The sequence below is a fragment of the Sorex fumeus genome, unplaced genomic scaffold (genome assembly GCF_029834395.1).
Source record: "Sorex fumeus unplaced genomic scaffold, SorFum_2.1 ptg000010l, whole genome shotgun sequence".
Taxonomy (NCBI): domain Eukaryota; kingdom Metazoa; phylum Chordata; class Mammalia; order Eulipotyphla; family Soricidae; genus Sorex; species Sorex fumeus.
The window spans coordinates 27,794,524-27,938,702 of NW_026606067.1; the positions used below are offsets into that span (position 1 = coordinate 27,794,524).

The window sequence follows — 144,179 nt, forward strand, 5'->3', positions numbered from 1 at the left end:
GACTCTTAGCCAAATTAATAAGCTCAGTCCTGCCAGGACCACTATCAGCTTCCAGGAAATAAGCCACATCTATCAAATAAATTTTAGCTAGTAAATAATTTGTATTCCAATAAGGAGGTAAGAGCAGCAACAAGGTCACAGGTTGCCTGTTAATTTTAGTTCGTCATACAGATCACCTATCCATGCAAAGATTTGGGTAAGCAAATAGGAGATGGTGGAATGCCTAGAGTTGGGTCCTCCCAATATGAATTCTCAGGCACTGTTGGGGAACATTTGTAATTTGAAACCTACTATCTCCAAGGTACACGTTATAAAATTCCTAAATAATTCTAAATCCCAATTCCTTCATATTACCACCCAAGTAACTTCATATTCATGGTCAGAAACAAACTTTAGTTCAGAGTATAGACCCACTGTATCTTGGCATTGTAAGTGCTGCAGGGCACGTATAACCACAAATTCTCTGTGACCATCCAGGCTATATTTCAAAGTCATAGCCATTGACTTTATTTGGTGAAAAGGAGCCTGTGACCATTGCTTAGCTCATCGCCTACTTGAATTTCTATTCCAAACTCCAACCAACAATCTTTATCTTGCCAGTTTATCAATCAAATTTATAAGAATACTACATGTAGTTGTCATACAGACAACGGCTAAAGTCATTCATTGCTTCGAAACTATTTGGGGAGAAATTGTAAATGATCTTCTATAAAAGGTAAAGAAACTTCTCTCAGAAACAGTAAAACCTATCTTTCAAAAGCAAACATGAAATGAAGGAAAGAAGGAGAGTAATAAACGGGATTCCCAGAATAAATTTGAAATTTACTTGCCTTGTTGTTACTGTTACTGTGTCTGGCATATCGAATACTCTCAGTAGCTTGCCGGGCTCTCCGAGAGGGGCGGAGGAATCGAACCTGGGTCGGCCTTGTTGGTCGCTTGTAAGGCGAGCGCCCTACCGCTGTGCTATTAAAGTAAAAGAGAGTACAAGGTTTGAACTTCAGATGAAAACGTCAGATGGAAAATTCTTAGAAAATGGAAATTTATCCTCACAAAAAAAGACTAATACCAAAACTCAAATGGAGAAAATAAGGGAAAGTCAAATAATGAAGACAAATTTTGAAAACACTGAAGACCTCATAGAAATTGGCAATAAATTACTTTAGGTTAATAATTTATGTAAATGACAATGGATTGAACTACCTGATAAAAAGATACACAGTGACTAGAAGGTTAAGGAAATAAAATCCAACATTCTACTCTTTACTAGGGACACACTTGAAATCTAATGATAAACAGTTTCAGAGAGAAAATGGCAAGAAAACAAGAATATAGAGAGGTAGCAACCTATAAAAATTACTGGAACCATACTTGTATAAAAAGTCGATTTCAAAATAAAATAAGAAAGGCAATAAAAATAGGCATCATATATTCATCAATATTGATGCTCTTGATTTCATCATAGAATATGATGTGATTTCATCAAAAGAACTAGTTTTTATCAGAGTATATGCACCAGATAAAATGCAACAAAGTTATTTTTATTTTTAATCACGGTCTTATTTTACTTATTTAATTTTTTTTGCAATAATATTGATAATTGTTTCTTAAGGACCCCAAATATTCCTCCCTCTTATCCTCCAACTTGATTATATGGATCAGTTTCACGCATTCTGCTACCTTTGAATCTTTATTCCTACTTCGCTGGGATTTAAGTCCCACATATGAGACATATCATTTTGGACAGTTTGAACCAACAATTACTAGAGTTGAGGAAATAAAGCAACAGTAGTAAATAGTAGTGGATATTCTAACAACACACTCTCAAAACTGGACAGATATATCAACAGAGAATCAATGAGGAAACAATAACCCTAAATGAAAAATTAAAAGATATAGTATTAAAAGATATGTAAAATGCTTCCAATTGCCCCAAATCAAATTCATATTCATCTACAGTGCATTTGAAACATTCCTCACAATAGTTCACATGCTAGAACTAAAAGTGGTCAGTAAAATCAAATAATTTCTTTTAAAGTCCTAATGCAATGAAAAAATAAATAATTCATAATATAATGGCTGGTATAAATTCAAGCATTTAGATACTAAAAATACACTAATGAATAACCACTTGTCAAAGAGTAAATTAAAGAAAAATTTAAAACATGTTACTGAAAATGAACATGAATAGAGAAACTATCAGAAACTATTATACACAGCATAAGAAAAATTAAGAGAGAGTTCATAGTTTATATAAAGAAACAATGTGTTTTTTAGGATCAAATAGAACCTCATTAGATTCAGATAAATAATCTAGTCCCCAATCTCAATAAACCAATAAAAGAGTCACAAATGAAACCCAAAGTAATAAATAAAGAGTGGAATTAAATATCATAGAAACAAAGATAACACAAAAGGTCAGTGAAACCAAGATACAAATATACAAAAAAATAGAATCGGACCAGAGAGAGTGCAGGAGAAAAGCCTTGTATGCAATAAGAGTCTACTAGTTGATCGCTGGCACCACAAATTATCCCCTGTGGAATTTGTCCCTGAGCACAGAACTAGGAGTAAGTTGTAAGCACAGACAACTGTTTGGGTGTGGCCTACCCCACCCCCAAGGAAACAAATAAAATTTTAAAATGTTTGGGTAGACTAACAAAGAGACAAATTACAATACAAATAAGCCGTATCAAAAATTGAAAGTGTAGAAGCCGCAATACATAACCCAGAGCTACAAAAACTCATAAAAATTAATTGAACAATCTAATATCAATAAGCTTAAAAACCTAGAATAAATGGATTTATTCGCAGGGTCTTTCAGCCTTCAAAGACTGAATAAGTGAAAAATAGAAATACTGAGTATACCAATTAATAGTAGCAACATTGTGGGTAGTAAAATATATGCATAAAAGTGCTCAGTTATAAAAAAAAATTTTAAAAAAGTGCTCAGTTATGTTTTATTAAACTAGTGCATTCTTCCAATCATCCAATGAGGATAAATGATCAATTCTACTCAAATTCTTCTAGAGAATTAAAAATAAAAATAAGAATTATTCCTAACAGTTTCTATGAGATATATATTAACCTAATATAAAAAAAGAGAGAAAAAAATGCTATTAAAGAAAATTACAGAAAAATATTTCTGAAGAACTTTGCGAAATTCTGTACAAAACCTTAGTGAGTTGAATTCAGCAACACATCCAAAAAATTAAAACCAATTGGACTTATTCTAGAGCTAGAGGCATGTTTTGCTATATAAAAATGAATCATTGTATCACACTAAATAAATCAAGGAAGAGATTAAAATAATGTGATTATATTCAAATTACCAAGAGAGCTTTTGACAAGTTTTAATACCTTTGAAGATTAAAATAATAAAAATACCTCTCGAGTAATGAGGATGAAAGTTACTTAAGCGTATTGAGGGCACAAAAATAAATAAATAAATAAACAAACTGTAGCCAATAGTGGAAAAATAAAGCTCTCCATATAGGAAAAAGACAAGGATGTTCTCATTCAATTATTTTTCACTGTGGTATTTTACATCTCAGACAAAGAAATTAGGGAAGAAAAAGAATCATAGTAATTCAAATGGAAAATTATATATTAAATCAAAAAAGCAAGTTATGCAATTTTAAAAAAGACTCAACTAAAGTGATTTTTTGGAAACCATAAATCAAAAAATCCACTACCTCCACCATCCAGCCACCGCCATGCTCCAGGCCGCTTTCTGGAAGCTCGGGCCGAGACTCACGCATGAGTGAAGCCCAATAGAAGCAGGTAAGAAGAACTTTGTGAACTTGAACTCCAGACCCAATGGGACCCGGAAACTGAGATCCTCTTCTTTCTCTCAGCAATCTCCAGCAATCCAGATATCAAACCTAGAAGCCCCACCCGGCCCTGCTCTTCCGGTTTCCACCAATCTCTGGTGACCTAGGGATCACATCCAGAGCCCCACCCTACTGGTACCAGATAAATACCTCATCTGCATACCTCCACTACCTCCATTACCTACTCTACCCAGCCGCCACCAAGCTCCAGGCCACTTTACGGACCGCGCGAAAATCATAAGACACTTAATACCCATCTTCTAAGATTGTCGGACAATATGTGATGGGGTTTAAATATGGTTTGAACCATGGGGAAACCTGCAAAGTTGATTAGAGGCCATCCTAAAAGCCTCTATCCATCTTGGGCAGCCTGGCAAGCTACTGAGAGTATCGTGTCCGCATGGCAGAGCCTGGCAAGCTATTTGTGGCGTATTTGATATGGCAAAAACAATAAATATAATGGGTCTTGTTCCCTGACCCTGAAAGAGCCACCAATAAGGCAGTGTTAACAAGGATAAGGAAGGAGAGGCTGATAAAATCTCAGCTGCCAAAACGAAGAAGGACAAAGATGATTGTCTGTATTATTAAGACATGTATGTTGGCATCAGAAGCATCTATTGAGGACCTGATGGTGCAAGCAAGAAAGATCAACTACGACATCATTGGTCTGACTGAGAAGAGAAGGAATCAAACACATCATGCCATTTTCAACACTGGAGAAGAACTATTCCTCAGAACATGCCAAAAAAGAGGCATTGGTGGTGTCTGTGTCCTTGTCAACACGACTTGGCAATGAGCATTGATTCATTTGAATGCCTAACAACCCAAATTGGATGATTACACTCGAATAAATGTGGCTTACTGCTGGCAGTTTCTATGTTTGTTGTCCATGCACCAACATCCAATTATGATAAAGAAGAAATTGAGAAGTTCTACTATGGAGCTGGAGATATCCTTTAAAGAAGATCACATCTTCTACAAGATCATTGTCTGTGATTTTAATACCAAGATTGGACCGAGAAGATCAGCCGAAGAACTCCACATTGGGAAGCATGCCCTAGAATGGAATGAACAGTACGGTAAGAGACTCTCTGAGTTCATCATGTTGACCAAGAGCATCCATAGAAACTCACAGTTTCAGAAGGCTAAATCTAAACGTTGGACATGATAGTCTCCCAGTGCACATTTCCACAAAGAAAGTGACCACATCATATAAAATCTATGGTTTTGCCTGACCGATGTAGCTGTTGTCCCAAAATTCCAAATGGGGTGAGACCATCATCTCCTTTGTGCAAAATTCTACTTCAGGGAGCAGGGAAAAAGGGCTGCAAAGTTTAAGAAGAGAACTCCCAGAACGACAACCAACTGGGAGCTCTTTGGCACTATTCCAGCAACATGGGAAGATGCTGTTGTTGACAACCACACCTCCATTTTTCTGTGAGGAATGCTGAGAGAGAGAAATAGCCAAAAAATAAGCCTGTCTTCGAAAACTATTGAGCACATTCAGCAATGTGACTTTGGGTGAGCCTCAGGCAACCACAAGTGAATGTCCAAGCTTGCAAAGAAGTGCAGAGAAGTGATAAAGAAAGACCTCAAAGAAAGAAGAGCAACAGTGCTGACCGATGTGGCAGAAGTGGGGAAAAGCATTCACAATGCCTGCCTGTCCTTTGCCAACTACAAGACCAAGATGACTGTACTCTGAAGTCCTGATAGATGTATCACATCTTCCAGAAGATCAATGGAGAAGATTATCTATGACATCTACTCATATATATTCAATAGCCACGTCCACCAGCCACATATCAAATTCCGCAGATGGAAATGTCATTCCCAACGTTCTCCCTTCCAAAATCTGACACGCCATTTCATCAGAAAAGAAGAGAACAGCACCAGGACCAGACAAGGTCAGACCCGAACAACTGAAGAACCTGCCGTCCGTACTCATCAATACACTGGCCCTGCCCTTCACACACTACCTGTCTGAATGCAAGGTTTCATCCCAATGGAAAACCAGCAGGACTGTATTACTCTACAAGAAGGGAGACATCCACGACATTGGCAACTATCACCCGATCTGCCTGTTATCTATCATCTACAAGTTGTTCACTCGAGTCATCCTGTATAGAATTGGCAGAACACTAGATGATGGAGAACCGTGCTAGCAACCGGGTTCCAGAAAGGATTTAGCATGATTGAGCATATCCACACAGTAACCTGGGTCACTGAGGTTTCTCAGAAGTTCAATATGCCACTCGTCTAACATTCATTTATTTAAAGAAGGCCTTTGATTCTGTTGATATGGAAATGGTCATCAAAGCCCTAACCAAACAGGGCATTCAAACTCAATAATCAGGATCCTCCATGAGCTGTATTACTAATTCATTACCAAGATCTCACCATTCTACAAGGAAATGATTATTGAAGTCAAGTGATTATTGATATCAATGGTATCAGGTGATACCATTTCACCAAAAGTCTTCAGGGGAACCCTAGAGAATGTCATGTGATACTGGAATGGGAAGCAATGGGAGTGAAGATAGATGGTTGGCAACTACACCACCCCTTCTTGCTGAAGACATAGTTGTAATAACAGCGAACATTAGCCAAGTGGCACAAATGCTGGCCAACTTCGACCATGAGTATGGAAAGCTCAGCCTACAGCTGAATCTCACAAAGACAATGTTTATGAGAAACGGTCTCATTCCTGAAGTTCATTCACTCTCAATGGAGGGAGCATCTCTAAATGCAACAGTTATATGTACCTAGGTCAAGAAGTCAAAATGACAAGTGACCTGTCACCTGAGTTGATCAGGAGGAAGAGAGCAGCATGGAATGCCTTCAAAAGTGTTGGAGAAATATCTAAGAGGACAAAGAACCTCCAGCTCCGGGCACATCTCTTCGATTCCACTTTTCTTCCTGGATTAACATATGCCTCAGAGAACTGGGCCCTAAGAAAACAGGATGAGAATGCTATTTGGGTCTCCCAAAGAGGAATCAAAAAAGCTATGCTTGGAGTATCATGCTTCACTCAGGTGAGGGAAAGAATCCGGAGTTCCGACCTCCATTGACGGTCAAGAATCAGGGATGCCGTCTCATTTGCCAAGGCGTCAAATATCAGTTGAGCTGGACACATATTGCAATTTGGAGATGACCGCTGGACTAGAGCTGTTACTGACTGGATTCCACATGATGTCATAGGATCATGTGGTCACCCACCTTCGAGATGGTCAGACTTCTTCGTCAAGACCCTGAACGATCAGTTTGAGGTTCTTTGTTTTTCTGTACCGAACAGAAAAGTAAGAATGAGATAATAAGATGTCACTTCTGGGAGCTGGGTTTTATAGTCTCTGTGTCTTGTCCATTGATGGAATTACATGGCACCAGGGGGCCAGTTGGTGGGTGTGACCCCTGCCTACTGGAAGATGGAGGATCTGGGTGGAGGATGCTCAGCCCCGATCTGAGCAGGCTTGGAGATCTAAGCCCCGGGATCCACATGCCTTTGTTCCTCTGCCGGTACCTTCATGCGTGTGGAGAATGGCCTCAGCATGGTTGTGGCTGGTTCTGGAGGTCTTCGGCTGCCAGAGTTCTGGACGGGGGGGGGGAGGGGGGGTGGACTCAACCCACCTCTGTCTAAGGGACCCGGCAAGGACAGCCAGGCTTGGGGGCAGGAGACTATGTGCTGTTCTCTTCCCAGAGCTGGGTTTTGTAGTCTCTGAGTCTTGGTCGTTGATGGGATTACACGGTGCCAGGGGGCCAGTTGGTGGGCGTGACCCTTGCCTACTGGAAGATGGAGGATCTGGGTGGAGGATGCTCAGCCCCGATCCAAGCAAGCTTGAAGATCTCAGCCCCAGGACCCGTATGCCTTTGTTTCTCTGCCGGTACCTTCATACGTGTGGAGAATGGTCTCAGCATGGTTTGACTGGTTCTGGAGGTCTTCAGCTGCCAAAGCTCTGCTTGGGGTGGGCAGGGAATCTCAACCCATCCCCCTCTAAGGGGCCCTGTTGAGGACAATCAGGCGTGGAGGCAGGAGACTCTATATACAATTTTTGTGTATAAATATCCATACACAAAAATATGTCCGATTTTTATGTGTAACAAGATCTGAAATGTCACAGGAATTAACTTAGTATAGTAGGTGAAATTTTTATAAATTGAACAATTTGACACAATATAAGAATTAAAGAGAATTACAGGGAAATATTCTCAATGGTTCTAGGTTGTAATAATTTAAATGAATAATATGATTCTTATACTCAAACTACTATAAAGATTCAAATAAATCTAATGTTATATAAATTCAAGGTAATCCTGTGACATTTTCTAGGATATAAAATATATACTATTGAAAAATACACATAATCGTAAAACTTTGTATAGCCACAGCAATTTGAGTAAAAAGAGTAAAAAAAGCATTGGGATCTTTGAGTCTATTTTATTTAATAATATTTATTGAGATCGTTACAACATGCCACGCACACACTAGAGCCTGGCAAGCTATTTGTGGCTTATTTGATATCCCAAAAACAGTAACAAAAATGGACCTCATTTTCCTGAACCTGAAAGTTTTCCCAATACTGGAGCATTGAGAAGGACGAACAACGAGGTGCTACTAAAATCTCAGGGCTGAACTAGGATGCCAATACAAAGAAGAACTAAAATGACTATCTGCCTTTTTAACACATGAACACTGTCATCGGAAGCATCTGTTGAGAATCTGATGGAGCAAGATCAGAAGACAAATTATGACATCAATGGATTTACCAAAATGAGAATGCACCGATCACATCATTGCCATTGTTTTATTGTTTTTGTTTTTGTTTTTTTGCTTTTTGGGTCACACTCAGCAATTCTCAGGGGTTACTCCTGGCTTTGCACTCAGGAATTATTCTTGGAGGTGCTTGGGGGACCATATGGGATGCCAGGGATCGAACCCGGTTCGGCAGCATACAAGGCAAATGCCCTACCTGCTGTGCTATTGTGCCGGCACCACATCATTGCCATTTTTTAAAATTTTTATTAGTGAAACACCATGAGGTACAGTGGTAGATTTACAATTTTTTGTGCTAGGGTTTCGATTATACAATGATCAAATACCCATCCCTCCACCAGTGCCTATTTTCCACCACCATGGATAATATCCCTCCCACCCCCATCCCTCCCATCCCACCCTGCCTCTGTGGCAGGGCATTCCCTTTTGTTCTCTCTCTCCTTTTGGGTGTTGTGGTCTGCAAAAGAGGCATTGAGTGGCAAACATGTTCAGTCCATAGTCTACTTTCAACATGAATCTCCCCTCCTGGGAGGATCCTCCAAACACCCTTTATTTGGTGCTCCCTTCTCTATCTGAGCTGCCCTTTCTCCTAGAATGCCCAGCTGGCCTCTAAGGTATGGAGTAATCCTCCTGGTGCTGATCTCAGCTATTCTTGGGTGTTAGTCTCTTATTTTGTTACTTTATGTTCCCCAGATGAATGCAATCTTTCTATGTCTATCCCTCTCTTTCTGACTCATTTCACTTAGCATGATACTTTCCATGTTGTACAACTTGTATGTAAATTTCATGACTTCACCTTTTCTAACAGCTACATAGTACTCCATTGTGTAGATGTATCAAAGTTTCTTTAACCAGTCATCTGTTCTTGGGCACTGAGGTTTCTTCCAGTTTCTGGCTATTGTAAAGAGTGCAGCAATAAACAAACAAGTGCAGATGTCACTTTGACTATACATTTTTGCCTTTCTGGGATATATTCCCAGGAGTGGTATTACTGGGTCAAATGGGAGCTCAATTTCTAATTTTTTGAGAATGGTCCATACTGTTTTCCAAAGGGGCTGAGCCAGTTGGCATTCCCACCAACAGTGAAGGAGTGTCCCTTTCTCGCCACATCCGCGCCAGCATCAGTTGCTTTTGTTCTTTTGAATGTGGGGATCATTGCCATTTTTGACACTGAAGAACTGTTTCTCGGAACATATGACAGTGGAGACACCGGTGGTATCATTGTCCTAATCAACATGAACTTGGAAATGAACATGGATTCCTTTGAATGCCTAGCAACCTGAATCAAAGGCTTACATTGGAACATATGTGGCTTATTGATGGCAGTTTCTATCTTTGTCATCTACACACCAATATCCAACTACAATGAAGAAGAAATTGAGAAGTTCTACATGAAGCTGGAGAAGTCCTATGAAGAAGACTACACCCTCGGCAAGGTCAATTTTTGTGATTTTAATGCTACGAAAGGACTAAGAGCGTCACACGAAGAACTCCACATTGAAACCCATGGTCTAGAATGGAACAAAAATGGTGAGAGACTGAACTCATTATGTTGACCAAGACCATTCATGGTAACTCACAGTTCCAGAAAGCCGAATCTAAACTTTGGGCATGGGAGTCTCCCAGCGGACAGTTCCACAATGAAATTGATCTCATAATATTGAATTGATGGTTTTTCCTGACTGATGTCACTTTTGCCCCAAAATTCCAAATGGGATCAGACCACTATCTCCTTTCTGTGAAATTCTACTTCATGGAGCAGCAAGAAAGGGCTTCAAAGTTTACCAAGAGAACACCCAGGACGACCACCAACTGGGAGTTCTTTGGCACTACTTCAGCAATATGGGAAGATACAGTTGCTGACAACATTGATAAGGAATATGATCAACTGGTTCAGCACCTTCATGATGTGCGAGGAATGCTGAGAGAGAGAAAGCCACAAAAAGACACCTGTCTTCGGAAACTCTTGAGCTCATTCAACAACGTGGTTTGGCGCAAGCCTCAGGCAATCAAAAGGTAATGTCCATGCTCACAAAGCTTTGCAGAAAAGTGATAAAGGAAGACCTCAATGAGAGAAGAGCAGCAGTGTTGGCCGATGCAGCAGAAGCCAGGAAAAGTATTCGCAATGCCCACCTGTACTTCGCCAACTAAAAAGAGAAAGAAGACTGCCTTCTGACATCCTTATGGATCTATCATATTTTCCAGAAGGACAATGGAAAAGGTTATTCAAGACTTCTACTCGGTTTTGTTTGATAGCCATGTCCACCTGCCCACATACCAAATTCCACAGGATGGATATGTCGTTAACACTGTTTTATCTTCCATGATCCAACATGCTATTTTGTCAGTAAAGAAGCATACAGCACCCAGTCCAGACAAGGTCAGATCCGAACACCTGAAGAATGTCACCAGTACCCATCAATACACTGGCTCGGCTCTTCACACACTCCCTGTCTGAATGCAAGGTTCTGTCCAAATGGAAAACCAGACAGGCAATTCTGTTGTACAAAAAGGGAGACATCCATGACATCAAAAACTATCACCTGATCTATCTGTTGTCCATCATCTACAAGTCATCCTGAATAGGATAGGCAGAATATAAGATGAAGGACAACCATGGGAGCAAGCCAGGATCTGAAAAGGATTTAGCATGATTGACCATATTCACACAGTGACCAAGCTCATTGAAGGTTCGCGAGAGTACAAGATGCTGCTCTGTGTAGCATCCATTGATTTAAAGAAGACCTTTGAGTCTGTTGATACTGAAGTGGTCATCGAAGTCCTAGCCAAACATGGTGTTCAAACTTAGTACATCAGGATCCTCCATGGGCTGTATTACAGATTTGCCACCAGGATCTCACCATTCTACAAGGAAGTGATCATCTACGTAATGAGAGGGGTTCAGGGCAATACCATTGCACCAAAATTCTTCAGTGCCACCCTCGAGAACATCATGCGATGACTGGAATGGAAAGGAATGGGGGTGAATATAGACGGTTGGCAACCACACCATTCCACTTTGTTGATGACATTGTTCTAATAGCACCAAATATCAGCCAAGCAGCACGAATGCTGGCCGACTTCAACCATGAGTGTGGAAATGTCGAACTGGAGCTGATTCTCAGGAAACAATGTTTATGTGAAACAGACTAGGTCCTGACGTTCCATTTGCCCTCAATGGAACAAACATCTTTGAATGCTGCAGTTATGTGTACCTAGGTCAAAACTCAACATGATAAATGATCTGACGCCTGAACCACACAAGAGAAAGAAAATAGCATGGAACACCTTCAAGAGTGTCAAAGAAATAGCTAAAAGGATGAAAAAACTCCACCTCCGGGCATATCTTTTGACTCCACTGTTCTTTCTGCACTAATATATGTCTCAAAGACCTGGGCCCTACGAAAACAGGACAAAAATGCTTCGGGTATCCCAAAGAGGACTCAAAAGAGCTATGCTTGGAATATCACGTTTCCCTCAAGTAAGAGAAGGAATCCAGAGTTCTGACCTCCGTTGACAATTGAGAATCAGGGATGCTGTCTTGTTTGCCAAGTTATCGAAAATCAGATGGGCCAGATATGTATGTGATTTAACTGGACTAGAACTATTACTAATTGGATTCCATGAGACTTCAAAAGAACACTTGGCCACCCACCAACAAGATGGTCAGACTTCTTAGTCAAAACCCTAATTGAACAGTTTGATTTTCTCCATGTTCTTAGAGCAAGGAGATGTCATTGGACTACACTAGCACTCGACAGGGACAAATGGAGACATTACTGGCTCTCATTCAAGCAAATCAGTGATCACAGGGATGAAAGTGATTTATTTATTATTTATTTATTTTTATTTATTATTCATTTATTCCAACAGAAGCTTAGTATGACATGGGCCTTCTCCAGTTAATAACATAGTTGGACAGTGAGTGTTTCCACTTGATGATGTAGTGATACTGAAAGACATCTGGATGCCCAAAGATGCTCCAGGGACACACAGGCTCTTTCTAGTGGTACTCAGGAAGACCTCAAAGATACTCTGGATATCTAACTCTTAAATTGGTACATATACCCTTGATTCCTGAGGTATCTTCATGACTTCATTCCACTGCCTTACTACTGGAAAGATATAGCAATAAAGAAGTGTGGTTTAAAATCAGATATTTACGCCAATGAAGTAGAACTGATAAGCCAGATGTAAATTCTCAGGTACCTGAAGAGTTCACATTTTAAAAGGAATTCTGAGATGACATAGGCAGAGCCACTGGCAAGCACTACCCAGAAACCAATACACGCCTACATAAAACTAGTCATGCTGGTGTCCTGTGGTAAGTTCCTCCAGCACAGTCACAGACCCAAATGCAGCTATGGATGGAGCACAGCTTGTGAAAACCCATGAGTAAATGAGCTGAGCCAAGTCAGACCCTGGGCCTGTACCTGCATTCTTTGATATGAACTGTAAAAATCTATGCATGCTTCAAGGTTATGTGTTTGCGGGCTCTCTGGATGGCTCTGTCTCACCACCCACTTTCGGTGCTCTAGAGCCGCTGTGTGTGGCCTGGATCAGGACAGCTGTTGACCAAGGGCAGACGAAGGAAGAGATAAGGGCCTGACTGGTTGGCCTTAATAGCAGTTTATTACAAGGAAGTTTAACCCATAGAAGAAATTTATGTTATGGAGGGCCCAGGTACTCTCAAGCACGTGTTCCCTCTTGTTAGCCTCTCCATGGTCCATCTTGCCCCCTTGGTCTCTCCTCTCCCTCTCCAGCTTTCTTGTCTCTCCAACTCCCTTGCAGTCTGGGCTGACACTGACCCCAGTCAGGTAGCAAAAACAACATAAGAGAGCCCTTCCTGAGGGTCCACCTAATAGGTATTCTAAAGCCCTTCCTGACTGCCCCAAGCAAAAATACCTCCTAAGGTGTTTTCTCCTTTCCTCAGTCCAATAACTATCAACATATCAATACTAGCTATTTTTGTATGGACACAGTAAGAGATAATATTGAAGCTTGTAGGGCAGCTCTCCTGGGAACATCTTGCCACAGACTCAGACTACAGCATTTAGGCCAGATTAATCATTCCTAACCCTAGCAGGATCCAAATCTAGTTATTACCTTTTGGATCATGGCAACATTTGTCCATGACCAGCTCTTAACTTATAGTTAAGCATTATGGCGCTTTGACCAGGCTCGTCTCGATGCCAGGGTGTCACATAGCTTACTGCTTACCCTGGTTCCATCCATTGGGACCCTGCTTTGGGGGGGCACAAGGAAGTAAAGGCAGCTGAGGCTTAGGTAAGAGAACAGATGCCCAGGAGAGAAATATCACTGAGAGTCACATTACAAAAGCATGTCTTCTTGTGTCTATACGAAAAGGACATTGCTCTGAACAAACTATGCAATGGACTTAGGGAGAAGAGAAAAACAATATTTACAAGTCAACAGAGCACAAAGAAAGAGGTCACAAATAAACACAGAGAAATGAGAGCACTGTGATGAGAGCAACCCAATAAACCTAAACTACCTGAGGTATGCAGGAAGGACAAAACAGTGTTATCCTATATCTCGTACATCTTGGTGCCCGATTCATACCCAACACCCAGCTCAGCCCAGTCAAACCAGAGCCCATGTACTTGAAGATTGAAGCTATACAATAGGATTTTCAATAGTTGTCCTACAACTCAGAAAATTAAGCATCAGAAATAGTAAAATATAATGGAACTGAGTCATGTCAATAGGGTCACAAAAATTCAAAACCGAAATGAATTATATCATACCTCTCTAACCTGGATGAACAAAATGTTAGAACAATTCTATTACTGCTTCTTGATAACAACATTATATTTATACAGATAATAAAAATGAAGAGTCTGATGGAGAAAAGCAAAAACTATTTCAGATAGAAGTAAAAGGACTAAAGAACACGTTAGCAAATCTCAGTTGCTGAATCAGTGAAAAAAAAAGATCTGATACACAACTCCAACAGGAAATAAAAGATAATATAAAAAAGAATCATAAAAATACAGAAAGAATATAAAAGACATTTTTCTTAATACAAGAAAGAACAACCTCAGAATAATAGGAATTCCAGAAGAATAATAATGAGGAAGAGTGTAACAGTGGTGCAATAAGGAAATCACAGGAGGAAACTTCCTCATCTGACAAAGGTGATGGGAAAACTTACCCAGAGCTCAAAAAGTGCCAATCAAAGTAAAACCAAGCAGAATAATACCAAGATGCATTGCTATCAAAATGACAAGAATCAGAAGATAGTGACAGACTCCTTAAAGTAGTAAAAGAAGCAGTCTCATGTACAAGGGAAAAGCATAAAATTCAGATTCTCCAATGAAAATCTATAGCATGAAATGAATGGAGAGACATACACAAAATATTAAATGAAAATAACCACTAACCAAATATCCCTAGCAAAACTATCACTTAGTAAGTAAAGAGATAAAAATATCATCAGACACAGAGCTACTTGAGAACATTTTAATATCAAAACCAGGAATGATGCTGATTCTCAATTGGTTAATAGAAAATAAAAGAAAATAAATATAATAATCAATCAAACTTATCATAGGTAAATCACAACAAATCCCTTCATGTCTTTAATTTTTTAACTTTAATTTTATTCATTTTTGTTTTGGGGTCACACTATGCACTCCTAGTATACTCCTATCTCTATATTCAGTGGTCACTCCCGGTGACTGAAGAACCTACTGGGGTGTCAGAATTTGAACCTGGTGCCTCTTCATGCTAGGCAAGTTCTGTGCCAACTGTGTTTGCTCTGGCCCCTGTTATTTTTAAAATGTCAGTAGACTAATCTCCCATAAAGTGACACAGAGTGTCTTCTATTAAGAAAAAAAAAACTCTGAAAACCTTTGTTGCTTATAAAAGAGACACTCTTGTGGTAAGAACAGTCTCAGATTAAACAGCTGAAAAATATTTTATAGGATAAAGGCAGTTTAATAAAATCAGCAATGGTTATATTGGTATCAGACAAAATGATATTCAAGTTAAAGAAAAAAGAAGATAGGGATGGGTAAAGGGATAAGTAGATTAAGAGGACTTCTCATCAACATATATTTACATTGCACAAAATGAATGGGAATGGGCAGAAAAATTTATAAAGCAGTTGTTAATAGATACAAAAATACATTAATAACAGCACAATAGTCATGGAAAATTTAATACTATTCACATCATTGGATGTACTAACCAGACAGAACATCAAAAGAAAAAACCCATGAGCCTTAAATGAGGAATTGAAAAAACTGGATCTAATCGACATAAATTCACAACATTCCCCTCACAAAATGCCAAATACACAGTTCTCAGCATGAAAACATTCTCCAGGATAGCTCACACATCAGGACACAATTCAAATATTCACAAAGTCATGTAAATAGATACTGTATCATGTGTATTCAGACCAGAGCTTCATGAAGGTAGAAATAAATCACAAATAAAAGTTTCTAAAAGCTCCACCATTCAAAAAAATGAACATATACTTTTAAATAACAACTGGTTTGAGGAAGAAATCAAAAGATTGCACAAAATAAATAAGAATAAAACTACAAACAATCATAATGTATGGGACAGCAAAAATAGTATTATAGAGAAAGTTCTTAGCACTGCAGCCTTACATCAGTGAAGAAAAAAAGTTCAAATCAATAATTTAAACTCATAATGTGAGAAACTAGAAAATGATTAATAAATGAATTCAAAATAAAGTGTAAGCAAGTAAATGATAAAATTGAAATATAAATACATGACATAGGAACCAAGAAAGCAACACAGAGGCTCAGAGAAACCAGTAGGGAGTTAGTAAAAAAAAATTAAAGAAATTGAAAAAAATATTAGCTGGATTCACAAAGAATTAGGAATGGTTTTTTGAATGATGAAGCTTTTAGAAACTTTTATTTGTGATTTATTTCTACTTTCATGAAGCTCTGGTCTGAATACACATGATACAGTATCTATTTACATATAATGTAAATTAAATTTTAAAATTGTCACTGTCACTGTCATCCCATTGTTCATTGATTTGCTCGAAAGGGTGCCACTAACATCTCCATCCATCCCTGTCATGTGCTAGTGTAGCCCGATGGCATATTGGGGAATCTTTTGGGGTCAGGGGAATGAGGACCATCATCCATCATTGCTACTGTTTTTGACATATTGCGTACTCCATCATAATTTAAAATTTAAAATTTTAAAATTAGAAGGTAAATCAAAAGACACCCCAGAAATGCAAAAAAAAAAAAAGAGAGAAAGTAACTCAGTAGAAGTTATTGTGAACTACTCTATGGCACTAAATTGAAGAAGCTAAATGAAATTGATTCTTTGAATCGTACCACCTCCCAGTTTTTTTTTCCCCAATTTTATTGAATCACTCTGGGCTTGTTACAAGCTTTCATGTTTGGGTTACAATCACACAATGATCAAACACCCATCCCTCCACCAGTGCACATTCCCCACCACCAATATCCCTGGTATATAGCCCCTTTCCCACGCTCCCCCTGCTGGCATGGCAGACAATATTCCCCATACTCTCTCTCTACTGTTTTTTTTTTTTTTTGGCTTTTTTTGGGTCACACCCAGCAATGCATGGGAGTTACTCCTGGTTCATACACTCAGGAATCACTCATGGCGGTGCTCGGGGGACCATATGGGATGCTGGGAATCGAACCTGGGTCGGCCATGTGCAAGGCAAATGCCCTACACGCCGTGCTATTGCTCCAGCCCCTCTCTCTTTACTTTTGTTAAGTATGGTTTTGGAACTCCTAAGAACGTTAGAAATTACATATTAATTTATAATGTTTAAATAAAGGTAAAAAAAAGGTAAAGGCCCTCCCGTTGATCGTCGATTTGCTCGAGCGGGCCCAGTAACGTCTCCATTGGAGACTTTGTTGTTACTGTGTCTGGCATATCGAATACTCTCGGTAGCTTGCCGGGCTCTCCGAGATGCAAATGTTTAAATAAATTTAAATAATTTGTAATATTTAAATAAATTTAAATAATGAAAATACAATATTTTTTTAAAAACCAGAGAAGGATATCAGTAAATGTGAAAATATTCCATATTTTAGATTTGACATTATCCCAAAACACCCTGTCAAAGCACTGTGTAGATTCAATTCTGGTGATATTCATTCAGCAACATATAAAAAAGTCATTAAAATTTGTTTGGAATCATAGGACTCTCAAAAAAAATCAAAGCAGTATTTAGAAAAATTAGATGGAAGGTGTTTCATACCTTGACTGTATTTTGTGTTACAGTGCTGTGGTTACTATATGAAACAGGGGAGGACTGGAATAAAGACAGACTGTCAAATCAATATAACAGAATTGAATTTCCACAACTAATTATTCAGATTTTTGTTTATTTCTCTTTGGGCCACACCTGGCTCTGTTGCTCTGACATAAGGGATCATACATAACTGGGCTTGGAGGACCCATATGTGGTCCCAAGAATCAAACTGGTTTATGTTTGCTTGCAAGGCAATTGCTTTACCCACTGTGCTGTCACTCAGGGAATCAATGCTTCAGATTATGGACAGTTATTCTATGATGAAGAATATAGGTAAAAAAAAGTGACAAGGATAGTCTCTTCAAATGGTGTTAGGAAAATTAGATAGTCATTTGTAAAAAATAAATAAATAACTGTAACTGTACGTATTTCACACCATTTAAAAATACTTAATTCCAAGTGAATGAAGACCCTATGATAAGGTGAGAATCCATAAATGACATTTAGTAAAAATAAGGAAAAAAATCAATAATATGGACATCAGAAATGATTCTAGCAATAAGGATAACAAAGGAAGATGCATACAAATTGACTTTGTATCAAAAGAAAAAGAAAATTTTCCTTATTGAATGGGAAATAATGTTTGCACATGAGATATTAGATAAAGAGAAAATACTAAAGATATATAAAGCATCCACAAAGATCAACAACAGCAAAAAAATTCAATAGCCACATAAAAATAAATAGAGAAAACTCTGAAAAACACTTTATTAAAAATAAAAAAATGAATGATTAAAAAACATATGAAAAGGTGGTCAATGTGACGTTCATTAATTTGAAAATTTAAATCAAAACAATGGACCACACACCAACACCTCTCACACCAACAAGAGTTGAATATAACAAAAAGACTGTAATCAACTGTTGTTGGGAGTGTGATGAGAAAGGAACTTTCATTCACTTCTTTCGTGATAATGCTATCTGCTTCAGCTTCTAAGGAAGACTGTACAGAAACTTTATTTAAAAAAAAAAACAACTAAGAATAGAATTCACATAGTGGCAATTCTGCTACTTGGCATCTACCTGAAAACAGAAAAACATTATTTGAAAAAGTGTATGTACTTTTGTGGACTGCAGTGCAAATCACAATAACCAAGAGTTCAAAACAATAGAATACCTAAATATAGGTGAGCAGATGAAAAATTGCATATATACTATTATTTATCTGGTCACCTGCATTTAGACATTTTGTTATGGGTGTGTGCATGTATATATATGTGTGTGTGTGTGTGTTTGTGTGTGTGTGTGTATGTGTGTGTATATATATATATATATATATATATATATATATACTACTCAGCTGTAAGATAAATTTAAAATTTGCCTTTTATCTACAACATGGTTAGCAGGTTAGTAGGTTAGTAGGTTAGTAGGTACAACATGGTTAACATGGTTAGTAGGTGACAAGTTTAGCAGAATAGATCAGAGAAAGAATGACAAAAGCCAGATGATTTCAACCATATGTGGCATATACATATATAAATCTATGTATATGGTGGAAACAAATCCTTAAACTCTGATTACATAATTGAGGCTAGCAAGTTTGGTAGTGGGGATGGAAGGGATAGGACAGGCTAGAATGCCACAAGACACATAACGAATCTTTATATCATTAAGTTATGTTGCTGTGGAAGCTATTATTTCTGGTAACTATTATTGAACAAAATTTAATAATTCATTTTTAATCTTTTCTGATATGCTTAGTTGCTCATTTTGCATGCATTAGTACAATAGTTGCTTTACTAAACTTCAGCATAAATAACTTTTTGAATTTTTGGTTTTATAATTTTTAGTTTTTAATATTTGAAAATTATTTGGAATTTTTATTAAACAAATATTACCTTCAATTTTTAAAGTTAATTACCAAATATTAAATCATACATTACAACATAAAATAAAGAAAATATTAAATAATGTAAGACATAAAATCAATTTTGAACACTTTACCATTAATGAATTAAGTAAATTAAAAATTATTTCATTATTATGCAAAGATCCTCTTTTTAAAAACATAGCTTTGTGTCTATTAACTGCATTTGTAGAAGAATTATCATAATTATCGCAAAATCTGAGAAAAATATAATGGATCAAAACTGCAGTATTGAGTCATGAGTAATTTAACTCATAAAATAGTTCTACTATGGTTCTATAATAATTTTCAAAAGTGTTCCAGAAAACTTTATAACAGGAAAAATTCAATAACTCTTCTTTTCAATAAAACATATTTTCAGAACAACATGGACTCAATAAAGAACTGTACACTTAACATGATTTTAAAAATATATTCATATAAAATTTATATTGATTAAACAACATAAATAGAACTTTCTGAATGCCATATACTAAGCCCAATATTACATTTGTCATTAAAGTACCAAATTTAAAATTTTAACATAAATTCAATGTACACTATATAGCATAGTGTGAATCTTCAGAAATTGACATTACATTTAAGAAATAATACAGAAACGAATATTTTACCCTTAATCTATAGTTCTTTTTAAAATGGTATAAAATGTTATGTCACTTGGAGGATTGCATTACATCAAACAGATATAAGAATGGTAAAATTTATTATTATTATTTTTTTTTTTTTACTGACCGACTTCAACCGTGAGTGTGGAAAGGTCAGACTACAGCTGAATCTTACAAAGACAATGTTTATGAGAAACAGCCTCATTCCTGACACTCCATTCGCTCTCAAGGAACCACCATCTCCGAATGCAACAGGTACATATACCTAGGTCGAGAAATCAACATGATGAATGACCTGGCACCTGAGTTGCGCAGGAGGAAGAGAGCGGCTTGGAATGCCTTCAAGAGTGTTAAAGAAATAACTAAGAGGACAAAGAACCTCCAGCTACCAGCACATCTCTTCAATTCCACTGTTCTTCCTGCATTAACATATGCCTCAGAGACTTGGGCCCTACAAAAACAGGATGAGAACGCTATTCGGGTCTCTCAAAGAGGAATCAAAAGAGCTATGTCTTGAATATCATGATTCACTCAAATGAGAGATAGAATCCGGAGTTCTGATCTCAGTCAACACTCAAGAATCAGGGACGCTGTCTCATTTGCCAAGGAATCAAAAATCAGATGGGCTGGACACGTAATGAAGTTTACAGATGACCGCTGGACAAGAGTCATCACTGACTGGATTCCACGGGACGTCAAAAGATTGCGTGGACGCCCATCTACAAGATGGTCAGACTTCTTCACCAAGAGCCTGAATGATCGGTTTGAGGCTCTGCATGTTCCTAGAACGAACAGATGCCATTGGGCTACACTAGCATGCAACAGGGATGAATGGAGACGTTACTGGCACCCGCTCGAGTAAATCGATGAATAACGGGGGATCAAGTGATCAAGTGAAAATTTATTATGTGTGAGGTCCCCTACTATTATTTATGTTGATGTTAATTACTCACTTTGGGTCTGCTCATAATCACCTCCTGTATTGTTCTACTTCTCTGTTAGATGCATATATGAATAACATAACATTCTGATGAATTAACTAGTTTTATTTAATTTTTTCATCCATCTTATGTATTAAAATTCACTTTGTCAGATTTGAATATAAATTTAACAGGTGATTTTTGTTTGTATGTTAAATCTAGTTGTTTTATTTTGCTTTATTTAACTAAACATAAAATAATTTTTCCGTCCTTTATTTTTTTGGTTGTATGTATCCTTGGGACTGGAGCGGTACCACAGTGATTAGGGTGTTTGCCTTGCATGCGGCTAACCCAGTTTCTATTCCTCCACCCCTCTCGGAAAGCCCAGCAAGCTACCAAGAGTTTCCTGCCCGCACAGCAGAGCCTGGCAAGCTCCCCATGGTGCATTCGATATGCCAAACACAGTAACAACAAGTCTCACAATGGAGATGTTACTGGTCCTGCTCAAGCAAATTGATGGGAGAACAGAGCTACAGTGCTATAGTCATTCATTTTTTCTTTCATTAAATAAATACGATTTACAAAGCCATTGACAGTTGAGTTTTAGGCATACAGGATTCCAACACCAACCCCACCTCTCAGCTTCTCTCTGCTTTCCAGGGTGCCTCTCCTGCCATCTCCCCCAACCTGTCACCTTGACTGGTGCACTTCAAAGATTGGCGGTTTTAGTTTGTATCTCATGTTTCCAGTGTGGTTAGTTTTATTTTCTAAATAAAGTTTTGTCCAAAAGAAACTAGAGTTAATTAGAAATTTATCTATTTTTGTAATTTAGAGTGAGTATTAAACACACAAACATATTTTGTGTGATTTTGTCATTGTTTTCTGACTATTTTCATATTTTCTCTTAGAGTCTTCCTTAATCTTCACTTTTGATAGTATTTTTTAACACCTCCTGTCGATTCCTTCATCATTTAATTTTATGTTTTGTTTTATGGATATCCTATTGTTCAGACACAAAGTTCTACTAAAAGCATTAAGTATGGGTTGATAGTTACTTACCTTTGACACATAGATATGCAACATCTGGCTCCCTGTGCTGCCAGAGAAACTGCCCAGTTTCACGACTGATCTCATAGAGATGCCAGGGACTGAGTTATCTCAGGCAGGACAGGTTGCAACAGAATCCAGATGTCTAGCGCTTTTGCAGCATGTGGGTAGACCAAGTCATTGTCCTGCTAAATGTCCAGCATTTTACCACATCAGCAACCAGTGGTGCCAGAAAAGCAGCCCAGCTTCACAGCTGATCCCATTCAGATGCCACAGAAACTGGTGTGCTCAGCTCCAAAGCTCCCGAAGCTTTGGGACACATATATGGCCGTATAACACTACCAAACTTCACAGAGCTGAGGGCCCTATAGGAGCACAGAAAATTAGATGGGAAAATTGAGTAGAAGTCCACTAAGTTCAGTGAGTGAAACAACAACACAGAAGGCTAAATTCTCTTCTAACAGCTAAATGAAATCCTTAAGCCATTACTTTAGCAACACTGTTTAAAAAGTTGTGGGTGTTTGCCTTGCACTTAGCCGACCCAGGTTCAATTCCTCCATCCCTCTCAGAGAGCCCAGCCAGCTACCGAGAGTATCCTGCCCACACGGCAGAGCCAGAGAAGCTACCCATGAGGTATTCAATATGCCAAAAACAGTAGCAACAAGTCTCACAATGGAGTCATTACTGGTGCCCGCTGGAGTAAATCAATGAACAACAGGAGGACAGTGTTACAGTGCTAAGATAGTGTTACCAAATAGTATAATGTAAATTATTTTGTACCTAAGGGAGAAGGCTTAGATGGGGCCATGGGAAACTGGGGACATTGGTGGAAGGAAGAGGACATTTGTGGTGAACTGATGTTGGAATATTGAATAGTTTACACAGATGTTCTGTGAACAACTTTGTGAATCACAGTGTTTATATAAAGTCTCATTCAAAAAATTTATATGCCTCCCTATAAACATGCATGCTATGTCTCATTTTATACATTTATATTATATGCAACATTTACTATAGTGTGGCTTAATTTAATAGTATTAATTTTGTCTTTTAATAATTTTGTTCCTTCTACTTGTAATAAATACGTGGCTTTTTAGATATTGGCTTTGAATATTTTATTTATTTGTTTGTGTGTATGCCCTGAAGTGCTCAGGGAATATTCCTACTTCTGTAATCAGAGATTACTCCTGCTGGTGCTCAAGGTACCATATGGGGTGACAGTGGTAGAACCTATATTAATCATTTATGAGAAAAACACTTTATCAGCTATACTATCTCCAGCCTCCTATTGCCTTTTTTATGATAAAGTTTCCCAAAGAATGCTAAAGACGCCTGGGAATTGTCACTGTCACTGTCCTCCCATTGTTCATCGATTTGCTTGAGTGGGCCCAGTAACGTCTCCATTTGTGAGATTTGTTGTTACTGTGTTTGGCATATTGAATATGTCACGGGTAGCTTGCCAGGCTTTGCTGCATAGGCAAGATACTCTTGGTAGCTTGCCAGGCAATCCAAGAGGGGCAGAGGAATCGAACCCAGCTCTACCGGGCTGGCTGCGTGCAAGGCAAATGCCCTACACCTGTCCTATCACTCCAGCCCTCCTGGGAATTATTCTCTGAATTATATTATTGCCTGAGTGGGCCCAGCAATGTACTGCTGCTTAGCGAGGCAAACGGAAGGGAATTGCATTGGTTCCCAGGGTTCTCTGTGAATATACTCAGTGGTGTGTTAGTTCAAACTTCGGCCCATGTTATTAGTCATTTTACAGGTTTCTATTTTTTACTTTTGGTAATGGGATTTTTTTCTTATATATGCTTTTTGATGTTTTTATAATTAATTTTCAGTTTAGAAGAATCAAGAAACAATTTTTGGTTTCATTTTAATGATGTACTAGACATTTTGATTTTTTGCTTTCATGGGATTCTTTCTTTCAATTCTGAATATTAACTGTGTTGAATGCATAATTCTTGATTATCACTTATTTTTTTTAGCATTTTGAGTATGTTTTTCACTCTGCTGGTTTCAGACATGTGTGTGTTGATAGTCTATTAAGTTTTTCCTTTTTTTCAAGCAGGTTTATTCTTACTAATTCTAAGAACATCTATATTTAACTTTTGATTTGATTGACCTGCGAGGTATTTTTTTATTTAGAACTCTATTTGCTAACTAACTTGATGGCTGATTGTTTTCCCAGAGTAGAATATACTTTTTGTAATTTTTTGCTTAAAATATTTTTATTTTTCCCCTTCACATCTATTTCTTTACTGTAACTACTATTATTGTTCTTTCGATTTTGTTAAATATTTTCTAATGTAATAATTTTATTTTATTTTACTCAAGAAATATGATGTTACAATAGTGTTTGCCTTGCTGATTTCTCTTTTTGTTTTGTTTTACTTTGGGGGGCCTAACTCACTTTGCTCAGCGATTACTTCTGACTGTGCTCAAGGATTGCTCTGGTGGCATGTAGGGTACCACACGTGGTATCAAACCAGTGTTTGGCCATGTACAAAGAAAGCACCTTATCCCCTGTAGTATGCCAATCTTTACACTTTTGATGAGCAAATTTACTGCATCTCCAAATCCAACAAGAACCTCATTAGAAAAGAAATTTATATTATTTTTCCGCTCTACCGGAGGAGCTTAGATTTTGTTTGGTTTGGTTTTGGTTTTGGTTTTATTGGGGCCGGGGTTGAGGGGGGTGAGGGAGGGAGGCATACCTTGCAGTGTTGAGCTCATTCTTAGCTCTATGCTTAAGGATCACTCCTAGAATGAAACCTAGGTCTGCTGCATGCAGTTCAAAGCCTTACTCTCTGAACTTTCTCTCTCAAATTTGTCTGGGGGCATTTAATTGTTTAATTGTGTAATCTGATAATCCTTCATTCAGTGTGTTGTCAGGACACCCTGTTGTAAATTTTTATTCCATTACTCTCTTCTTCAGTTATGAAACTTATGTTTGGAAGTTTGAAAAATTTTCAGGTCAAGTTCTCTCTCAAATGTTGTGAATTCCATATCACAGAATTGTGTGCTTTCAGTAATTTTCTTATATTCATTTACTTAAGGTTTTGCTTCTTAATATTTTATTCATGTTATGTTATGGATATACCACAATGTCTTTATCCACTGTGACAGTTAAGTATTTAGTTGTTTTCAGATCTTGGCTATTGAAACAGTAGTACAACAGTAGTACAACAAACAAAAGTAGTACAACAAACAAACAAAAGTAGTACAACAAACAAACAAACAAACAAACAAACCTCTTGACTATCTTATAATTATTTTCTGGTGGGAATTCCACTGGTTTCTTTCGGACATAACAACATGCATATTAGTTGCTAATTTTATTTTCTCATTGTTTCAGTTGCGGAAATAGTATACAAAATCCACTGATTCTTTGCAATCATTATATTTATTTTTTCTCATGTCTACAGGCAATACTTTGAAGAAAATGACATAATACCTCAAATTGTTTTAGAAACATAAAGGGATATAGCCAAATATACACACCTTAAATTCACTGTAGATGTTTTTGATAAAATCAAGTAACTTTAATAGGTTAATTTATAACAAAGAGAGAAGAAGAAATTTATTTCTATGTTGGTATCTACAATTATTTGTTATACTTCAATACTAATACTTTAAAAAAGTTATAGCTTATCCTAGAATTTGGAAATGTATCATTTAAAAAGGTGAGTTTTAGTATCAGCTGACCTCAAGAAGATTCTTAGAAATACTAGTATTTCTTATTGACATCAGAAAAGTTTGCTTTTGCTATTTTCTTAACAAATGTAAAGTAGGATGAAATATAGTATGTTCATTACAAAATATTATGTATATTAAGTACAGTGTAATTGTAAAAGGATTTATAACAATGCAAGGTATAACAATAAAATGGATTCACAACTTACATAATATCTGTTTATAGAGAAAATTTTGATTGGAAGGTGACTTATTGATTAAGATAGAGGATTTTATCATAATAACAAAATAATTATTTTACAATACTATAACAGTAGTATTATAAAACCTATTGGCTAATAATTGACCATTATTAATTATGGAGGCAGAGGTTAATCTATACTAATTATTGTTATATAATTTCAGGTTTTTTTAAATTTTATTGAATCACCGTGAGATAGTTACAAGCTTTCATGTTTGGGTTACAATCACACAATGATCAAACAGCCATCCCTCCACCAGCGCACATTCTCCACCACCAATATCTCTGGTATACTCCCTCCTTTCCCACCCTCCACCTGCCTCCATGGCAGACATGATTCCCCATAATCTCTCTCTACTTTTGGGCATTATGGTTTTCAATACAGACCCTGAGAGGTTATCATGTTTGGTCCTTTATCTACTTTCTGCACACACCTCCCATCCCGACCGATTCCTCCGACCACTTTTTCTTAGTGATCCCTTCTCTATTCCAGCTGGCTTTTCCCCTTTGCTCATAAACCCCCACGGATAGCTAAAACAATCCTTGGGAAAAAAGATAAGTGGCATCACCCTACCCAACTTCAAACTGTACTAAAAGTAGTAGTAATTAAGATAGCATGGCACTGGGCTAGAAAAAGACCTGCAGACCCATGGAACAGAGTTGAAGATTCTCTCACAGACCCCCAAACATATGACCACTTACTCTTTGACAAAGGAGCAAGAAATATGACGTGGAACAAGGAAAGCCTCTTCAACAAGTGGTTCTGGGAAAACTGGATAGCTACCTGCAAAAAAATGAACTCTGACCTCTGTCTCATGCCTGGCACAAAAGTCAGATCAAAGTGGATTGAAGACCTCAATATCAGACATAATCCATAAGGTACATAGAGGAAAATGTAGGCAGAACTCTCTACGACATTGAAGTTAAAATCATCTTTATGGATGAAACAGCACTGACTATGCAAATGGTGGCAAACATATAACTTCTCAGTTTTTTTTTAATGATTCTTAAACATCAGTTGATCAAACAAAAGAAAATTTTGTCAAAAAATTATATCATTCTATGTAAACACTAATAATAAAGAATAATTGCAACCTCATAGTTATGCAGCTTTATTAATAATAGGGAAAGCATGGCATCAGCCAAAGTGTCAAATATCAGATGACAAGATAAAGAAACTAAGGTGTATAGACACATTCTGCCATTGTCAAAAATAAAATTATGCCTGTTAGAACAAAAATGGTTGATCTTGAAGTAATTATAAGAGAAATGAGCAAGAAGCTAAAAGATAAATACCGTGTGATCTCATATGTACAATAAACATAGCTAAAGCAAATACACGAGCAAAAATATTACACAAAATCTTAGACACAGATTTTAAATACATACACATATGTATATGCCATTACCAGGCGACAAAGAAATGGGTGAGAGGAACTGATGAATGGGGTTTTTTTTGGTGAAATTACATTGGAATTATGATGGCATATTGAGCTTTATGAGTGCTTTAGACATAAAAAAGAATACTTAGAACTTTAGAACATTGTTTCTTCATTGTTCCCAATATTTATATCCTGTCATTTGTTATAGTGTTAGTATAGTTTTGGGGGTTATACTCTTGCAATCCCACATCCACCTCCAATGTTATCTCACCAATGCCTCAAGCTCCTTTCCCATACCTACTCCTCCACTCCTTGGCAAGCCCATTTTTAAAGTCAAATGTTATAGTTTGGGTCACATTTTTATAACAGTGCTAACACTTACGGCTCTGATGTTTCCAGTAACCACACCTTACCACAAATATATTTTCAGAATATTCACCAATGTACCTCCACCAACATATTTAAGAATGAACTGTATATATTATTGTTAATTAATGTTATATAAGTTTATTTAAAAATAATATTTTAACAAAATTATGTTTTTATTAAAGGAGTTTTATCATGAGCAGGTTAGGGGTATTATGGCGTCATATACTTCATGTATTATTGTTCTGTCATTCTTCACAACAATTTTGAACCTTTAATATTCACAGAATATACTCCTTCTGTCTCCCACCAAATCCATATTTCAAGAAGTAAGAATGACAGAAAATGAATAAATAACAATCTCTTTCTTAAATCTGAAGTAAAAATTGTACAAGCCAGCGGGGTTGTATTAGTCAAGACTTAGTTACACAGACAGACTTAAATGCGAGGGAAGGGCTATAATACATTGTTGTTATCTCCGATACTATAAGACTTACTGAAACTTATAGGAGTTCTATAATTTACATAAATTATGTAGCATATGGTAGTAGAGGGGAAGCTTGCTCCTTTGCATTCTTTAGCAATTATCTGTTCCTTACTCTTTCTAATTCCCTCACACTTCCAGTGAAACTATGATAATGACATATTACATTAAGGAGCATCAGCATTTTTGACTTATAAGAACAAACAAAAGAAGTGGCTGCCTCTTTATCCTTCAAACCAGATATACCATGGTGAAATAACTGACAAGACCATAACTATTGGTATCCAGACAAGAAAGCAAAAGATATTAATTTGAAAAGATATTTAGACACAAATACTCATCACAGTGCTTAGAAAATAACACAGATAAGGAAAAAGCAGCAGAGTCTTCTGCCCTCGTGCCTGGCTGTCCTTGCCAGGGCCCCTTGGAGGGGAGCGGGTTAAATTTTCCTCCCCACCTCGACCAGGGCTCCGGCAGCCAAAGACCTCCAGAACCAGCCACCACCATGCTGAGACCACTCTCTGCACACATGAAGGTACCGACAGAGGAACAAAGTCACGCAGGTCCCGGGGCTGAGATCTCCAAGCCTACTTGGATCAGGGCTGAGCATCCTCCACCCAGATCTTCCAAATTCCAGTAGGCGGGGGTCACACCCACCCACTGGCCCCCTGGCACCGTGTAATCCCATCAACGGCCAAGACTCAGAGACTAAAACCCAGCTCGCCAAAAACCTCCAGAACCAGCCACCACCATTCTGAGACCACTCTCCGCACACATGAAGGTACTGGCAGAGGAACAAAGGCATGCGGGTCCCGGGGCTGAGATCTCCAAGCCTACTCGGATCGGGGCTGAGCATCCTCCACCCAGATCCTCCAAATTCCAGTAGGCGGGGGTCACACCCACCAACTGGCCCCCTGGCGCCGTGTAATCCCATCAACGGCCAAGACTCAGAGATTATAAAACCCAGCTCCCAGAAGCGCGCGCCGCATTTGCGGCCACGCAACCTCTTATTATCTCATTCCTACTTTGGACAAACTGGCAGGCTACCGAATGTAACCTGCCGACATGGCAGAGTCTGGCAAACTCCTCGTGGCGTACCCAATATGCCAAATACCAGTAACAATGAAGGGTCTCATTCTCCTAACTCTGAAAGAGCCTTGAATATGGCACTTTAAAAAAAAAAATCTCAGGGCTAGGACGAAGGAGACGTTACTGGGGCCTACTCGAGGCAATCAACGAATAACAGGATGGTTGTGATTGTGATTGTGAAGGAAAAAGCACAAAAACAAAATGGTAAGAATGGACAAATCAGTTGTTTACAATACACAAATACAAAATGGGTTACTATGCAGCTATTTTCATTTTTTTTTCATTTCATCATCCTGTTAATCGTCGATTGCCTCGAGCAGGCCCCAGTAACGTCTCTTTCATCCTAGCCCTGAGATTATATTCACGGCTCTTTAGGAGAATGAGACCCATCATTGTTACTGGTATTTGGCATATTTGGTACGCCACGGGGAGTTTGCCAGACTCTTCCCTGTGGGCAGGCTACATTCGATAGCCTGCAAGTTTGTCCAAAGTACGAATGAGATAATAAGATGTCATAAAGAAAAGTTCTGATAAGATGTCGCGCAGCCGTGAATACGCGGTTCCAGGATCTGGATTTTATAGTCTCTGAGTCTTGGCCGCTGATGGATTACACGGCACCAGGGGGCCAGGTGGTGGGTGTGACCCCCGCCTACTGGAATTTGGAGGATCTGGGTGGAAGATGCTCGACTCCACACCCACCACCTGGCCCCCTGGCGCCGTGTAATCCCATCAGCGGCCAAGACTCAGAGACTATAAAATCCAGATCCCGGACGAGAATAGTGCAGTCTTTTGCCCCCGCGCCTGGGTGTCCCTCGCTGGGACCCCTTGGAGGGGAGCAGGTCGAGCTTTCCTCCCTGCCCCAACTGGGGCTCCGGCAGCCGAAGACCTCCAGGACCAGCCACCACCATGCTGAGACCTCTCTCCGCACACATGAAGGTACTGGCAGAGGGACAAAGCCACGCGGGTTCCGGGGCCGAGACCTCCAAGCCTACTCGAATTGGAGTCGAGCATCTTCCACCCAGATCCTCCAAATTCCAGTAGGTGGGGGTCACACCCACCACCTGGCCCCCTGGCGCCGTGTAATCCCATCAGCGGCCAAGACTCAGAGACTATAAAATCCAGAATCACGGACGAGAACAGTGCAGTATTTTGCCCCCGCGCCTGGGTGTCCCTCGCCGGGACCCCTTGGAGGGGAGCGGGTCGAGTTTTCCTCCCCGCCCCGGCCGGGGCTCCGGCAGCCGAAGACCTCCAGGACCAGCCACCACCATGCTGAGACCACTCTCCGCACACATGAAGGTACTGGCAGAGGGACAAAGCCACGCGGGTTCCGGGGCCGAGACCTCCAAGTCTACTCGAATTGGAGTCGAGCATCTTCCACCCAGATCCTCCAAATTCCAGTAGGCGGGGGTCACACCCACCACCTGGCCCTCTGGCGCCATGTAATCCCATCAGCAGCCAAGACTCAGAGACTATAAAATCCAGATCCCGGACGAGAACAGTGCAGTCTTTTGCCCCCGCGCCTGGGTGTCCCTGGCCGGGACCCCTTGGAGGGAAGCGGGTCGAGCTTTCCTCCCCGCCCCGACCGGGGCTCCGGCAGCTGAAGACCTCCAGGACCAGCCACCACCATGCTGAGACCACTCTCCGCACACATGAAGGTACTGGCAGAGGGACAAAGCCACGCGGGTTCCGGGGCCGAGACCTCCAAGCCTACTCGAATTGGAGTCGAGCATCTTCCACCCAGATCCTCCAAATTCCAGTAGGCGGGGGTCACACCCACCACCTGGCCCCCTGGCGCCGTGTAATCCCATCAGCGGCCAAGACTCAGAGACTCAGAGACTATGCAGCTATAAGAAAGAATAAAATCTTGCAATCTGGTGCAACTTGTTCATAACTAGGATAACCTGTAAGTAAAATATGTCAGAGGAATGACAAATAGCTGATGATCTTATTCACCTGTGGCATACAGATGCACATAGTGAGGGAATGTTGTTGTTGCTACATCTAATGAAGACAAACATGTTTTTCCATTTTTTCTGAATTTTGTTTTATTGAATCAGCTTTGTGACATACGGAGTGACAAAGCTGTTCATGACTGGATTTCAGTCATAAAATGTTCCAACACACATCCCTCCAACATTTCCCACCAACAATGGTCCTATTTACCTACCATCAAATTACGGTATTTGAATGCAAAGGAGGGTAAACATAGGATGCAGGAGGGTGCAGCCTAGGATGGGCACTTTGTTGATGGTGAAGACTCAATAAACTTTATTTAAGAAATATGAAGAAAATTAAAACTAACATAACTATTTTATCTAAATGACAATTTAAATAAATAAATACAATTCATGGTCTGCAATATACAGTGATAGACTGAACGCACACTTTGGATGTGGGATGCCGTGATTTGATGCCTGGCACCACACCACGTGATATGTCAGACAACAGGGGCTATGGTATTTTACCACTCACCCCAATTTTGAGGTACCATAGTTTGCAATACTATTAATGACAATTTCATGTATATGTCGTTTTAATACCGCAGCCATAACCAGAATGCCTGCTTTTCTTCACCATCATCCACAGAACCCTCCCATGCTCACTCCATCAATCCCACATTGCTCTCATTCCAGTTCAGTTCTGTTTACCAATTTTCTAGTAACAATGCATTTGGTGATTTTTGCTTCCTTACAGTGTATCTTTATACATAATTCTTTGTGTTCCACACATGAAAGTGAACATTCTGTATATGTTCTCCTTCTGACTGACATTTCACTCAACATAATCTCTTCTACTTCTAGCCAGATGGTGACAAGTTGCAAGATTTCATCTTTTCTTACAGTTGCATAATATTAAATTATGTACTCAAACAACAGCTTCTTAAATTTTTCCCTGGGGGAACACATCCAGCACTCTGCAGTGATTACCCCTGCGTCTGCACTCTTGAATCATTTGTGGCAGACTCGGGGGACCATATATATGGGCACTGGGTACTAAACCCTTTGATCTGGCTGCAAAGCAAGAACTCTAGAAGCTGTACTATTGTTTGAAACCCTTGCCACAGTTTCTTGAACCGATAATCTATAATTGGATACTGGTGTTGTTTGCATAATCTAGCTATTTTACCAAGTGCAAAAATGAGGGGCTGGAGCAATAGCACAGCGGGTCGGGAGTTCTCCTTGCATGCGGCCGACCCAGGTTCGATTCCCAGCATCACATATGGTCCCCCGAGCACCACCAGGAGTCATTTCTGAGTGTAGTAGAGACAGGAGTAACTCCTGTGCATGTCCAGGTGTGACTCAAAAAGAAAAAAAAGTGCAAAAATGAATATAAATGTGCATATTTCCTTTTAATTTAATGTTTATGTATTTGTGGGCATCGAGTCTGTTTAAATCTTTGTATATGAAGAACATTTTGACAGCATTGATCCTTCCAATCCATGATCATGAGGTTTTTTATTTATTTCCTTATCACCTCTTTGTTTCTTTCTGTACTGTCAAGGTTTCCCAATAATAAGTTTTTGCGTCCATTCTTCTATTTACTTCTAGATGTTTGATGCTTTTAAAACTATTGCGCAAGGTGTTATCTTCTTAATTTTTTAATTATTCTAGAGAATTATTTGCGTAAGGAAATGATAAAAATTTTGCAATCGACTTTGACTGCATTGGTTTATTGCTTATAACAGATTTTGGTGGATCTTGAGACTTTTTTTCACTAAATCATCTGCAAATAGCTATATTTCAACCCCTCTTTTCCAAGTTGCATATCTTTATTATTTTTTCTTGTCTTATTACTGTGACATGGACTGATAAATTATATTGAATAAAGTGGTAAAAGTGCACATTCTTGTTTCATGCCTGAGGGAAAGGCTATTAGTTTCTCACCACTGAGTAGCATGTTTAATATGGATTTGCTGCACAATCTCTACTTATTTTGTTTATACTGTTTATTAAATTAATTTATTTTCACACATTGAACTTTCCTTGCATACCTTAATTGATAATGGCGGGTGATTTTTTCAATTTTTGATGGATTTGATTTTTGATGGATTTGCTTTGTTAAGATTCTTCTGAAAATTTCTGCATCATTGTTCCTCAGGGAAATTTAAAATATTTTATTTAATAAAATTTATGTTTGCTTTTGGTATTAAAATAATATGGGTTTCATATATGTTAGAATTCCTGTTTATTTTATAATTTATAATACCTTGAAGAGTGTGACTGTAAAAGAGTATTTTTTGAAGTTTAGATAGAATTCAGCACTTAATAATTCTGTACCAGGCCTTTTGGTCTTCAAGAGGTTTTTGATTACTATTTCAATTTTCTTATTGATTATTTATCTGTTCAGTTTTTTACTTCTCTTGATTTAATCTAGGGAGGCCATTTGATTCCAATAATCAATGCATATTTTAATTTCTTAATCTGTTGACATAGTGTTATCCATTGTAGCAATATATGATTTTATTATTTTTTTTTATTTCTGAGGTGTCTGTTACAAGTTCTGTCCTATCATTTCTGGCCCTACTTTTTTGTGTTTTCTGCCTGTTCTGTAATGCATTTTTCTCTTATTACTTTTGCTCTCCCATAGGTTTTTATAGTTTGTGATTTTATTTTTACTCATTTTCGATACCTTTTCTATTATTTCTCCCATTTCATCTTTTATCCAATTGGGATATGAAAGAATGTTGTTCAGGGACTGGGGCCATAGTATAGTGGGTAGGGTGAAGATGTGGGGTAAAATAAACTGTCATTTATTGTTGGGGGAAGTGCTGACTCTTCAAATCTTTTTGGAAACAATATAAACATTCCTCAAAAAAACTAGAAATTGAGTTCCAGATAATCTAGCACCACTGTTTCTGGGATTATACTTTTGGGACCCAAAAAAAACAATGCAGAAAAGTCATCTGAACTTCTATGTTCATTGTAGCACTAAGCACACTAGACAGAATCTGGAAACAACTGGAATCTGAGTACAAATAATTGCATAAAGAAACTACGATATATCTAGACAATGTATACTACTCAACTGCCAGGAAAAATTAAGTCATGAAATTTTCTTATAAGTGGACATGTAGAGTACCATGTTGAGTGAAGAGTTAGAGTGTAAGGGACAGACATAGAATGATTGACTCATTTGTGGGATATAATTAAAGAAACTTATAATATTAGACTATTACACAAGGACAGTAGAAATGAGGTCAAGAAGGAGTGGTCCATGGTTGGAAACTTGCCAAAGGGTGCAGGGGGAGCAGTTATGACAGATAAGTAACTACTATGATGATGATGGTTGAAAGAGATCATTCTTGACAAGAGCTGTGAGCTGAATGGTGGTAAAGAGATATACATGATAACTTTTCATTGCCTATAATGTAAGCCATAATGCCCAAAAAGAAAGAGAGTGTGTGTATGTGCTCGTATGTGTGTGTGTGTGTGTGTGTGTGTGAGAGAGAGAGAGAGAGAGAGAGAGAGAGAGAGAGAGAGAGAGAGAAGAAATTTGCTATAGTGGAGGGCTGGGTGGGGGAAATTGGCGGGAGGGAAACAGAGGACATTGGCATCTTACACTGGTGGAGGGTTAAGTTTTGGTACATTGTATAAATTAAACCAATCATGAACAACTCTGTAATTGTGTATCTCATGGTGATTGCATGAAAAATAAAAAAATAAATAGCAAAACAATATTAAAAAGTCTATTTTAACAGTTTTCTTATATATAATAGAGACAATATTAGATAATATGTTATCAGTTAATAAGACTAACCTCTACTAGTCAAAGTAAGTCATTTAAAATTTCAACTTATTTAAAACACCTCATTATATGGGGGCAGGGGCCAAGGGGATCATGGTACATTGGCTGTGTTAAGGAATGGTAGAGTTAAGTATCCAAACTACAGAGTCCACAACACAGAAATCACCATAATGAAACTTTAATAATTAAATTTAAAAGGCACCAGTCAAGATGATAGGCTTGGCCTGGGGTATGACGATACGGGAAGAAATCTGGGAACACTGGTGAAGGGAAGGTGAGTCTGGTGGTGGGATAAATGATGGAACATTGCATCTTAAAACTCAAATTATGAATACTTTGCATTCATTGTGCTTTAATAAAATAAGATTTTGAAAAAACATATAAGTAATAAATATAAGATGAAGAAAAAAAGGAAATGATGTGTGTTGATGGGAAGGTGGTTTAAAAGGAACTCTCATCTGCTGCTGGTTAGAATGTTTTCTGGTTCAACCTCTATGGACAAAAGTATGGAGACTTTTCAGAAAAATATGAATAAATTTTCCAGTGCCAGCAATACCACTTATTGGTATTCACCCCCAAGATGCAATAATATTTATTCAAAAGAACATATGCACACTGATATCCATTGTAGCAATTAGTACAATTCCTAAGATATGAAATCAACCTAGGTGTTAAATGGTAGATTAATTGATTATGAAGATAAGGTATATCTTCATACTACTTTGGGAATACTTTGCAGCTGCAAGGAAAGATGAAATCATATGATCACTGAAGCCTGGATAAAACTAGAGGATATTATGTTAGTTGAAGTCAAAAGTAGAACTAATGCCAAATTACCTTACTTTTCTGTGGCATATAGAATAATAGAACAAAGGGTTCAAGGAAAAGTGAACGAGTCTTTCTGTACCCCCTGCATACCTGCTAGCACTGATTATTTCTAGAAAAGTTGTTGAAGGCCATTCTTACTGGTGTGAGGTGTTATATTATTTGATTTGCATTTTACCTGATTACTAATGGTGAAGAATAGATTTTCATGTGTCTGTTACCCATTTGTATGTCTTCACTGAGAAAATTTACCCTAAATGCCTCTCCTTATTTTCATGTTTTGCTGTTGTTGTTGAACCTTGCTATTACCATTGCCATAAACTCAAGGCTGGCATGTATATGACATATTTTGTCAGGTATATAGCGTGTATATTTTTTTGAATATGTAGGAAGTCTTATTTTAGTACAACAAGTGCCTTAGAAGTTCAGAAATTACAGTTTGATGTAGTCTTGTTTGTTAATTCTGCTTTTTTCTTTTTTTGTTAATGTAGTTGAACCATTGAAGACTGTCCTTAAGTCACTGAAGACTCCTCTCAAGACATTGAAGACTCATCTCTCTGATACTAAAGAGTTTCAACCATATTTCTGTTTATGTAATTTAAGGATTTGTGTCTAATATTTAGGTCTCTAATCCTCCACCAAAAAAAGAAAGAAAAATAATCTAGGTCAATATAAATATAAAGCAGTATTGTGGAGAAGATTAAATAAAAACCTTGTTATAGAGCAACTGAAAAAATTATGTTTCATAAGAAATAGACATTGTAAAGATGCAAATTGCTTACTGACAGATACTAAAATAGAAATTTGTATAGATATATGCAATATATTTATATATAATATATATGAACTTGGGAATGAAATTAAAAAAATGTAACTCAAAATGAAATTAAAGAACAAATAATATATTTGTCTCTTCCATGTCTTTAAAAGTACACACATTAAAATAGATTTAGAACTTTAATTGCATATAAAAATTTAACTGAAATCTTGTCATCTACTACCATGATAACTATATTTGAAAGTCAAACATAAAATATGCCAAGCATCATGTTATATACACTGGAGGCCCACAAGAAAATTAAGGGTGGCATGTAGGTACTTGGCACTTAAGAACCCCCAAAGTAGCTGACTAAGTTCTCTGAATATGACCAACCGGCTCCAGGGTCTCCTGAGAACCTCTTGTAATGTCCCCCAATAAGTAAAACAACTAGCCACATGATGGGAAAACATGACTGAAAAAAATGGAATAATGTAATATTTTAATTCCATAAAGATTAATAAAGTAAAAATAACATATAACACAAATTAATATGGATTGTAAATCATAAAGACAATATATAAATATTGAATATATTTGAAAGATCTAAAGGACAAATATGCTAAAAATGCTTAGTAAAAATTGTAATCTATATCCATTCAAGTCATTTAATACAATATGCTATACTGCCTTTTCTTACTACATAATTAGGTTTTCAACTCTGGAATCTAAAATATATATTGCATTGAATTCTATTTTGACTTGAACCTTAATGGAGTAATCATCGTGTCTTCTGTGTCTTAGGTGATGTTTCTTTTTCTTTTTTACCTCCTTGTCAGGCATATAAGAGCTTTATTTTATATCATTTGGTCCAAAAAAATTAAAAGAATGTCAAATATAATTATTAGAAAATAATACAAGTATATTCGCGATGATTAATTTCTGTATTAATCTGCTTAAAAAAACCTTTCTTAGTCTAGTAGAGGACAACATTACTGAGTGCCATATTCAATACCACATATCGGGAAGTTTCCCCTGTCCTTTAAAGGGGCTCTTTGAAGACTATTTGAAAAACTGGTTTCAAGGATATGAATTCCCTGTGCCATGGCCTATCCATGAAGCTCTGCATAGCTCCTTCAAATCTGAATGATAATCTGTGTAAACACACAAAAAATAAAAAGGCCGGCGATCAGGCTGTTTCCCCACTCCTGGGAGGTTGATGGCAATGGTCAGGCGAAGGAAGGAAACGAGGCCCAGGCTGGTTGGTCTTAGCAGCAGTTTATTACATGGAAGAGATGTATGTCATGGAGGCCCCAGGATCTCTCAAGCACGTGCACCTTTGTTCTCTCAGCTTCTGTCCTCAGCCCCACCTTCCCAGGTTCTCTGATGCACATGTCCCCCCACCCTCCTCCAGCCCTGAAATCTCCCTTATATAGATCATAGTACCTCTAAAGGGTGCAATATAGTGATGTCATCAAAAGGAATTACAGAAAGAACATTGAGGCAAAACATACATTGTTTCTTTACATCCACAGGCCAGTAATCCTTTTACAAACTACAAACACTTGGATTAGCACAACAAAGACCAATCTGCTAGAGTTTGGAATCTGCATCTCCAAAATCAGCCAGCTTGGAGCCAGGCATCTACATCCCAAAGATCAGGCCTGCCTTAGCACCTGGGATCTGCATACCTAAGGCCAGCTAGGTTCCTGTGAGATAAGAGAAACTGCCTCAATATACTGAAATCATTTACTGAAGGCAGTTTGAAGGGGAGAAAGTTCAGTCTCATCCCAGCTAGTCAGGACACACAGGAAAACTGCTTCTATGACGTGTTTCTCCTCTCCTTGTCCAACCAACATATAAGCATACATAATATTAATCGTTTTGTATGGACACAGTAAGAGCTTATAGAATTGCTCTCCTAGGGCCATCTCGATCTCAGACTGCAGTGCTCAGGCCAGATATCTTTCCTATCCCTAGCAGCAGGGTCCTAGTCTCATCGTTACTTTTGGATTATGACACCATTTGCCTATGATCAAACTCCTAACTTATAGTTAAGAATCGTGGCACCTTGGCCTGGCCCATCGCAATGGAGCACATAAGCACATAACTTACCGGCTTGCCCTGGTTCCATCCAGTCCCACGTCGGGACCCTGCCCTTGGAGTGCTAGGAAGTGAGGGCAACTGAGGCTTAAGTTGAGAAGGCAGATGCCCAGGAGTGAATAATATTCAAAGCCAATCAATTCCTAGGTTACAAAGCATATTAATTAATTGTCTTCCTGTATCTATACAAAAAAGACATTGCATTAAAGTAAACTATTCAAAAGACATGAGGAGAGGAGAAAGGCAATATTAACTTACAGTACAGCTTCAGTGTCTAAGAAGGATGAGACCTTACAAATTGGTTGGGGAAGAGAGCATAGAAGTGGTTACAGACAGACAAAGTAATGGGAGTGATTCGGGAGCACTGTGATAGATGCAACCTGATAAACCTAAGATCCGTGTACTACAACAATAATCTAGCTGGATAGAGTTTTCTTGGTGAGGTATTCAGTGTGGCGAGTTTTCGTACTATATATTTTCATACTTTTCTTGTTTGAAAAGTCTCATTTGATAGATCTGTTGTGCATCTTAGAGTTTTTTCATTGTAAGTTCATGTTTTAATCTTGTTGCTTTCAATAGTTTGTTGCTGTCATTAAATTTAGTCATTTTAAGTCTAATATTTCTTGAAGATCTCCTAATTGACTCTTTTCACTTAGACCATTCTGGCCTTTTAAATCTTGGTGCCTATAATCCACAACTCTAGAAAGCTCTTATCAATGTAATATCAGCCAGAGCCAAGTTTCATCTGGGGTGGTGGAACAATGAAGAAAAATCAAATATTAAAATTGTTATGCACAAAAATTAACTGAAAAGCATATTACTTACTGATACTACAAGTCCTATAGCTTCACTATGCCCATTTTTTGTGAAAAAATATATATGTATATATATATATTCTCTACCTTAGACAAGGGGACACATCTATACTGATTACTTTCATTTTCTAATTTATTTAGACTTGTAAAGAAAAAGAAAAATTAAAAAAATTTAACTTAGATTATTGTGAAGAGAATTAAAACAATATATAATGCGTATGCTAGTTTGAGAAGATAAATTCTGTTTTGTTTTGTACTTGTTGAAGTTGATATAAGCACTATCACTGAAAAAACAAAGTTCTTGATCTCTTGATATTTGGATAAGATTTCGTGACTTTCTTTAGGTTCGATGCTCAGGCATCACTACTGACGATGTTCCGGAACCTTATGTGGTGCATGTTAGTCAGGTGCAGAGCAAGTATCCCATTCTCTACAGTGTCTCTCTGCCATAGTTTCTGACTTCACACTTGCTTCTTCTTATTTTATATTGAATATTCCCCTTCTCTTTGATTTTGATATCGTATTTGTATTTCACAGACCTACTTATATATATATATATATATATATATATATATATATATTTTTTTTTTTTTTTGTGGAGAACTGCTCTCCCAAGCAGTTATCAGTGTGTTTAGAATTGATTTCATGGCTACTTGCCAACTAGACCAATTCAATTAAGTGGCTCAGTGCTCAGATGGCACTGAAAGACTGCTATAGCACTGGAGTGTGAAGCCATCAGGAAACTCTGGTGGTGTATGGTGTCTTCCAGGGCTACAGCAGCTGGTACTGAGGAACTGGGGATTTCCAGGGATTGATTCAGTCCAGGGCCATGCCAGATCTATTCCTGAGCTCAATTCTGTTTTAATTGCCTACAGGTGACTTTCTCTTTGCAGGTCTCACTGGTGGCCAGGTTCCACAGCAGATGCTCTGGCTCTCACAAGTTACAAGAAATAGTATATAAAACACTGTTTTGCTTGAATCATTTCTTATAAAGTGAGGATTAGATGGACATAGAACTGTTTGCTTTGAGGTTTTCCTCTAAAATATTGCTTGGGAAGTCGTCTTGAAACTTTGGCACATTAGGTTCACCTGGAGATATTTTAAGTAGTATTGTACACTTATTCAACAAGAATCCATGAGGTCTTCGATCTAAATCTAGTCCATTTTCTATGAGTTTGACCCATTACCATAATCTTTAAGCTCTGAAACTAATGTTTAAAAAATTATAACTTTTTTTTTCATTCTTCCACTTCTGGCTTCCAGTTTCACAAAAAAAATGTTAAATTACAGTATTCTTCCTTTCCCCTTTTTCCTCTCTTTCCTGCACTCTCTAAAATACTATATATTACTCGATTTTCTTTTTTAGTGGGACATATGGCTTGAATTTGAGTCAGTTACATACAACGAAAGCAATTTAGTGTATGTATTAACTCCCTGGTCCCTATTATTTTTCTTGGACATTTTTTTCCTCTTTATACAGACACCTGAGGTCTTCACCTATTTAATTTTTGCCCTCATATATCCTCATAGTTTATATTCGATCTAGCTTGAGTCACTTAAAATTGTTCTAATTATTTCAATATATCATTCCCCCAAGCTCTGCCATGCATGATCCCTGAACACAGAGCCAGGATTGAGTATAGCCAGTCATAGCACAGCCTCCTACCTGAAACATAGGGCTGGAAGTTGATAAATGGTTAGGATACATACACATCATGAACCTGACCCAGTTTCTGGTCTGAGTGCCCCATGGTTTCCTCAGCATCATCAGATGCAGCCCTAGAAGCCACTGAGCACTGAAGGATATGGCACTGGAGGTTCCAAACCCAACCAGGTGACCCCACTACCCCAAGAATCACATCTTCACGTCCTTGACCTGGGCCACTTGAACTAGCAAAACTTGGGACCCCAGCGCTTAAGAAAGAATTTATTTAAAATGAACCAAATAACAAACTCATAAAACACCTTGGGGATTAAAGTGAGAATTTCCTGAGAAATTCCAGGGGTGTCTTAGTAATTCATCTCCACTGTCATAAAAATAAAATACTCAAACAAGACTAAAGAAATATATCAAGTGTCTGCGTCGATAAAAAAAAAAAAAGATTGCTAAAATAAAAAAAAACACCCTAGGCACAGGGAGAAAGTACTCATGAATCATGTATCTGATGAAGAGCTAATAATATTCAAAATATACAGAATAATCACAAATATTCAAAAAAGGAAAAACAACCTTATCAAGAGATCTTTAACCAAGAGAAACAAATAGCCAAGAGGTATATGGCAATGTGCTTATCACCACTGATTAATAGGAAATTAAAAATAAAAATTAAAGTAAAATCATATTAGATAAATTATAAGATGTACTAGTAAGATAGTTCCTCACTCTAAAAATATAAAACCAGAACAGCCATATGTTCCATTAACTTCACTACTGATATATACCAAGGAACACAAAACACTAATTCATAATCATGTATACACTTATGGTTCTGGAAATAAACCAAGTGGTGGATGAGTAATTGTGGAATATATATACACAATAAAATAATACTCAGGTCTAAAGAAAAAAAATGAAGTATCATTTATACAATACATATAAAACAAGAGGGTTTCGGGTTTAGAGAACAAATCGGAAGGAAAATACAAATGCAGTATTATGTCACTTTTATGTGGAGTATGCAATATCTAATTAAAGCTATCATCTCATGCTTTGCCACTTAAGCCAAATTCTCAGTTCAGGATAGTGTTTAAGATTGTTCTATTTCATTGTTCTTGATTTTTTGTTTGTTTTGTTGGGGGGCCCCTCCTGATAATGCTCATTTCTCTTTCAATGCTCTGGAATAACTTCTGCTGGTTCAAGAAGGACTGAACGCAGCGCTTGGTATTGTACAAGACTCAGCCATGAGCAAGCCAACTGCCTAGAATCCAATACCATATTTCTCATTCTTGTTTTCTTTAACTGTCATAGACACTCAATAGGTTTTGTGTGTATTGGTTTTACAGCCTGACATTTTACTATTTATAGTACTTCAGGGACAATCTTAAGATATTTCTATGTGTATTATGTCAAGTGTAAAAGTGACAGTTTTACTTCTTTTACAATTCAAATACTTTTATTCCTCCTTGTTGCTCTGACAATTGCATCAAATATTATGTTAAGTAACAGCCGTGAGACTAGGAAAACTTTTATTATATCTTCTGTAAAAAAAATAAAATTTCAGTTTTCTTTCATTGAATATAATGATACTAGTAGATTTCTATTAACAGCAGATTTTACTATGCCTATCAAATTGTATTGAGTATTTTTTAATCATAAGTGGATGTTTACTCTAGTAAAACACATTTTCATGCACATTGATATTATCATACTATATTTCTCTTTTTGTTGATATTATGTATTAAATTTATTTATTTTTCCATATTGAACCATCATAACATTCCTGAAATAAAATCCATCTGGTCATTATGCATAATCATTTTAGTGTACTGTTGAATTAGTTTGATAAAATATTCTTGGATTTAATTACAATGTTCATTAGATATATTTATTTGTAGTTCCTTTTTTCAGATGACCTTATTTGGTTTGGGTATCAGGTTTAAGTTGGCTTTATACAATGAGTCTGAAAGTATACTTCATTTTTTTCTGATCAGTTTTTCAACGATAGATTAAAGTTTATGGATTTTCTTTCATTAAATTTTTTGTTTAGATTTTGTAATTTACAGTACTTTCAATGTTATAATTTCATGTGCATAGTGTTCCAAAAGAGTGTTTACCCATCTACGAGAATTTCTCCCACCACAGTATGATTTCTTCTACCATAGTCTCAGTGTCCCAACCCCTTAACTGTTTCGCCTGTCTCTCTCCCACCTCCATTTTCCTACAAGAGTAAGCTCAGTTTCATAGAGAAGTTCTTAGTCTTTCACTTTGAGGGTTGATTAGAATGTTCTAATAAAACCATCAGATCCTGGGATTTTATTTTTGGTTAAAAAATGATTTTTTTAATTGATACTTACATTTCTAAGATTTATTTATCTTTTACTCACTCTTGGAAACTTGCATGGGTAAAATAATTTGTCTATTTTTCTCTAGATTCTACACTCTATTGGCAAAATAATATTTATGGTTGACTCATTGCTCTTGGATTTCTTTACTATTTCTGATAACTTCTCTCGGGATTGATTTCATTTCCCTCTTTTTTTAAGTAGTCTTGTAACAGTTTTGCAACTGTGTTTCCTTTTTGAGAAAGAACATTTGCTTTCTTTGATCTTTTGTGCTGTACTTTCATCAAATTCAATTATTTTCACTATAAGTTTTATAATTACCTTTCTTTAACTGTTTTTTGTGATTCAAGTGTTAGTCATTTCCCAGTTCTTTTCATTTTAAAATCAGATTGTTTGATGTTTTTCTTTTTTCAAGTATTGAAGTAAGTAGATACAGTTAAGAGCTACTTTAGTACTGTTTTTACCATATTCCTGTTTCTATATAAAGCTTTTTGGTTTGTTTTAGGCCACAGATGGAGAGGTGTCATGGCTTATTCCTGAGACTGAGTTAAGGGATCATTCTTGGCAGACTTAGGGGACCATACGTGTTGCTAATGATCAAATCCACATCAGCTGTATGAAAAACAAGTGCCCTATTCACTGAACTACTGCTCTGAACCAATATTTATATCCTGTGTTATTTGTGTTTACTTGTTTTCAGGTATTTAATTTCTTTCAACTAATTTTCTGCTGATCTTGTACTTCTTCAGTAACAGAATTGTTTAGTCTCTATATATTTCTAATTTTCAATTATCTTTAGGTAATTGGTTTCTTGTTTTACAACTTTTTGATTATATATGTGCTTGATAGGATTTCAAATTTTCTGAATGTATTGCTACTTATTTTGTGTTCCAAAATGTGGTATCTTAAAATACTTCATGTGGGGATATCATGGTAGATGAAGTAATTCAGATCAAAGAAGATAAATGCTGAATGGTCTCATATATCCATTAAAATTAATAACAAGGCAATGTAATAAGGTACCAAAGAGGGAATAAATAGATTATCCAGTCCCTGGACATCAGAACTGAAAAAATAATCCTTAGAGGAAAATGGTTGCTAAGAAATATTTTCACAAACTGTGTTGAAGTCACTGTAGTAGAAGGTTTTAATTCATATATTGAAAATAGATTGTTTTGTTAAAGTTACTTTAGTATAGGATTTTAATTCATATATTGAAAAATAGATTGTGTCCACTTGAGCATGCAACTTAACCATGACTTGCAAGAAATGCCTATTTTGCACCCTACTGGGTCTTCGTGATAAAAAACAAATCAATTTTTATTTAAATATTCTATTACTAAGTTGAAAATGAATGCCATACAAATAAGGTGAGACAAAATACTATGGAAAACAACAGGGCATAAAAACTATTTTAAGGTGACATTAGATAAAGGAGGGAAGGGACATTATAATGATTCAAACATTTTTTCTCCATTTTATAAAATTTAAGCTCCATAATCTACAGTACTTTTGCAGAATTTCGGGCATGCAATGCTCCAACAACATTTTGGTTGCTAAGAACATACACTGGTTCTTTCCATATTTTAATTTTTTTTTTTGCTAATTCATTTTCTAGAACACTAAACATCTGTCATGAAAAAAATTAACATAAACAATGTATTCTAACGTTGTAAAAAAGTTTCTATTTTAAGCTTTACTTAATTCAAACAAATAGTGATGAATAAGTATGTGTAAGAAGTTAGTGAAAATAAAATATCTCTTTTGTTAACAAAAATAAAGATGAAATGATGAACTGCGTTTAAAAAATAATTCTGGGATTTTTAATTTCAATAAATCTCATACAAAATGATCATAAACATTCCAATAAATCGTTTAAATAAACATTTGAACAATATTTGAATAAGTATTTGAATCAGATATTCAAATTAGAAGTAGGAGGAACATATCTCGATGTTGTAAAGGCAATTTAAATAATAAAGCAAAGAGAGAGAGAGGAGAGGAGAGAGAGAAGAAAAGTGTCTGCCATAGAGGCACCTGGGGGTGGGAGGGAGGAGGAAAACTGGGAACATTAGTAGCAGAAAATGTACACTGGTGAAGGGATGGGTGTTGAAACATTATATGACTGAAACTCATTCATGAAGAACTTTGTAACTGTATCTCACTGTGATTCAATTTTAAAAAAATAAAGGTAATTTATGATAAATCATAGCTGATAAAAAATAGTGAAAAATAAAAGTGTCCCTTTTTTTAAAAATTTTGAACTAGACAACATTTCCATTCTCACCAAACTCAATATGGAGTTAGAAGTCCCACACATAGGAATGAAGTGAAATAAACAAAAATTGAATGGATGGAAAATGAAAAAATATTATCACTAGTTGTAGAATACATGATTTTAAATACAGAAAATGCTAAAAGTTTATATAAAAGTTATTAGAAAATAATACAAACTTATACAATAATAAGCTACAAAATCAGCATAGAAAATATTGTTATATTAATACATGCGAACAGCAAAATGAAAATTTTTAAATCCTATTTACAAGAGACCATAAAAACTAAATGTGAAAGACTCAACAGAGGAAAGACTTTTGCATGAAAATCCTAATAAGCAGGGGCCATAGAGATTGTATGCATGAGGCATTTTTGTTTGTTTGTTTGTTTGTTTTTATTTTTTTTTGCTTTTTGGGTCACACCCAGCGATCCTCAGGAGTTACTCCTGCCTCCTGGCTTTGCACTCAGGAATCACTCCTGGCAGTGCTCGGGGCACCATATGGGATGCTGGGAATCAAACCTGGGTCAGCTGCAGGCAAGGCAAATACCCTAACTGCTGTGCTATTGTTCCAGTCCCAAGGCATTTGTTTTGAATGCAGCCAACCTGGTTTTAATCCCCCATGGCTCCGGTATTCCTGAGTCAAGAAGTCTTACAAAGGTGATCACTAACACAGAGCCACAAGTAAAACTTGGCTCCGTTGAGTATGTCCTAAAAAAAAGAAATAAAAAATTTTATTAACTCTTAAAACAGATGGAAGAAAAAGATATTTTGTGCTCATGACTTTACATGCTACCCAAATGACTTTCCATTTTCATATGATCCCAATTAAGCAGTAATGTTTAATTGGAACTTCAAGGAACTAAAGCAAATATTACAGAAATATATATGATACAAAAAATTAAAAAAATTTTGAGATAAATTAATAAAAATTAATACATAATACCTACTGATTATAAACTATATATAAGGCAACAGCAATTAAAACAGGCTGATATTGAAAAAATGTGTACACAAATAAATGGAATAATATAGAGAACTCCAAAATAAGCCCACGCACATATGGACAAAGGATCCAAAAACCATATAATGAATAAAGTGCCCTCTCTAAAGATACTTTGAAATTTGAATAGTCACATGCAAAACAATGCAATTAGGTCACTAAATAATACCAATAATAAAAATCAAAGACATATATTAATGACAAATATTAGAACCCCAAATAATAACTATATAAAAGAAACCATAGGTGAATGCAATCCAACTTTTTAGCATTAGAAAGATATTCAATTGGTTATTGGGAGATCTGTGCACAACTATTTGTGATAGCATTTTGATATGTAAATTACATGAATAATTCATATGATTAAATAACAGAGAAACACGAATCCAATAAAGATAGGCAAAAGTTTGAGTAGACATTTGTCTAAACAAACCCCATAAAAATTTTGATCCATGAAAATTCTCAAAGTATTATTTGGAATTGGCCACACTTGACCATGCCCATGGTTTCCTCTGGCTCTGTGCCATATACGGGATCACCCTGGTAGTGCTCCGAGTTCCCTGTGGAGTGTTGGGTACTCAACCCAGCTCGGTCAACCCAGGTGTAAGGAAAGTGCCTTCTACCCACTGTTTTATCTCTCAAACCCTCCAATCATTAACTATTAAGGAAATTAAATAAAAACATGAGCTAACAGCTATTTTATTAAAAGACTATAAATGATTATTGGTGAAAAGTGTGTATGTATCGAAATTCTGGTTACACTGTTGATGGGAATATAAATTGCTGTAGCCTCTATCAAAAAGGTTGTGGAGATCCTTAAAAAATAAAAATTACCCAGAGGACTCTGATGGTGGGATTGGTGTTGCAATATTATATGCCTGAAAAATTCTATTATTAGCATAAATTCTGTTATTAACAACTTTGTAAATCATGGTTTCTCAAATTAAAAATAAACAAAAAATAAAATATGGTGAGTTTAGGAGAAATGATTAAATTACTGTGATCTAATAATATGTATGTCTTAAGAATATGAAAACATCAATTTGTAAAAGTATACTTGCCCCATTATATTTGCACTGTATTCATGGTACTTTATTTATAGTACCCAAATCATGTAATCAACTATTGACAAATGGCTAGATAAAGAAGCTGTGATATATATGTATATAAGTATATATTTAATGGAATACAACTCTGCAATTAAAGAACATAAACTCATGCACTTCATGAAAAATACATGAATATTTAGTTGGTTATGCTAAGTAAAATAAATAAATTGGATACAACTATTGGTTCATTCAGCTCATATGTAGAATATAAGTAAATAGAATAGCAAGCAAAAGCCAAAGTCCTCAACTTAGTTGTAACTTTAGTGGTTGTGGAGGGAAAGAAGAAGAGAAATAGTTGTAATAATGAAGGATTATTTTGATTTTGTCTGGGATATAGGGAACCTGAGACACATAGAGTAGTTTGAAGCTGTATTCTTAAAATTCCATATCATTGCGCTACAGTGAGAAATTTAAAATTAAATTCTAAAAAAACAAATCAGCTATTCCATTGTTATTTGTTTTTATTTGAGGTCATATCCAGCAGTTTGCAGGATTAATTCTGGCCTGTGCTAAAGTATCACTACATTCAGTGCTCTGATACTGTATGTGTTGCTAGGATCAACAGCATGAAAGCCTTAGCTGGCTCCAAAATTAACTATTTTACAGATCTTTTAGTAATTAGCTGTTTTAATGATTAGGCATTTTAATAATTATCTGGAAAATTTAAAGATATATACCAGATCACTAGGCTGCTGTGTTTTTCAAAAACTTCAGGTATATTTCTGCATTGTTTTATAAAAAATTAATAAAACAGTCCTATTTTTATATCCCTAAGTAATTTATTTTACAAAAATAAACAATTAAATTCTATTTTAAAATCAAGTTTCACTGAGTAATAAATGTTAGAAACTGTTCTGGCACTTGTTTATCACAAAAATCTGATATATTATTGCTTATTTTGCATTGTGAAATTAGTGACCTTTCCTATCCTGCTATATTTATCCTGTTTATTTAGCCAACTCCTCCGTGTGAATATTTCTCGTATTTTTAATGTTTAATAACATATCAACAAAGTATGTCTGTAGTAAGAACATGCACTTATGAATTTGTCCCTATTGGAGTTGAATAGATTAGAAAATGAGAAGCAATGAACCTTATCATTGGTCACACACAACTTTATTTAGTAGTTTAGGATTTGGATGCAGGGACACTCTCTCTCTCTCTCTCTCTCTCTCTCTCTCTCTCTCTCTCTCTCTCTCTCTCTCTCCAGAAGCCTCTTCTAACCAGACTTACCCTTTCTTAACAATACAACATTCACCCATTCAAGCAGCCAGCTCTGAGAGATGTTGCTACTCTATTATGGGATTTATGAGATTAAAATGGTCTTTAAAATGATCTCAAAGTGCTACTTCAATTTTATTTTATATCAAAAAATGTTGTACGTAGAATATTTTCAGTGACTGCAAAATATCTAAATATAACTGCAATATAGCCATAGATACTTCAATAGTTTTCTATCAAACCAAATGATGAAATATTTTATACTTCAGAGTAATAAATTTATTATGCTAAACAATAAATAGTCTTATTTTTCACATAACAGCTAATATGTAATGTATATGTAGCTGTTTTATATTTTAAGAGTGTAATGGAATGGCAAGGGAGTAGTACAGTAGTAGATGCGTTCCTTTCATGCCCTTGATTTAATTCATGGAACTGCAAGAGTGGGTGGGAGGCTGAAGGGGTGAAGAAAAAGACAAAAAGAGACAGAGACATAAAGAATAAAATCGTGAAACAAAACATTTTCAATTAGCTTTCTTGAGATTGCTGATTAAGCATTACCATGAACTGGGGCTGGAGCAATAGCACAGCGGGTAAGGCGTTTGCCTTGCACGTGGCAGACCCGGGTTCAATTCCCAGTATCCCATATGGTCCCCTGAGCACTGCCAGGAGTAATCTCTCAGTGAAGAGGCAGGAGTAGCCCCTGTGCATCACCGGGTGTGACCCAGAAAGAAAACAAAAATAGTACGTTACTGGACCAGCTCTAGCAAATCGATGAACAACGGGAGGACAGTGACAGTGACCATGAACTAATTTTAATCTCATAATTAATACTCTTTTTTTGTTTTATTTTGTATTTCTGATTAAATTTGATCAAATCTGATTAAATTTCTGATTAAATTTGAACAAGGAACTTTAAATCTTTAGGGAAGTTGAAATTTTTATTAGATAAAACATATTTTTGTAGTTAGATGGCTTTTTTTAGACATAACATACATAAGTAAAACATGATAAAGCATGACAGCTAGATATCTCAGTAAAACATGTACATAATAAAGTGTAACAGATATCTAAGTAAAACATATATAAGTAAAACTGATATGTTCAGTTAATAGGCTCAGTTTTACTTATGCTGAATTGCTTATATGTGCTGCGAACCAAAATGAAAAGAAAATAAAAGTTAAATAGCAAATTATGTTACAATGACTAATATGGACGCTCTCCAGGATGCTTTCTGGACACTCAGGCCAGGACTCACACATGAGTAAAGCCCCAGAGAGCCAGGGAAGCAGAAGTCTGTGACCTCAGACTCCAGGCTCAACGGACGTGCAATACATCATAAAATACTTAATACAAGATTACTGAACCATATTTGAATGCATTGTAATGTGGTTTGAAGCAGGGGAACACCTGCCTGTTGTCTGTCGTCTACAAGCTGTTTGCTCGAATTATACTGAATAGGACTGGCAGAAGACTAGATGAAGGACAATCATTGCGAGCAAGCCGGTTTTTGAAAATGATTTAGCACAATCAACCATATCCACACGATTACCTAGCTCATTGAGGTTTCTCGGGATTTCAAGATGCTGCTCTGTCTTATGTTCATCTATTTAAAGAACACCTTTGATTCTGTTGAGACTGAAGCGGTCATCAAGGCCCTAGCCAAACAGGGAGTTCAAAGTCAATATATCAGGATCCTCCACGAGCTGTATTGCGGATTCACTGCCAGGATCTCACCATTCTACAGGGAGGTGATCATTGACGTTAAGAGAGGGGTTCGGCAGGGTGATACCATTTCACCAAAACTCTTCAGTGCCACCCTCGAGAATGTCATGCAACGACTGGAATGGGAAGGAATGGGAGTGAAAATAGATGGTCGGCAACTACACCATTTCCGCTTTGCTGATGACATCGTGCTTATAACACCAAACATTAGCCAAGAGGCACAAATGCTGGCCGACTTCAACGTGAGTGTGGAAAGGTCGGACTGCAGCTGAATATCATCAAGGCAATGTTTATGAGAAACAAACTCGTTCCTGATGTTCCATTTGCTCTCAACTGAATGAACATCTCCAAATGCAACAGTTATTGTACGTAGGTCTAGAACTCAACACGATGAACGACCTGGCACCTGAGTTGCACAGGAGGAAGAGAGAGGCTTGGAAAGCCTTCAGTAGCGTAGAAGAAATAGTTAAGAGGATGAAGAACCTCCAGCTCCAGGCACATCTATTACATTCCACTGTTCTTCCTGTATTAACATATGCCTCAGAGACCTGGGTCATACGAAAACAGGATGAGAATGCTATTTGGGTCTCCCAAGAGGAATTGAAAGAGCTATGCTTGGAGTATCACGCTTCACTCAAATGAGTGAAAGAATCCGGAGTTCCGACCTGGGTTGATGATAAAGAATCAGGAACGCTGCTCATTTGTCAAGGTGTCGAAAATCATATGGGCTGGACATGTAATGCGATTTGGAGATGACCGCTGAACTAGAACCATTACCGAATGGATCCCATGGGACGTCAAAAGCTCGCATGGCTGCCCACCTACGAGATGATCAGATTTCTTCCTCAAGACCCTGAACGATTGGTTTGAGGCTCTTCATGTTCCTGGAGAGAGCAGATGCCACTGAGATACACTAGCACGCGACAGGGACGAATGGAGACATAACTGGCGTCCACTCGAGCAAACTGATGAGTAAAGGGATGTCAAGAGATCAAATGATCAAGTGATTATTTTTTAGAAAGTGTTTGGGTAGTGAATATATTTTAATCTTCTGATTCCTGTTTAACTGGTCAAATTAGATTTTATGGTAAAATTAGTTTTTTTAGAAGCCTAATAGAGTAAAATTGTTTTTAATATGAATAAGTTCAACTGCTTTTTACATTTCTGTAATAATTTAGTGAAAAATTTTTATGCATTGAACATTTCATTGTTCTTTTCATAAATATTATAATAAATTTCAGTATATCATGACAATTGTCAGAATCTATTTTATTTTTTTTAATATTCCTTGGCAACATGGCCGACCCGAGTTCGATTCCTCCGCCCCTCTCGGAGAGCCCGGCAAGCTACCGAGAGTATTCGATATACCAGACACAGTAACAACAAAGTCTCCAATGGAGACGTTACTGGGCCCGCTTGAGCAAATCAACGATCAACGGGAGGGCCTTTTTTAATATTCCTTACCTTTTTTTCAATTTAAATTGTATTGAATAACCGAGATATAATTACAAGCTTTCATGTTTGAGTTACAATCACACAATGATCAAATACCCATCCCTCCACCAGTGCACATTTCCCACCCCCAATATCTCTGGTATATCCCCATTTCTCACCCTCCCCCTGCCTCTATGGCAGATAATGTTCCCCATACTCTCTCTCTCTACTTTTGGGCATTATGATTTGCAATACTGATACTGAGAAGTTATCATGTTTGGTCCATTATCTACTTTCACCATGCATCTCCCATACCGAATAGTTCTTCCAGCCAACATTTTCTTCTTTATTCCAGCTGCCTTCTCCTCTTTGCTCATAAGATAAGCTTCCAGCTATGGAACAGTCTTCCTGGCCCATGTACCTACTCTTATTAGGTCAACCTCATGTTATATTGTTTTATACTCCACAAATGAATGCAGTCCTTCTATATTCCTTCTATAGGAATGCAGTCCTATCTTTCTCACTCATTTCACTTAGCATGATACCCTCCATGTCTGTCTATTTATAAGCAAAGTTCATGACTTAATCTCTCCTAACAGCTTCATAGTTTTCCGTTGTGTGGATGTACCAAAGTTTCTTTAAGCAGTCATCCTTTCTAAGGCACTTGTGTTATTTCCAGATTTTGGCTATCATGAACAGTGCTGCAATGAACATATAGGTACAAATGCCATTTCTACTGGTCTTTTTTGCATCCTCGAGATATATTCCCAGAACTGTAATTGAGGGGGGGTCAGTATTTTATAATTCTTTAGTGAAGGTAAGAATTTTATGCCAACACGATCTAAGTTGAATTGATTATTTATTCCTGTGTCTATATCAAATAAGTCTTTGATCTGCATTTACCAATACTTTTAGTCATTGGATAATTGCATTTTTTCCAAAAGGTAAATTTCAGATTAATTATTTTATCTGATAACTTATATTACTAAAATTTCAAGTCATGATTTACTCAAGAGTAGTTTTATAGTCTCAAATTTTATTTTGAATTTGTGGTAAAATATGGTGTTTATTATGTGGGCATTTTTTATATTCCCTGTAGGTTAAAATAATCTTGTCCAAACCTCTTAACATTTCAAACTGCAATCACTTTTTTAGCTAATTGAGAAGGTAAATTTAAACTTTTTAAAGTTAAATTCTGAAAGGATTTATATTAAAGTTTTCTTGCATGAATCATACAATGCTATTATTAAAAATATATATAATAATTAACTTCAAATGGACTTTGAATTGCGTATGAATTGAGGGTGTAGTGCAAAATGCACTACAGAGTGTGTCTGTGCACTTTAAATTCAAATTTTCTTGTAATTTCAACCCTTGTGTAATTGTGATAAATATATATCCATGCTAAGTATGCTTGTTAATAATATTCTACATCTTTCTCAACTAGTGGTCAGACTTCTTCATCAAGAGACTGATCGGTTCGAGGCTCTTCGTGTTCCTAGAACGAACAGACGCCTTTGGGCTACAGTAGCACGTGACAGGGATGAATGGAGACCTTACTGGTGCCCGCTCAAGCAAATCGATGATTAACAGGAAGTCAAGTGATCAAGTGATCAAGTGATCTCAACTAGTGCTCAGGGGTCCTGAGGTCTCCTCAAGCAATTCTCAGCAAATTGGACAGATGGTTGTATGTGAGGGGCTAAGGATATGGTGCTCAAGATATATGGTGCCGAATCTGACCCAGACACCCTGACAACTTCTCTGCCTACAAGATGGCATCTATCAAGCCTGGGGTGCCACATTGTGCCAAGGATATAATGGGGTCATTATCACAAGAGAAATACACCTTAACTCCTATATTCTCTCTGTCACCCATATATAACTTTAATGTATAATATTTCTTGTTATAATAGTAACTAGTCATAATCCAACAAATGTGCATATAAATGATTTTATTGAGATTACAGTAAAGTTTTATACTTTAAAGTATAAAATACTTTAACAGATATTGTAAGTTATTATAATTGTAAAAAAAATATTAGTCTGAACAAAGTATACCATTTCACTACCATCTTTACCATCTTTATGTAGTACTAAATTACTGTTCTTCAACTTTCAAAATATGACTTTTCTAGGAAAATGTTGAACAGTGATAAAATAAAAATTAATCACTAATGAATGCACACTGTAATAGTAAGAACATATAGAGTTGAATTTGTTAAAAATAATGAGTGCACAGAGTTAAAAAAAGATTTTCGTTTCTTCTCAGTGATTTTGAAAGGAAAAATTGCTCTAATTTGTATGCTAGAGAGTCTTAGCAGGTCCTTGCTGACTCAGGGACAAATAGGTAGACTAATTTAACTTTAATATCTTCCTGTTTGTCCTTTATTAGTGGTGAGAAAGAGCAATAAAAAGGTTAAATGTGAGACAACAAGAGAGAGCAATATTAATGGCCTGATAATTTACCGGGCTTCATTCTGAAAACAAGCTACTTTTAAAATTTGCTTCATTCTGAAAACAAGACACTCCTAGTGATGTAGGCAGGTAGATAGGAAAGGCTCTCTGCAATGAAACAAAGTCTCATAGAAGAAGAATTCTAGGACCGACCCACCCTGTGGAGACAGAGAATAAGGACTTGATAAGACCATCCCCAGACCCTGAAGATATGGGCCTCCTCCCCATGAAATTCCTCCTTCCCAAAAACCCCCCTTTCAATCCGGTTGACTCCAGCGACCCAGCCCCAAGGAGATTCCAGAACATTCCGAGTCAGAAGGCTCTATAAGAATCAGCTCGAGAGCCCACTTGGCTCTCTCTCCACCCTCGGAGAAGATCGCGTTCCCTCTGGACGTGTTTCTCTCTCTCTCTCTCTCTCTCTCTCTCTCTCTCTCTCTCTCTTACTATCTGCTTATCCCTTTCTCTCCCCCTCCAAAAGCCTCCAAATAAAATCTGTTATTTCACTGCTCGTCTACTCCTGAAATTCTTTTCTGCGAGCGAGACAAGAACCCCAGAAACCCCAGGTAAGGCTTGGGACTGGTTTCTCCTTTCCTGCAAAGAGCAAATTCTCGCCCCAGTTTGAGTCCGTGGCTCCCTGAGCAATCGGGTGGTGGGGATTAACTCCCAGCGAACTTCAGGTGTGGCTTGACGGCCACCTTGTGGGGCTGGCGGGGATTAGGCCCGTGCCGAGCAGGTGCTCACTGCAGACTTTACCAGTCCTAGCCTACCCAGGGTCCCGGGTGGCAGAGGCGGGTAGGGAGAAAGTGACCGTCTTTCTCCTCCCCACTTCACATAAGTCACCCGTGGGGCCCACCAACATCACTAGAATTTGCTTTTCCTTCTACCAACCCACCTAAAGTGAAATACTAAAAATATTCATATAACATAATTTGAGAAAATAAAAAGAAATATGCCATTTCACTACATATTTTCTTCATATTTACTTAGTAATGTAGGAAGATCATACCGCATGCTAATACAGATCTACAGCAGATTTAGTTGTCAAAATATATCTTGACAGATGAGTGGTCAAATAATAATCAGTTAACACAAAATGAGTAATTATAGAGAATTACTTTTAATCCTTTTTTAAAAATAATGAGGTTAAAAACCAATTTGACAATAATGTAAAAATAAATACTTTTTGTATAAAGTTGGAATCTCTGATGCTTGTTTACATTTTTACAGGATGAATAAAATTAGTAAGGCAATTCTGAGGATTGATTTTAAGATCATCCATATTTATCTGTTAATCTTGGGCCCAATGAGTTCAAAAAAACTTGATTACTGAGGCCACATGTTTTGGAGAGTAATTAACGTAATACATGCAATTGAACTAGAGCAACGTTAAAGTATCAAAACTTCTATAAAGGAAGACTTATGGTTTAAGAGGATTAATGCACTTCACAATATAAAATCATAAAAATGACACTTCCATGGATGATACGGTCTTCATTATAACAATATGGAAAAAATGAACATGTATGTAAGTTGTGTAATCTATGTTGCACTACTTAATTTGGGGGAAGGGATTTTATAGTCTCACCAATAAAGAAAGGAAAAGAACATTTTCTTATATTCCTACAAAATTATAAACTGTTACACTCAAAAGATTTTGTTATGGATTATAAGACTTTATCCAAGTCAGTGTTACACGAGAAACACTCTAAACACTTAAAGACTTTCAAATTTAAAGACAAAATTGATGATAGCATTCCTGTACCTATTTTTTTTTGTGTACTTGAAATATTTTAGAGAAGATAAACTTCTACATATTGTATTGAATTAAGTTTAAGTAATGTGGCGATAAACTAATCAAGCACAGAATATTTCCTAATTTAAGTACTTCTCATAATCTTTGGTATGCTATGTGTCTTGCCAGTAAGTTCATGTAGTAAATGAAATCTATTAAATCTTAAACAGATTTGACAGCATAATCTTTTATTTATGTAATATTTCAAAGTATTAAGCAAATAAGATTTTGGAGTTATGATGCTATCATTTCAGATGCCCATACCTTAAAAAAGTATCTATATTGCTAAATTTGTGATCCAGAGCAAGACTACAATTTAATTCACATCATTTCTGACCCAGGATCCTTCACTACGGATCCTCAGGAACTCAGAGCAAGTATGTATTTACTTGATCTTCAAACAGAAACTAATGATTTATTCATTTAGATATGTGTGTGTTCACCAGATAACTACGGAAATCCCATGGCTCTCTCTTGCCATCTGCATGAAGTGGTTTTGGGCCACTTCCCCACCAGGGACGGCTGATGCCAAGGAGAAAGGAGGGCCAGGCTGCTTAGTAATCAATTGCCATTTATTCCATTCTCCCCACACACCTATTCCAATCTCACTAAACTCCCCATTTCAGTCTCACACTGCCCCTCATTCCCTTCTCTTGTCTCCCTCCCTCATCTCTCCCTGCTCAGCCTCGCCTTGGTCTCTGCCTTGGTCTTTCTCTAGTCTCTCCCTAACTCCTGACACAATCAAAATGTCAAAGTGCTTCCTGATTGCTGATCAGGCTTAAGGGCAAAATGCCACTTAGGGGCTTTTCTCCTTTCCTTAGTCCAGTAATTTAATTAACATTTTAATTAACATCTCAATTCTACTTCTTAATATTAGTTATTTTGTATGGACACAGTAAGAGATACATTGAGCTTGTAGGGTGGCCCTCCTGGGAACATCTCACCATATATCCCAGACTACAGTGCTCAGACCAGATTAATCTCTCCATCACTAGCAGGGTCCTGATTCAGTTGTTACTTTATGAATCATGAAAGAATTTGTCCATGACAGTGCTCTTAACTTATAGTTAAGTTTTATGGCACTTTGGCCTGGCCATTTCGATGCCAGGGTAGCTCACACCTTACCCTGAGTAGATCCAGTCCCTTGTCCCTTGCTTTTGGGGTGATAGGAAGTAAGGGTAACTGAGGCCTAAATCAAAAGAACAGATGCCCAGGTGTGAATATCATTCAGAGTCCTTTAACTCCCAAGTTACAAAAGCATAGCATTGACTGTCTTCTTGCGTGTGTAAAAAAAAAAAAAAAAAGACATTGCTTTGAATTAACTATGCAAAGGACATAAGGAGAAGAGAAAAGCAATATTTTTAAGTTAACAGAATCTGATTAGGAGATAAAGGAGAGATAAAGGTGACCTCTTGGGGAAGCAGAGCACAAAGAAAGAGATTACAAATAAATACAGAGGAATGGGAGCACTATGATAGAATTTCCCTGTGGCAAGGCAGAAAGGACAAACCAATGTTATCCTACAGATATGGTGTATAAAAGATGTAATTTTTAAGATCATCATATGTCACAAAAATTGCTAAATATAACCAAATATTTTTTCTTATGTTATTTTTGTTATTTTGGCCTTACCCAGCAGTGTTCTTCACTCAGAGATCACACCTGGTGAAATGCAGAGGATTGAAACCTGATGGAATGCAGGGGATTGAAGTGGTCTGCCATTGTACCATTTTGTTTTAACCCAACACCAATTATTTTAGATAATTCAATAATATAGATATTTTAAAATAAAAATTTTAAGAATAAAGTTTTGAATTGTTGTTACTGTGTTTGGCATATTGAATACGTCACGGGGAGCTTGCCAGGCTCTGCCCTCTGCCGTGAGGGCAAGATACTCTAGCACAGCGGTAGGCGTTTGCCTTGCACGCAGCCAACATGGCCAACCCGAGTTCGATTCCTCTGCCCTTCTCAGAGAGCCCGGCAAGCTGCCGAGAGTATCTCACCTGCACGGCAGAGACTGGCAAGCTCCCCGTGACGTATTCGATATGCCAAACACAGTAACAACTAAGTCTCCAATGGAGACGTTACTGGGCCCGCTCGAGCAAATCGATGATCAACGGGAGGGCCTTTACCTTTACCAAAGTTTTGAATAATATAATATGTTGGTATTTTTAACAGCAGTGTGCACTTTTATGTTAAAACCAATAAAAATTTTATCATAAGAATCATATAATTGTTCTGAACTTTTATAGCTTAGATTGTAATTCTTTTATTTCCAAAGCTTTTGTTGATTCCTTTCATTGAAAGAATAATCAAACACTGTACCCCCAAGTGACCTTTTCATCAGATGTTATCAAACAATTGACAAAAAAAAATTAACACTTAATAAACTCTGACTAAGGACTTTTTTGTCTTCATAAAATATGTTTTTACATTTTTCTTTTTTTTTATAGGTGCCACACTGAGTAATGTTTGGTAACCCAGAGTCCACTCACAAAAATTCAGGTGGTATGGGCCTGTCAGGATTAGTGTTGGCAGGGTCCAGTACTGTACTGGGGCTACTCAGTAGCTCACAATGCCTAGGATAAAGCTCAAGATCTAACACATGTTCACCAATATAAGCCATTTACTTGATCATTACTTTTAGCTTTTAGATCTATTTTTTGCATAGATACATTAATATATTAATTTAAAATTAATATATTTTAACATTAAAGAAATTGATTGTATAGAGATTTAACAAGGGAACATTTCTAAAGAAGATTCCAAATTCTTTCCATTTTATACCTAATTTGGAATAAAAGTATTCCCAATTTAAAAAGAATATAGAAGCCATCTTTATAAATATTTTATATCATATTTTATATCAGTTTCCGTTGTTTTTGTAGGCTTGTAGTTGTTGCAGGGTGAAGAGTGTGTGAGGACTACTCCCAGTGGTGATTGAGTATTGATTCCAGATCTATGCTTAGGTCCACTCTCAATGAACCTTGATGATACAGGGATCAAACCTGGGTCAGCCACATGAAAGTCAGATCTTAACCTCTCTAGCATAACTTTTTCACTCACTTTGTGTTTTTTAATTTTTATTTGCAATTTTTTTTTGTCAGGAGTACTGTTGATCTTTCTTATTTTTTACATAGCTATTATGTATCTTGACATAAAAAACATTCTATCAAAATTCTTGTATTTTTAAATTTGTGTCATTCATTTTTTTGCAAAATACACTAGAAATGACTTTGCTTTGCCCTGACCTCGTTTAAAATATGTGATTTACAAATAGTTCCTCATACATAGTTGCCTTTTCACTCTGCTGGTTGTTTCCTTTTTCATTAAGAGTATTTAATTTTATTAATTTTTAACTTTTATTTTAAAATTTCATTGAGTCAGCATGATTTACAAACTTATCCGTAGTTGAGATTTAATCAAAATGTGTTCCAGCACCAAGCCCACCACCGGTGTCTTCTTCCCTCCACCATGGTTTCCAGGCTCCCTCACACTCCCAAACCCCTCAGCCTGCCACTTTTTTTTTCCCTTTATTTTATTTTATTTTTTTACAGTTGTAGATTTACAATTTTTTGTGCTTGGGTTTCAATTATACAATGATCAGATACCCATCCCTCCACCAGTGCCCATTTTCCACCACCATGGATAATACCTCTCCCACCTCCATCCCCCCATCCCACCCTGCCTCTGTGGCAGGGCATTCCCTTTGTTCTCTCTCTCCTTTTGGGTGTTGTGGTCTACAAAAGAGGCATTGAGTGGCAAACATGTTCAGTTCATAGTCTGCTTTCAACATGCATCTCCCCTCCTGGGAGGATCCTCCAAACACCCTTTATTTGGTGTTCCCTTCTCTATCAGAGCTGCCCTTTCCCCGAGAATGCCTGGCTGGTCTCTAAGCTATGGAGTAATCCTCCTGGTGCTGATCTCAGCTATTCTTGGGTATTAATCTCATACTTTGTTACTTTATATCCCCCAGATGAATGCAATCTTTCTATGTCTATCCCTCTCTTTCTGACTCATTTCGCTTAGCATGATACTTTCCATATTGTACCACTTGTATGTAAAGTTCATGACTTCATCTTTTCTAAGAGCTACATAGTACTCCATTGTGTAAATGTACCAAAGTTTCTTTAACCAGTCATCTGTTCTTGGGCATTCAGGTTTATTCCAGTTTCTGGCTATTGTAAAGAGTGCTGCAATGAACAAACAAGTGCAGATGTCACTTCGACTATACATTTTTGCCTCTCTGGGATATATTCCCAGGAGTGGTATTGCTGGGTCAAATGGGAGCTCAATTTCTAATTTTTTGAGAATCGTCCATACTGTTTTCCAGAAGTCAGCCTGCCACTTTGAGGGCACATTTTTTTTAAGTTTGCCTGTTAACATTTGTGTCATTTGTTTTCACTGTTGTTGACATTGTGCTTTGGATATTTAGCTATACCACTCTTTAGCACCAACCATGTACTTGAGCTCCTTGAGCGCTGCTTCCCATTGCTTCCTGTCTATCTCTTCTTCCCCCATCAAATTTTTTCCTTCTCTGTCCTCATAGCTGTACTCTCGGATCAAGGGTGATTTTGTAGTTCCTCTTCAAAACATTGCATCCGCTCATCCAGTTATTCTATATGTCACCTATATGTCCAGTTATTTTATCCTTCTTGCTTGCTTCATTTAACATTTTACCTTCCACTTCCCTACATTTTGTGGTGCCGGAATTGAATTTAGGGCCTCATGCATGGAAGTTCTGTGCTAAACCATAGAACTACATCCCTATGCCAGAGTATATGAGTTTGAAGAAGTTTACTATTTTTGTTTGTATCTTTTATGTTGTATTAAAGAAGTGATTACCTTTATTACCTCACTTCCTTCCTTTCTTCTAAATTTAAAAAAGTTTTATGTTTTATGTTTCATGCATATGTTTTATTTATTTTGATATGATTTTTTTCTGTCTAATTCATTATTTCATATGATACTATTATTTTTTCAACACCATCTATTGAACAATCTTTTTCCTTTGTTTTTATTTTGTATCTTTTTGTATTTATATGTGTGGGATTACTTCTAATCAAAATAATATGTGGTGGGTATGTGGAAAATTTGAAACCCTAGTATAGTGTTGTGGTACTAACTTGTTAAACTACGATGGAAAATAGTATATGCATTTGTAAAAAATACAAAAATTAGGACTACCTTGTGATACAACAACATATTTTAGGAAATATAAAAATGATTTGTATAATTTTTGATACTAATATCTCATTGATGTAAAAGAGATATCTATAGTCCCATGTCATTTTAGCATTACTTAAACAATATTGGAAACCTACATACCTATAAATATATGAATTACATGATAAATATTTTTTTTCAATATTTTTGTATGGAATGACAAGAAAATATCTAGAAGACACTCTAAGTCAAATAAGCAAATCACTAAGGAACAGATGCTGAGTGATTCTAAGTACATCATATTTATGATACTCAGACATAGAAGCAAAGTGTAATTGTAATTTGTGGGAATTGAGGGCAGAAAGCTCTGAGTTGTTCTATGGATATAAAGACTGAATTTATAAAATGAACATTAGAGTCCTCTAGAGATCTAATATAAAAATACTGTGGGTTAACAATACCATCTTGCATACATAAACTTTTAGAGAGGGTAGCAGAAATATAATACAAGGCATAAGGTACTAGTCTTGTACCCAGTAATTTCTACCACTAGCAATGATTCCAGTGTGGAGAGACAGGAGTAAGCCCTATGGCACATCAGCTGTGACCCCAAAACAAGTGTTTAGAGAGGGATACAGACATAGAAAAATGGATTAGGAGTCATGCCTTGCATGTACTATGCATTAAGTTTCATACCTGACACTCATAGCTCCCTAAGTACCACTGGTTCTAGCTGAGTGGCCTTTAGCACTATCTGGAATAAAGTAGCATCTCCTTGCAGTGCAAAGCGAGGAATAGTCCGGTTCACGCAGTTTGGTCTAGTATTACCAGGAATGTTCCCCAGACCACTGAGAATTACTTGTGGTCTCTCATTTCTACCAAATAATTTGTGAAATAATTTTATTATCATTTTTGTTTATTTTACAAACAATACTGGCAAAATTGTGAAGCAAACTAATCTTTTCTGTTTTCCCCTCCAGATTCATGATATAAGCCTAACACCATGATAATTACTAAACCTTAATTGCCTAGAGAGTATTTTATTTAAAGTTCCTGAAAAACAATTGTACTCTAGATGAAATAAACTCATGAATTAAAAATAAATGTAGACCAAACATTTTAACATTTTTATTACTAAACTGTAATGCAATTCTCTATTAAGTATGGTAATGGCTGTTAAGAATACTTCTTTCCTAGGATAAACATCTGTACAATTAGTTTTTAAAAACCAAATACATAGTCATTTCTTAACATTATTTGTAATGTATTGAATTATTAGGTAATTATTAAATATATGGTGGAGCGATAGCACAGTGGTAGGGCGTTTGCCTTGCACGCAGCCAACATGGCCGACCTGAGTTCGATTCCTCCGCCCCTCTCGAAGAGCCTGGCAAGCTATCGAGAGTATCTCGCCTGCACGGCAAAGCCTGGCAAGCTCCCCATTATGTATACGATATGCCAAACACAGTAACAACAAAGTCTCCAATGGAGACGTTACTGGGCCTGCTCGAGCAAATCGATGATCAAGAGGAGGGCCTTTACCTTATTAAATATATGAAATTAAAAAGAACTCTTCAATTTTCTAAAATTTATTCTTCTATTGCCTTTGAAGTAAGTAAGATGTAAGTTAACTTTCATATGGTAGCCCTTCAAATATGTACACACGTTTATTTTGGAATCAATGATTCTGAACAAACTTAGTTACACTACATGTTTTCAAATAATCAGATATATAATAATTGGTACATTGAATATTAATGAACTTGAACAAGGTAAGAAAATTAAGACTTCAACAAGAATTCATTTTCCCCAGCATTCCTCTTCTTTTTTTTGCTAAACAACTGTAACTTTTTAACAAGTTTTAAGCATATTACACAGTATATAATTCCTTTTTATTCTATATTACTTAATGAAATTATTTACCAATACAAATAAAATGCATGACTTAGACAAACTGGAGTGACCAAAATAAGGAAACCATATAAACGATCTTGTTCAAGACCATCTTGGTAACTATAGTGCCATATTTAGTGACATATGATATATAATACAATTTTTAAATAAAATAATTGTTGTTCTGGATTGGTTGTATTTGATTGTATTTGGAAATTAGTAAGTACATTCTTTCATCCTAAATAAAAATATATGTTTGTGTTTATAAATATTCTGTTATTGCAAATTAAATACAATCATTCTATATGATTGTCTTTTTCAGTTTAAAGGTTTTGGGAGCCACGCCTGGTGGTGCTTGGGGATTACTCTTAGCTCCGGGCAGCATTCTGGGGAACCATGTGGCCTGAGCATTTATAACTCAACCAGAAACTATAGTCATGACTTATGTTATCCAAGTCAAATAAATTATATGTGATTTTCTAGTATTCTTTTTCTAGTTCATTTAATAATGCTTTAACTGTAATTTAGCACAAATACATTTATAATTTCACCTATTTATCATCATTCTTTCATTATTTAATCATCTTTTCAAAGATAATATATAATAATATGTCATTTGTTCTATTCAAATGAAGACACAGCAAAAATCATTTCATTTTCCTAGGTTTTGGAACAAACCCTAAAAATAGAAAACAAATCAGTTTTATGTCAGAGACAAATTCAACTATAGATAGAAATACCAGGAAACATTAAAAGGGAAATCTAGAAAAAGACATTATATTGGCATAAAACGATTTCATGGTTACCTGGAAAACCTATTTGTGGCCTATTTATGTAAGACTTTTGTCTCTAACTTGTGAGTTATCTCCCCAATCTGAATTTTTTATTTCTTTATGTTGATAGTTTTGAACCATCCCTACAGATGTATTTTTATAATTTTCATTCTTTCATGTCTTTGTAAAACACTGATTTGTAAAATACTGATTCCAGCTTGAAAATTATGCTCTACCTCTTGATAAATATAACTTATCTTCATATTCATCTTTGTTGAATTCTAACTTTATTATTATTACATAGAGTGTATTAAAGTAATAATTTTGATTTAATAATAGTGGCTCAAGTACTAAATTATGGATCAAATGTGGTATTATATGAGATTTTTTATATTTCAGACACTATTTTAGGTATTTTTGATTAGAATTATTAGCATAGTTAATAGAAGCAAACGTTAGAAAGACAGAGCAATGGATAAGTTGCTAGTCTGTACTCCACTGATCCAGGGTTAGATACCCAGACCTCAAATGGTGTCCCTAACTATTCTAGAAGTGATTCTTGAGTAGAAAGTCAGAAGAGTAAACCCTGAGCCTATCTCATTATTTACTGACCAAAGTGACCATTTTACTACAGTAATACAATAATTGTTTACAAATTTTGAAACAAATCTCCAAAATTGTGGATTCCAAATGACTATTGTCTGTGAATTATTTTGAAATAAATATTTTCTATTTATCTATGTATTATTTTTGCTTAGTAAGTAAGTAAGTAAAGACCCTCCCGTTGATCATCGATTTGCTCGAGCGGGCCCAGTAACGAGATATATTAAGCTGGCAATTCTAATTTTATTTTCATCTTATTATATTATCCAATAATATGTTTTAAAAATATAAGTTTAAAGAATTTTCTAGTGAACACCTAGATGTCTTCTACTTTATCCAACTATTCACTTGCCAATCTATCTCATCCATTTTTTTGAATATCATTTAAGATAAACTAAAAATGTCAGCAAAGTTGCTAATTAATACTATATTAGGACTAATTTTCAAAAATTTTTCTGACATAAAATTAAACAGAAAAATGTACATTTTACATGGTATAACTTTAATCATAGCTTCATCTCCGTAATCAAAATCTATTACGCACTACCAATCACTTCACTTAATCACTTAATCCCCGTTATTCATCGATTTATTCGAGCGGGTGCCAGTAACGTCTCCATTCATCCCGGTTGCGTGCTAGCGTAGCCCAATGGTATCTGTTCGTTTTAGGAACATGTAGAGCCTCAAACCGATCATTTAGGGTCTTGACGAAGAAGTCTGACCATCTTATAGGTGGGCGTCCACGTGATCTTTTGATGTCTCGTGGAATCCAATCAGTAATGGCTCTAGTCCAGCGGTTGTCGGTAAACCTCATTACATGTCCAGCCCATCTGATTTTTGATGTCTTGGCAAATGAGACAGCGTCCCTGATTCTTGAGCGTTGACGAAGATCAGAACTCCGGATTCTATCTCTCATTTGAGTGAATCGTGATATTCCAAGCATAGTTCTTTCGATTCCTCTTTGAGAGACCCGAATAGTGTTCTCATCCTGTTTTCGTAGGGTCCAGGTCTCTGAGGCATATGTTAATGCAGGAAGAATAGTGGAATCAAAGAGATGTGCTCGTAGCTGGAGGTTCTTTGTCCTTTTAGTTATTTCTTCAATGCTCTTGAAGGCATTCCAAACCGCTCTCTTCCTCCTGCGTAACTCAGGTGCCAGGTCATTCATCATGTTGATTTCTCGACCTAAGTATATATAACTGTTGCATTTGGAGATGGTGGTTCTGTTGAGAGCGAATGGAGCGTCAGGAACAAGGCTGTTTCTCATAAACATTGTCTTCGTAAGATTCAGCTGTAGTCCAAACGCACTACCAAATGTCCTGATAATTACAGAAAAAAATTCTTACAAATCAATTCCATTTTCAGCTTCTCAGAGGCATTAATATTATGATATTTATACCAACCTAGAACTTCACATGAATGGAAATTTACACAAATATACTCTTTGGTGTAAGAGGTTTTACCGTATTTCTTAACATTTGAATTATATTAATTTCTTTAAATATGTGATTATATAAAGATAATTAAACCATATTAGCAATATGTAAGGCAATATAATAAAATATTATAAAATTTATTAGCATCAGAAATAATTTGGGGAATAAGAGTTTTATTGTACATAAAGTTTATGTGAGAAAAACAATGCTGAACTTGTATGTTATGATTGAATGACACTTTATTTTCAAAAGTTTTCATTTTTTTATAATATTACCAAGAAAATAATTTCTAAAAATATTGAATTTAAATGACTATAGAAATATAATTTAATTATAATAACAGGCTTTTTGGGGGGACTCTGCGACAGACTGTTTCAACTTGGGGAGCCCCAGAGGGGGGCAGGCGAGAGCCCTGCCCACCCCAAGGAACCCAACGCCGGCAACTAATCTCCACTACCCAACTGCTGTCATGCTCCTGGCCACTTTCTGGACACATCATGGGACACTTCCAACCAATTGTTCATAATTACTGCACCATGTTTGATGGAGTTCAGACAATGCGCAATAGATCATAGAAATATATATATGCCTCTCGGATTGCCCAGCAAGCTACCAAGAGTATCCCGCCCACATGGGCAGAGCCTGGCAAACTACCCGTGCCGTATTTGATATGTCAAAACCAGTAACTATAACGGGTTTCATTCCCCTGACCCTGAAAGAGCCTCCAATCGTTGGGAAAGATGAGTAAGGACAAGCTGCTAAAATCTCAGGGCTGGGACGGATAGAGACATTACTGGTGTCCGCTCAATTAAATTGACAAATAACGGGATGACAGTGATACAGTGAATGACAGTTTTAATGTTTATGTCTAAGATAGTTTATTAAAAAGTCATGATATGTATATTTATTAGTATGAATATGCTTATATAAAGATTTGATTATATTAATTACAGGAGAAGCGAACGCACAGATAATGTGGAACTTTGTGACCTTGGACTCTTGACTCAATGGGACCTGGAACAGAGATCCTCTGACTGCTTCCCCCCAGTCTCCAGTGACTCAGAGATCATACACATAAGTCACACTCTGCCAGCACCAGATTATCACCTCATCAGCCACCCTTCAGAACTAAGGGATGCTACTCCCAGACTGGAGTATAAAAGGAGCCTCCCAGAACAATGCCATTGAACTCTGCACCAGGTTGTGGGGCGGGTGAGAGCCCTCCCCACCCCAAGGGACCCAGTCCCAGCAGCCGACCTCCACTGCCCAACTACCGCCAAGTTTCAGGCCACTTTCCAGACCGCGCAGCCACAAAGCAGCTGCGCAACACACTACAAGACACTTCCTACCCATTTATGCCTCTTGAAGGGCCTGGCAAGTTACTGAGAGTATACTGCCCACACAGGCAGAGCCTAGCAAGCTCCCTGTGGCATATTTGATATGTCAAATACAGTAACAACAATAGGTCTCATTCTCCTGACGCTGAAAGAGCCTCCAATCATTAGACAAGTAAGAAGAAGCTTCTAAAATCTCAGGGCTGGGAAGAATAGAGACGTTACTGACACCCACTCAAGAAATCCAATGATCAACGGGATGGCAGTGATGATGATGATGATGAATGACAGGAGAAGGCATCCACTTCTTACTGGTATACCACCTCCCTTACTATATATCCTGCTCCCTTATAAATTAGATAAAATGTTCACTTTTTATCACTTTTGTGAGTTTTATCAAAACATTTGGATATTTTATTACCTTCTATATCATCTGTTAGCAAAATTTAAGATCATGAAATCATTTGAAACAAAGTTTGCAACCCTAGTAAGTTTTATTCTGCTCTTCAACATACAAGCATCATGCACTATAAAGAGGCTTAGGAGGGAAAGGAAATATATAAAATCAGGTACATAGCATTACCTCAAAATATTTGTTTTCTTTGTGGAGGCCATGTAGAAAATGACTTCAGTGTGTATATTAAAAGTAACACTAAAGAACTTACTAGAATATTTTCAGCAAGTCTTGTGACTAAGAAGAATGGATAAAGGCAAACATGATTTGCAGTAATTTCATATTTTATATTGATTCTTTTTGCGATCCTATTATAATATGGGTTAAACATAGATATGTGTATGAAAAAATATAGCAGCTAATGCACTTAATATTCTTTGTTAGTTAAGAATTGATTTTTTCTACATGGGTCATTAATTGGTATTTATAAGTGTAGAAATAACATTTGAAGACCAACTTCATGAATAAGTTGCTGCATTCTCCCCCAAAATAGTAAACAAATATTTTAGTTACTATGTCCTAATTAGACATACTCCAATGCTTATAAGATAATAGTACTTTATCATTTTAAATACCATATGATAGAAAAAATATGTTTTTCAATCACTTTACAAGAGCTATGCTTTGTGTCAACTATCTTTATGATAATGATTTTCATAAAAGCATTATGTGACTGTTTGGACAAATTTTTATTATCATAGTTGGTCTTAATTCATTCATTCATTCATTCATCATCCTGTTATTCGTCGATTGCCTCGAGCAGACCCCAGTAACGTCTCTTTCATCCTAATAGTCTTAATAGTATATATTGAAAGTATCTCTTAAGTAAGACCAGTGTTCCACTTAACATATTATGAATGGCAGAGGACTTCTGCAGTATAGGATGGAGACTGGTACGTTATGCAAGGAAAACAAAGTCTACAAAACAGATTAAACAGATTAAACTGAAACTAGAAACACAAAATGCATTATAGTCAAAATGTCAAGAACCAGACAGGATACTCAAAGAGAAGTCAATTATTGTGACATAAAGAGTAAAACAAAAAGCTTGTAAGATCCATATCTTATTCTCAAAAGAAGCAAGAAAAACATGGAATAGTATATTGAAATTACCAAAAGCAAAGGAACTGCAACCAAGAATCCTATAACCTACAATTAGATTTGAGGAAATGAAACAAGCATTCTTGAGCAAATAGAAGGCATGTCTTATATCAAATCCTTCTGCAAGGAATACTAAAGTTGAATGGCAATAATTACCAAAATCCCCATTTTTAAAAATATGAGAAACACCTTTATATAAACAAGTCATTCAAATCTCTTGGAGTTAACTTTCCTATCAAAAAATAGAGTGCAAGTAAACAAAATTCAACTGTGACTCTGCAGACACACTTTAATTCCTGTGATAAACACCGGCACAACAACAGTTTGGGAAACAAATGATGTAACAGTAGATTTTTTGAAACAGTATCATGGAAATCTCTAGTTATCAGTCCAGATATCATTAAAAAGAATAATGATAGTTATGGACATTACATATTGGGTCAAGCATCCAATGACCAAGAAGATTTAACCCTTATCAATTTAATGTGCACCATATGAGGGAGAAAAATGGTTTATAAAGCAACTAATGAGAGATATGCGCATTTACACTGCTACCACAAGAAGCAGGAGATTTGAACACCACTCATTTATTGTTGGAAAGACAATTCTGAATATCAGTAAAGGAACAAGGACCTTACATAAAGAATTCAAAAAAAGGAGACTAGTATATGTGCCTCGACTCATCCACCCAATAAAGGACAAAGAAATATTCTTCAGTGAATATGAACATGTTCTAGGATATGCAAGATTCTGTGGCACAAAACATGTATCCATAAAACTACTCAAGAAGAAATAATATCAGACATTTTTACAGACCTCATGCCATGAAGTTAGAAACTGACTATAAAATGAAATTTGGGAAAAGCTTTCAACATTTGAAAATTGAACACTTTATTCAGCACTCTGGCATATAATTGGAATTAAGAGAAAGCAAAAAAGAAATGAAAAATTTCTTTGAAATGAGAATAAATTTTCAAATGAAGATGCAAAATAGCAAGACGTATGACACACACAAAAGTAGTACCCAGGGAGTAGTTCATAGCAGTACAGATTTACATGAGAAAATTTCAAATAAATAAGCCACCATCACAGCTCTGTGAAATTAAACATTATAATAAAGAAAATCCAAGTTACTAAAAACAATAAAATAATAGAGAAAAATCACTGAAAAAAATCACGGTTACGGTCCTCCCGTTCATCGATTTATTCGAGCGGGCCCAGTAACGTCTCCATCATGAGACTTATTATTACTGTGTTTGGCATATCGAATACGTCATGGGGAGCTTGCCAGGCTCTGTCGTGCGGCCAAGATACTCTCGGTAGCTTGCCGGGCTCTCTGAGAGGGGCAGAGGAACTGAACTCGGGTCGGCCATGTTGGCCGCTTGTAAGGCAAATGCCCTACCGCTGTGCTATCGCTCCAGACCCCATATATATATATATGTAAATATATATATACTAAAATATTTGGTTACTATTCATTGGGAGCATGCAGCAACTTATTCATGGAGTTGGTCTTCAAACGTTATTTCTACACTTATGTCAGTTAATGACCCATGTAGAAAAAATCAATTCTTAACCAACAAAGAATATTAATTGCATTAGCTGCTCTATTTTGTCATACACATATCTATATTTAACCAAACAAATCTTAAGATCATACAAATCATATAAACTATCTTTTCACACCATGATGCAGTGAAATAGTAGCTAATCACAAATATAACTGGAAAAACACCTCAACATCTGGAAATTAAATAGTTCATTACTGAATAACCAGTGGGTCAAAAAGTAAGTCAATAAAGGGAAATAAAAAGCGTTCTGGAAACACATTAGAATAAATATTCTACCTACCAGAATTTGTGGTATACAGCAAAGGCAGGGCTGAAAGGAAAGTTCTTTGCTATACAAGCACTTATCAGGAAGGAAGAAAAGTCCCACATAAGAAACTTTACTGCACAATTTAAGAAACCGGAAAAAGACTAATGAAAGGAGCTCAAAGCAGACATGATAAAGGAAATAATAAAACTCAGACCAAAAATTAATCAACTGGAATTCAAAATAAAAATCTGAAAGATCAATGAAACTGAAAGTTGGTATTTTGAAAAAAAATGAAAAGCAAGATTGGTAAACCATTAACAAGACTCACAAAGAAATAGAGAGAAAAGGCCCTAATAAACTGATTCAGAAATGAGAGAAGGGACATCACAACAAATTGAGCAATGAAACTTCTTCAACAAGTGGTGTTGTGTAAACTAGTCAGCTACATGCAAAAAATAAACTCACATCTCTCACTTTTTGCTATCTTCAAAAATCCAATCAAAATATATTAAAGACCTATACATAAGACCTGGATATATAAGGTACAGAGAGGAAAATGTAAGCGGAACGCTCCATAACTCTGAAGCTAAAGGCATCTTTAAATAAAAAATTCCACTGACGAAGCCAGTAGAAACAAAGACCAAAAAATGACACTACATTAAACTAAGAAACTCTTCACTTTAAAGGAAATTATGATAAAATATATAGTCCTCAGAAAGGGAATAATTATTTACCCTTAATTTATCTGGTCAAGAATTAATATTCAAGACATACAAGTTACTGGTGTAACTTAAAGCAGAAAGAAAGAACACCTGAAAAAATAGGAAGAAATGAATGAATAGAAACTTCCTCAGGGAAGGAATACAAATGGCCTAAAGGCATATGAAAAAGTGCTGTGCATCACTAATTATAAGGGAGATTCAAATCAAAAGAACAATGAGCTATCATATCATACCACAGAGACTGGCACATATCAAAAAGAACTAATAGTACTAGTGCTGGCATGTATGAGAGGAAAAGGGTTACTCATTCACTGCTGGTGGGAAAGTCAATTGGTTCATCCTTTCTGGAAAACAATATGGATACTCCTTAGAAAACTAGAATTTAAGTTCTATATAACAGTGTTACTCCTCCTGAGAATATACCCTAGTGACTCAAAAACACAATGAAGAAAAGCCATCTGCACTCCTGTGTTCCTTGCAGCACTATTCGCAATAGCCAGTATCTAGAAACCCAAGTTCCCTGAGAACAGATGACTGGTTAATGAAGTGGTAGTGCAACTATACAATGGAACACTCACAACTGTAAGGGAAAAAAAAGTCATGAAATTTGATTATACATGGATGGACATGGAGAGTATCATGTTAAGTGAAATGGGTCACAGGGAGAGGGACAAACATACACTGAATATACTTATATTCTGTATATATAAAATAAAATTATATATATATATAAAAAATCACTGTGAATAATTCCCAAAGACAGTAGATACAAGGACCAGGAAGATTGGTTTATGGTAGAAAGCATGACACCAAGGGCAAGGGGGACAGCAGGAATTTTTAAAATTATTTTCTTTATTTTTTTACGTTTTGTTTGTTTGTTTTTCCTCACTGGCTATGCTCAGGTGTTATTCCTGATTCTACACTAAGTAGTCACTTCTGGTGGTTCCTGGGGAACCGTATGGGGTGTCAGGAACTGAACCCTGCTCAGCTGCAGGCAAAGCAAGTGCCCTACCTCCTCTCCAATTGCTCCAGTCCCAGCACAATCACTCTAAAGCTTTTCTGAGGTATAAATCATCTGATTTTGTTTTTATGAAATTAATCTTATTCTATCTTCTGTCCTTCCTTCCTCCCTTCCCCTTTCTTTCCTCTCTTTTCTTCTTTCTTCTTCCTTGCCTCCCTTCTTCCTTTCTTTTGAATCTCTTTCCTCCCCTCCTCCCTTCTTTCCTTTCTTTCCTTCCTTTCTTCTGCCCTCCTTTATTTTCTTTCTTTCCTCCCTCTTTTCCCCCCTCCTCTCTTCCATCCTTCCTTCCTTCCTTTTCTCCAGATAGTGCTGAGGGCTTTCTCCTGGCACTTATCAGGGAAAATATGTGGTGCCAGCATCTAACGAGTCACCAGGTGCAAGCCAAGTATTTTACCAGTGGCACAATCTCTCTGATCCCCTTTTACTTTTCTTAATATACTCATTTATCTTTCTACTGTACTCATTATTTGCTTTGATTTTCTTTCCCCGTTCCAAGTTATCTCCTGTTTAGGGAATTTGATTACTGATACATACACTACTCTGCAGCTATGAAATTATTTTAGGGTGTAGAGTAATTTTTTTTCTTTGCTTTTTGGTCACACCCAGCATTGCACAGGGGTTACTCCTGGCTCATGCCCTCAGGAAGTAATCCTGGCGGTGCTCAGGGGACCATATGGGATGCTGGGAATCGAACCTGGGTTAGTCGCATGAAAGGTAAACGCCCTACATTCTGTGCTATCACTCCAGCCACAAGAATGTAGAGTAATTTCACTCAAAAGCTTTGACGATCTTAGCACTTATCATAGTTGTCCTACACATTCTAATTAGCTGTATTCAACAGTTTGGAGCACACGTTCATCTAGGTCACATCATAGTTATCCTACTCACTTTCAAATGAGGACAGTTCCACTTTCCAATGAGGATAAGTATTCCCAATATCTTTTCTACTTCTAGATTCAGGTCTGATCTCAACATCATTGATGCACTTTGAGTCAACTTCTGAGGAAGGTGTGAGGTATGGAACCAGCTTTATTTTCTTACAAGTGATTAGCAAATTCTCCCAATACCATTTGCTGAATAGGTTGTCTTTACTCCATTGTGTTCTCTATGTTTCTTTGTCAAAAATTAACTAATAATGCATATGGGGGTTTTCATTTCATTTCATTTCATCATCCTGTTATTCGTCGATTGCCTCGAGCAGGACCCAGTAACGTCTCTTTCATCCTAGCCCTGAGATTATATTCAAGGCTCTCTAGGAGAATGAGACGCATCATTGTTACTGGTATTTGGCATATTTGGTAGGCCACGGGGAGTTTGCCAGACTCAGCCCTGTGGGCAGGCTACATTCGATAGCCTGCAAGTTTGTTCAAAGTAGGAATGAGATATGGGGGTTTGTTCTTGGAAAAATGCTAGCAAAGAGGTAACAAATGGCCTAAGTTCTCAAACTTATTGCTCAGAGAAATTAGTCCTCATTCCTATTGTATTTGTAGAAAAATTATTATTAACAATGAATACTAGTGATTCTTATTAATAATAGCAAAAATTCTATGACCACCTAAAAGTGTTTCTTTCACCCTGGGAAAGAAGAAAAGACTGGGATAAATAAGAGCTTCTCAGTTAACACATAGAAACAGTTTTGTTGTTGTTGTTTGTTTGTTTTTGTTTGTTTGTTTTTGTTTGTTTGTTTTTGGGAAGGCTTTTTTTTTCTTTTAGCAAATCATCATGAGGTACAGTTTTGCCACAGAGGCGAGGCGGGGTGGAGAAATAGTTTGTTTTATCAGAAACTTTTATCAGAGAATCAGGGTCAATGTGCCAACTTAATACTAAGTTAATAGAGATGGTGTGTGTGTATGTGTGTGTGTGTGTGTGAGTGTGTGTGCGTGATGTGTGTGAAAAAAGAGTGATAGTAATGGGAAGGGGGTTTCCAGGTATATAAATCTGTCTGATAAAAAGATACAGAACTAAAATGAAGTAAAAAAACTTTTTAACATCATAAATCTTCTAGACATCCTTTAGTATGTTACTTTGAACTGCCTTGAATAACCATAGTATGAATAAAACATGTATGAGTCAGAGATTAATTTAGAATATTTTGATAATGTTCACTTATAGTAATTCATGGTCTTTCATGTTACATAAGCATAGTTATCAACTAACACATATTCCATAATAAACTGTTAGAAACAAGATATTTTTTATATTTTCAAAATCCACTATTTTTTATCATTTGAGGTACATCTGAGTGATATTTATTTTCCTTTTAAAAATCAATTATACTATTAGTTAATAGTATATTGGAACTTTCCTTTTTCAATTCACATTCTTTACTATAAACAGAAATATTTTTCTGTGAAGAATAAAAGCTATCTTCTGAAAAATATTCTGCAGTTAATGTCAGTCTGTGTAATGTGAAATGTTTAAATTAAACATGATATCTTGCTATTGGCTAATTTTGCTCTTCCTCTCATTACAAATAATTACTACTAATGAGCATAAAATAAAATCGGTACTAGCAATCTATTTTAGAACATTTTATCCAACATGAATAATTATCTTCTGCATGCAGTGCTTTTAAATGGTATTGCTTTGCTTTATCTGAATATTTGTTGCATTTCTATTGAATTAAAATTGATGGTTCATAATAAAATCTTGTCTACTATCTTCCCTCATCTTCTATCATAGCCCAAATACTTCCCACCTGCTCTCATATTTGTGTTTCATTATACTTATCTCCCGCAGGACCCATAAATCATCTCTGTTAGTTTTCTGTATATAATGCTATTTGACACTTCTTCAGAGCAGCCAGATAGCTCACCACATGAGGCTGTTTTTTTTTTAAGTCTTGGAAACACTTGAACATAGTTTTCTTGTTTTTTTATTTTACCTCTGTGAATAAGTTTAGTCCTGTTCTAGGGGTTTTTGTTTGTTTTTGTTCATTCTTTTTTTAATAAAGTCAAAAATGATTAGAATTAAATAACAACACTCTTCATAAGTAATTGAATATTTTTATTTCAGATACCATTGTCTATATTTGAGACGTTGGGAGGTGGTGGTGGGGTTGCTGGCCACCCCCAGTAACGCTCAGGCCTTACTCCTGGTTCTGTACTTATGGATCACCCTCTAAAGAGAGGACTTAATTTGGTGCTTGGGGTTTAAACAACTTATGAGACTTTCAATGCTCCTGGTTTTCTAACATGTAGATATTAAAAATATTTCATTTATTTAAAACTTCAAAATGCACTGAGGCCATGAGCAGCTCTCCAGCACGGCCATGGCTCCAGAGGCACAAGGACTTAAACCAGAGCCTGGCATCTTGTGGCAGAAAAGTGAAGACTATGCATTAAACCATGGTGCCATGCCTTCCCCGGGAGGGAAAAGATTTCTCTGCCTTCCACCATTTTACAGCCCCCAGCCCGCCCCCACTCCAGCAGCAAGGTGGTTGCCGCCTCAGAGCTTATTGGAACGCCAGGTATGAGCCGGCAGTGACGGGGCAACTGCAGCCTCATAGGAAGTGGGGTGGTACTGGCTCGCCCTTCACGCCATACCAACATCACGAGTTGTCCCGCATGAGTGCCTCTCTGGTACGGCCATGGCCCCAGAGGCACAGAAACCAATCTCGTAATTTTCTGGCTCTTGACAGAAATTCCTCCAGACTTAATTAGTAAAATATCAGAAATCCAAAATTGTGTGGCTGCTATCACTGCAGCACGACATCATATGGTTCTCATAACTAGTTATAGAAAACAAATTATTTCACAACGCCTTTTCAGCAGTTCTGATTGTTGGGTGGAAATTCTATACAATAATGGTGCATCTTTTTATTGTCGAAGTAATGAATGCAATCAAAGTAGAGAGAGAGTTAAGTAAAAATCATCTGCCTCACAGGCATTGGGAGAGGTGGGAGGGGGTATATTGGGGTTCCTGGTGGTGAAAAATAAGTACTGGTGAAGGGAAAGGTGTTTGATCATTGTATGACTTAGACTTAAGCCTGAAAGCTTTGTAACTTTTCCCACAGTGATTCAATAAATAAATATAACAAAAAAACCTTCAAAATGCATTCACAAATAAATTATACTTAACTGTGTTATGCATACTTTATAAACTTGTTTGATTTTATTGTATTCTTAATGTTTATTTTAGCTAACTTCTAATTAATTTTTACTTTATTTTCAATATTTAAATCATATTATACATCATAAAATAGTTGTACAAAATAATACAGCTTAAATATTAAATCTAAACTGAAATTTCCTTAACTAATAAATAAAATTTGGAGAATATTTCCTGAATTTCTTAATTTCACGTGTATCTTCTTGTTACTTTTCCCTACAGTTCCATGTTATTATACAGAATCATTCTTTCCATCAGTTTTAGAAGTTCTGAAATAGCAATTAAATTTTATGCTTTGTCTTGTTTTTTATGAATTAAGAATTTGAATTAAATGCAAATGAGAATGCCACATTAGGCAAGTACTCAAATAACTCATATTTACTGAGACAATGGATTAAGACTATTTTATTTTTGACACATAAATATATCTCTATGAACAGAGTCATCTTGACAGGGGACCCAAATAACAATAATTAAACAAAAATGTAACTGTATAGACGACAGGCTCAGGAATGAGTTGCCAACTAAAGAGAGTGGTGGAGAGAAACTGACAATGGTGCTTGTACTGGTATTGAAATGTTATAGGCCTTAAACTCTATTATGGGCACATGTATAAATAATGGTGTTAAATAAATTATATTTTAAAAATTGTTTTGGTTTTAAAAAGTGCATGAAATCTTGATTTTAGTGCTATGTAGGAGAGCTTTGATAGTAAACTGTAAGAATTCACCAGTCATATTTCTATTTAACCTGTCTCATATTCTATTGAGCAAAAGAATCTTCCTTGGAATTAACTTCCTGAAATGATAAATCTACCCAAAAGTCTTGTATGAGTCATAGGATGAGAATTTTTCTCTGACAAGTAAATTTCTTTGAAAAGTTTCTATCCTAGTTTGAGAGGGTCCATTTTGTTGGGTCTTTTTCTTTTTATTCCATTCAGAAATCTATATCTACAAATGTTTATTTTAAAGACATTGGGAAATGTGTTGACAAAAGGAACAATTTTTTATCTTCAAATTATCAAATATAAAGACTCTAGAATCTTTTGTGGACTCATAAAATGACACAGAATATGGAGAGGGAGTGAAGGGAAAAACACTGACCCCTCCACTTCTGCTTTCTGGATGGGGAGTCAGAGATTTTCCTGGGAGACTTAGCAGGGCAGTTCTAAATAGAAAACACAAGGTCAGTTCCAAAGGTGATTCCATAGAGGTTCGCACAAACTTTTATGTGTAGAACAGCATTTTTGTTCTCCTTGCTTTATTTCAAGACTCAGCTGCACAAAGATTCTCTCTTTGATCTTTATGATATACTAACTGTTCCTGGCAAGGGCAACATCACCAAAGCTATGTGACTAACCTTGGGCAAGCTTGTTGCCACAGGTCTCATTTTTGCATGTGGGTAACAGTAGTTCCATGTTTTCATATTGGACTGCTCACCCTCCTACTTCTTTCTCTTAAACAGAATCACTGTATCTAAAAATCCCAAAGATATGGCCTTTTATCAAAGTAATTTACATATGTACAAACACCCATTGGTGTTGCAGATATGATCTTTGTACAGAACAAACTAAACTATCTACTTCTGGTCCCCCTAGTGACTTCAATTTCTTAGAAAATAATAAATGACATAATTTTTTAGTTAACAGTCTTATCATCAAAAGAAATTTTGTTATTCTTTACTTTGAAGTGACTACTTTCCTGAATAGTGAATTAGTGTTCATATCTCCAGAGTGAATTAAAGATTGTACCTTAAATTAATACAGTAGAATAAAGAATATAGTGCAAAACCACACCATATTTTATTAATGTCTCTAATCTTCATTTGAGGACAGAAGAAGTGTTGCAATAAGAAGTAGAAGTTTAAGCAAAATTATTAATCATGTTTTATGAAATATTTATAAATGAATATTAATGAGATAATTGAAAATTTACCAGTGGCATGGACATTTCATGATTTTACTTAGTAATGTTTAAAAAAAATGCCTGATAAATTTTCACAAATTTTAGACAATCAGGGCTGGAGCGATAGCACAACGGGTAGGGCATTTGCCTTGCATGCAGCCAACATGGCCGACCCGAGTTCGATTCCTCCACCCCTCTCGGAGAGCCCGGCAAATTACCGAGAGTATTCGATATGCCAGACACAGTAAAAACAAAGTCTCCAATGGAGACGTTACTGGGCCCGCTCGAGCAAATCGATGATCAACGGGAGGGCCTTACTTACTAGACAATCATTACAGAAAGACTTTTATTCAGTAGCACTGCGCTGTCCTCCTGTTGTTCATCGATTTGCTCAAGTGGGCCCAGTAACGTCTCCATCATGAGACTTCTGTTATTGTGTTCTGCATATCAAATATGTCATGGGTAGCTTGCCAGGCTTTGCCGTGCAGGTGAGATACTCTTGGTAGCTTGCTGGGCTCTCCGAGAGGGGCGGAGGAATTGAACCTGGCTCAGCCGGACCAGCTGTGCACAAGGCAAATGCCCTTTTCATTCAGTATTGTTGTATTTTTGATAGAGTATTAATATATTTACAAAATATGAATTCTAAGACAAATAATGAATTCTTAATTGCATGATGACTAATAAATTGGGAAATACTATTCTCTGTTTTTTCCCCTATTGTTTTCCATGATATTTCACAATAAAATTTCTGTGAGCAATATCAACAGAAGATAACGAGAGAAATTTTAAGTGACCCAATTATTTTATTTCATACATATTGATCAAACAAAACTAAATAAATAAGCTGAACTTCTAGAGTTTACCTTTCAAAAATTGCTGGCTTACTTGGACAATGGTATTGACATAAACAAAAACAAATAAGATAAAAACAAATAAAAATTTATATGTTTAAATGATGATCAAAATCAGTAGGAGGGCTGTGTATTCCTTTATCAGAAGAAATCCTGTAGAAGACATTTAACACGATTCACAAAAAAATATGTGGATTCCTGAATATCATTCAGATTTGAAGGAACTTTACAGAGTTTAATAGATAGTCAACATCTTAGGACATTCATAGTCTTCAAATTAGTTTTGAAAAAAGCAATAACAAAGCTAGTTTAAATGACAGAAGAAACTTCAATACACTGACTCGGCTCTTCACACGCTACCTTTCTAAATGAATGCAAGGTTCCATTACAGTGAAAAACCAGCAGGACTGTACTAATGTACTAGAAGAGAGACATCCACAATATTGGCAACTATCACCCGATCTGCCTATTGTATGTCATGTACAAGCTGTTCACTCGAGTCATCCTGAATAGGATTGGCAGAATACTAGATGAAGGACAACCATGTGAGTAAGTCAGGTTCCGAAAAGGATTCAGCACGATCAGCATATCCACGCATTAAGCAAGTTCATTGAGTTTTCTCAGGAGTTCAAGATACCACTATGTCTAATATTCATTGATTTAAAGAAGACCTTTGATTCTGTTGAGACTGAAGTGGTCATTGAAGCCCTAGCCAAACAGAGCGTTCAAACTTGGTACCTCAGGATCCTCCATGAGCTGTTTTACAAATTCAGTACCAAGATCTCACCATTCTACAAGGAAGTAATCATCTATGTCAAGAGAGGGGTATGGCAGGGTGATGCTATTTAATCAAAACACTTCAGGGCCACCCTCGAGAACATCATGCAACAACTGGAATGGGTAGGAATAGGGGTGAAGATAGACGATTGGCAAATACACCACCTCCACTTCGCTGATGATATAAATTCTAATAACACAAAACATTAGCCAAGCAGCACAAATGCTGGCTGACTTCGATCGTAAGTGAGGAAAGGTCAGACTGCAGTTGAATCTCACGAAGACAATGTTTATGTTGCTCTTAACTGAATGAACATCTCCGAATGCACATCTCTGATTGCAAGAGTTATGTGTTCCTAGGTCAAGAAATCAACATGATGAATGACCTGGCACCTGAGTTGCGTAGGAGGAAGAGAGCAGCTTGGAATGCCTTCAAGAGCATTGAAAAAATAGCAAAGAGGATTAAGAACCTCCGACTCTGAGCATATCTCTTCGATTATACTGTTATTCCTGTATTAACATATTACTCAGAGACGTGAACCCTAGGTAAACAGGATGAGAACTCTGTTCAGGTCTCCCAAAGAGGAATCGAAAGAGATATGCTTAGAGTATCATACTTCACTCAAATAAAAGAAAGAATCCAATTTATTGACCTGAGTTGATGATCAAGAATCAGGGACACCATCTTGTTTGCCAAGGCGTTGAAAATCAGTTGGGCTGGACATGTAATGAGATTTAGAGACGACTACCTGACTAGAGCCATTACCAACTAAATTCCACAGGATGTCAAAAGATAGCAGTGGCCACCCTCCTACAAGATGGTCAGACTTCTTCGTGAAGATCCTGAATGATCAGTTTGAGTCTCTTCATGTTCCTAGAATGAGCAGACACCATTGTGCTATACTAGCACATTACAGGGATGAGTGGAGATGTTACTGGCGCCCATTCAAGCAAATCAATGAGTAACAGGATGTCAAATGATCAAGTGATATCTGTGAAAAAGGGAAAGTCAAGAAAATCTTAATTTATCACAGGTAACATATGATCTTTAGCATAATAAGATCCAACACAAAATAAAATTTAATGCGATATATTTTATATTCCAGACTTCAAAACTTAGTATGCAAATGCAAATAGGCAGCATACTATGCTACATACATGATTTGAATTTTGTATCTACATAGGTTAAAAGTATACAGCAAACAATAACTACAAATTAACTTGTTGATAGATTTTCCGTCAATTCCAGTGCCATGTTTTTAAATTTTCTTGGAGGAAGTAATCACTTGATCACTTGGCATCCCATTACTCATCGATTTGCTCAAGTGGGCACCAATAACATCCCTATTCGTCCCTTCCTCATGCTAGTATAGCCCAATAGTTTATGCTCATTCTAGGAACATGAAGAGCCTCAAACCGATCATTCAGGGTCTTGATGAAGAAGTCTGACCATCTTGTAAGTGGGCAGCCACTCTATTTTTTGACGTTCTGTGCAGTACAGTTGGTAATGGTTCTAGTCCAGCAGTCATCTCCAAATCTCATTACATGTCCAGCCCAACTGATTTTTGACACCTTGGCAAAAGAGAAAGCATCCCTGATTTTTAATCATCCTGATTTTTTCTCTCACTTGAGTGAAACACGATCATCCAAGTATAGCTCTTTCTATTCCTCTTTGGGAGACAGGAATAGCGTTCTCATCCTGTTTTCATAGGGCCTAGGTCTCTGAGTCATATGTTAATGTAGGAAGAACAGTGAAATCCAAGAGATGTGCCTGGAGCTGGAGGTTTTTTGTCCTCTTTGCTATTTCTTCAATGCTTTTGAAGCTGCTCTCTTCCTCCTGCACAACTCAGGTGCCAGGTCATTCGTCATGTTGATTTCTCCACCTAGGTACACATAATTGTTGCTTTTGGAGATGTTTATTCCATTGAGAGAGAATGCAAGATCAGGAACGAGACCGTTTTTCATAAACATTGTCTTGATGAGATTCAGCTGTAGTCTGACCTCATGCCGGTGCCAGATAATCTCCTCATGAGCCAACCTCCAGAACTCATGGCTGCTTCTCCCAGAAGGAACTATAAAATGAGACCCTCATAACCATGCCACCAGACTCCATGCCAGCTGTTTTCACTTGGAGTGCTCCGGAAGGGGGCAGGTGAGAGCCTTCTCCACCACAAGGGACCCAGCCCCGGCAGCCAACCTCCACTACCCAACTGCTGCCATGCTCCAGGCTGCATTCTGGAGACATCATAAGACACTCCCTACCCCTTTTCCATAATTACCACACCATATTTGATGGGGTTAAGATAGCAGGCAAAAATCATAGAGGGAAATATATATATATTTATTTATGTATATATGTACATATATATATATATATATATATATATATATATATATGTCTCAGAGAGGCCTGCAAGCTATCGAGAATAACCCCCTCTCATGGCAGAGCCTAACAAGCTCCCCTTAGCATATTCCATATTCCAAAAACAGTAACAACAATGGGTCTCATTCCCCTGACCCTGAAAGAGCCTACAATATGGCAGCGTTGGGAAATACGAATAAGGAGAGGCTACTAAAATCTCAGGGCTGGGATGGATGTTACTGTCGCCCGCTCAAGTATATTGATGAACAAAGGGTTGACAGTGATGTAGTAATACAGTGATCAATTCCCATGTATGTACTTATTTTTTCTCAAGTTATTGAAAAAAAATTTGTAGATGAAAGAAAATCAATACATATTTAATTAATACTTTTAACAAAACATTGATTATCTCTTCTATGTTAATATAAAATATTACTATAAAATGAATAATCAAAATAACAAAATCAATTTCATCTTGAATACAATTATAATGCATCCACCACCAATCCACACTCAAATAGATGTTGAAATTATTTTTCATTTACTCACTGCTGAGTGTCTTTGCCAGATAAGTGACTTCAAAATGATTCAACTCATTTTGAAGAGAGAAAATTTAAAGAGAGAAGAACATGATTAGAAAGGAATATAAATTTAAAGTATTAAACATATCTTTTTATTACTCTAATTCAGTATTCATCTTTTATCATATGGACACATATTTTGGCTTATATATGTATATATGTAGACATATGTATAATCTCTAATATAAAAAAGAAATGTCTTGATAAACTACAATCATAGGTTCAGAAAACCTAATTAACTGATTTCCATTATTTGGGTTATATAATTATTAGACATTGTAAGTAACTTAAGCACTGAGTTCAATATCTTCAGTATTAAAACTTGATCAAATAATTATTAGCTGTTCATGCATGTAAGTGCTTCCATGAGTGAATGTGTGTGACATGCAGATGTTATGAATTCTCAATAGGCAATTTTTTTGTTAGAAAAACCTATCATAAATATAAACTGAGAGTTTTATTCTGACTCCTGAAATTCTCATATTTTAAGAGAAGCATTAAATTACTGTAATCTAGTTGTAATTATGTGAGCCGGGAACTCTTCCAGCCAAGTCTCATCCTAGTAGCAATATCAACATTACTTAAAATCGTGTGAGGAATGTAGAACTCATTGCTGCACCTCGGAAGAACTAGGCAGGAAATTGAATTTTTAACCTAATCCTCAAATATATAGATAAAGAATAGTTTGAAGTTTTTTATTGTAAACTCAGATGCAAATGCAGAATTGGGCCCATTGAAAAAGTGCATCTTGGAGACCACCATCATTTGACTCACATTGTTATAATAGATTTTGCAAAAAGGAAAAGAATTTTTTTTTTGCTTTTGTTTTATTCTTGGTAGTCTAGGATGAAATAAAGAAGAAAGAAATCTACCTCTGTACTTCTTTGTTGCAAGGAATATTTACACAAGGGAGGAAAGGTTTTAAAACTTGAATCACTTTTATTTCTTAAATACAGGAGGAGGGTTTCAGGACAAACAGAAAGAAAGCTTAGAGTATTGTGTTTTCTGTTTCTTTCCATTTTTTTATTTTTACATTTTATTGAATCGCTTTGAGATAAATCCTTACAAAGCTGTTCATGATTAGATTTCAGTAATAAAGTATTCCTTTTAAAATATAACTTTTAACAGTTCTTATATTCTTATGTACTGTTTGAAGGCAATGGAGGATTTCTTTGATAGCCACGTTCACATGCCCACATACCAAATTTCACAGGATGGATATGTCATTCCCAACATTGTCCCTTCCAAAATCTGACACACCATTTCGTCGCTAAAGAAGCAAACAGCACCCGGCCCAGAGAAGGTCAAAACCGAACAACTGAAGAACCTGCCTTCAGTACTCATCAATACACTGGCTCAGCTCTTCTCACACTACCTGTCAGAAGGCAAGTTTTTATCCCAATGGAAAGCCAGCAGGACTGTTCTACTATGCAAGAAGGGAGACATCCACGACATTGGCAACTATCGCCCAATCTGACTGTTGTCTGTCATCTACAAACTGTTCACTCAAGTCATTCTGAATAGGATTGGCAGAACACTAGATAAAGGACAACCATGCGAGCAAGCTGTGTTCTGAATAGGATTAAGCACAATTGATGATATCCACACATTAACCAAGCTTATTGAGGTTTCTTGGGAGTTCATTATGCTGTTCTGTCTAACATTCATTGATTTAAAGAAGGCCTTTGATTCTGTTGAGACTGACGTGGCTATTGAAGCCCTAGTCAAATAGGGCGTTCAAACTCAATACATCAGGATCCTCCATGAGCTGGATCACTACCAGGATCTCATCATTCTACAAGGAAGTGATCACTGACGTCAAGATAGGGGTTTGGCAGTGTAATACCGTTTTACTGAAACTCTTCAGTGTCACCCTCGAGAATGTCATATGACTCGAATGGGAAGGAATGGGAATGAAGATAGACAGTCAGCAACTACACCACCTCCACTTCGCTGATGACATAGTTCTAATATCACCAAACATTAGCCAAGAGGCACAAATGCTGACCAACTTGGACCACAAGTGTGGAAAGGTTAGACTGCAGCTGAATCTCACAAAGACAATGTTCATGAGAAATGGTCTCATTCCTGACATTCCATTCTCTGTCAATAGAAAGAACATCTCTGAATGCAGCAGTTATGTGTACCTAGGTCAAGAACTCAACATGACGCACAACCCGGCACCTGAGCTGCACAGGAGGAAGAGAGCAGCGTGACATGCCTTCAAGAGCATCAAAGAAATAGCTAAGAGGATGATGAACCTCCAGCTCTGGGCACATCTCTTCGATTCCACCATTCTTCCTGCATTAAAATATGTATCAGAGACCTGGACCCTACAAAAAAAGGTTGAGAATGCTATCTGGGTCTCCCAAAAAGAAATCAAAAGAGCTATGCTTCGAATATCATGCTTCACTCAAATAAAAGAAAGAATCCGGAGTTTTGACCTGGGTCGATGATCAAGAATTAGGGATGCTGTCTAGTTTATCAAGGTGTCTAGAATCAGATGTGCTGGACATGTAATGCTATTTGGATTAGACTAGACTAACATCAAGGAAGTGATCATCGATGGCAAGACACTGGACTAGAGCCATTACTGACTGGATTCAACTGGACGTCAAAAGATCGTGTGGCCTCCTACCTACAAGATGGTCAGATTTCTTTGTCAAGACCCTGAACGATCGGTTTGAAGTTCTTCATATCCCTGGAGTTGGTAGATGTCACTGGGCTGCACTAGCACTCTACAGAGACAGATGGGGACGTTACTGGCACCTGCTCGAGCAAATTGATGTCAAGTGATTAAGTGACTCTTGGAAGAAAAAGGAAACTTTGAACACTTCAATATGTATGCATCTAAGTGAGTTTCTATTTCTTGTTCCAGCTTACATGAGTTGTAATATATTTGCCCTTTCTCAAAGTAGTTCCGCAAAATAGTGTTAGCTATGTTTTCTATCTTTAGTTATCAAAGTCAGATTTTTACCTTTAGATCTGTTATTTCACTAATAACTTAGGAATACTTCCTTATGACAAATTCTATAAAAATTAAATAGAAATACTGATGTCTTTGAAGTAAATTTTCCAAGAACCTGGTCAGATCAAAAAGAATGGCTAAATGGCAACAGGAAAGGCTACAACATTTTCTCCACAGTTGAAGTGGAGACATATGCTTACTCATACTCTGCTGACTTGGATTTCAACTGCATTTCATGCATTAGTATTTTCCTTTCTCATCTTTGTATTTATGTTTTCTATGACAAATTCAAGTGTAATATAGAGTTCTAAACTGGCTTTTTCTTTTTTCCTTATTTTGTTTTATATTTATAAAGTTGCTCACAATATTTGATTAAATTTAATATTCAAACACCAGTCCCACCACCATTCCACCTTCCCACAATCATGTTTCCATCCCAAACCCCAAACCCTACCCCCAAGCAGAACCAAAATAATTTATTTTATATTGCTTGTTATGAATTCACTAAACACTATACAAAAAGGGTTTCTTAGAGAAAAGTGTGTGAAGATTGTTGCATTTCACCCAGAGGCCATTAAACCCTTCTATAAGAGATTACTAACATGTTGTTAAAGGTTGAGACTTGTGTGCTGCTGAGCCTTCTATAAAAATATATTTCCTCCTAAGATTGGTTGTTTTCTATTTTAAGCCCCAACAAATGTGGTGTGATACTCTTGGTATATCAGTGCTGTAAAGTATGAGATGTCCACGCAATAGATTCACTCATGAGGGAGACTAATCTGAGCATGTGGAGAACATCCATGAGCCTGGCAGAGATTGAGTTCTGGAGGTTCTCGTCTGCCAGGGCTGGGTCAACTGGGGCGGGGAAGTGCTTAACTGCTCACCTCCATGCTGCCCTGAATGAAGCAGCCTGGTGTGGGGTCTGGCGACACTACTGTGGTGTATTATTCTGTGCTGTTTTCCAAGAGATTTACTTTTGAGTCTCTGGATCATGGATGTTAATGAGATTAAATAGCTTATCCCTTTTTCTTTCTTAATGTAATCATAGATATTAAAAATTTAAGTCACTTTCAAAGACTTTGTAATTTCCTTCATAAGAGCTATGATAATGGTTAGCAATAATAGGAAGTATTGATAGCATTTAGCTTTATACTTAAAGATAGAGCTAAAATAAAACAAAACCATTAATTTCAAATATCACTTGTATCACCTGTCATCCCATTAATCTTCAATTTGCTCTAGCAGGCACCAATAACATCTCCATTCATCCCTGTCACGTGCAAGTGTAGCCCAATGGCATCTGCTCTAAACAAACGGTTGAAGAGCCTCCAACCGTTTGTTTAGGGTTTTGATGAAGAAGTTCTGACCATCTTGTAGGTGGGCGGCCATGTGTTCTTTTGACATCCCGTGGAATCCAGTTGGTAGCAACTCTAGTCTTGCAGTCATCTCTAAATCTCATTATCTGTCCAGGATACTGTCTATTTTTGAAGGAAGAAAATTGTTTAAGGCTTGTTACTACAAGAACTTTTCACTGCTAATTGAAATTCATTATCTTATGTTATAAATTTAAAATAAAAATGCCAGATCACTATATATTAATTAATCACAATGAACTAAGTAATACATGCAGTAAAATTTTGGGAAGAATAATTATTACAGATAGTAGTATAACTAGACCTAAAAACCCATTAATTTCTCATTTATTCCACATTTATTAATAGCAATTGACCAGAGGTTTGGAGTGATTGCCAAATACACACACACACATACAGGCACACACAAAAATAATATATTCCAATAACTGAAAACATTTCCAATATACGATAAAATATACGTTTAACAAATAAATAAGTTGTTAATTTTATAAAGTAATGTTATTTAATAAATATTTAACAAGTTCTGATTTTATTAGAAATTTTTTTTTCTGTTTAAGAATGTGTGCACACACATGTGTGTTTGTGTGTGTATATGTGTGTGTGTGTATTTGGCAATTACTCACAACCTTTGGGAAATTGGACTAAATAAAGCTCAAAGGCAAAAGCAGTTGACAACCTGTCTTCAGTAGGAAGTTTACCATAGGAAGGGCTGAGGGATGTCCCTGGAACGTTGACACTGAGAAATGGTAAAGGGAGGCAGACAGCTGGAGGTAGCTGTGCTTCTGGAATATTTTATGTATGAAAACCTAATGGTAACGATTTATAAACTATAATGCCCATAATTAAAATTTTCAGAAGTGTGTACACTGCACATATTTTTGAACCATTTATATTATTTAGCTGGATTGACCACACTCAGTGGTGCTTAGGAAATTTCTCCTTGCTCTTAAGGGTGCTCAAAGGTCCTTTGTCAGTGCTGAAAATCAAATCAAAATTGATCCATATGCAAAGCAAGTACTTCAGCCCTTGTAGTACCTTTTTTTGGCCCCCAAAGTGGTAAATTGACGATTACAAGTGTTTGTATTGGTCAAGCACGGAGCTAAAATAGTAAAAGCATGTGTTTTGTATTGAGTTTTATCCTTTTCACTACATGGCCTCTTGAACATTACCAGGTGCAGCCTTGGCGACTGCTCATACTTAAAGCAGTGCATACAGTGCTCCACAACTGGGTCTGAGCAGTGAGACATCAGGTTTCCCTCTCACAGCAGAGGATTTCCTGGAGTAGACACAGGACATGTGGCTCATATGTATAGAGTATGTGATAAAGGTCATCTGTTATTCTAAAATGGAGTAAAATAGAAATTTCTTTGCTTATTGTTGTTGTTGTTGTTGTTGTTGTTGTTGTTGTCCCCAGCACTTTCTGTGAATGAAAACATGATTTTATTTTTCATCTCTTTTCTTATACTTTCCTTTCACACCCTGAATTCAGCATAATCTTTGACGTAGATTGAATTCATTTCAATTGTGTATTCAGTCACTTCTTTGTCTCTTCTCATTATAAGCATTTGTTTTTCTTTCCCTCTATCTTAGATAGAAACAGATATAGAAAATATGCATTTAAGACTGTTTCAATGGCCAGAGAGACTTTATGAAGATTAAGTGTTTTGCATGCGTTTTAGGCAGGAAATCTGGTTTGAATCTCCAACACTATGTATAAATCCTTTTATACCCTGAGAAAGGGACCTGAACATCATCTGGTATGTATCACATTTCATGAGTAGAATGAGGTAAATACTCAGAATGAGTGAAGTCAAGGAAACAGATCATTGCTATGCAGAATGATCTATGTTACAGAATTTTAATCAGTTTCAATACAGGCATATTTTTGTAGAAGAATCCAGGTAATTTGGGATGTCTGCTCAAGATTTAGCAGATATTTACTAAGAATTTCTTAAAAGAAAAAATGATATGATATTTAGAGTAATTAAATAAAGAAATGCAATAGTTTAAAGTCAGAGGGGGATACTTAGATCACCTTGGTTCCAATGAATAACAAGAAGAAGGAAAAACAATGAGCAGAGCATGGGGTGAGGAAAGAAATATGAGAAGCAACAGGGGCGAGAGCCAAAGAACATTGGTGGTGCTAAGGGATGATAGAGGCACCATCACGATCACGACCATCCTGTTGTTCGTCGATTGCCTCGTGCAGGCCCCAGTAATGTCTCCTTTGTCCTAGCCCTGAGATATTTTAAAAAGTGACATATTCAAGGGTTAGGATAATGAGACCCATCATTGTTACTGGTATTTGGCATATTGGGTACGCCACGGGGAGTTTGCCAGACTCTGCCGTGTGAGCAGGTTACATTCGGTAGCCTGCCAGTTTGTCCAAAGTAGGAATGAGATAATAAAATGTCCGGGAGCAGGGTTTTATGGTCTCTGAGTCTTGGCCGTTGATGGGATTACACGGCGCCAGGGGGCCAGTTGGTGGGTGTGACCCCCGCCTACTGGAATATGGAGGATTTGGGTGGAGGATGCTCAGCCCTGAACCGAGTAGGCTTGGAAATCTCAGTCCCGGGACCCACATGCCTTTGTTCCTCTGCTGGTACCTTCATGTGTGCAGAGAGTGGTCTCAGCATGGTGGTGGCTGGTTCTGGAGGTCTTCGGCTGCCGGAACCCTGGTTGGGGAGGGGAGAGAAACTCAACCCACTCTCCTCCAAGGGGCCCCGGCAAGGACAGCCAGGCGCGGGGGCAGGAGACTGCCAATAGAGGCAAATGACCAAAATTACCTGAATATTTACCAGCACTTAAATCCTGAGATTAAAATTTAAAGAAACAAATTTTAAAATATCAGGCTGAGGTGCGGGTTGTGAGAGGAGATGGAGGATGGGAACACTGCTGGAGGGAGAATAAAACTGGTGGCAAGACCGGTGATGTAATATTGTATGTTAAAAACTCAACTATGGATAAGCTTATAAGCCATGATACGTGTATAAAAGAAAATCTTGGAGGTAAAATAAAGAATGAAATGCATGGGAGCAATATATTTGAGCTAAACAAAATAGAAATTTTATACTGAGTTGTACAATAATCCATTAAGAGTTGATCTTTTCTGCAGTTTCTTTCACTAATGACTATATCTGATATCCATAAAGTACAGACACACACAGGCATACATCTATATGTGCATATATATGCATAAAATGTTTGAAATTCTACTTGACAATATTATAGAGACTAATCCATTACATCCTACTTATAGATAATTGTACGCTCTGTAACTAATACAAACATTAAGATCTACTTTCATACTGCTAATTCTTAACACTAGAGATGTAGTGTCTATCAGCTTACAGTAATGCTTTCTCTATTTTTCTTACACGTATTTTTCTCTGTCATCCACCTAGTCAATTCCATAAAATCATGTATCTTCAAATATTACAATGTAAGATCATACTTCTAGAAAAGCTTACCACACCAAGGTCAAGTAAAACTTATATCAACTGTAATTATTAAATATTATATAATATAACTATGTTAATTGTGTATTATTTGGTTATATGTTAACTGTACAATCAAGATCCAAAGACTATAAAATAAACCTCCCAGCATAGAATCATGCAGGTTCTCTCTCTCTCGGAGAGCCCAGGAACCTACTGAGGGTATCCCTCCCCTATGGCAGAGCCTGGCAAACTAACTGTGACATACTCGATATGACAAAAACAGTAACAATAATGGGTCTCATTCCTCTGACCCTGAAAGAGACCCCAATATGCCATTGCGCTATGCTAACACATGACAGGGATGAATGGAGATGTTACTGGCGCCCACTAGAGCAAATCAATGAAAAACTGGATGACCAGTGAACAAGTGAAAAAATGAATAATTTTTAAATTTTTTATATTCACCATAATTTATAATATTGAAATACTTTTAATGTTAGTGGTTTTTTGTGCACAAAGTTCTAACACTAGGCCACTACTACAGTGACTTTTCCCTCCAGCATTTACTCAAGGATTCCTCTGAATCCCGCATCCTTAATCTGATACTTCCCAACCTTCACCTTAACCCCCAGAGTCACTGCCACGGTAAACTCTGTTTTGTAAAACACTTTCTGGTTTCTTGGGGACATTTGTTTATTGCTTAGTAAGTCTATTGATGTTCCGCATAAGATAATTCACTCTTTTTCTGTCTATCTTGTTTGATATCCTCCAGTTTCATCCACAAAGCAGAAAATTGCGTGTCTTTGTTTTTTCTCATAGCCGAATACTATTCTGTTGTGTATATATATCATAGTTTCCTTATTCAGAAATTGGACATATGTGATGTTTCCAGATTATGGTTACTATGAATAGTGCTGCAACGAATATAGGAGTGAAAATGTCTTTTCTGAGTAGGAGTTTTGGGTACTTCGACTAGAAGTCTGTTGGTACCTTCATGCATGTGGAGAGTGGCCTCAGCATGGTGGTGGCTGGTTCTGGAGGTCTTCGGCTGGCGGAGCCCTGGTCAGGGAGGGGAGGGAAACTCAAACTGCTCCCCTCCAAGGGGCCCCGGCGTGGACAGCCAGGCGCAGGAGCAGGAGACTCTGCATGAAGGTACTGGCAGAGGAACAAAGGCATGCGGGTCCTGGGGCTGAGATCTCCAAGCCTGCTCGGATCAGGGCTGAACATCCTCCATGAAGATCCTCCAAATTCCTGTAGGCAGGGGTCACACCCACCAACTGGCCCCCTGGCGCTGTGTAATCCCATCAACGGCCAAGAGTCAGAACTATAAAACCCAGCTCCAGGAAGAGAACAGCGCACAGTCTCCTGCCCCTGTGCCTGGCTGTCCTCACCAGGGCCCCTTGGAGGGGAGCGGGTTGAGTTTCCCTCCCCTCCCCGACCAGGGCTCCGGCAGCCGAAGACCTGTAGAACCAGCCACCACCATGCTGAGACCACTCTCCACAGGCATGAAGGTACTGGCAGAGGAACAAAGGCATGCGGGTCCTGGGGCTGAGATCTCCAAGCCTGCTCCGATCGGGGCTGAGCATATTCCACCCAGATCCTCCAAATTCTACTAGGCAGGGGTCACACCCACCAACTCGCCCCCTGGCACCATGCAATCCCATCAACGGCAAAGACTCAGAGACTATAAAACCCAGCTCCCGGAAGTGCGTGGCCACATTCACGGCCACGCGACATCTTATTATCTCATTCCTTCTTTTGACAAACTGGCAGGCTACCGAATGTGACCTGCCCACAGGGCAGAGTCTGGCAAACTCCCCGTGGCATACCCAATATGCCAAATACCAGTAACAATGATGGGTCTCATTCTCCTAACCCTGAGAGAGCCTTGAATATGGCACTTTTAAAAAATCTCAGGGTTAGGATGAAGGAGACGTTACTGGGGCCTGCTCGAGGCAATCAACGAACAACAGGATGGTCGTGATCGTGATCCGAGTAGAAGTCAAGAAGTGGAATTGATAGGCCATATAAGATCTCAGTTCTTTCTCACTCATTTTACTTAGCATGATACTCTCCATGTTCATTCATTTATAAGCAAATTTCATGCCTTCATTTTTTGAATATATGCATCGTATTCTATTGTGTAGATATACCATAGTTCCTTTAACCAATTATCTGTTCTTGGTACTCGGGTTGTTTCCAGATTCTGGCATTTGTGAACAGTGCTACAATGAACATACAAGTGCAGATGTCATTTCTATTGTGTTTATTTTGCACCCTAGGATATATTCATGTGGGTCATAGGAAAGTTTGATTTCTAGTTGGGATACTGGGGACATTGGTGGTGGGAAAGGTACACTGGTGGAGGGATGAGTGTTCAATTATTGTATGACTGAAAATCAATCATGAAAGCTTTGTAACTATTTCATGGTGATTCGGTATTATGAAATCTGAATTCCTAAATTTTTGACTTCTCATATTTTTCAGAAGTCCATATTGTTTCACAAAAAGACTGAAGAAGTTGACATTCACCCTAGCAGTGTATGAAACTTCTTTTTTTTTCCATATACACACTAACATTGCTTGGTCTCATTTGTGATGTTTTTCAGTGTTGTGAGGTGATATCTCAATGATTTGATTTGCATTTACCTGATGCTTAGTGATCCTATTTATTTTTCTATGCCTATTGGACATCTGTGTATCTTTGAAGAAATTTTTGTTCATCTAGTCTCCCCAAGTTTGCTAGAGTTGGTTGTTTATTCTTGTTAAAATTTGTCAGTACTTTATATATATTTGAAATTGAACTTTGTTGAGTTATGGGAAAATACTTTTTCACAGTGTGTTGGTTCTATTTTCATTCTAGCAGTCATTTATTTTGTGATGCAGAAGCATCATATCTGATTTAGTCACATTTTTAATCTCTGCTTCTATTTTCTTGGACAGTGGCATTGAATCTTTGAACATATATCTGAATTCAATGTCATATAGGGTTCTACCTGTTTTCCTCAGTATGATTTATATATTCAGATGTAATATAGAAACCTTTTATACATCTTAATTGACTATGGTGTAGGTGTTCATGGTGTAGGATAGTGATATGAGTTCACATTTTTAGATGTTATCAACCAGCTTTTCTTGAAGAGGATTTCTTTGCTCTATTTCGTGGTATGTCACAAGTAACTATGTGGCAGATTTGGTGACTTATACCTGATGATCTGTCTCTGGGTTCTCAAATATATCATTTTTCATTTTTTATGTTTCTATATATTTCTGCCATTTGGATTATTATAGATTAGATATAATTTAAGTTTGGGTGAGTAAAATCTCCCATATTATTACCCTAGAATTGCTTTGGATATTTGTGTTGGAAGGTTTGTATTCCATTTAAACTTCAAGTGTGTTTGCCTTATGTATTTATATGTTGCTTGGGGATTTCTATGGGTACATCATTGAATATCTGTCACTATCTGTTTAGTGTTACATTTTCACAATATTAATACTTCCCATCCATAATCAGGCTTTCTGTACTCATTTTCAGATGCCTTCTTTGATTAGTTTTATCAATGACACATAGTGTTCTTTACGTGTGTCTTTTGTGTCGAGGTAGCTCTAATTTCTGAGGTTCAATTTATAAATGGGATGATTTTTATCTCATAGTACATAGTCTGCATAAAGCAATTTTATGTATTTCCATATGTTGATTTTGACACTTGCTATTTTATTTTATGAGTTTGCTATTTCTAGGAATTTTTTGTAGAGTCCTAAGAGATTTCTAAGTAAAGTATCAGATAATATTTGAGTAGTGATAGTTTGTCTTCTTTCCAATCTGGATGCGTTTGTATGTTTCTATCGATTTATTGCCATAGTAAGGTAAGGTAAGGTAAAGGCCCTCCCGTTGATCGTCGATTTGCTCGAGCGGGCCCAGTAACGTCTCCATTGGAGACTTTGTTGTTACTGTGTCTGGCATTGCCATAGTAAATACTTCTAATACTGTACTGAACAACACTGGTGTGAGTAGACAAACTTATCTTTTGCCTGGTCTTAGTGAGAAGTTTTTATGTTTTCACTACTATGATATTAGCTGTGAGTTTACTGTAAACAGTCTTAAATACGATCAGGAAGGTTTCTTCTATTACCATTTTAATGATAATATCATGAATACATGTTGGGCTCTTGCCATGTGTTTTGTCTTCATATATTTATATGAGCATATTATTTCTATTTCTCTTATAGTGATATTGTGTATTATGTTGACCTGCTTATATTATATAACTAACCTTGCATGTTTGTAAATTCTACTTGGTCATGATGTGTATTCCTTTAGATGCATTGTTGGATTCTGTTCGATAAATTTTGTTAAGTATCTTTGTTTATATATTCATCGTGGATATAGGCCTATAATTTTATTTTTATAAATAAAATGTATAAATTTATAAAAAAATTTATTTAGTTTATATATTCCCAGGAAAGTAACTTGCTGGTCATGTAGATGTGCAATTCCTAGTTTTTGATGAATACCCAGGTTGTCTTTCACAAAAGCTAGACCAGTTGACATCACAACCACCAGGTCTCTCTCCCCCTACATTCTCACCATCACTAGTTTTTGTTGTTTTTTCTGATTAGTGGCAGACCCTGTGATATGAAGTGATATCCCACTGTTGTTTTTATTTGCATTTCCCTGATAATTAATGATATAGGATACATTTTCACATGATTTATGGCCAATTTGAGGCCATTTATAAACTTTGAGGAAGTTTATATTTCTCTCTTATTTCCATGTTTGATAGAGATGGATTTTTTTTGTAGATTTCTACCAATTCTTTATCTATCCCTAGATAGATATTGTGTATTAAAACTTAAAACTTTGTGTGATAAGTAGAAAGAAAATAATTTCTCCCAGTTTAGGGGCCTTCTTAGTTTTCCTTTAATATTTTTCTTTTAGGTTCAGAAGTTTTTTAGTTTAATGATTTCCCATTTGTTTATCATTGCTTCTACTTGCTTTGTCAGTAGTGGTCACAGATGAATCAAGCTTCAATGTTGTGGAAAGTTCTACCTATATTTTCTTCTATGAACGTTATGAATTTAGTTTTGATATCTAGTCTTTAATCCATTTTTATTTGACCTCTTTTCATGACATTAAAAACATATGAATTTTTTTCACGTGTTGACTAAGCAATATTCCCAACACAACTTGTGGAAGAGTCTTTCCTTGCTCCACTTCATATTCTTTTCTCTGTTGAATATTACCTGATCATATACTTTAGGGTCTCTTGCTGAGTTTTGTATTCTATTCCACTGATCTGTCCCTTTTCTGAATACTTCATTCTAACTACTTTATAACACATTTTGAAGTTAGGACAAGTAATAGTGCCTCCCATATTCTTTTCCTCCCAAATTTCTTTAGCTATTGGGGCAGGGAGGGAGTTACTGTTCATTGTTTCATATGAATATCGAGAGTGTTTGAGATATATTTTTTGAAAAATGCCATAAGTATCCCTGTACGGACTGCATTAGATTTATATAATGCTTTGGGAAATATTGCTATTTGGCCAAATTAATCCCAATTCATGAGAAGGGGTTCTATTTCCTTTTGTCCTGTTTTATTTCTGACTCACTTCACTCAGAATGTAACTCACAATTTCCATTAATTTATAAAAAATATTATTTCATTGTTCCTCATGATGCATAGTATTCTATTGCGTACATATATAATAGTTTCTTTCCCCAGTTTTTTCTTGGGCACTTGGGTAGTTTCCCAATACTGGTTACTTTGAATATTGTTAAAACGAACATAAAAGAGTAGATGGCACTTCAGGTGAGTGGTTTTTTCCTTTCTTTTTTGCCCTCTAGGGTAAATACCTAAAGAGGTATGGCTGGATTCAATAGAAACTCAATTTCTAGGTTTTTTGAGTAATGCTCATACTGTTTTCCAAAAAGGCTAGACCAGTCGGCATTCCCACCATCACAATGGCCTCTCAGCACCTGTATTACAAACCATAATACCCAAAAGGAGAAAGAGAGAGAAACAGAGTAACAATAAGACAAAGATAGAGGCAGAGGTGCAGAGTTGGGTGGGAGGGAGTGCCATATAGGCACACCTGGGAAGATGGTGGCAGGAGGGATACTGGGGACATAAGTGATGGGAAATGTACACTGGTAGGGGTATGGGTGTTATATAATTGTATGACTGAAATTCGATCCTAAACAACTTTGTAATTTTGTGATTCAATTAAAATAAATAGATAGCTAGATAGATAGATAGATATCCTTTCTCCCTTCATCTATGCCAGCACTGGTTGTTCTTACTCTTTTTGAAGTGTGCCAGTCTCTATTGTGTGATGTGATATCTCACTGTTGTGTTGATTTACTTTTTTTTTAAGTAAATGCATTTTATTTGAATTTTTTGAAGGTGTGGAGGGGGAGATAGGGAAGAGAAAGAGAGAGAAGGAGAGAGAGAGTGAGAGAGAGAGTAACATGCTCAAGAGAGAACACAGGCATCTCCAAGTGTAGAGAGAGCTCCAAAACACATCCCAGCATTAGACGCAAAAGCATGAAAGTACACATCTCAAGAGGGGAGATGTGGGTGGCACAAGTGCTCGGGAACCACATGTGTTCGGCCATGTGGGCAAAAGCAGCACATGAGCTCAGGCAGCATATATGCCTGATTTACTTCTCTAGGGTGATTAATGATGTAGAGTATTTTTTCATGTGCCATTTGGCCATTTGTACTTTTTGTTTGTGGAAGTTTCTCCCCTTTTTTCATCTGATTAGATGTTTCTTTCTTCTAAAGTTCTACCAGTGTCTTACATATTTTGGATATTATCACGGTCACGGTCTTCCCGTTGTTCATCGATTTGCTTGAGCGGGCCCAGTAACGTCTCCGTCATGAGACTTGTTGTTACTCTGTTTGGCATATCAAATACGTCATGGGTAGCTTGCCAGGCTCTGCTGTGTGGGCGAGAGACTCTCAGTAGCTTGCCGGGGCGGAGGAATTGAACTCAGGTTGGCCATGTTGGCCGCTTGTAAGGCAAACGCCCTACCGCTGTGCTATCGCTATCCTTATCAAATATGTATGGGGTAAACTATTTTTCCCATTCTGTGCGCTGTCTTTGATTCTTGGTCACCATTTTTTTTGTGTGTGTGTGTGTTGTTGTTGTTGTTGTCTGTTTGTTTTTGTTTCGTTTTGTTTTGTTTTTGAGATGCAGAAGTTTCTCTAGTTTAATGTAGATTCTTTTATTTATCTTTGCTTCCACTTGCTTGGTCAGTGCCATTTCATCTTTGAAGATACCTTTAGCTTCAATGCCATGAAGGATTCTGTATAGGTTTTCCTCCATAACCTTTAAGGATTCAGGTCTGATATTGAAATCTTTAACTACTTTGATCTGACATCTGTGCATGGTGTTAGAAAAAGTCTGGATTCAGTTTTTGCATGCTACTGCCCTGTTTTTCCAGCACCATTTGTTGAAGTGTATTTTCTGTTTCATTTCAGATTATTTGCTTTATCAAAGATTAAATAATCATTTAACTAAATGGGTCTGTTACTGGATATAAACCCTATCCAACTGGTCTGCAGATCTGTCTTTATTCCAATACAATGCTATTTTAAGTACTGCACCTTTGTAGTGTAGTTTGAAGTTGAGGAAGATTATGCCTCTCATCTTTTTCCCAGGATTGCTTTAGTTATTTGTTGGTGGTTATTGTTCCATATGAATTTCAGCAGTGTTTAATATATTTATTTGAAAAATGCATGAGTTTACAAATAGGGACTGCATTATATATGTAAAATACTTTGGGGAATATTTCCATTTGATTTTAATCCTCCAAATCCTCCAAATACATGAGGAAGATTGTTTCACCATTTCCTCATTTTCTCTTTAATTTCTTGAAGTAGTGTTTTGTAGTTTTCTTTGTACAGGTGATTTATCTCTTTAATTTACACTAGTTTGTACTTATTTTTAGAGAATATTCTTTCTGCACTAGAGAATAATCTTTGTTCAATTTTTGTTTATTTATTTTAATTTGTGTGTTCCTGAATATAAGTCTCAGATCTCCAAGCTCCTCCTTTAGTGCTCTTGCTTCTTTGTTGATGTTTTACTAGGTTTTATGTCCAGAAATGAGAGTGGGGTTACCATGGATGGTCTTGGTCAACATGATAAACTCAGACAGTCTCTCAACCTGTTCATTCCATTCTAGGCCATTGGTCCCAATGTGGAGTTCTTCGGCTGATCTTCTCAGTCCTATTTTGGCATTAAAATCACCAAAAATGATCTTGTAGAAGGTGTGGTCTTCTTTATAGTACTTCTCCAGCTCCATGTAGAACTTCTCAATTTCTCCTTCATGATAATTGGATGTTGGTGCATAGACAACGAGGATAGAAACTGCCGGCAGTGAGCCATATCTATTCAAGTGTAATCATCTGATTCGGGTTGTTAGGCATATGAATGAAACAATGCTCATGGTCAGGTTCAGGTTGACAAGGATACTGACAGCACTTATGTCTTTTTTGTAGCATGTTCCAAGGAACAGTTCTTTTCCAGTGTCAAAAACGGCATGATGGGATTGTTGCCTTCTCCTCTCAGTCAGACAAATTATGTTGTACTTCATCTTTTGCACTTGCAACATCAGGTCCTTGGTGGATGCATACAATGCGAGCATAAGTGCATTGAAAGTATAGACAGTAATTTTTGTCCTTATTCGTTTTGGCAGCCTAGTTCGGTCTTGAGATTTTATCAGCCTCTCCTTCCTCATCCATATTAACCCTGCCTTATTGGTGGCCCTTTCAGGATCAAGGAAATGAGACCCATTGCATTTACTGATTTTGGCATATTGAATATGCCACAGATAGCTTGTCAGGCTCTGCTGTGCAGGCAGGATATTCTTGGTAGCTTGCCAGGCTCTCCGAGAGGGATAGACACTTTTAGGGCAGCTTCTAATCGCCCTTGCAGGTGTTCCCATGGTTCAAGCCATATTTGAATGCTATCAAATATGGTGCAGTAATCTTGGAAGATGGGTATTTAATGTCTTATGATGTGTCGCTTGTGGCTGTGCTATTCGGAAAGCATCCTGAAGCATGGTGGCGGTTGGGTAGTGGAGGTAGTGGAGGTAGTGGAGGTCTGCCAAAGAGAATTATCTGGTACCGGTAGGGTGTGGGTCTTCTGTGTGATCCCTGGGTCACTGGAGGCTGGTGGAAGCAGATAGAGCAGGTTACGGTGGGGATTCTTGTCTTATCCTTGGTCGTAAGAGATTGATGTGAGCAGGCAGAGGATCTTTGTTCTTGATTCCCACTGAGTCGGGAACTTCTGGTCATAGAGTTCCGCTTACCTGAATCTAAACATTGGACATGGGAGTCTCCTGGTAGATGGTTCAACAACAAAAATTGACCACATAATATTCGATCGATGGTTTTGCCTCACCAATGTCTTTGTTGTCTCAAAATTCCAAATGGGATTGGACCAGTATCTCCTTCATGCAAAATTTTACTTCACAGAGCAGGGAGAAAGGGCTGCAAAGTTTCAGAAAAGAACTCCCAAAACAACCACCAACTGGGAGCTCTTTGGCACTATTGCGGCAACTTGGGAAGATGCCGTTGTTGACAACATTGAGGAGGAATACGATCCACTTTTATATAAGAATGCAACTGGCTTTTGTGTATTGACTTTGTACCCAGCCTCTTTGCTATATTGGTTTATTGTTTCTAAGATCTTTTTTTCTTTGACTCTTTAAAGTTTTTCATGTACATCATAATGTCATCTGCAAGTAGTGATAGTTTGAATTCTTCTTTTCTAATCTGGATTCCTTTGATTTGTTTTTTCTTACCTGAGTGCTGTAGCCAGGTTTTCTAATACTATGTTAAATAGAACTGGAGAAAGTAAAATCCTTGTCTTGTACCTGACCTCAGAACAAATTTTATCAGTATTTCACCATTCAAGATGTGGTGAAAAGGTAACTCCTCCCACTATTGGAAATGCTGTTCGATACAAACCCTGTGGAAAGCAGTATGGAGTTTTCTTGGTAAACTGAGTATTGAACTGCCATAGGAGCCAGCAATCCCATTTCAGGCGTCTACACAGAGCATAAAAACACTTTCTAAATAAGGACATATGCAAACAATTATTCATTGCTGTACTCAGTACAATAGCTATGATATGGAATCAACCTAGCACTCAAAGAACAGAAACATGGATTATGAAGATATGAAATATATACAATAGATTACTATGCAGCTTCAAGGAATAATGAAACATACAATTTGCTGCAACATGTTTGAAACTGGAAGGTACCATGTTGAGTGAAGTAATCCAGAAAAATAAAGACAAACACTTGGTTTCACTTAGGTGTGGAATATAAACTACTGGATGAGGAAATGCATTGCAGTGTTAGTAGGAGACTTATATCACCCTCGATCCCAATGTTTAGCAGGAGAGAGACAAAGAAGAAAAGAAATCAAGGGAAGGAAGAAGAGCTCAAGAAGTAATAGATTAACAGGCATCAGGGATTCAATTATACCAGTGCTATGAAGGAGAGGGATAGCCATATACCCCAAACACAGATTCAACAGAACGGAAAACATGAGATATAAGTGCAACCACTACATCTTTGTAATGAACCTGTTAACTTGAATAGGGGAATTGGTGTGGGAGTTTGGATAGGAAGGAAATCTGGCAACACTGGTGGAAGAAAATTGACACTGGAGGAAGGATTGGTATTGATTTACTGAGTTTCTAAAATGGAGTTATTAGTAAGTTTATAAATCATGGTTCTTTAACAAAAAATAAAATTAATAATATGCTTTAAACAAAAGTGTATAAACATGAAAAATAAGTATTTGTTTTGGTGCTTTTTAGAATTTGAGAAAAGAGAATCAATTATGAATATTCAGAATGCATATTTTTATTGCAGGAGCCTGGTGGTGCTGAGGGCCAACTCTTGCTTCTGCTCTCAGGGTTAACTCCTGGCAGAGTTTAGGGGACTGTGTGTTATTACAGGGATTGGAGCTGGGTTGCCTACAGGCAGGACAGCACCCTATGCACTATACATTGTCTCTGGTCCCAGAATATGAACTCTATTATGTGAGGGTCAATGGGCACACCTGGAGATACTCAGGCATCACTCCTGGCTCAGTCAGTATTCAGGAATCACTCCTGGCAGGGGACAGGAGACCAGTGGGATGCTACAAGTCACACCTGGTTCATTCACAAGCAAGGCAAGGGCCCTACCTGCTCTCATATCATTTTGCCTCATACATTCTTAACAAGAGTGTTGGGTTTATTTAAGTGAGTCTGCTGCATGATAAAGTGAAATAATAGTAAAGTAAAATGAGCATATTGTTCTTTTTTATATATCATAATAGAAGTTTAGGCTAGAGGAACTAATGTAGAAGCTCTCTGTGACAGTAATTTTTTTTAGAAATAATAGGGAAAATAGGTGTCTAAGATGATTTCATGATGTAAATGGTAACACATGCAAAAGGTTGAAAAAGTATGACCTGAGTAAAATTAAATTCATAGAAGGAGTTTCAATGATAGACTATACTGTGGTGTGGAGTTTCATAGTTTTATTGAAAAAGGGATTTGGTTGGAAGCAGGTTGATTAGAGGACTAGATAATTGAAATATTATCCCATTTGCGTACTATGATAGAATTCTGAAATAACTCCCAAACTTCCTAACTCATAGTATAATTCCTTAGATATTCAATCTTAGGGAGTTAAGACAATGTCTGTGTATATGATGGATGTGGGTCATGTGATTAGGTTACATTAATGCGTTATGTGAAAGCATTTTTAGATTAAATTAAATCATTTAATAAAGAAAGGTATTATTGTCAATGTGCATATATTCTTTAAAGACGTATAAGTATCACAGAGCATTAAACAACCATTTTTAACTGCCTATGGAAAGAAATAATCTTAGAGCTATAGTTTCAATCCCACACTGATAAGTAAGTTGTGCCAACTGCCCCATATATTTGGAAGAAGAATGTGAGCTTCACATGAGAACCACAGGCTTAAGCTGATTCTAAGACTGTAGTGTTATATAGGATTAGAGAAAAACTAATTAAACTGTTCATGGTATGCTAATCCAGTGAAACAGATTATCACTGTATCACTGTATCACTGTCATCCCATTCATCCCAGCCCTGAGATTTCAGCAGCCTCTCTTTACTTGTCCTTCAGATTATAAATGGGTATTTTTCAGAAGTTGATAAATTTGAAACAATTTGTTACACAGCTGCAACAAATCAGTACATACTCAAATATCACAAGTTTATTTTATATGTCTTTTAATATATTGAGAAATTTTTACAGACATGAAAATTGCCTGCTACAACTCTTTTACCACTTATAAGAATGAATTACAGAAAAATGACTAAACAAGAAGTTAAAAAGTAATTGTCTTTGGCTAATGATCCTCCCTAAAGAGAATCTAAGATAAACATTCTTCTGATGATTTCTAGTGGACTTTTAACTGTGAAAATTCAGAAATTCCCTAAAATTTTACGTTGTGTTTTTAAATATATCAATTATTGATTTTTCAAATAGCATTGACATTACTGAGTACATTTGACCTATTCAAACAATTTGAATAACCCAAGATTTTCAAGGAATTTTAGTATGGGTCAAAGGTTAAAATATGGGTCATCTAAAAGATAAGACCGCCTTTTTCTATACCTTTCTATATTTGGCCCATCTACTGACTGAATAATATATTTTGTCAGAGTGATGGGGTTTCGGCCATACCCTGATATGGTCAGACCTTACTCCTGGCTCTATGCTCAGAGATATCTCCTGGTGGGCTCAAGACAACATATGTGGTGCTGGGAATAGAATCCAGGTTGATGTGTACAAGGCAAAAGTACTATCCATTGTACTATAGCTCAGGACCCTGAGACATCTTTTAATTTTTTGAATATGTAATCCATTTTATCTTTCAGTTCAGAACTGTTCTTTGCTATATTTGAAGATATTTGAAATAAATAAAACTTAGCTGCACAAAATATTCTTAGATACATTAATGCCCCCTCAATTTAATACATAGGAGAACTTCTATTGTTCCTCAATCACTAATTTAACAAATTCTCACAAAATTTCTGTCAAAGTAAAAAAATTATTATTTACCATTAGTTTTCTGGCTCGTTGTTACATAATGCTCAGTGGGTTTTAACCAATACCCATGTTATAACACACTCACTAGGACATAATCAAGGCATTATAGAAGGTGAATACTTACTTACCTTGCATGTTTCTGACACAGTTCGATTCCAGCAGCCTATTTGGTCCCTGAGTCCACAAAGAATACTTCCTGAGTGCAGACCGAGGAATATGCCCTGAGTATTGCCAAATACATCCCACAAACTAAAAAAAAAAAAAAGATTCCAACACCTGTTGCTTCTAGATTCTACGAGGGTGTCAAAATTCCTTAGTATAAATCTAAAAACATGTATTTTTAATTTCTGCTTCATTTTAACGTTGTCTTTGCTTCTTCTCTAGTCTGCCTTTTTTTTGGGGGGTGGGTCACACCCGGCATTGCACAGGGGTTACTCCTGGTTCATGCACTCAGGAATTACTCCTGATTGTGCTTGGAGGACCATATGGGATACTGGGAATCAAACCCAGGTTGGCCGCGTGCAAGGCAAGTGCCCTACCTGCTGTGTCCAGCCCCTGTTCTGCTTTTATCTTATGAAGTCCCTTATGAGTTCTGTGAGCTCATTCAGATAATTAGATAATTCCAGCTACTCAAAACTATAATGTAAGTTCTCATAATTCTCACATTTCTCCTCATAATCTGGTGGAAGAATAAATACAGTGATATGACTGAAAAATATGTTACTATATTCTATTTCCAAAAACTTAAATTTCACGAAGGCAAGAATGCTCATTGTTTCCACTATTATTTACTAGGATACTGAAAATGCTATACACAGCAATTGAGAAAGTGACATAATTCAAATTAAAACCTAAGTAGAGGTTTTTGCAGACAACCTGATAATAAGATAGAAACTTCTAAACTGATAAAAATATTAAAACAAATCAGCCAACATGCAATGTAGAATATTACAAAATGAATTCACAAATATTTATTGCATCTCCACAAGAGATAAATTAGAAGAGGAAGAAATTTTAAATATAACTTATAATTGTTTTAAGTATAATTTAATATCTAGTAATAATATTAACAAAGGAGGAAAAATATTTGTGCATTACAACTATAATTCACTATCCCTACTAAAATAAATAAGATATGCATTAAAATAAATACATGATCATGTAAATGAAATAAAAGAATAATTTAAACATCATTACTTTTTTTTTCTTTTTTTGAGTCACACCGGCAATGCACAGGGATTATTCCTGGTTCTGCACTCTGGAATTACTCCTGGCGGTGCCTGCTATACTATTGTTCTAGCCCCCACTACCTTTAATTTTAACCCCTTTAATTTGGGTCCTGAACCAAATAATAAAATGTAAGAGGTAGAAATTAACAGATGACCAAAAATATATTTGCTACTCAAGTATAGCATCTACAGAATTTTCTGGTCTGTAGTCCTCTCACAGAGAATGCCTGGAAAATACACAGGAAGACTTCTAATCTGAAGCAGCCGGACTTGGAAGAATCCAGCTTTGTGTGACCAGACAAAGAAGTAAAAGACCTGGTGTCCCAGGACTAGGAATTACCAGTGTTGGCCTAATCAGTCCCAAAATTGTGAAGTGTAATTCTTGCATTCGAGATTCCAAATTCCAGAATTTCAAAAAACACCCAAGTCTGTGATTTGTCCTCCATTTACTAACTTCTGGAAGAGTTATAATATAACTCAAGAGACCAAGTATTTTGACACACAGCATATTGTGGGTTTATTACAAAAGACTGCTAAATTACTCAGTCTGAAAGTTATAGATAAGTTTCATTTCATTTCCCCTGAAATTTGTCTCCTTTTGAATTTTTTAATCTCTGGATTGATACCCAACTTTTCAATGTGCCTATTCTGTTAACTTGGGGTTGTGGTGATTGAGGTTTAATCACAGGTTTATGTAGCATTAAATTGTTTTGGACAACATGACAAAAGAGTATCTGCTATAGATAACTAGATATTAATCTTCTTTAGGTACCTTTGAAATCTATTACATTATGTCTTAAATAAGAAATCATGGATTGAAGGATTATTGTTTTATGGGTTTGCGAAACTTTATTTTGTGAGGGGACAGTTTAAGTTAATAGCTTATACCCTTTTTCTTAATTAATGCTTATTTTTCATTATTTCATTATTTTAGAAATATATTTTATATTTTGCTACATCTTAAAAACAATAGTATAAATTTGGCAGCTTAATGTACATGTGCAAATAAATGAAATATCAATGACACCTAAAATAAAAATTATTGGGTCAGAGAAGTTTAATTTTTAATAACAAATTGATAAAATGATATCTTAATCAACATATCTCCAGAGTATACTTAACAAAGGACATTTATAGTAAAGTGTGACAAAATAATACTTTGTTTTTTTTGGGGGGGCCATATCCATCAGTACTTGGTGCTTAGTCTTGGCTCTGTGCTCAGGGACCACTCGTGGCAGGAACTCAGAGATCTAACCGGGCTATCCATATGCAAGGCAAGCACCCTACTCACTGCACTCTCTCTCCCACCACACTAGGACATGCTTTTAAAATAATAGAAACTATTGAATACCCAATTCTGTCCATATATCTATATAAGGAGGCATTAAATTCATTCAATAATATCTATTGCTACTATTAAAATGGAATAAAGTGTAATGACTCCAATAAAAGTTTCTGGCTAAAATCAAGGGGTCAGTATAACTCATTCTCATTACAGATTCAAAATTCCCTAAAGTCTCTCTCTATGATTTCCCTGACCACTGTCCTAAAATTAATATTATGATTAGTTTTCACCTGACCCAGTTAAGCAATTATTATATCCGTGCCTTAAACTTAGTGTAAAATCATATAAATTGCAATAACTATAAACTTAATACTCATTAATGACACAGATTCACATTTTATAGGGATTTAGATATTAACAACTTTTGTGGAGCAATGCTATCATTCTTTATACCACAAACTATGATTATAGTATACAGGAAGATGCAATACAATAGAAAATGTTGTAATTTTGTTATGTCGTAACTAAAGAAAGAAAGATAGTAATGCTAGGTAATCTAGTAATATAATTGTACATTTTAAATACAGACAACACCGAGAAAGCCAGTTAGGCAGTTAGAATTGTTTGAAGTAGAAATAAATAAATTATGTGACTTCCATTTTGACCTAACACTTTTAACTAGGAAGACAGTAAACGCAACAATTCTCACAAAAAAAAAAAAATCAAAAGGGAAGGAGCATCACAAATTTGCCAACCACTCATTTGATAAAAGATAAATATTCAAGACATGTTAATCACTTAGTAGAGAATGCAGGCAACAAAAACATGTCCACTTAATTCATAAAATAAGGAACCTTAGATATCTTGGGTTGCATATACTATTTTTTTTAAATTTCTTGTAGTCCATGTCTTATCTCATGGCTTGTCCCTATCTTTGGTCTCACTCCTAGTGGGTCTTGGGGACCATACGTGGTGGCAAGGATCAAACCCAGGTGATCTGGATGCAAGATAAGCTCTCTACCTGCTGTACTATCACGATAGCCCTCTCTGTGCTAATTTTATCCAGTTTCCACAAGGAACCACCCAGGAGACAGTCAAATTTGCTATATAATTAATGTGGAGGAGATGAGAATTAATATGCATGAAGGGAAAACAGAAATAAATGTTTTAATGTGAACAACATTCTAAAGCAAATTGCATTTAGTATTGAGCTGGTAATTGTATGCTGATGAGGAATTTCCAACAATTGAAATAACTATTCCAAGATAATTATTATTCCAAAATAATGTATTTATTCCAAAATAAATTATCTATTCCTAAATAACTTTATTTCAGGAAAAATGAAGTGAGAAATGAAGTCAAATCATTTTCTAATATTACTTCATACAATCAGTACAGCGGGTAGGACTTTTGCCTTGCACGCAGCCCGAGTTTGATTCCTTCGCCCCTCTCTGAGAGCCCAGCAAGCTACCCAGAGTATCTCACCCATGTGGCAAAAGCCTGGCAAGCTCCCCGTGGTGTATTCAATATGCCAAACACAGTAACAAGTCTCACAATGGAAACATTACTGGGCCCGCTCTAGTAAATCAATGAACAACGGGAGGACAGAGCTACAGTGCTACAGTGCTATCTTATATTTAATAATGAATTTAACAAAATGGCAAGTTTTCACTCCTTTGTAGTTAAAAATGTGTAAAAAGGCCCCATGTAGATATAAAAATAATTTTAATAATAAAGGACTATTTTATTTATTTGATATGGAAAATAGATGATAGACGTGGAAATATGCAAAATACACTACCTTGGGGTCAAAAGCACATTAGGTCCACATCCACAGAAATGAATTAAGTGTCTCATTGAAATAATTTCAATGATTACGATGAAGCATTCTACATCCTAAAATGCTGAATTTTTCAGTGCTTTATATATTTTAGTTATTTACCCTTTATCTGATATATTTTATACACATATTTTCTTTCCTATTCAGCCTGTTATCTTAAAATTAAGCATGAGTATCCAATCACTGTCACTGTCCTCCCATTGTTCATCGATTTTCTCGAGCAGACCCAGTAATGTCTCCATTGTGAGACTTTGTTGTTACTGTGTTTGGCATATCAAATATGTCACGGGTAGCTTGCCTGGCTTTGCCGTGCAGGCGAGATGCTCTCGGTAGCTCGCCGGCCTCTCCCAGGGGGGTGGAGGAATCAAATTCAGGTCGGCCATGTTGGCTGCTTGCAAAGGAAACGCCCTACCTGCTGTGCTATTGCTCTAGCCCGAGTAGCCAATATGTTAATTTTATTTTCATTATATTAATACACTTATTGTAATTTGTTTCAAGAAAGAACAGCTCCTATCATCATTTGTGCATCTAATGAAGAGTCAGCAAAGTTTAAAGGTGATTGCTAATATGTGTGAGAGCTAACCTGATGCAACACTATAGTATCAGGTGAATGTAACACTAAACATTAATAACTGGATAAATCCTCCAGACAGAGTATCAGTAAGAAAACAGATCCCTAAATGAGAAATTGAAGAACTGAAATAAATAAACATATATAGGGCACCACCACCCCTCACTCCAAAAATAGGAAAACGCATCACCCTCTAGTGCACATGGGGCATTCTGTAAAATACTGGGGCATAATTTGAGATTCCTTGAATTCATAGAAACAGAAATAATTTAATTTTTTTTAGATCACAGATCCATGAAGGTAAACATTAACATGAAAAGGAAGTGGTATAAACTCTAATATTTGAAAACTAAACTGTATTTCTTTTGCCAAAATTTAATAGACTTTTGCATATTTTTGAAATTTATGTAAACCCATTTCTTTGTCTTATTAAACTTGATTATAGTGGCAAATAAATAAAACACTACTGAGTTCATATCCTGGAGTATTATGTAAGTTTTTATCAATGTGTTTTATGTATTCAGATCTAATCTTGAGGTCCTTGATCTATTTTGAAAGAACATTCATAAGTGTGTGACATGTTGATGATTTTATTTTTCTGAGTATGGTCATACAATTTTGCCAACATTTGTTTAACAGGAATCCTTACTTCACTTCAAGCCCCAGCTCCATTCCATTGTCATGATTTAACTGTCCATAAATAGTTTTAACTTTACACCTTTCAATTCTATTCTGTTTGTTATATATATATATATATATATATATATATATATACATATATATATATCTGTATTCTGGTGATACACTCTTTTGATATTTATAGAATAATTTCAAATAAGAACATGTTGTTGTCAGAGATATAATACAGCAGGTAAAGCACTTGCTCTGCATGTGGCCTACTCAGCTTGATACCTGGCATCTCTTCTACCAGGAGTGATACCTGAAGAGAGTCGAGATTAAGTTCTAAGCATTCAACCCCCAAAAATAATTTTAAAAATAAGTCAGAAAAAGTGATAACTCCCATCTTCTTTCTTCTTTGGATAGGTTTGTCTGCTTAGGCATTTATACTGTTCCATATACATTTTACTAGAGTTTGCTCTGAGTTTTTGAAGACTGTCATGGAATGTTTGTGGGAATTATATTGAATTAGTATAATGCTTTGCCTAGGATGGTGATCTTGACAATGTTAATTCTGCCAATCCATGAACATAGAATATTTTTCTATTACTCAGCAGAAGATTTGAAACGATACTTCCTGAAGAAGAAATGGATGGCCTGTAGGCATATGAGAAATGATTTCTTCACTAATTTTATTTAAATGCAAATAAAGACAGCTAGATTTTTTTCTCACACTGAGGCAATATTGTAAATCAAAAAGTATGGAAACAATGATTGCTGAAAGGAAAATGGTTAATAAGAAAGCCTCATTCACAGTTGCTGGATATTTTTGCATAGTTCTATGTCCATAGAAAACAGCATGGAGATAGTTCAAGAAAAGAAAAACTTTCATATAACTCACCAATTTCGACTCTTGTTATCTTGTCATCTTTATGTACATATATATATATACATATGTACAGAGATAGTATAACTGGTGATAGCTATAGATATACATATATATAGAATGAATATATGCATAGATATGTATATAGCTCTATCCTGTATCACTCTCCTCCCGTTGTTCATCGATCTGCTCAAGCAGGCACCAGTAACGTCTTCAGAGTGAGTCTTGTTGTTACTGTTTTTGGCATATCAAATATGCCACGGGAACTTGCCAATCTTTGCTGTGCAGGCCAGATACATTTGGTAGCTTGTCAGGCTCTCCTAGAGGAATGGAGAAATCAAACCTGAGTCGGCCGCATGCAAGGAAAATGCCCTACCCGCTGTGCTATTGCTCTACCTTAGATATGTATATAATGGGATAACTTCATCCATAAGAAAAGATGAAATCTTCTACTTCCTGCAATTTTGATATAGCTGGGGGCTATTTTTTAAGCAAAATAAGTTCAAGGGAGAAGATAAAAGATCTCACTCTTCTGTGGTATCATAAATAAACAAAACAACCAAAAATTATAAAATATCAAAGGATGACATATCCCTGTATTAAAACCTAAATTACTGTTTTAAGTTTTTAAAAACTTCAAAAAACTGCACAGGGAGGGCAAAGGTGGAGATAAATGAAAAGAAAGACAATATACACGTATGTGTGTGTGTACATACGAGTAAGGCATGTGGCTTGCACGCAGCCAACATGGCCGACATGGGTTCAATTCCTCCGCCCCTCCTGGAGAACCTGGCAAGCTACCAAAAGTATCTCACCCGCACAGCAAAGCCCGGCAAGCTCCCTGTGACGTATTTAATATGCAAAAAAAAAAACCAACAACCCAGTAATAACAAGTCTCACAATTTGTTGTGAGACATCACTGGGCCCACTTGAGCAAATCAATATTATATATATTTATGTGTGTGTGTGTGTGTGTGTGTGTGTGTGTGTATAAAACATAAGGACTTTATTTGAGGTATAGTAACCGCATATGCCATTATACCTAATGGAAAGATACTACCTAAGTCATGACAATAATAAAAAATTCTGAAATCTATGTGGGAAATCATCTTCCAAACTAATCCCCAAAACCATATGTAATAGACACCATGAGCAAAACATTACAGATATTGCTGCTTTGTTGGTGCCCACAGGCAAATAAACATGCTCCCAGGGAAGAATAGAACAGATGATGGGCAAGCAAATGTGTACTTAGGAAAGGATAAATTAAAATAATTTAGGGTCTTTAAGATCTAGACCGCAATAAAGGTAAACATAAATTAGAAAATTGTCACATCTTTATAATTTAATGTTGCCTGTTAATTGGCTATGTGAAAAATCCCTCTTTGCTCTTAAAACATACATTGAATTTTAATGTATTTACTAACTGTCCTTAATTTCTCTGTCAATTGTAAACAATGGATCAAGTTTTGGGAGCCAATCAAGAGTAGTGATACTGTAATGAACATACAATCAGCCTGTGAGCCTGTGAGATGGCTGCCCAAGGGACCCGAAATCTTGGAAAATTCTTGTGTGTTTCTTTATCTCTTTGTATATTTTATTTTAATCTCATTCTTTGAAAACAAAGGACAAGTATACCAATTCAATTAGCTGTATTCTGGTATGTTGAAAAAAATCTGTCAAACTAACACCCAAAGCCATGAACTTTATATGACAATAGCAGATTGAACTGATAGATTGAACATAGAGAAGTCACATATCAAGTAGCACTGTAACACTGTCATCCAGTTGCTCATCGGTTTGCTTGAGCAAGCACAAGTAACATCTCCATTGTGAGGCTTATTGTTACTGTTTTTGTCATATTGAATACGACACGGGTAGCTTGTCAGGCTTTGCTGTGCAGGCGGGATACTCTCAGTAGCTTGCTTGGCTCTCCAAGAGGAACAGAGGAATCGACCCCGGGTCGGTCATATGCAAGGCAAATGCCCTACCTGCTGTGTTGTCACTCCGTCCCACATATTAAATATATTATAAAAAGTCAGTTACAAAAAAAATTTGGAAAACAGCAAGAATATATGTGATATATTAGGGAACTTCCACCAAAAGCATCAACAGATTTTGTAGTAAAAGTTTCAGAGATCAGGGGAATATAGGATAATACAAAGTGTTGGGGAAAAAAATTGGCAACAAAAAAAGGTTTATCTAACTAAATTGACACTCATAATTGAAGAGATAAATAAAAGCCAAACAAGAAAAATAAGAAAAATTATATCACTAGTAAATGTTACCTAAAATAATAAGTAGATTTATTAAAGATAAAATGGTAATACATGCAGCCTGAAAACTGCTGCACTGTCCTCCCGTTGTTCATCGATTGGCTCAAGCAGGCAACAGTAACATCTCACAACAAATTGTGATAATTGTTATTACAGTGTTTGGCATATCAAATACATCATAGGTAGCTTGCCAGGCTTTGCCATGCAGGCGAGATACTCTTGGTAGCTTGCTGGGCTCTCTGAGTGGGGCGAGGGAATCAAACGTGGGTTGGCTGCATGCAAGGCAAACACCCTACCTGCTGTGTTATCACTCCAGTCCAACATGAAAACATGAAAGTAAAAAACTTACTGATAGCAGGATATGCAATTTAATCCATAATACTATACTAATATAATATTAAATCTTAAATCACTTTAAAAACTCTAGTATAAAATTCAAAATAAAAGTATTGAATATAAATAAAATTACAGCAATAAAACAGGCAAGTTAATAAAAACTGAAGAGAGGAGAGAAATATTTCCCTGAAAAGGACATACGAATAATTTAAATCATGTCTGCATACATGAAGTTTGAAAATTGATCAAAGTGATATAATGAAACTTATGAAGGGTCTGGGCACTTAGGTTTTGGTGAAAATTAAGTAATTTTGCACATCAAAATCATAAATGTTAGAACTATTTTAACATGAGTAACTGGAAATCTACTTAACAAAAGATGGCAAAGACTTACATACCATTGCTGAAAGAAATTAAAGAAGATACAAAGTTATGACAACAGAGCATATGTTCATTTATTAGAATGATTAAAATTGTCAAAATGGCAATCCTACCCAAATCTCTATACATTTTGAATCAGCCCCCATAAAAATACTCATTAATACTTAAAAAATACATAGACAAAAAATGCTGAAAAATTTTTGTATGACTGAAACCCAATCACGAACAACTTTGTGTATCTCATGGTGATTCAATAAAAAATTAATCAATCAATTTAAAATGTCTCTCTTCTATTACATTGTTTACACACAGAAATTTCATGAATTTCTGTGAATTTTGTTGCCTGCTGTAGGATAACAATTGATTTGTCCTTTCTTCCTTGCCACAAGGAACTTAGTTTTATCAGATTACAAGCATCACAGTGCTCTCAAGTCACTCCCATTCCTTTGTTTATCTGTAACCACTTCTCTATGTTCTCTTCCCCAACCAGTTAATCAGCTTTTCTCCCTAATCATACTCTTGTAATTTGTAACGTCTGATCTTCCTAGGACACTGAATTTATACTGTAAGTTAATATTGCCTTTCTCCTCTCCTTATGTATTTTGAATAGTTTCCTTTAAAGCAATGTCCTTTTTGTATAAATACAGGAAGACAGTTAATATTATGCTTTAGTAACTTAGGATTTAATTGCTTTGAATATTATTCACTCCCGAGCATCTGCTTTCTTGACTTAAGACTCAGTTGCCCTTAGTTCCTAACACCCCAAAAGCAGGGTTCCGATGAGGAAATGAATAGACCCATGGCAAGTTGTGAGCTACCCTGGCATCGAAATCAGCCAGGCCAAAGTGCCACGATTCTTAACTGTAAGTTAAGAGTTTGATCATGGACAAATGCGGTCATGACCCAAAAGTAACGATGAGACTAGGACCCTGCTAGGGATAGGAAAGATTATCTGGCCTGAGCACTGTAGTCTGAGCTCTAGATGACCCCAAGAGAGCAATTCTATAAGCTTAATATATCTCTTACTGTGTTCTTATAAAATGACTAATATTATGAATGTTCATATGTTTGTTGGACAAGGAGAAGAGAAACACACCCATGGGATTCTGTTATAGGGTGGGTCGTCCTTCTGAGAGAGTATCTGTCCTAGATGCATCTCCTGAGGGAAAGAACTTTACTGCTATTGATTGTGACCACACCTATGTGTAAGCCCCAACCCCTCATTTGGGGCTTACACATAACTGGACTGTAAGAGTGGATTGGGGGATCCATACTCCAGAAGGAGAAGGAGAATGAAGAGGGATAGAGGAGGAGAGTGAAATAATATGGGGGAGGAAGAAACAGGAGGGGAATTAGATGAAAAAGGAGAGGAAAGTGGAATAAACTGCAACCGACACCAACAAACTTGGCCCTCGTTCCTTCCTTTCTTTGTCTTTGTCTGCCCATTGCCATTGACCTCTCCGGGCAGGGGGAAGCAGTGTGAGACTACTGAACGTGGGAGAGATAGACTGCTGCTGTCTTTTTGTGTTTACACAGCCCACTACTTTGCTGTGCAAGCTTATTGTTCTTAGGGAGATTTTTAGTCTTTGGGATTTACTAAGTATAAAATGTTATTTGAAAATAGTGATAATTTTACTTCTTTTTCAAATCTGCATTACCTTAATATCACTTTCTTTCCTTGTTGCTATGGCAATGAATTTCAATATTATATTAATAAAAAATAGTGATAGTACTCCCCCTTGAGTAGCCAAAAAAATCCTAGACTAAAGGAGATGGGAGGTTTCTCTCTTTGGAACCAAACATTATACTGTAGTGCTGTATTAATTAAAGAATTATGATACTGGAATAAATATAGCATCTCAGACTGATGGAATTAAATTAAGCCCCCTGGGTCAGGTCCACAGGTAGACAGATAATCTTTGATCACTTGATCACTTGACATTTCATTATTCATCAATTAGCTTGATTGGGTGCCAGTAACGTCTCCATTTGTCCCTGTCAAGCACTAGTGTAGCCCAATGGTGTCTGCTCGCTCCAGGAATATGAGGAGCCTCAAATCGATCGTTCAGGGCTCTAAGAAAATAGGACAAGAACTGCAGCTGAATCTCACCAAGACAGTGTTTATGAGAAATGGACATGTTCCTGACGTTCCATTTGCTCTCAACAGATTGAACATCTCTGAATGCAACAGTTATGTGTGCCTAGGTCGAGAACTCAACATGATGAATGACCTGGCACCTGAGTTGCGCAGAAGGAAGAGAGTGGCTTGGAATGTCTTCAAGAGCGTAGAAGAAATTGCTAATCTTTGATACAGGAGAGAAAAGTATGAAGTGGAGCATGGGTTGCCTTTTCAATAAATGATGCTGGGAAAATGGTCAGTAAACTGCAAAAAATATTAACTCAGACATCATATAGCACCATTCACAAAAGTCAGTTAACTTATATTAAGGACCTTGATATCAAACCTGAATCTATAAATTCTGTTTAGATAAACACAGGGAAATCCTTTCATCATATCAAACCAGAGATATATAAAATGTTTGAAGCCACTGGTCAAGCAAATAGAAGCAAAGATAAACAAAAATGCTACATAAAATTAAGAGGCTTCTGAAACATTAAAGACATTATCACTAGACTAGGAAGAAAACTCCGAATGGGAGAAAATATTTTTTCACTACTCATATAACAAGAGGTTAATTTCCAAGATATATAAATCACTGAAAATACTAACAAGAAGGAAAAAAACAACCTCATCAAGAACTGAGAAGAAGCAATTAACAGAAGGTTTCTCATGTAAGATTGTCAATAAAGATATAAAAATGCTCTACATCACAAATCGTCAGAAATATGCAAATCAAGACAGGTATCACCCCAAATCAATGATACTAGTACATATCAGGAGGAATGAAAATAACCAGTGTTGACAGATAGGGAGAAAGGAAGACTCAGGCAATGCTGGTAGAATAGTCAACTGGCTCAGCCTTTTGGGAAAATAATATCGACTTCTCAAGAAGCTAAGAATTAAGTTTCCATAAGATGCAGCAATTTCACCTCTTGGAATTCTACCACAAGTACCCAAAAAAATCTACTCACAAAATATATTTGCATTTATATGCTCATTGTATCACTATTCACAATAGCTGAAATCTGGAAAAAACTTAAAATTCCAAGAAAGGATAACAGGATAAAGAAACTGACATATATATATATGTCATACATACATACATACACACATACATTACTTTGTCTTTTTTATAGAAAAATATAGTACATTATACATATATATTTCATTATATGTTTCATACCCATGTCATATATAATAAAGTCATGCAAAGTACATGGTATATATTCCATTATATAATGCATTATATATATATATGTTCCTCTATATATGCTACATATAATGGATATATACATTTTATACATATGTATCTATAAAATGAATTACTCCTTGACCATAAGAGAAGACAATGTCATGTAATTTGCTATTATGTGGATGAAATTTGAGAATATGGTAATTTGTGATGTCAGCCAGAAGCAGAGAACATACAAATCCTTAGTAAGGAAAACAAAAATGGTCAAAAACAACAGAATCACGGGTATTTTGCCACCAACAGGTCAATCTGTACCTGCGAGACAAGTGCATCAGCAGCCTGATGGTGTCTTCGGGCTTCTGGACACCCCAAAATTGCCGCTGTGTTTTTGCCAGACTCCAACAACTTGGGACCAAGTTTATCAAGAAATTAAAAGGCCAAAATTTAGGTACGTGGGAGCCAGGCCCACAAAACACCTCAGGCTCAACATCACTTGCTATTCATAACCAGCAATAGAAAACAATTTGTTTAATCTTGCCTTTTTGGGCAGTTCTGAATGTTGGCTGAAAATTCCAAATAACAATGGTGGTACTGGTATCAAAATTGAATGTAATTAAAGTAGTGAAAGAGTAATGTGGAAATTATCTGCCATACAGGTAGAGGTGGGGGGGTGTATTGGGATTTTTGGTGGTTTTATGTGCACTGATGTAGGGGTGGGTGTTTGATCATTGTATGGACCAGACTCAAACACAAAAGCTTTGAAACTGTTCTCATGGCGATTCAACAAATAAATTTAAAGAATAAATAAATAAAACTGAATCTATTTAAAGCTGTGAATCATGGTGGGAAAAAACTTTATTTTAGAAAATCTTTTTAAATTCTTGTCATCTGTTTTTATCTACATTATCTCTTGATCGTTTACTGTAGGATTATGCTGGTATGGTACTATGAACTTTATTTCTGTTGGTTAAAATGATTGAGTACTTTAAATTTTTGGCCATGGTTTGGTTGTTCTCTCTGTTTTAAGCAGGCCTTCTTTCCAAATGCAGTCTCAGTTGCAGATGGTCAGCTCTCATTGGATGTTGGGGAGCTAAACCTGGAAGTCCAGAAATCACTCCACGAGTATGAGCGGGATGATGACTCTCTGGCTAAGGATAAGTCAGAAGCTTAAGAAACCTTGCTCTCAAATAAGCAACTTAAAGAGTTGCAGGAGATGCAAGGGGAGAAAGGGCCTTTTCATTTTAAATTAGGCAAAAAGTGATAAAGATAATCCTTATTACAATTTTAGCACCTGTATGCACTAGAAAAAATTGCAAGACATGAATTTTGAGGAAAGGTTAAACACTTTCCCTCAACCCAGGAAAAATTGCCCGAGTCCAAACTTAGTTCTTTCAGTCCCAGTTAATTTGTGGGGATGTGATACACTGTAGCATTACCGAGCTTGGGTCATCATTCCTCTCCCTGCTGATGACTCACAGGTTTCTATTGGGGGCCAATGATGATATATTTAAAAATGTACCCAATATTAGATGGAAATCTCATGAACCCACCTGGACAGAACAATGTCCCCTTACCACAGAAAACATTACTATCCTGCAGGAACAGTTAACTGCTAAACGTACTGAGTAAACTTTCTCTTCTTTTAATTCCCCAATTTTTGTTATAAAGAAAAAACAGAAAAATGGAGATTTCTTACAGAAAAGTGAAAAATAAATGAAAGTATGGTTCCTCTGGGGAGCCAGGGTTCCCCTGCCCTCACCTGTCCCTAAAGTATAGCCTATGACAGTGTTTGACTTACAGGATTGCTTTTTCACCATTCCTATGTGTCCTGAGGATGCCATCCATTTTGTCTTTTCTGTGAATAGCTTGAATAACTCAGAGCCCTATCAAAGAAATCAATGGAAAAACTTGCCTCAAAGTATGGCAAACTCACTTACTATGTGTCAATATTTTGCAGCACTGGCCCTAAAACCTGTTAGATATTGTCTCATGTTATTATTTTTAATTATATGGATGATGTTCTTTTTGCTTGCAAGGATGAGAAAATGTTATCTTGTATTCTTAATCATTGCCTTGAATCACTTCCCAAGTATCATTTGTTAGTGGCACCCAAAAAGGTGCAAGCTACTAGTCCCTGGAAATATTTGGGTTCCCTTGAAGACAGCTTGACTGTTCTCCGATAAGTAGTTCAGATCTGGTGTGACTAGTTGTCTACTTTGAATAATTTTTAAAAATTACTTGGTAATATTAATTTAATTAGACCATTCCTTGGTATTCCTACATCCAGCATTGTCTAACCTGTTGAAGACCTTAGAAGTTTATACTTTCACTTTCTCAATTAAGAAATAAAAGAGGGGCAGTTGTCCCACAAATAAATAGAATTCTACAGATTTTACATATAACACTTTTACTTTAAGTTTTTTGAATATGGCTATAGAATTGCTGTTCCTGTTGCTACGAAGTAAGTGAGATTCAGACTTACTGGGCCTACATCCCTCACCTGCCGCTACTGGAAGCATTGAACTGGGGAAAAATAGAAAAAATTGTTTTCACTAATGATATGAATCATATGCCTGGGCCATGGACTAAGGAGGGACCTAGTCATCTGAATAAGGATGAATGGAGTCTCTGCCTCTCCTTGTGAGTCTGACTCCTTGATTGATCAGACTGCAGGCATGGGCATATATTCTACCAGAATCCCCACATAAGAGAACACTTATGGGTATATTTACTGCTTAGTCTTTTCAATTTGACCATAACAATGTCACTAACCTTAAAAGGTCTGGTATTGGCCTCTGTAAGCTGATCTATGACAGAAATTATATCCACGCCCCAGTCCAAAGCAGCTTCCCTTCTAGTTCCCTGCATCAGTCCATTGGACAAGATGCAGGGAACTAGAAAGGAAGCTGCTTTGCAGTGACAATTACACTTATTTGGATTGGGGACCATCTGGAAAATTTCTTACCAACTGCTCTGTGTAAATTAATGCCACCATATATAACTATATCAACCACTATCTTTGGCATTCATCAGAAGATGATATTGAACAAAACAATTTGGACTTATGGCTTAACATGAAGGTGGTCTTTCTGGACCTTGACCATGACTGATGAAGAAGAATGGAGACTTTGGACCTGAACAATAGGATCTTTGGAAACCGCATGCTACTTTGCATCAATTATATATGATACATGGCAATTTCTCCAGTACAAAGAATTTTATGTCTCAGTGGTTTAAGTATAATAATTCTTTTCATGTCTAACTTGTGTTCACATGCCTTTTGTTATAGTGATAGAACAATAGCACTTTAAGCATGTTTTAAGAAATGTAACTTATAGTCCATATTCTCTTATATCTGTCTGAATGCTTCTATACCCTTTAATATGAGTAAATATTCTATTATAATTATGAAGGAATTTACACATATTTGACTACCAGTAGAGCTGAATAGGTGCTCGGAAGTTTCCCCAGTCGCCAGATTGATTTTTCAGGTAGTGGGAAAGCTGTTACTTAGAATTTTCAGATTCATTGGTTGGGTTATTGCAGTTTTAATGGGACTTACTGCAATTACCACGACATCCTCTGTCACCCTGCCAAACCCCTCTCTTTACGTTGATGATCACTTCCTTGTAGAATTGTGAGATCCTGGTGGTGAATCTGTAACACAGCTCACAGAGGATCCTGATGAACTGAGTTGGAGCACCCTGTTTGGCTAGGGCTTTGATGACCGCTTCAGTCTCAACAGAATCAAAAGCTTTCTTTGAATTGATAAACGTTAGACAGGGTGGCATCTTGAACTCCCAAGAAAGCTCAGTCAGCTTGGTCACTGTGTGGATATGGTCAATTGTGCTGAATCCTTTTAGGAACTCTGCTTTCTCGCATGGTTTTTCTTCATCTAGTGTTCTGCCAATCCTTTTCAGGATGACTTGAGTGAATAACTTGTAGACAAAGGACAACAGGCAGATTGGGTGATTGTTGCCAATGTTGTGGAAGTCTCCCTTCTTGTACAAGACGGTCCTACTGCTTTTCCATTGGGACAGAATCTTGCGTTCAGACAGGTAGTGTGTGAAGAGTCAAGCCAGAATATTGACTAGTACTGATCTTCAGGTGTTCAGTTCTGACCTTCTCTGGACCAGGTGCTGTATGCTAATTTACCAATGTAATGGCATGTCAGATTTTGGAAGGGAGAACGCTGGGAACGACATATCCATCCTGTGGAATTTGGCATGTAGCAGGTGGACATGGCTATCAAAGAGATCCGAGTAGAAGTCAGGGTGACCTTTTCCATTGCCTGTCTGGAAGATCTGATAGATCCATCAGGATGTTGGAGAGCAATCATCTTGGTCTTATAGTTGGCAAAGGATAGCCAGGCATTGAGAATACTTTTCCCACCTTCTGCTGCATCAGACAACACTGCTGCTCTTCTTTCTTTGTGGTCTTTCTTTATCTGCACAGCTTTGAAAGCTCAGACAGTAGTTTGTGATTCCCTGAGGCTTGTGCCAAACCACGTTGGTGAATGAGCTCGAAAGTTTCCAAATACAGGTGTCTTTTTGTGGCTTTCTCTCTCTCAGCATTCCTCGCACAATCATGGAGGTGCCAAAGCAACCAATCACATTCCTTGTTGATGTTGTTGACAATGGCATCTTCCCATATTGCTGCAATAGTGCCAACGAGCTCCCAGTTGGTGGTCATTCTGGGATTTCTCTTATTAAACTTTGCAGCCCTTTCTTCCTGCTCTGTGAAGTAGAATTTTGCATGAAGGAGACATGTGGTCTGATCCCATTTGTAATTTTGGGACAACAGTGACATTGGTCAGGCAAAACCATGGACCGAATATGATGAGATCAATTTTGTTGTGGAACTGTCCGCCGGGAGACTCCCATGTCCAATGTTTAGATTCAGCCTTCTGTAACTGCGAGTTACCATGGATGGTCTTGGTGAACATGATGAAATCAGCCTCTCACCCTGTTTGTTCCATTCTAGGCCGTGGATCCCAATGTTGAGTTCTTGGGGTGACTTTTTCTGTCCTATCTGGGCATTAAAATCACCAACAATGACCTTATAGAAGGTGTGGTCTTCTTTATAGAACTTCTCCAACTGCATGTAGAACTTTTCAATTTCTTCCTCATAGTAGATGGGTGTTTTGGTGCATAGACGATGTAGATAGAAACTGCCAGCAATGAGCCACATCTATTCAAATGTAAGCATTCGATTTGGGTTGTTAGGCATTCAAACAAATCAGTGCTCATGGCCAAGTTTGTGTTGAGAAGGACACTGACACACGGATGCCTCTACTGTCACACATTCTGAGGAACAGTTCTTCTCTAGTGTTGAAAATGGCGTGATGTGATCAATACCTTCTCATCTCGGACAATCCAATAACAGGGTAAAGTGCCATTTTCCTGTAGGAATGTTTTATGTTTTGGGGGATTATCTTGCCTGAAATTGGATTCTTCAGTCCTTTTATGGTTGGTTTTGAATCTATGAAGTTCCTGAACTATTGTTTATCCATGAAGTTTTGTATCATTTCTTCAAGTCTAGCTGGGTAAAGTATTCTTGATGAGGCCTTCAAGTTTTTTAGCTATATTCTACCACTGAACTCAAGCCTGGAGATTTTCATAGGATATATCTGCTCTAAATCTAAGTGATAATCCATTGTATGTAATTTCCTTCCTTGATCTTACTGCTTTCAGTATTGCGTCTCTATCTATAATATTTGATTTTCTGCTTAGGATACATCTTGGGGTCTTTTTATTGAGGTCTTTTAAGCTGGTACTCTTGGAACTTCTTGGATCCAGATACCTGCATTCTCCAGTTCTGGGAACTTTTCAGTGATAATGTTTTTAACTGTTGCTACCTCCTTGGGGTTGTCTCCCAGTCCCTCTGGGATTTTGATGTTTCTTCTGTTGTTCCTCTTGAATTAATCCTATAGTTCTTTTGTCTGCCCTTGAGCTATTTTAAGTCTTTTCTCACCTTCTATTGCTGCCTCAATGCTTTCTACAGTTCCTTTCAAGCTCACTGATTCTGTTTCCAGCTGTTGTCATTCTACTATTGATGGCACCCGTTGCGTCTTTCATTTCTTCTACAGAATATTTTTTAATAACACTTCTATTTGTAGTACTGCACTGTAGCACTGTCCTCCCATTGTTCATCAATTTGCTTGAGCAGGCACCGGTAACATCTCCATTGTGAGACTTGTTGTTACTGTTTTTGGCATATTGAATACTCCAAAAGAGCTTGCCAGGCTCTGTCATGTGGGTGGGATACTCTCAGTAGCTTGCTGAGCTTTCCAAGAGGGACAGATGAATCGAACCTGGGTTGGCCACTTGCAAGGCAAATGTCCTACCCACTGTACTATCACTTCAGCCCACTTGTATTTGTAGTTTTCTTATTTCTGGTTTCACTTCCTCCTGTATTTTATTCGTTGTTTATTCCACTGTTTCTCTCAGATGTTCCTGTATTTTATTGGATATCTGTTTTACTGTTTCTTTGAGCTCATTGAATATCCTTACCATTTTGTCTCTGAATTCTTTATCAAAGAGATTTTGTGTGTGGGTATTCCTTTTTGAGGCTTCAGGGCACCTATCTTCCCCCACTCCTCATGATGGGGTTCTGAGTTGTTTTCCCATAGTTCCTGTGGCAACCTGATAGTGGTGATCTCTTCTTTCTCCTTCTGATATTTCCCTTCTTTTTGGTATCCCTTTGTAACTTTGTGGAGCCTCTCTGGAATTGGATCTTATGGGCTACGGGCAGGGACATGCCACGCCTTTGCCTTTCTAATCTGTGGGTAAGGCACTGGCAGAGTTCCATGAGTTTCCCTCCTAGGATGCTTGCCATGGGTCCCCACCATTTCTTGTGCTGACACAGCTGCTGCTGCCCCTCATATGTGAATCTTAAGGACGTGTCAACATGTTTAAGTATTCTCACATGAAACAAATCTACTTGGACAAATGCTTATATTTCTTTTAATTTTAATTCAGGTTATATGTTTACAATATTGTTTTGGCATTATGGTCTTGATATAAATATTTATGTCACCTCACCAAAACCAAACTGCCCATCATACTCCACCTATGCTCCTGAGTCTCCTCCAGGGTGCCTATTTCCCAGTCTTGCTGATGCCCTTATTTTGTACTCCAAAATACAGGTCTCATCAATTCATATTTTTTATCCACCTTACGTGTAATTGGTTTTTCTTAAGTGCTATAGATTTAAAATTTATTTGTATTAAAACAAAGTTACAGGTTTTAGTCAAAATTGTTACAATGTTTAAGTATATGGTATTGATGTAGGGTTACTGTACTGACCAACACAAAAGTGGCCTTTTACATTACAACACAAAGAATAATTTCATGTTTTCTTAGATATAAATAGTATAAACTCTGTATTGATCTACAGCTATGTTTATCATTTATCTTTCATTGATCATTTAGATTGTTCTCAACTCCTGGCTACTTTATGGATGTACATATGATTATTGATCACTTAGATTGTTCTCAAATCCTGGCTATTTTATGGATGTACATACAATTATATGATTTTTTGTCTTTATCTATAAAAAGGGAGATAATTTGATGACAGTGGTTTAAATGTAGATGGAGAACTTTCCTTTCCCATTGGGTGGAGAACGCTGTCTGTTTCCCATACCTATGCAACTCTGCTTTCACAAACATTAAGAGTTATGCTGCCAATCTTACTAGCAGCTGAGTGTGGTTATTTTACTGATACTTGCAAAAGAAATGTGAGTGATAATAAAGTCTAACAGTTTCTGGTCTAGTCAAAAATGCATTGCTTTATTTTTTCTCCATTATTTTCTTCTTTCTCTGGTGTGCAGTAGTGTTAATATAGAAACCTTAATCCACACATTACAGAAAGATGAACTGTAGCCTTCTCGGGTCTTTCAACCTCTACATAAAAATATTTCACTATCTTCTGTATCTGCAGTATTCAAAAACATACCTGATATGTTAACATTCTATCAGTGAAAAATACACAATACACTCTGAGTTTGACATACTATAGCCTAAGTATCTTGTCTAGAACACAGCCTGTTTTATTCAGAGTTGTATTAAATTTTATTTTATTATAAAATGTATTTATTTATTTATTTTGCAGACAGTGAGTTGGGCTGGAGCGATAGCACAGCAGGTAGGGCTTTTGCCTTTCAAGTGGTTGACCTGGGTTCAATTCATCTGCCCTCTTGGAGAGCCCGAAAAGCTACCGAGAGTATCTCACCTGCATGGCAAAGCCTGGCAAGCTACCCATGACATATTTGGTATGCCAAAAACAGTAACAGCAAGTCTCACAATTTGTTGTGAGATGTTACTGGTGCCCGCTCAAGCAAATTGATGAACAACGGGAAGACAGTGCTACAGTGCTACTATTTTTTTGTGTGTGATTTTTTACATTTTATTTTCATAAAGTAGTTCACAATAGTTTATTACAGATAATATTCAAACACCCACCCCACAAGAGAGCATCTTCCCACCACAATAAGAGGGAAGTGTGTGAAGATTGTTGTATTTCATTCTGGGACTATTTTAGCCTGTATATAAGAGAATACAAGTAAGTATGTTAAAATCAAACAAATTTGTGGTACTTTAGGCACATCTTTAGGTAATTTCTAAATTTAATTTCTATTTTAGGTAATTTCTTCCTGACCAAAGCAAGATTAGAGTGGGCTTAGAGTATAAGAGGTCAAGGGGCCATGAATGAGGCCTCGAGCTGCAGGAAATACCACATTGCTCTCTTCTGGAAGCTTTAGTTTATACTCTCTGGGTCTTGGCTGTTAATGAGATTACATGGCATGCTAGGAAGTTTGTGGGCGTGACTGCCCAGCTACTGGAAAACTGGGGATCTGGGTGGAGGAGGCCCAGTCCTGATCTGAGCAGGTTTGGAGATCTCAGCCACCGGTCCGGCATACCTGGGTTCCTCTGCCAGTTCCTTCATGCGTGAGGCTCGTTCAAGCATGTGAAGAGTGGCCTTGAGAACAGCTGCGGCTGGGTTCTGGAGGGGTTTGGCTGCTGGGGCTCTGCTTGGGGCGGGAAGGGAAACTCAACCCGCCCCCCTCTGAGGGGCCCTGGTAAAGACAACCTGGCATGGGGGTAGGGAGCAGGAGAATCTGCTTATATTAGATTTTAAAGCAGGCATTTTAAGTTGTATAGAATTAATACTAGATTTATATGAAAATATAAACATTTTTATTTACTTTTATCTTTATGTACAGTAACAACAAGTCTCACAATGGAGACTTTACTGGGCCCGCTTGAGCAAATCGATGAACAATGGAGGACAGTGCTACATCTTTATGTAATTAGAAAAAAAATCTTACTATATTGTAGTATAACAATTCTCTTCATTTATACAGGCCTTTACTTTGTTTAAAATAGTACTGTTGAGATATAAAGAAAAGCCCAATAAACATGAGGCAGGACTTATTAAATGCTTTTTTTGGGGGGGGGGGGAGTGGCAGGTGATTTCAAACCAGGCCATAGGATCAGTGCAAGAGGCAAAGAATGTGATGTTGTGAGAAAACAGGGCCACATCCAGTGTTGCCTGAAGTACCATACATGTAGCAGATAGAATTGGTTAAGGAGTATAAGGCACTTTAAATTTATATATAATTAATAGGTCCTAAATGCTTCTTTAAAAAAATCTCTGGATAGGGCCAGAACAACAGCACAGTAGGTAGGGCATTTGCCTTGCTGATCCAGGTACAAATCCCAGAATCCCATATGATCTCCTGAGCATCATCAAGAGTAATTCCTGAGTGCAGAGTCAGGAGAAACCCCTGAGTATCACTGTGCATAACCCCCCCTAAAAAAACTTTGCAAGAATAGTTAAAAAATTTCTTCCTTTTAAGATGTCATCCAATACTTATTGTAATTTTACAAAGTATAAGAAAATTTATATATGTAAATAATAACCACTTTGCATTTAAATTGGGATGCCTTTTTAACACTAAAGAGAAAACATATTAGTCTTTGTTCTGTGAGATGGTTAATTTCTTCCTGACCAAAGCAAGCAGGTGCACAAAACTATGATGGGATAAAGTTGACTTTATTGGTTTATCACTTAAGTGAGATCACATAAAATCAATAATATTGGACTCCTCATTAAAAGAGAATCTGAGAAAATATGTTATAGAATATATGCTTCTCTTAAATTGTTTAAGGGAATATTGAAAAAAACAGGAATTTCCTTTGGGCTAGAAGGTTTTAAGAAGTTGCCATGGTTTTATATGTGTTTATCTTAATTTTTATTAAAAGTATTGAAATAGTGGAGTTCATGCCCAATTAAATCAGCTTATCAGTGGCTGAACAAATAGCAGTACTTCTACATTATAAAAAAAAAGTATTGGAATAGCACATTATTAAAAAAAGCAATTGGAATAGCAAACTAAGATTAATGCTGCAATTAATAAAGATGCAATAGTCATGTGTCTTAGTCAGGAAATTATAATGTGTTATATTATTTTCTGTAATGTTATCGTTTTTGTTTGTGCCTAGACATGAATATTAAAATGTTGCTCCTCTAAATTTTCCTATCATAGTCACAGTGGTTCTGATGGAATGTGCTTTGTAACTTTTCTTAATTTACAAAAATTAAAATGGTCTCATGTTTAAAATATAAAAACCAGTGTAATAAATATATGCAAAAAATAAAATTTGTTGAGAAAGAATAAAAAATTAAGTTAAAGGCAAGAAGAAAATGTATGTCCATTATACTTATGTCTGTTCTATCACTTATCAACTTAATGAAAACTATTAATTTTCAAACTATTTTTTGAAGAAAAAATTCAAATAAATCAAAAAATGAAAAGCAGTGAAAATCAAATGATTATTATTCTTCCCTATAAAATCTAGATGTATGTTATTCTAAATAATTTTGAGACAAAAATAGCAAACTAAGTAGTTGCACTAAAGACATTTACATATCTGTTTATTTTTACTTCTCATAATACATAAGTTAAATTAAAATAATATTTAGTGACTTGTATTTAGTAAGTGTTTTTACATAGAAATTGTATAATTTGGGAACTAGTGCTTAGTAATAAAAAATTCCAGTCTACAAGAAATTATATTTATACTACAAAAATTATAATTTTGATACTACAATATATTACTACAAGGAATTATAATTTTTATCAAATAATTCACATCCTTTGATAAAACAAATTCTAAGTATTTATTTTTACAGAATCACAAATGGTATAGTTTCAAATTATTCTTTCACTTCTACATAGCTGTTTACATATAAAAATGCAATAATTTTAACTTTTAATAAGTCATAGATACAAGAAAACTTTCTAACCTAATGTGGAAATTATCTTAACCTCATAATCAATGTAATTAATTGAGAATTGTCCTCCCGTTGTTCATTGATATGCTCGAGCGGGCCCAGTAATGTCTCCATTGGAGACTTTTGTTGTTACTGTGTTTGGAATATCGAATACACCACAGGTAGCTTGCCAGGCTCTGCGGATGAGATGCTCTTGTAACTTGCTGGACTCTCCAAGAGGGGCGGAGGAATCGAACTCAAGTCAGCCATGTTGGCTGCGTGCAAGGCAAATGCAATTATTAACTATTTTATCTTAAATGTTTTTATGTTGTAAAGTAAATTTTAAATCCTTTTATAAAAGATTTTAATAGGGGTGACAGCTAGTAGTATTGTGAAGTAGAGACTGACTGTTGACTGCTGATACGAGTCTCATGTTTCCTTCTTGGGCATCAACATCCGGTGGTGACTGATCACTGATCACTGTCCTCCCATTGTTCATCGATTTGCTCTAGTGGGCCCAGTAACGTCTCCATTGGAGACTTTGTTGTTACTGTGTTTGGCATATCGAATACATCACGGGGAGCTTGCCAGGCTCTACTCTCCGTAGCTTGCCAGGCTCTCTGAGAGGGGCAGAGGAATTGAACTCGGGTTGGCCATGTTGGCTGCGTGCAAGGCAAACACCTCACCGCTGTGCTATCGCTCCAGCCCAAGCTCCGGTGGTAATGCCAAGAAATGATATGGATCACCAGAACCTCTGCATCAGTGTTAAGTTTCCATGAAGTGCTTGAACCAAACTACAAGCCTGCACATGCCAGATAATTGAGTCATAAACTACCACTACTTTTTATCACCTAGATCACAAACTGGCAAACTCCCCGTGGCGTGGAGTACCCAATATGCCAAATACCAGTAACAATGAAGGGTCTCATTCTCCTAACTCTGAAAGAGCCTTGAATATAGCACTTAAAAAAAAAAATCTCAGGGCTAGGACGAAGGAGACGTTACTGGGGCCTGATTGAGGCAATCGACGAATAACAGGATGGTTGTGATTGTGTGATTGAGATCACAATTATAAGAAATTATAAGAAATTATAAGAATTTCTATATCTTTATAATAGTATAACATTTGTTGGTGCAACAGTAATCGTTTTAAAAAACTTTAAAATTATTCTCCAAACTTCTTGTCTTAGAATCGTTTTTTCATGCCTAGCAGCTAGGCTAATTAAAGCTCTTATGCAGATAACCACATTTCTTTCTGGTAGACATTTTCTAGACATCCTTATTTAGAAATCACTACAATGGGCAATTTGAAAATTTAATTATTATAATCAATCTTTATATCTTCTAAAGTTAGGAAAGAAAAATGAAAACAGAAATAATACTAAGTTGAGATCTGAAATGTATAAAAATTTCAAGAAGCTAATATTTTCTTTTCTGTTTAGATGTCATAAGAGTAAATTAGATACGTAGACACACAAAAATAAAAATTACAGTTAAAATAATTTTTGAAAACTCCTATAATTGACATGCTAGTGTTCTTTCACTGTCAGTGTCCTCCCATTGTTCATCAATTTTTTTCTAGCGGGCCCAGTAACATCTCCATCGTGAGACTTGTTGTTACTGTATTTGACATATTGAATATGTCATGGGTACCTTGCCAGGCTTTGCTGTGAGAGCGAGGTACTCTCAGTAGCTTGCCAGGCTTTTCGAGAGGGGCGGAGGAATCGAACCTGACTCAGCTGGGTTGGCTGCATACAAGACAAATGCAACTACTGCTGTGCTATCCTGTTCTTTCATAAAAAAATATGTATTGGTGGAAGATACACACCCGTGGTCAAGTGTTACTTCTGACTTAGTGCTCAGGAGTCACTCCCAGACATACTCAGGGGACCATATGCAGTACTGGGGATTAAATAAGGGTTGACTGTGTGTAAGTCAAATTTCTTAACTCATTAATAGCAAGAACTATCCCTCTGGCTTCACTACATAACATTTAAAAATTAATTTCTTAAATAGAAATATGAACATCACATAAAGAAGATATGATACATATACAAATAGAGAGTGTAGATATATAGTATATCTGCACACATGTATACAATGATACCTTTTTATGCTATAAAATAGTAAATCATGCATTTGGAACAATATGGATGCATCTAAAAGATATTATAATTAGTAAAATCTTCCAGATGGAGAAAGAAAAGTTATGGTGTTATTTTTATATGTGATATGAGCACTTTTTTTCTTTCCCAAATGTTTCTCTTTTCTAAACACCGTTAGCTATAGCAGTTCTAGTGACCTTAAATTCCCTAATGGAACCACTAAGTTACAAATTGTCTCATAAAATGATACCAATTTAAGAACTATAGTTATAAGTTATTTATAAGAAAATATAAAGAAATAATATTTGGCATGTGAAAGACACACTTTATCTTAAACAAATAAACAAAAAATCCTTGGAGCCCAAAAACACACAGTGGGAATACCATCTGGACATCTATGCTTATTGTAGCACTATTCACAATAGCCAGAATCTGGAAACAACCCAAGTGCCCCAGAATATATGACTGGATAAACAAACCATGGTACCTCTACACAACAAAATACTATGAAGCGGTTATGCAACATAAAGTCATGAAAATTGCTTATAAATGGATGGGCATGGAGATTATTATGCTGAGTGAAGTGATTCAGAAGACGAGGGCCAGTTATAGAATTACTGCACTTATTTGTAATATATTTTAAAAAATAATAATATGCGTCTAATACCCAAGGCCAAGAAAAAGAGCGGCCAGGAGGACTGGTCTATGGTTGGAAGCTTGCCACGAGTGTGTGTGTGTGGCGGGGGGTGGGGTGGGGTCGGGAACAGGGGGGAGGAGGGGAAGAAAGGGGAATGACAAAAGACAGTTAGTATATATAGAGAAGGGAGAGGTATGACAACAGACAATATCTGTTAGATATGATCACTCTGGCAAGACCTGAGTGTTGAAAGTAGGTAAAGTGATACATATAAGTTTCATTATTTGTATTGCGAACCATAATGTACAAAAGAAGGGAAAGACAGGGACTGATAGAGAAGAAAAGTGCCTGCCATAGAGACTGGTGGGAGTCAGGAGGGAAACTGGGAACTGGTGGTGGGAAATGTGCACTGTGAAGGGTGGGTGTTGGAATATTATATGACTTTAGTCATGAATAACTTTTTACTGTGTAACTCACTGCAGTTCAACAAAAAGATGGCAATATTTAAAAATTTAAAAGCATTTCATAAATTTTTCATTAACAATGCATATTAATTAATTCCTTTTTAATAATGAATGTGTATGGTGAGAATATAGGATAAATATTATGCATTTTTCCTGGAAAATTACAATGCTATATTGTGTTTATACATTATCCTAATGTTGGATGTATCTCATTTTTAAAAAATTTTAATTATTAATCACCATGAGATACAGTTACAAAGCTTTCATGTTTGAGTTTCTATCATACAATGATCAAACATCCATCCCTACACCAGTGCACATTCTCCACCACAAAAGTCCCCAATGTAGCCCTCCCTTGCCAATCCTCCCCCTGCCTCTATGAAAGGCAGTTTCCCCCATATTCTCTCTCTACTTTGGGGCATTATGGTCTGCAATACAGATACTGAGAGGCCATCACGTTTTGTCCTTTATCTACTTTCAGCGTACATCTCCCATCCTGAACAATTCCTCCAACCATCATTGACTTAGTGAGCCCTTCTTTATTCCAGCTTCCTTCTACTCCAGCTCATGAGACAGGCTTACAACTATGGGACAATATTCCTGGCCCTTGTGTCTACTGACCTTGGGTGTCCATCTCATATTATGTTATTTTATATTCCACAAATGAGTGAAGTCCTTCTGTGTCTGCCCCTCTCTTTCTGACTCATTTCACTTACCATGATACTCTCCATGTCCATCCATTTATAAGCAAATTTCATGACTTTATCTCTCCTAACAGCTGCATAGTATTCCATTGTGTAGATGTACCAACTTTCTTTAACCGGTTGTCTATTCTCAGTTGTTTTCAGATTCTGGCTATTGTGAACAGTGCTGCAGTGAACATATCGGTGCAGATGTTATTTCTACTTTGCTTTTATGCAACCTTGGGATATATATTCCCAGAAGTGGTATTGCGGGTTCAGATGAAAGTCCAATCAATTTCTTATTTTTGAAGGACTGTCCATATTGTTTATCAGAAAGTCTGGACCAGTTGGCATTCCCACCAACACTGAAAGAGCATCCTTTTTGCCCCACATCCATGCCAGCACTAATTGCTTTTGTTCTTTTGAATGTGCGCCAGTCTCTGTGGTGTGAGACGATAAATTTATTTTTTCCTTTGCATTTCCCAAATGATTAGTGATGTGGAGTATTTTTTTTTCATTTGCTTTTCGGCCACTTGTGTTTAGTTTTTGAGGAAGCTTCTTTTAATTTCTTTGCCTCATTTTTTGATGGGGTTGGAGAATTTTTTCTTGTACAATTCTACTAGTGTCTTGTGTATTCTGGATATTAATCCCTTATCAGATGGGTATTGGGTAAATATTCTTTCCCTTTCTGTGGGCTTTCTCTGCACTTTGGTCACTGTTTCTTTTGAAGTGCAGAAGCTTCTTAGTCTGATATATTCCTGTTTGTTTATGTTTGTTTACAGTTGGTAGTGTATTATTCTTTACCTTTAGAACTATTACCTATTCATTTCAAACTCTCTAAAAATATTCAAGAGAATTTTTTGAAGCAGTTTATGAAGCCAAATTTATTCTGACAATAAAATCAGTCACTCTAACTGTCTCTGTTCTTCATTGTTCATCGATTTGCTCGAGCAGGCCCAGTAACGTCTCCATTGTGACACTTGTTACTGTGTTTGGCATATCGAATACGTCATGGATAGATTGCCAGGCTTTGCCATGCAGGCAAGATACTCTCGGTAGTTTGCCAGGCTCTCCGAGAGGAGCAGAGAAATCAAACTCGGGTTGATCATGTCAGCGGCATGCAAAGCAAATGCCCTAACCGCTGTGCTATCGCTTCAGCCCCAAATCAGACAAATACATAATAAAAAGTGAAAATCTATAGACCAAAATTCTTTTTTTTTCCCTTTATTTTATTTTATTTTTTTTAAAGTTGTAGATTTACAATTTTTTGTGCTTTGGTTTCAATTATACAATGATCAGATACCCATCCCTCCACCAGTGCCCATTTTCCACCACCATGGATAATATCCCTCCCACCTCCATCCCCCCATCCCCCCTGTCTCTGTGGCAGGGCAATCCCCTGTGTTCTCTCTCTCCTTTTGGGTGTTGTGGTCTGCAAAAGAGGCATTGAGTGGCAAACATGTTCAGTCCATAGTCTACTTTCTACATGCATCTCCCCTCCTGGGAGGATCCTCCAAACATCCTTTATTTGGTGCTCCCTTCTCTATCTGAACAGCCCTTTCCTCTAGGATACCCGGCTGGCCTCTAAGTTATGGAGTAATCCTCCTGGTGCTGATCTCAGCTATTCTTGGGTATTAATCTCATACTTTGTTACTTTATATCCCCCAGATGAATGCAATCTTTCTATGTCTATCCCTCTCTTTCTGACTCATTTCGCTTAGCATGATACTTTCCATATTGTACCACTTGTATGTAAATTTCATGACTTCATCTTTTCTAAGAGCTACATAGTACTCTATTGTGTAGATGTACCAAAGTTTCTTTAACCAGTCGTCTGTTCTTGGGCATTTGGGTTTCTTCCAGTTTCTGGCTATTGTAAAGAGTGCTGCAATGAACAAACAAGTGCAGATGTCGCTTCGACTATACATTTTTGCCTCTCTGGGATATATTCCCAGGAGTGGTATTGCTGGGTCAAATGGGAGCTCAATTTCTAATTTTTTGAGAATCGTCCATACTGTTTTCCAGAAGGGCTGAACCAGTCGACATTCCCACCAACAGTGAAGGAGTGTCCCTTTCTCGCCACATCCACGCCAGCATCGGTTGCTTTTGTTCTTTTGAATGTGGGCCAGTCTCTGAGGTGTGAGATGGTATCTCATTGTGGTTTTGATCTGCATCTCCCTGATGATTAATGATGTAGAGCATTTTCTCATGTGCTTTTTTGCCATTCGGATTTCTTCTTTGAGAAAGTTTCTGTTCATTTCATTGCCCCATTTTTGGATGGGGTTGGATGTTTTCTTCTTGTGGAGTTTAACCAGTATTTTGTATATCCTGGATATCAACCCCTTGTCAGATGTGTATTCGGTGAATATCCTTTCCCATTCTGTAGACTGTCTTTGTATTTTAGACCAAAATTCTTGATAGACATTCATGAAATATTTTTGACAAAAACAGTGCATTCAATCCATATTAAAAGTGATTATATCATGAGCAAGAGAATGAAATCCAGCAATTCAAGATGGTTTAATATACAAAAATCAATTGATGTATTACGGATCAACAGAAGGAATGATACATTATTTGATCATATAGTAAATATGGAGAAAACTCTTGACCAAATTCAATATCCATTTATTGTTAAAATCTCTCAACAAAATTGCAATAGAATAAACATTCCTCAACATAGTTATGCAATAAAGTGACCTCTAACACCATATTCCATGGTAACATATGAAAGTTGTTCTCAAAGATTAGGAACAAAACCAGGATATCCACTCATCAGTATTATTCAACATTGTACCTATCTAGATCAATTCATTAACAAAAAAGAAATAGACATGTAAAAGAAATGAAATTTTAACTATTTACAGATTATCTTGCATAAAAATATTCTGAGTACTCTCACAAAAAAAAAACCCTCTCTCAGGAATAAAAAAGCTTAGCATATGTCTCAAATTTATTTGGCATATATTCTCTGTTACACAACACATACACAGTTGCACATAGATACACACACAAAACACACATCAATGGTTAGAGCACTCCATGGAAAACAAGCTTTTAAACTAAAGAGCAACCTCACTCCTACTGCACCTTATGCTATTATGAACTCCCATCCAATTATTCTGATAACCCCTGGGTAGGTGTCAACCATTATCACTTATTGTGGACAGATTCATAGGTAAAGTGGCAGGCTATGAATTCCATACACATTTTCTCATGTTACATTTTTTTGTAGAATGCAACCAGGTGCCCATAGGGTCATGTTCAAGGAATCACCCAGGACACAGCAGGTAGATCTTTGGGGACAACATGTCACACCTAGAGTGCTCAGGTGACACCAGGAAGGTCTAATCCTGGTGCTATTCTGGATACCCTGTGGCATCAGGGATCAAACTCAGGATACTTTTCATTAAACATGCATTTTAGTACTTTTGTGTTGCATTTTCATATGTAAAAACTGAATTAAAGAGGGAAAAACTTGAAATAAAATGAAGTGAGAACTTAAAAAATAACAAAGCACAAGACTTTGAAGGCTTTTACAGTGAAAGATGTTAGTAATATGGAAAGAAATAGAACACAAAGGAGATTTAAAAATAGTCTTCACTCAAATGGCACATATCAATAATAGTAGGAACGATCTATGTTGGTGGGGATATGTTTAAAAATGAATTCTCATCCATGACTGGTAGAAATGTTGTCTGGTAAACTCGCCACAAAAAAAAAAACAGTATGAAAAGTTCTCAGTAAACTTAAAATTGAACTGCCATTTGACTCAGAAATTCCACTCTTGGACATCTACCCCCAGGACATCTACTCTTTCAAGAGGGCATATACACAGCATTATTGATTGATTGCTTCACTCAGTGCAATAGCTAAGATATGGCATCCACCAAGGTGTCCAACAACAGAAGAAAGGATTATGAAGATGTGGAATATGTACTAAATGGAATACTAGGCAGCTGCAAGGAATGATGAAATCATGTAATTTGCTGCAACCTGATTGGAACTAGAGTGAAGTATGCCAGAAGAAAGGCAAACACAGGATGATCTCACTTAACTGCGGTATATAAGTATATAGGTACAGAGGTATACAGGTATATAAGTACAAAACTCATCTGTGATATATAGTATGTAACGACAAACACAGGGCGATATCACTTATCCTTGGAAAACTGGACGAGGAAATATATTATAGTAAAGGGAGCAATGCCTAGAACACCCTTGATCCCAGTGTTTAGAGAGAATACTGGCGAATGAAAGAAATCTATGGGGAAAAAAGAGAATGAGAATAATGGATAAACAGACATCAGGGCTTCAGGTATACCAGTGATATGGCTGAGGTTTATAATTATATACCCAAAACATTGACTCAACAAAACTGAAAACGTGATATTTAAGCAGCAAACAGAAAACTTTGTAATGCGCCTGTCAAGTTGACAAGTGGCTATGTGGTGGTGGTTGGGGTGGGAAGGAAATATGGGAGCACTGGTGAAGAGAAGTTCACACTGGCAGTGGGATTTGTATTGAAATAGTATATGCCTAAAATTCAACTATCAATAACTGTAAATCAAGTTATTATAAAGACTCAACACAATAACAATGAAAATTCCAGTGTTTTTTTTTTCAGGGGAATAGGAGATGTTATATTGAAATCTGAATTGAACTACAAATATTTGAAAGAGACAAAGCAATTATACAACCAAAGAAGATGAATCGAAACGTATGTTCCCCAACTATAATTGGCAATACAAAGCTACAGTATTAAAAAAAAGTATTGAATTTGGAATCAAAACAGACACACAGATGGAAAAAAATGTAACAAAGAACACAAAATTGAATATTCACAAATGTGAATTGCCTATCTATGATAAAGGACCCAAGAAGATTAAAAAGAGAGAGAGAGAGAAAAATTAAACTCTCTCCAATTAATGATGTTGGAAAAACTGAATAGTCACATGGAAATCAATGAATCTAGATTAGCATTGATCAAACTTTTTCTGAATCCGGCCCCCTACCTACATTGTTTCTTTCCTTTGCCCCTCCTTTGCAGGAGCTAGTTGGATCCTAGTCATATGATTTGGCCTCATTTGTACCTGTGACCACATTGGGTTCAATGGTCCTAGTTGAAAAATGCTGGCCCAGAGGACTACTTCACAGCATGCACAGAACTTAAGTTAACTCGATGGATTAAAATATGTTAAATATTTTAGAACTAAAATCCACTGTATACATTGAAGAAAAAACAGACAATGAATTATAACACTGACCTCTATACTGTGTTCAGTGATTCAACTCCAATTGCAAAGGAAATGAAAGGAAAAGTAAACAACTAAAATTGTATTGAATTATTAAGCTCTCTCACAAAAAAGACACTACACTTAAAATGAAGCTAGGTTATTGAGTGGGAGAAAATATTCATACATGTTGCATAATTATTGATAACATATTGTCATATCACTACTAAAGAGTTATTTTTCAAGATTAATAAGGAACTCATAAAGTCAACAAGAAGACAATGCAGTATAAAAAAGTGAAGAAATTGTTAGGTCAACCAAGAATATACAGAGAGAAATCACATAAAAATTCTTTGTCGATTATAATCAGAGAAATAAAAATCAAAGTTACAATGAGATATCAGTTTATACTTACAAGAATATATCAAAAAAAGCTAGTAGGGACAAAAGTTCATGATAATGCAGAAAAGCAAAACCCTTATTCTCGTTTGTTTGGAGTGTAAATTGTTCCAGTCTCTACTGAAAACTGTGAAACTTTTCTTTTTTTTTTTTAATTTTTTAGTAGAGAATCACTGTGAGGTACAGTTACCAACTTATGAACTTTCGTATTTCAGTCATATAAAAACCATTTACCCATTCTCCTCACCAATGTTCCTAATATCCTTCCTACCACCCACCACCCCTCCTCTGTGGCAGGGCATTCCCTTTCATTCTCTCTCCTTTTGGGTGTTGTAGTTTGCAATAGAGGTATTGAGCCATTGTATTTGTTCTATAGTCTACTTTATTCACCCATCTTTCAACCCAAATGGGTCCTCCCAGCATCCTTTACTTGATGATCCCTTCTCTATCTGAGGTGCCTTGTCTCCCAGCATGTGAAGCAGGTTTTCAAGTTGTGGAACAGACCTCCTAGTCCTTATCTCTATTACTCTTGGGTGTTAGTCTCCCATTCTGTTACTTTATATTCCACAGATGAGTGCAATCTTTCTATGCCTGTCCCTCTCTTTCTGACTCATTTCATTTAACATGATACTTTCCATTTTGATATACTTATATGTGCATCCACTTTTCAAGGAAATAATGTAGTTTTACCATGTAATTCGTCAATGTCATTATTGGTAATCTATTCCAATACAAAAAAATACTAATTAAACTAAAGCTGTGAACACTTATGTTCACTTAGTGCTTTTTAAAATAGTTAAAGAAACAACTAATTTATCCTATGACAGATAGATGAAGAAAAAGCATTTATATATCTGGACAATAAAATATTATTTAACTATAATAAAGGATAGAATGTTTCTTTGTGCCATAACATGGAATTAAATTATTGGGTCATGATAAGCAAAATAAATCAAAAGAATGATAAATATTTTTTATTTCATTTGTATGTGTGACATAGTGAAGCAAGTAAGGGATCTAGTGAAAAAAAGCAAATCCTTGCTTTTTGTGAAACTGCAGAACAGAGTTTACTAGGGTGGTTCAGGTGAAAAAGTGAAACTGTAATAGAGTTGCCATAGAGTATTGAGTGGCCATCGTGTTCATTTTTTTTTTTTCCATCTTATTCTTTTTCCCGTTGATCATCGATTTGCTCGAGCGGGTCCAGTAACATCTCCATTGGAGATTTTGTTGTTACTGTGTTTGGCATATCGAATACGTCACGGGGAGCTTGCCAGGCTCTGCCGTGTGGGCGAGATACTCTCGGTAGCTTGCCGGGCTCTCTGAGAGGGGCGGAGGAATCGAACTTGGGTCGGCCATGTTGGCTGCGTGCAAGGGAAACGCCCTACCGCTGTGCTATATTCTTTTTCAGTTTTCAGTTTCACTTCTCAGTGAAACTGCAGAACAGAGTTTACTAAGGTGGTACAGGTAAAAAAGTCAAAAGGCAAATTAAATCTAGTGATCTGGATAGAGATATCACATAAGTATTTGGTGATGGGTACACACAAAATATATTAAAATATTATAAATAACAACCAGTCAATTAAAAATAATATTTATATTATCAAATTGACCTTTTGAAGTAGTTAAAATAGTTATAAAACGACATTATGAAATTGTTATAGTCTCATTCATTGTTGTTGTTTTTACCATAGGTCTAAGAATTTATCACTACAACAAAACCCATAAAATAATATTAATTTTGTTTCTACAGATTTTTGTAAAACCTTAGACATATTTATTTTTTATATTTCACTAATTTCTTCATGCTAAAGCAATAAAGAAAATATTTCATATTTAGTACAGTGTCTTTTTAGAGTACACAACTATTTTGAATCTTTAATGCTTTATCTGTACCAAAACCAGCAATATCACTTCAGTGATAAAATAGAAATATGTAAAGTGACATCCTACCTCTTTTTGATTTCTCAATACCATACTACTGTGGCTACAGATGTTGATATTCATTGTTAATATCCAAAGTACCTTAGTAAAAAGGCTACTATTTTGCTTTCTGCTTTTAGTACATGTCTATAGAGAAATGAGAGGGACTCTAGACTCATTAGTTTGTGACTGAACCTAATTGTATGTCGTACTTAATTTTAATCCCAAAACGTGTTAGTAGACTAATTTTTTTTTATATTTTCTAGACTGGAAATCTTAGTTAAATTGTTTGGGCAGATGTCTTCTACCAGTATCCATGTACCAGAAGTAATTTGTAAACTAGTTGTGTTGTAAAGAATAAAAAAATAAAAATAAATTATGCATCTTTTCCTCTTAGCAAAAATATTATTTATTTTAATTCTCCCCATAAAGATTGATTAATCTTTGAATCGAGAGAAACTGCTATTATGATTTTTGACTCTCTGACCTAGGTTCTGAAGCTTCCTGCAATTCTTGTTTGACATATAACACTGAATCCTGAGTATTTATCATTTTCATCATGAATAAAAGCAAAATAGAAACTAAGAAAACTGTGACCAACTAACTCAAAATCCTTTGCGAAACATATTTGTATTAGGTGTAGTGGTTAATTTTACTTATTCGCTGGTAAATTTTAATGAAAACACTCCTAAAATTTTAATTGAATGCATAAATTAATTATAATGATTATGAATAGAGTATGTAAATTAACCTTGCTTTTAAAAAGCAATGACCCCAATTTTGCTGCTTTATTAGTTGTATAGCTTTTGTTAAAGCAGTGCCTCTTTCTGAATACAATCTATGAAATCAACTTTTCCTAAGCTCTACTTATTTATGGAAAAAATATAGAGCTACAAATTCTCTGTTAGACTTCTAAAATACATCATTGTTGATGTGATCTTCTAAAATACATCACTGTTGAGTAATGAGGCAAGAAATAAGCAATAGTTATTGAAGAAATTAGTAAATTACTAAGCAAAACTTTTCTAATATTATCTTATTTCTAATAAACTTACTAATCCAAACACTCAATTAACGATACAAATGAAAATAATTGACTGCATTGGGAAAAAAATTAAAAAATTAGGAAAACCTAAAACCACTACTTCCGCTACCCAGCTGCAGCCACACTCCAGAAAGCTTTCCGGATGCTCAGGCGGAAACTCATGCACGAGTGAAGCCCCACAGAACCAAGAAAGTGGAACTCTGTGATGTTGGACTCCAAGGCTAAAGGGGAACTGGGAACAGAGATTCTCCACCTGCTCCCATTAATCTCCAGTGACCAAGGGAATAAGACCAGAAGTCCCACCCTACCCTGTCCTATCGGGCTTCCACCAACCTCCAGTGACCCAGGGATTACACACAGAAGACCCATCCTACTGGTACCATATAAATACCTCATCAACAGACCTCCACAACCTCCACTACCTCCACTACCCAGCCTCCACCATGCTCCAGGATGCTTTCTGGACAGCGTGGCTGCAAGTGACACATCATAAGACACTTAATACCCATCTTCCAAGATTATCACACCATATTTGATAGGGTTCAAATATGTTTGAACTATGGGAACACCTACAAGCGCAATTAGATGCCTCCCTAAAGGCCTCTATATCTATCGGAGAGTCTTGCAAGCTACCGACAGTATCCCGCCCACATGGCAGAGCCTGGCAAGCTATCTGTGGAGTATTTGATATGCCAAAACCAGTAAATACAATGGGCTTATTCCCCTGACACTGAAAGAGTCACCAATATGGCAGCATTAAGAAACATGAGGAAGGAGAGGATGATAAAATCTCAAGGCTAAACTAGGGAACTAAATGAAGAAGGCCAAAAAGGACTGTCTGTATTTTCAATGCACATACGCTGGTATCGGATGCATTTATCAAGGACCGCATAGTACAAGCACGAATGATCAAGTTTGACCACAGTCAACCAAGCTCAGTGAGGTTTCTCGGGAGTTCAAGATGCTGCTCTGTCTAACGTTCATTGATTTAAAGAAGGCCTTTGATTCTGTTGAAACTGAAGCCGTCATCGGAGCCCTAGCCAAACAGGGCATTCGACCTCAATACATAAGGATCCTCCATGAGCTGTATTACAGATTCACAACCAGGATCTCACCACTCTACAAGGAAGTGATCACCCATGTCAAGAGAGGGGTTTGGCAGGGTGATACCATTTCACTGAAACTCTTCAGTGCCACCCTTGAGATTGTCATGTGATGACTGGAATGGCAAAGAATGGGAGTGAAGATAGATAGTTGGCAACTACACCACCACCTCTTCACTGATGACATCATTCTAATAACACAAAACATTAACCAAGTAGCACAAATACTGGCCAACTTCGACCATGAGTGTGGAAAGTTTGGACTATAGCTGAATATCATAAAGACAATGTTTATGAGAAATGGTCTTGCTCTGGACGTTCCATTCACTCTCAATGGAACGAACATCTCTGAATGCAACAGTTATGTGTACCTAGGTTGAGAAGTCAACATGACTAATGACCTGCGACCTAAGTTGCACAGGAGGAAGAGAGCAGCTTGGAACGCCTTCACAAGTGTCAAAGAAATAGCTAAGAGAATGAGGAACCTCCAGCTCTGGGCACATCTCTTCAATTCCACTGTTCTTTCTGCATTAACATGCCTCAGAGACCTGGGCCCTACGAAAACAGGATGAGAACGCTTTTCAGGTCTCCCAAAGAGGAATTGAAAGGGCTATGCTTGGAGTATCATGCTGCACTCAAATGATAGAAGGAATCCGGAGTTCCATCAATGATCAAGAATCAGGGATGCCTTCTCATTTGCTAAGCCCCTGAAAATCAGATGGGCCAGACATGTAATGCGATTTGGAGACGACCACTGGACTAGAGACATTATCGATTGGATTCCACGGATGTCAAAAGATCGTGTGGCGCCCACCTACGAGATGGTCAGACTTCTTCCTCAAGACCCTGAATGATTGGTTTGAGGCTTTCTGTGTTCCTAGAATGAGCAGACACCACTGGGCTACACAGCATGCAATGTGGACGATTGAAGACTTTACTGGTACTCACTTGAGCAAATCGATGAGTAACAGGCTGTCAAGTGATCAAATGATCTATCAAAGCACTCAATTAACAACACAAATGAAAATAATTGACTGCATTGGAAAAAAATAAAAAATTTAGGAAAACTCAAAATGTTGTTTATCAGGAACTGCCATAGTTGTTCAAGTATTTAAATACAATCTATTATGAACGTCTCTCTTTTATCATATTATGTACCCTCTCTGAAAATGTTTTATATGCTGATTAACCATTAATAAGAAAAGATGAATTAACTGTATATCACAACCAACAAATAATTGCTATCAAATCTGGGATGGTCATACTTATATAAGGCAAGAGATTTCAAAATGAAAGGACTGTGAGAAAAAGGGATAATCATTACTTAATAATCAACAGATCTATACATCAAGAAGAGCTTGTACTCCCAAATTTATGCACCTAATATGGGATCATCAAAATATTTTGTACAACTGCTAATAGACATGCAGGAAATAGTAACAGCAATGTAGTAATAATAAGAGATTTTAATAATCCTCTTTCAATGATGCATAAACCAACTATGGAAAAGTTCAACAAAGAAGCATGAGCCTTACTGGAAGAAATAATGAGTGAGGTATAACAGATATGCATAACTGACAGTTGGAAAAACATTATATATTCTTTTTTTTTGTTTTTTTTGGGGGTGTGGACACTAGTGATAGTGTCCATATATATTTCCATAGCATTTAGCATAAATTATCATTATGGCAATATCAAACCCTCCAGTTCATGAGCAAATCTTAATCACTTAAATCACTTAACTTCCCGTTAGTCGTCGATTTGCTCGAGCGAGCGCCAGTAAAGTCTCCATTTGTCCCTGTCGCGTGCTAGTGTAGCCCAATGGCATCTGTTCGCTCCAGGAACATGAAGGGCCTCAAACCGACCATTCATGATCTTGATGAAGAAGTCTGACCATCTGGAAGGTGGGCGGCCACG

General features: G+C 36.7%; 1 pseudogene; it reads left to right on the forward strand.

Annotated features, from left to right (window-relative positions):
• Positions 1-4,398: 4,398 nt before the first annotated feature.
• Positions 4,399-78,647, forward strand: LOC130019959 (uncharacterized; annotated as a pseudogene).
• The last annotated feature ends 65,532 nt before the right edge of the window (positions 78,648-144,179 follow it).